The sequence below is a fragment of the Mixophyes fleayi genome, chromosome 4, assembly GCF_038048845.1.
Source record: "Mixophyes fleayi isolate aMixFle1 chromosome 4, aMixFle1.hap1, whole genome shotgun sequence".
Classification (NCBI taxonomy): domain Eukaryota; kingdom Metazoa; phylum Chordata; class Amphibia; order Anura; family Limnodynastidae; genus Mixophyes; species Mixophyes fleayi.
Genome location: NC_134405.1, coordinates 104775058 through 104886178, shown reverse-complemented (window position 1 = coordinate 104886178; position 111121 = coordinate 104775058). Strand labels below are relative to the sequence as shown.

Here is a 111121-nt window from a genome sequence, read left to right as displayed (position 1 = left end):
TCCACAAGATTGTGAGAAATGCCAATGAATAGTCAGGTAAAATGAAGGTGACCACAAATGGCTCCTACCAGTCCATATATGTAGTCATCTTCCAACAGCATTTGTGAGCAAGCCTGACATTGAAGTTATTGATTTTACTAGGATCAGTATCTGACGTTGTGGTTGTTTTCAGGCCATATAATCTGTAATATTGGGCCAATTGTCTAAATTGGCTGTGATTTCGCAATGTGTATGGCCAGCTTTGTTTTTGCATTTTAAATAGCTCAGATTACAACAAAAACTGTCAGATTGCCAGGTCACCACCATTTAGGGTGTAAAGCATACCTCTCAACTGTATCGATTTGTGCGAGACTTCCTGATTCTCAGGCCGCAAAAGAGAGCAGGGGCTTAACCAAATGTGGGTGGAGTTGTACCGAAATTTGCTCATTTGGGGGCAGAGTTTGTGGGCAGGGCTTACTTTGTCTGGATTTCATGATTCTAAATGTTGGGAGGTATGGTAATGGGTCCCAGAACTTCCTCATGTACATTTAGAACAAAAATTATGACCTTGACAAGAGGTAAAATGGAAGATAAGGGGATTATTTTGCTTTGTATTGCAGTGACCTTTCGGAGATGTTCTTGCTACTTATTACACTATCCTTAGAGTATGACACTTTATGCAAAAAGTATTACAGTTAGAGTGATGGATTGCTGCTTCTTCTAATTAAAATGTAATCTCAAACAACAGTCTGGAATGTGTATTGTAGAACTGTAAGTGTTACAGCAAGTAATCAGGCAGGAAAATAGTATGCAGAGTGGGAGGCCCATGACCAATAGTTGTCTTACTGTGCCACTGGTGTTGGCAGTTCCTAAGGTTAGCTGCCTGTTATTGCCAAAGGAAATAATGTTTTCAATAATTTTGGTTACAGTTATGTAATGCCAGTAGATAGCATTTTGCACACTAACTTTCCCTAGTTCTCAGTGAAATAGAGAATCATTTAGAAGTTGGATATCCACCTGTGTCTCACATGAAAAGGAACAAAACAAATGGATCATCTGTAAGAAACTATATGAATCCAGTGAAAGTAGTAGTAAACTTAAAATACAAGTTGGTTTATATAAAATTTCTATTTAGAACACTTGCATATACTTTATAGAAGTATAAATGAGCATATCAGAGCATCATGGCACATTTCCTGTCAGTAATCCCATTCATGTAGAAAATGTCTGACAACAGAGAACATTAGCTTGCACTCTGTTGCACAGCAAATGCAAAGTTTTGTATGTGTAACTTTCTCTTTAACTGTCTCCCCATGTGTACCTCTGCCCCCCCCCCCCCCCCATTGTGTGTGTGCCTCTGCACCCCCCTCCCCCTTTGGTGGTCTGTAAGTCTCTCTGTCTCCAGTTTTGTATGTATAACAATTTCTCCACTGCATCTGACTATGACATGTTTGTCGCACCCTCCAATTCTTTGTGCGTTTCTGTCTCCACTGGATTTATTTATTCAATTATTACATAAAGTTAGAGACCTCTAGCATGGCCATTTCCCTTTCTTCCTAAACAATATTGGTGGCTGTTCCTCACTTTCTTCCACTTTATGTGTATGCCTCCTTTTGTTCCCCCATCTCATCTGTTTCCCCTCCTTATACTCCAAGCTGCCCCAAAAACAGGTAGTTAAGCACAATTTTCAGATTTTAATAATTTTTGCGTGTCTCAATACTAAACTTTTGTTACATTATGGGTCTTTTCATCATGCTCAAAACCCCATTAGTGCACACGCTACTGGATTTTTAAGACAATGTTGGTCAGGGATTCCCAATTGCAGATTTTACATGCACCAAGGGGCCAATTTATTTAAGGTCAAAACCAGTTGTTTAAGTTCCCAATCCGCCTCTGGCTTCACCCCTTTAATCACTTCTTGAAGTCAGCATCCGTGAGCTGCTGGAGGGGCATGTAGGGGCGGGGCTCAGCAAATCGTGTCATTTTGGCCCCTACACTGCAATGTACTGACACAAAAGCGTAATTTTACAGCGGGTGAGGGGCATGGTCAAATGTGCAGCATTTTGGATCTAATTCTGACTGATTTTCTGACCAAAACAGATCTGTTTTGATAGTCAAGTAGAGTGAAACATTTAAATTTTAACTTGTAATAAAATGCTATTTTGCTGTTGTACTTTTACTTTAAAAACATGATCAAAGGTCGGTTGCTGTCATCTTCTATCAAAGCAAAAAAAGTGTTCAGTGTCAGCTGACTGGTCTCTGCTAGGTGGGAATGGAAAAAAGAATTGGGTTGATTTAGTAGTGGACACATTTGCCTCACAACAGTGTAGAGATGTAGCTTCACAGCGTCAGTAGAAAATGCAGTAAGTCGCATTACCCTATTTATACAAACTATAATCATGTAACCAGAGAGGTTGTCTGGACAGTTATTAATAAACTTCTTTCCTGCAGAAGTACAAATGGAAATATCAATTAAGTAATGCAAATTCAACTTCATATGATAATTCGACTTCATATTATATAGTTGCGATGCAAAGGATATAGGTATTATTACAGTGGCGGATCCAGGGGGGGGCGATCGCCCCCCCTAGCAGGGGCTTGCTGCCGGCGGCTGCACACTATGCGCAGGTCCGTTCGGCAGAGAGTTAGGGAGAGAGTCCTGCCCGGCTGCTCTGATTGACACAATCAGAGCAGCCGGGCAGGACTCTCTCCCTAACTCTCTGCCGAACGGACCTGCGCATAGTGTGCAGCCTTAGGTGTCAAAAAGGGGGCGGGGCTAAATCGCCCCCCCCTAAATCGCCCCTGGTACAATTAAGTTCTGGATCCGCCCCTGTATTATTAGCTAGAGGAGTTAATACGCAAGTAGCCTGATAGTCATCTTTATCATTGCATATCCTTGCACCTTCCCCCCCAGCGCCTGTAAAAGATACGCCTCCTAAACTCATATCAGCTCATGCGTCCATGTCTACTTGGATCTGTGTTCCAGATCAGTCCCTGTGATCTCCTGATGTTCCAGCATACCTTAGCTCCACCCCCCGACTTCCTATAAAAGCCTAGCCAGTTCCTGTCTCCAGTGCCTGATTATTGTGCTTCTTGCCTGTGATCTAGCTCTTTTTCTACCTGCCATCATCTACTTCTCGTGTACCGAACTTGGCTTGCCCTCGACATCGCTTCTTCCCTAACCATTGGACCTCATTTGCCTCCCTGTGTACCGTATCCGGCTATATTTGACCATTCTTATAATCTCCTGTTGGCCAGCCTTTCTCCCTGCCACTGGGCACCTATCCAGTCTCCACGTTTGTGACAGAATAATCAGCCCCAAAATGGATCCCGCGGGAGTGGCTGCGCTAAATACTCTGAAGAAGTAAATAAAGGAGTTGTGAGAGTTTGCCTGCGTTTCTCAGAACAAGATCAGAGAACTAGAAACCCTTGTTAAAGTTTAGCAGGAACAAATGGCTAAATTGCAGAAAAAATTAAAAGATCACGACGTCACTGCTTCACAAGTTTCGCTTCCACCATTGCCTACAAAATTCAGTAGCGACCGTCGCTTATACAGAGGTTTCTTAAACCAGTGCAACATTTATTTTCAGATGCAACCTACACAGTTCAATAATGATAAGATGAAAATCTTCTTCATATTTAATCTCCTGATAGGGGAAGCCCTAGCCTCGGTCTCTCCTTATATTGAGCAAGACATTGCTATTCTGAAAGATCTGGAATCTTTTACGTCTGCTATGGGGCAAGTCTTTGATGATCCTAATCGATCTGCCACCGCTGAAGCTAAACTCCATAGACTGCAACAAGGAATACGCTCTGTGGCTGAATATACCGCTATATTTCAATGCTTGGTTGCAAACACCACATGGAATGATCCTGCAAAAAAAAAACAGTTCCATTGCGGCCTTTCTGAGCAAGTAAAGGATGAACTGGCTAGAGTAGACACCATTGATGATCTGGACGATTTTATCCAACTGTGCATTCGGGTTGCTCAAAGACTAAGTGAGAGCAAAGATGAAAGATTAAGAGTGTTTGGTATGGGCAATAATTTGCATCAGTTTAATACACCTACAGTGTTCAAAGCCCCACCATCAGACAATCCTAACGTCTCACCCGAACCAATGCAAATTGATGTAATTAAGAAACCACTCAGTTTTAATGAGAAAAGAGAAGTCGGTATGAAAATCTTTATACTCTGGTGATCAAGGACATTATGAGTTTGTTTGCCTAAATAAGATTCGCCAGACCTTCGCTAAGACTGATTTTAAGCAAATGGACTCCAAGGAGTCTAGTCAATCCATTTCCATCTCGCAATCACTAAATCCCTTGGCTCATGAAAAAGAAGATCCTCTGCTGCAACAATCCCATCTTGTTCTCCCAATAACCCTTTATTCTGGGTCTCTTCTAATTGGCAGTCTGGCTAAGCTTGACTCGGGTGCTGGTGGTAATTTCATGGATATCGCCTTTGCACAGGAAAACTGTATTGCATCAAATAGTAAACAAGCTCCTGTAAACTTGGAAACTATAGATGGATCCCCTATGTCTTCTGGGCCAGTAACTCACGAAACCACCCAGCTACAAATGACTTTCGAACCAGGGCATCAGGAGGCTATAAGCTTTCATTTGGTAGTTTCACCTAAATAATAATGGGAATCCCTTGGGTCTCTACCCATTATCCTTCTGTCAACTGGGATACTCGCACTTTATCCTTCCCTTTTGAGCATTGCAAACAAAACTGCCTATCTTGAACTCTGGTATCTGTAGACCAGCAGGTCATCGAACTTTCTTCTAAAGATTTGAAATTGCCTCCGCAATACAGTGAATTTTTCAGATGTCTGTGATAAAAAGAATGCAGATATATTACCTTCCCATCGCCCTTATGACTGCCCCACAGAGCTGTTGACAGGATCATCAATACCTTTTGGGTGACTTTATTCTCTATCTGAACCAGAGTTAAAATTCCTTCGGGAATTTCTGGATGAAAACTTAAACAAAGGCTTCATTCGCAATTGTACTTCTCCTGCTGGTGCCGCCTTATTCTTTGTCGAAAAGAAAGATTCTACCTTACACCCCTATATTGACTATAGGGAACTCCAATAAGATTACAATCAAGAATCGTTAGCCACTCCCCTTAATTCCTTAATTGTTTGAGCGGCTATAGAAGGCAAAGATCTTTAAGAAGCTTGATTGGCACGGGGCATACAATCTTGTTCGTATTTGACCCGGGGATGAGGGGAAAACCGTCTGCAGGAAAAGATATGGACATTTTGAGTCGTTGGTCATGCCTTTTGACCTATGTAATGCCCCTGCAACTTTTCATCATTTCATCAATGATGTTTTAAGAGGCTTATTAGATCAATTTGTTGTCTATCTGTCACGCGCCGTCCCTGTGTCGCGTCCTCCGCACAGGGACGGACGCTTGTCTTTTCCCATAGACGGACGGTTGGTAGGCAACCGGTCGTCACTTCCGGATCCCGGCAGCCGCGCGTTCCGTTTCTTAGCAACGGAACGTGATCCACAGTATCCGGCGGTGGTGTTCAGCGTCATCACCGCCATAGGTAGTCCTGCCCCCTTTCCCTCCTATAAAGCTCAGACTCTGGCACCCAATGAGTGCCAGAGTATTAGGTCTCCAGCTCCAGCATTCTTGTGTATTTCCTCCAGTGACTCCTGTGTATTACCCGGATTGTTTCTGACTACCCCTATTCTGTGCTCCCTGTGAATCGACCTCGGCTTTGATTGACCTTTCTCTCCGGCGCTCCTGATACCTGACCCGGCTAGCCCCTGACTACGGAATTGGATTCTCCCTGTGGCATCTCCTGATTTCTCGGTTCTGACCCGGCCTGCCTGACACCGCTTCCATCTATCACTTCACTGGTTGCTCCCTCTGAGGACCGCGACCTGCGTGTCTCCCGCAGCTAAGACCATACTTCCTTGCGGGGGTTCCTGGTGAAGACCTGGGACACGTTAGACTCCGCGCCTCTTTGGTGAGTAGTGCCAAAACCAGTAAGCAAATGCTCTGAGTTTGTGACAGTATACTCTGGCCATGACGTCAGATGGAACAGGTGAGCCCTCAGCTCGGGATCCTCTTATCTACCTGGGCCGCCGAGTGGAACAGAAGGAGGCGGACCAGGCTCGTTTACTCCAGTGTGTCCAAGGAATTATGTCTCGGCTAGACTCCCTACAGGCGGTCCAACCTCCCACGACAGAACCTTCCATTGCTCCTTCTTGCTCCGCTGTGGCCTCAGTGGCTCCATCGCCTTCCCTGACTCCTTCTACCGGGCTTAGAATTCCTTCTCCAGATAAGTATGACGGAGATCCAAAAAGATGCAGAGGGTTCCTCAATCAGTGCGCCATTCACTTCGAGTGCAACTATTCAGCCTTCTCCTCTGAACGTACCAAGGTAGCCTTCATAATATCTCTACTCAGCGGGCAAGCCTTGGCCTGGGCTTCACCGTTTTGGGAGCACAATGATCCTTTGCTGGAGAATTCTGCTGCTTTTATTTACATGTTCCGGAAGGTTTACGAAGAACCGGGTCGGGTCTCCACTGCCACTTCTAGCCTCCTAAATCTTCAACAAGGTTCCATGTCTGTCGGCCGGTATGCGGTACAATTCCGCACTCTTTCTTCTGAGCTTCGATGGAATAATGAGGCCCTTATTGCTACCTTCTGGCAGGGTCTTACTGATCGAATCAAGGACGAACTTGTCATCAGAGAACTCCCCTCGGAACTGGACTCCCTTATTTCTCTGTGTATCAGGATCGTTTTCCGCTTCAGGGAGAGAACTTCAGAAAGATCCTCTACAAGATGTACCCCTCGACTGCCTCCCCAATTTCAAAATCCCATATCTTCCACGGAAGAGCCTATGCAGCTTGGCCGTTCAAGATTGACGCCATAAGAACATGAGACTGTTCAAGCAGAAATTATGTTTATATTGCGGGGAGGCTGGTCATGTATTAAGTCTCTGTCCTAAGAGACCGGGAAACGCCTCCTCCTAGACCAAGGGCGGACCCAGACATTTGCCCTACCCGGGGCGATTTTAGGGGGGGGCAATTTAGGCCCCGCCCCTTTCTGTGTTCTAAGGCTGCCGGCGGCTGCACAGTGTGTAAAACACAATCAGAGCAGCCGGGCAGCATACTGTCACTGCTGAACGGACCTGCACAGTGTGCAGCTGTCGGCAGCAAGCCCCTGGATCCGCCACTGTCCTAGACGGTAAGAGGGAGGCCGCCTTAGGAGTCGCCGTTTCCACTCCCTATTCCACCTCCAATCCTGAGTTCCTAATGCCTGTGACCACCAAAGGACCCCAGCGAACCTTTGCCTTTGTGGATTCCGGTGCAGCAGGAAATTTTATCTCGGCCTCTCTTGCCTCACAACTCCAAGTATCCATCAAAGATCTTCCTCAACCGCTTACACTCACAGCCATGGGTGGTAACCGCGTCAGCAACGGTGTCATCTCCAGCATCACGAGTGCGGTTCAACTATTGGTAGGAGCCTTACATCAAGAGTGGATCCATTTCCTTGTGCTATCACAATCTGTGAATCCTCTTATTCTGGGCCTTCCTTGGCTTCGAGCCCATTCTCCAGAATTCAACTGGTCCCGAGCCGAAGTTATCTCCTGGGGTCCGCATTGTCATAGCCAGTGCATCTCCTCATCTCGCCCACGAGTCTGTATTACTCGCACGTTTCCTGACGAGACTACTCTTCCGTCGGCCTATCAGGCCTTTAAAGATGTCTTTTCAAATAAGAGATCTGAGGTCCTGCCGCCTCATTGCCCTTGGGATTGCCCGATCGAATTAATTCCGGGTAAGCAGATTCCCCGTGGCAGGACTTATCTCTTATTTTTGCCTGAAAGTCAAGCCATGTCACAATACATTTCCGAGAATTTATCCCGGGGATTCATCAGAAAGTCCTCGTCTCCAGCTGGCGCAGGATTCTTCTTCGTTAAAAAGAAGGATGGGGGCCTTCGCCCCTGTATCGACTACCGACAACTGAACAAAATCACCATCAAGAATCGCTATCCATTGCCCCCTCATCACTGATCTTTTTGATGAGATCAGCGGAGCACAAGTCTTTTCCAAACTGGACTTACGAGGGGCCTATAATCTTGTGCGTATTCGTCAAGGAGACGAATGGAAGACTGCGTTCAATACGCGGGACGGACACTTCAAATACCTTGTGATGCCCTTTGGGCTCTGTAACGCCCCTGCAGTCTTCCAGTCCTTTGTCAATGAAGTCTTCCAAGATATCTTATATCATTTTGTCGTTGTCTATTTGGACGATATCCTGATATTCTCACAGGATATTATTTCCCATCGGTATCATGTGAAGGAGGTCTTATCACGTTTATGTACTCACCAACTGTACTGTAAACTAGAAAAATGTATCTTCGAGGTCAAACAGATTCCTTTTCTTGGATATATCGTCTCAGGCTCTGGATTGCGTATGGATCCGCAGAAGGTATCAGCCATTACTAGTTGGCCCTGTCCCCAGGGTACCAAAGCCATCCAAAGATTTATTGGGTTCGCCAACTACTACAGGCAGTTCATCAAGAACTTTTCCTCTGTAATCGCTCCAATAACTGCCTTGACTCGAAAATCAGTCAATCCTAAGAGTTGGCCTCCTGACGCCCTAGAGGCTTTCGACCGCCTGAAACAGGCCTTTTCGTCTGCCCCCGTTCTCTCCCAGCTGGACCAACTAAAACCCTTTTTTCTAGAAGTTGATGCTTCCGCTGTTGGTATTGGGGCAGTCCTGTTCCAGAAATCCGGACTTAGCCCACATCTCCCCTGTTAGCTCGTTGCGATCAAATCTGCCCTGGAGGAGTGGCGCCATCTCCTGGAAGGCTCCCGTCATCCTGTGACGGTCTTAACGGACCCTAAAAATCTGCTCTACATTAGTGAAGCACTGTGTCTCAACCCACGTCAGGCACGATGGGCATCTTTCTTTTCTAGTTTCAACCTAATCTTGACCTACCATCCTGATTCCAAAAATGTGCGGGCAGATGCTCTTTCCCGCTCATTCGACAATTCTGACCTATGTTCTCCCTCGGAGCCGCTACCCATCATCACCCCCACCAGTATTATTGCCCTTACCGGAACTTCTGCTAAAACACCCCCCAGAGGTTGCTCCTACTTGGAACTGAATTTGCGACCCAAAGCCCTACGGTGGGCACACTCCTCCAAACTATCTGGACATGCTGGAGTCAATAAAACTTATGAGTTCCTACGTCAACGATTTTGGTGACCAACCTTACATTCCGATGTTCGAGGATTCGTGGCTTCCTGTACAACTTGTGCCCGTTGTAAAAATCCTAGGTCCGCACCTTCTGGTCTTCTGCAACCGCTTCCTATTCCTGATCTTCCATGGCAAAGCATATCTATGGATTTCATCACCGATCTTCCTGTTATCAACGGGTTTACTACTATTTGGGTTGTGGTTGACAGATTCTCTAAGATGGCTCACTTCGTACCCTTGGTTGCTCTTCCATCTGCATCTCAACTGGCTACTATCTTCATCAAAGAAATCTTTAGGCTTCATGGCTGTCCTCGTGAAATCCTCTCGGATCGTGGAGTCCAATTTGTGTCACAGTTCTGGAAGGCCTTTGATTAAGACACTCGGTTCCGATCTCAAATATTCTTCTGGCTATCATCCTCAAACCAATGGCCAGACAGAGAACATCAACCAGGACCTGGAGGTCTTCCTACGATGTTTATCATCAGAGAACCAATCCAAATGGTCTAGTCTCCTACCCTGGGCAGAATTCGCGCCTAATTTTCACCATCACGAATCCTCAGGTTCCTCTCGTTTCTCTGTTGTTTATGGAACCCAACCCACCCTCCCTAACTTCTCCAGCCATATTCCATCTTCGGTTCCCGTTGCTGATACCCTGACTCGGGACTTCTCTCGCATCTGGTTAATGACCAAAATCAAACTCCAGGAGACTTCCCAATGTTACAAGCAAGCTGCTGATCGTCATAGAAGATATATTCCCTTGCTTCAGGTCCATGACAAAGTCTGGTTGTCTACCCGCAACCTCAAACTTCAAGTACCCTCTCAGAAATTGGCTCCACGTTATATTGGCCCTTTCCCTATTACTCATGTTATCAACCCGGTAACCTATAGACTCCGGCTGCCTTCCTCTCTAAGGATCCACAATGTCTTTCATGTTTCCCTCCTCAAACCACTAATCCTTAATAAATTTCATAGCTTGCCCCGTCACCCTGCTCCTATTCGGACTGCTGTGGGCGAAGAATTTGAAGTCAGCCGCATCGTAGATTTCCGTATCCTTCACGGACGGCATCAATTCTTGGTTCACTGGAAAGGCTTCGGGCCAGAAGAGAGATCCTGGGTGAATAAAGAATATCTCCAAAGGGAGATCTATCCGACAAATAGAGAGAGGAGGTACTGTCATGCACCGTCCCTGTGTCGCGTCCTCTGCACAGGGACAGACGCTTGTCTTTTCCCATAGACGGCCAGTTGCTAGGCAACCGGTCGTCACTTCCGGATCCCACCAGCCGCGCGTCCCGTTGCTTAGCAACGGAACGCGATCCACAGTATCCGGCGGTGGTGTTCAGCGTTGCCCCCTTTACCTCCTATAAAGCTCAGACTCTGGCACCTAATGAGGGCCAGAGTATTAGGTCTCACCCTAGCTCCAGCATTCTTGTGTATTTCTTCCAGGAACTCTTGTGTATTACCCGGTTTGTTTCTGACTACCCCTATTCTGTGCTCCCTGTGAATTAACCTCGGCTTTGATTGACCATTCTCTCCGGCGCTCCTGATACCTGACCCGGCTAGCCCCTGACTACGGATTTGGATTCTCCCTGTGGCATCTCCTGATTTCTCGGTTCTGACCCGGCCTGCCTGACACCGCTTCCATCTATCGCTTCACTGGTTGCTCCCTCTGAGGACCGCGACCTGCGTGTCTCCTGCAGCTAAGACCATACTTCCTTGCGGGGGTTCCTGGTGAAGACCTGGGACACGTTAGACTCCGCGCCTCTTTGGTGAGTAGTGCCAAAACCAGTAAGCAAATGCTCTGAGTTTGTGACACTATCTGGATGATATTCTCTGATAATCTGGAGGAACATCGTAAACATGTCTATACTGTACTCGAAAGACTTCATGGAACCAATTGTATATGAAATTGGAAAAGTGTGAATTTGAACAAGCCAAAATTCAATTCTTAGGATACATAATTTCCCCTGATGGTCTGAGCATGGATCACAGTAAGATTGATGCAGTCATTAACTGGCCTGTACCTAAGAACGAAAAAAAAAACCAACGGCTTATTGCTTTTGCCAATTTCTAACGGAAATTCATAAGGAACTTTTATGGAACAGTTTCTCGTATTACGCAATTTACCAAGAAGAGTGTTCTGTCACTCACCGGACTGTGAGTGCCATTTCCCGTGTTCAGGAACCGTGGCCGTCCGCCATCCTAAAGGGTCTGCGCATGTGCAGCCCTTATGAAACCTTCAGTACCTGTTGCTTTTAATTAATTGGATGATCAGGCAACCCTCCCTATTTAAACCACCTGTGATCATTACCTAGTTGCCTGATCTTGGAGTCTCATTCCCCATGAGCCTCTGAAGGTGTTCCTGTGTTTCCTCGTGTATTCAGCTCCAGCTGATTCCTGTCTACTACGATTGTGGTTTCCAGACCACTTCAACTCTCCTGTGTTCATCGTGTCTGCACTCAGCTGATTCCTATCTGCTGATTCTACTCATATGCTCAATTCATGCCCTAAAAAAATTGGGAAATGCCAGGCCCTAACCAGTTCTGGAGAGGTGAAGTTAGGGTCCCTGGAGTCCTCTCCATACGAAATTAAAAGTTTGTGCTTTCGATGTTACTGTTTCCTTTGCTACCAAATCTTTCATGTCCCAAGCACTTATTGACTCTGGAGCTGCAGGAAATTTTATTTCTAAACCTCGTGATTCAATGGTCCCTACCAGTGATTACTTTGAAAATACCAATTACTGTGACTGCTATCGATGGATCACGCATTATTAATGGTCTCATCACCCAGAGTACGTCTCCAGTAACCCTTCAAATTGGTGTATTACACCAGGAGGAAATTTCATTTTTAATTCTTCCTGTTACTACCAGTCCGATTGTATTAGGCCTTCCATGACTTCAACGTCATTCTCCCCAGATTGACTGGCACACTCCTTTACGTCTTGGGGGTCTGAGTGTCATCATCGTTGCCTCTCTCAAGTCGTTCCTCTCAAGATACAGCAATCCTCCATTTCACCTTGTTCACCGGGACTTCATCCTCAGTATGCTTCTTTTGCCGATGTATTTGATAAACTTCAGTCTGAACGTCTTTCTCCTCATCGTTCGTGGGACTGTCCGATTGATCTTCAACCTGGCAAGACTCCTCCCAGGGGTCGTGTGTATCCACTTTAGTTACCTGAAACTCAAGCTACATCTGAATACATCCAAGAGAATCTCCAGCGAGGATTTATTCGACCTTCTACCTCTCCCGCTGGAGCAGGGTTTTTCTTCGTAAAAAAGAAGGATGGGTCATTACGCCCCTGCATAGATTTCCGTGGACTTAACGCCATAACTATCAAAAATCGGTATCCCATTCCACTAATTACTGAGTTATTTGATCGTATCAAGGGAGCCCGGATCTTTACCAAGTTGGATCTTCGTGGTGCCTATAATTTAATTCGAATCATCAGGTCCGGTGACGAATGGAAGACAGCTTTCAACACCAGAGACGGGCATTATGAATATTTAGTAATGCCCTTCGGGTTATGTAATGCCCCCGCTGTTTTCCAGGGTTTCATTAATGAGATCTTCCAGGACTTGTTATATGTTTGTGTCGTCGTCTATCTGGACGACATATTAATCTTTTCTCAGGACCTGCCTTCTCATCATCAACATGTGGCAGAGGTCCTTTCCAGACTCCGAAAAAATTAATTATTCTTCAAGTTAGAAAAATGTTCATTCGAGTTGCCCCAGATTCCATTTCTGGGATATATTGTCTCCGGAGTTGGTCTTCAGATGGATCCAGAAAAGGTGAATGCTGTATTACATTGGCCTCAGCCAACTGCTCTTCGTGCAATTCAGCGTTTTTTAGGTTTTGCCAATTACTATAGATGCTTCATTCAAGATTTTTCCTCGATTGCATCTCCTATTGTGGCCCTAACTCGTAAAGGGGCCAATACTAAACAATGGTCCTCTGAGGCCCTTCAAGCTTTCCAGTTTCCAGTTTCAAAGAGTCCTTCTCCTCCGCTCCTGTTCTTCGACAGCCTGATGTGACGCTTCCCTTCTTCCTAGATGTAGATGCCTCTAATGTTGGCTTAGGAGCCATTCTCTCCCAAAGATCAGAGCAACAAAAATTCCATCCTTGTGCCTTTTACTCTCGGGGTCTTCTGCCTGCAGAGAAGAATTATACCATCGGGGACAAGAAGTTGCTGGCTATAAAAGTAGCATTAGAGGAATGGAGATATTTGTTGGAAGGAGCTCGTCATCCTGTGACAATTTTTACTGATCATAAAAATTTGTCATATTTACAGTCTGCTCAATGTTTGAATCCTCGTCAAGCAAGATGGTCTCTTTTTTCTTTTCTCGTTTTGAATTAATCATAACCTTCAAACCAGCTGCAAAAAATAAAAAAGCAGACTCCCTATCTCAAGCTTTTGTGACGTCCTCAGACGTTGAAGATGGTCCTAACCACTCTATATTAGACCCCAAATGTGTTTCTCTGGCTGCTTCTTCCACTAAGGTGCTACCATTTGGGAGAACCCTCGTGCCTCCTGCTCTTAGGAAGAAAATCCTTTTGTGGTTTCACTCTTCTCGTTTTTCTGGACATTCTGGTGAACGCAAGACTTTTGAAATTCTTTCTCGAAGTTACTGGTGGCCTTCTATGAGGAGAGATGTCAAAGATTTTGTGGCTGCATGTGAATTGTGTTCCCAGTTCAAGACTCCCCGCAGAACTCCAGCGGGTTTGCTTCAACCACTACCCATTCCTTCCAAGCCGTGGACCCATATTAGTATGGACTTTGTTACTGATCTTCCTCCTAGTAAAAAGTGCAATACTATTTGGGTAGTGGTGGATAGATTTTCGAAGATGGCACATTTCGTTCCTTTGATCGGTTTACCTTCTTCATCTACTCTGGCTGATTATTTCATCAAAGAAATCTTCCGTATTCATGGATGTCCTTCCGAGATTGTTTCAGATAGAGGAGTGCAATTCGTTTCCAGATTCTGGCGGGCCCTTTGTAAGACCTTGGGTATCCGATTATCACCCTCATCCTCCTACCATCCTCAATCAAACGGACAAACCGAAAGGGTCAATCAAGATCTTGAGACTTTTATAAGGATGTTCGCTTCAGCCAACCAAGACAACTGGGTAGATTTGCTTCCATGGGCTGAATTCGCTCATAACAACATGCATCATGAATCATCTTCTAAAACTCCATTCTTTGTGGTTTACGGTCACCATCCGTCTTTTCCGGAATTTCCTGCCCTCCCTCCCACCCAAGTTCCTGCTGTAGAGACTGTTTGTCAGACCTTCAAAAATATTTGTTCTCAGGTCAAAACCTGTTTAAAGAAGACATCTGCCAGATATAAGTCTTTTGCAGATAAAAAGAGACGGGCTATTCCACCACTTAAAATCGGAGATCGTGTATGGTTATCAACCAAAAATATTCGTTTGAAGGTCCCATCTATGAAGTTCGCTCCTCGTTTTATTGGTCCATATAGGATCATTCAAGTGATAAATCCAGTTTGTTTCAAACTTCTACTACCTAAGAACCTTCGTATTTCCAATGCCTTCCATGTGTCTTTGCTCAAACCTCTTATCATCAACCGTTTCTCAGTCCCTCCTTCAGCACCTCGTCCAGTTCAAGCTCATCAAGAGGAGGACTTTGAGATTACTCACATATTAGATGCAAAAATTTCGCGAGGAGTTCTTCGTTTCCTCGTTCATTGGAAGGGCTTTGGTCCTGAAGAGCGTTCATGGATTAAAGCAGAAGATCTCAACGCTCCAGCTCTTCTTAAGAAGTTTTATTCCAAGTTTCCGGACAAACCCGGTTCCATGTGTTCTGTGCCCACCTTTAAAAGGGGGGGTACTGTCACTCACCGGACTGTGAGTGCCATTTCCCGTGTGTTCAGGAACCGTGGCCGTCCGCCATCCTGAGGGTCTGCGCATGTGCAGCCCTTATAAAACCTTTAGTACCTGTTGCTTTTAATTTGGATGATCAGGCAACCCTCCCTATTTAAACCACCTGTGATCATTACCTAGTTGCCTGATCTTGGAGTCTCATTCCCCATGAGCCTCTGAAGGTGTTCCTGTGTTTCCTCGTGTATTCAGCTCCAGCTGATTCCTGTCTACTACGATTGTGGTTTCCAGACCACTTCAACTCTCCTGTGTTCATCGTGTCAGCTCTCCACTGATTCCTATCTGCTACTGCTGCCGGATTCCAGACCGTCTCTACTCTCCTGTGTTCAGCGTGTCTCCCCTCCGCTGCCTTCGCTACTACTGCCGGATTCCAGACCGCCTCTACTCTCCTGTGTTCAGCGTGTCTCCCCTCCGCTGCCTCTGCTACTACTGCCGGATACCAGACAGCCTCAACTCTCCCGTGTTCATCATGTTTCCAGTGTTACTTACTACTGCTTCCTGAGTATTGCTCCTTTGATTACCGGTTACCTTTCGTGCGCTGCACCAACCTGATTACCGCTTCCATCCTCCAGTGGTCTCTCCTCCTGCCGGCGTTCAATCGTTCAGGTATCCCTGCACTTCTCCTTGACAGCCTGCTCTCCTGAACCGCGGTATGCATACTTTCCATTGACTTTGCTATTGTGTTGCATATCCGTCTGGATGGTGTTGTGTTTATCTCTGGAGTCTTCCATCTACTGAAGCTATTGTTACTATTGACTTTGTTTCCTATTACCTGGATCTCTATAGTGACTTTGTATACTTCAAGCAGCGCTTGTCAGTTATTATTGTATTGTGGTTATCATCGTGGGATCAAGTTCCGTGTGCCGCCCGTGTATCCTCTGTATTCCATTCATCTCCTCGTGCCCCTCCTTATATATATATATATATATAGCTAGCAGTGGTACAACTTGCTGAACGCAGACCACTGACTTCCCCGTTACTGTCACTCACCGGACTGTGAGTGCTTCTTCCCGGACTATTAGGAACCGTGGACGTCCTCTATCCTGAGGGACTGCGCATGCGCAGCCCTTTCCAAACCTTCAGTGTATGTTCCTTTAACTTAATTGGCAGATCAGGCAACCTCCCTATATTAAGCACCTGTGGTCATCACCACATTGCCTGATCTTGGAGTCTCATTCCCCATGAGTCTCTGAAGGTGTTCCTGTGTTTCCTCGTTTATTCAGCCCAGCTGATTCCTGTGGTTTCCAAACCACTTCTACCTCTGTGGTTTCCAAACCACTTCTACTACTGTGGTTCCCATACCACTTCTACCATCTACTGTATCATCGTGACTGTGAGCTGATTCCTATCCGCTGCCTCCGTGCACTACAGTCTTCAAACCACTTCTCCTACTGTGGTTCCCATACCACTTCTACCATCTACTGTATCATCGTGACTGTGAGCTGATTCCTATCCGCTGCCTCCGTGCACTACAGTCTTCTAACCACTTCTACTCTACCATTTATTATTGGGACTGTTAGCTGATGCCTATCCGCTGCCTCCGTGCACTACAGTCTTCAACCTGCAACTCGTCTGTGTTTGATCATCGTGACTGCTAGCTGATTCCTATCCGCTGCCTCCGTGCACTACAGTCTTCAACCTGCAACTCGTCTGTGTTTCATCATCGTGACTGCTAGCTGATTCCTATCCGCTGCCTCCGTGCACTACAGTCTTCAACCTGCAACCCGTCTGTGTTTCATCGTGACTGTTTGGCTGATTCCTATCCGCTGCCTCTGTGCGCTTCAGTCTTCAGTCCTTGTCAACGCTCCCGTGTTTCCTTGAGTCTGCCTCCACTATTGCTACCCGCTATTCTCCGTGATCAACAGTGCCTGTTCAACTCTGCTCTCCCGTGTCCCATCGTTACTGCACCTGCTGGTTGCTATTGGTTACCTCCGTGTTCCCGCAGAGACCCGCTGCTGTTACTTCTCAGCGCTACTCATCCATCTACTGCTGATCCGCTCTCCACGCCTTCCTGTGTTCCCTGCTGGTCTACCTACCTGTGCGCTGCACCTGCTAGACCCCTGCTTCACCCATCAAGGGACTTGTATCCTGCTGGCCTCCTGCCCTTCAGGTATCTCTGCACTCCTGTCTGACTGCCTTCTCCTGAACCACGGTATGCATACTTCCCATTGACTGTGCTGTGTATTGCATACCTTGCTGGACTGTGTTGGTTCTCCTCTGGAGTGTACTATCCGCTGAGTCTATTGCCATCATTGACTGTGTTGGTTCTCCTCTGGAGTGTACTATCTGCTGACTCTACTGCCATCATTGACTGTGTTATCTCATGCCGGATTACTTCAAGAGACTTTCTATATTGGCAGTATTGTTCAGTCATTTATACATTTATATTGTGCATATTACTGTGGATCAAAGTCAAGGTGCCCGTGTATATATTGTGTTGCAGTCTCTCCCCGTGCACCTCCTCACATATATATTCAGTAGTACAACTTGCTAGTGGCAGACCACTGACTCCTGTTTACAGTTTCACCTGTTCCAGTATCCTCTCACATAGCAGTGGTACAACTTGCTAACGCAGACCACTGACTCCCCGGATACCTCCACTTGGATTCCATTCCTTCACTCAGACAGCGGTACAACTTGCTATCCGCAGTCCGCTGACTCTCATCACCTCCTCGTTTCTGTTGGACATTCCTCCTCACTATAGCAGTGGTACAACTTGCTATCGCAGACCACTGACTACCTTCACGTGTCCTTGTCCATACAGTTCCTCGTGTATTATTACCTCCATATTACCAGTGCTGCTAGTCATAGACTTTTCTGTGCATCTCATCATCTGCTATTTCCTGTTCCGTGATCACCCTGCTACCAGAGTACCATATTACCACCTATACTGCTCTGGTAAGCCTATCACCTGGTGATCCCTGGGTAAAGACTCCTAGTGCCCGTGACAGTAAGATCAGGCCATGACAGACCCAGATACGGAACCTACCGCTAAGGAGATGCTGCGGCATCTGGTCAGCCGTGTGGAGCAACAGGATGCTCGCCAACAGCTGTTACTTCAATGTTACCAATCGTTAACCTCCCAAGGAACATCTGGACAGACTGTTACAGCTAGTATTGAAGCTCCTGTGCTTTCCTCCGTTTCCCCAGTGCCATCCCAGGTGTCTACAGCTCCTACGCTTCACCTGCCTACTCCGTCAAAATATGACGGGGACCCCAAAACTTGTAGAGGTTTCCTTAACCAATGTTCAGTCCATTTTGAACTCCAACCTCAAAATTTTTCTACCCATCGTTCCAGAGTGGCCTATCTTATCTCATTGTTTTCTGGACAAGCCCTGGCTTGGGCCTCCCCTCTGTGGGAAAGAAACGATCCAATTCTACAAGATAGTGCCAAATTCATTTCCACGTTCCGAAGTGTGTTCGATGAACCAGGTCGTGTGACCTCCGCTGCTTCCAGCATTCTTCGTTTGCGACAAGGCTCCCATACAGTAGGACAGTATGTCATTCAATTTAGGATCTTAGCCTCTGAACTTCAGTGGAATACTGAAGCATTAGTTGCCGCCTTCTGGCAGGGGCTCTCCGATAAAATTAAAGATGCACTGACTACCCAAGAGCTTCCTTCGTCACTAGAAGATTTGATCTCTCTTTGCCATCGTGTAGACATGAGATTTCGTGAAAGAGAATCTGAGAAAACAACTTCTGCTAAAGCACCTCTTCGTTTAAACCCTCAATTTCGTCCAGTTTCACCTTCTGTGATTCCCATGGAGATAGGACGTTCCAAATTATCTTTAGAAGAGAGGAAACGAAGAGTAAAGAATAGACTCTGTATCTATTGTGCTGATTCCACACATATGCTCAGTTCTTGCCCTAAGAAATCGGGAAATGCCAGGCCCTAACTAGTTCTGGAGAGGTGAAGTTAGGGTCCCTGGAGTCCTCTCCATTGTCTATGAAATCTAAAGTCTGCGCTTTCGATGTTACGATTTCCTTTGCTACCAAATCCTTTGGGTCACAGGCATTGATTGATTCCGGAGCAGCAGGAAATTTCATTTCTAAATCACTAGTGAATCAATGGTCCCTACCAGTGATCACTTTAAAAACACCCATTACTGTGACGGCTATAGATGGATCACGTCTCATCAATGGTCTCATCACCCAGAGTACGTCTCCAGTAACCCTTCAGATTGGTGTACTACACCATGAAGAAATTTCGTTTTTAATTCTTCCAGTTACGACAAGTCCGATTGTCTTAGGCCTTCCATGGCTTCAATGTCACTCTCCCCAGATTGACTGGCGCACCCCTCAAGTTACGTCTTGGGGGTCTGAATGTCACCATCGTTGTCTCTCTCAAGTTATTCCTCTTAAAGTACAGCAATCTTCCATCTCATCTTCCTCCCCGGGACTCCCTCCTCAGTATGCTTCATTTGCCGATGTGTTTGATAAAGCTCAGTCTGAACGTCTTCCTCCTCATCGTTCTTGGGATTGTCCGATCGACCTTCTACCTGGCAAGACTCCTCCCAGGGGTCGGGTCTATCCTCTCTCGTTACCTGAAACTCAAGCCACATCTGAGTACATACAGGAGAATCTCCAGCGTGGGTTCATTCGACCTTCCACCTCTCCCGCTGGAGCTGGGTTCTTCTTCGTCAAAAAGAAGGATGGATCATTACGCCCTTGTATAGATTTTCGTGGACTCAACGCCATTACTATCAAGAATCGGTATCCCATTCCGCTGATCACTGAGTTATTTGATCGCATCAAGGGAGCTCGGATATTTACTAAGTTGGATCTTCGTGGTGCCTACAATTTAATTAGAATCCGTTCCGGTGACGAATGGAAGACCGCGTTTAACACCAGAGATGGGCATTACGAATATTTAGTAATGCCCTTCGGGCTGTGTAATGCCCCCGCGGTTTTCCAGGGTTTCATCAATGAGATCTTTCGGGACTTATTATATGTATGTGTCGTTGTCTACCTAGACGACATATTGATCTTCTCACAGGACCTGCCTTCTCATCACCAACATGTGGCAGAGGTCCTCTCCAGACTACGGAAAAACTCGTTGTTCTGTAAATTGGAAAAATGTTCATTCGAGTTACCCCAGATTCCATTCTTGGGGTATATAGTTTCCGGAGTTGGCCTGAAGATGGATCCAGACAAAGTAAATGCTGTACTACATTGGCCTCAGCCAACTACTCTTCGTGCCATCCAGCGTTTCTTAGGTTTTGCCAATTACTATAGACGCTTCATTCAAGACTTTTCATCCATTGCATCTCCCATTGTGGCCCTAACTCGGAAAGGGGCTAATACTAAGCAATGGTCATCTGAGGCTCTCCAAGCCTTTCAAATCCTCAAAGAGGCCTTCTCGTCTGCTCCCATTCTGCGACAGCCTGATGTGACACTCCCCTTCTTCCTAGAAGTAGATGCCTCTAATGTGGGCTTAGGAGCTATTCTCTCCCAACGCTCGGAGCAACAAAAATTACATCCTTGTGCCTTCTACTCTCGGGGTCTTCTGCCCGCAGAGAAAAATTATACTATCGGGGACAAGGAGTTGCTGGCCATCAAAGCTGCATTAGAGGAATGGAGATACTTGTTGGAAGGAGCTCGCCATCCGGTGACGATCTTCACGGATCATAAGAACTTGTCATATTTGCAATCTGCTCAATGCTTGAACCCTCGTCAAGCAAGATGGTCTCTTTTCTTTTCCCGTTTTGAATTAATTATAACCTTCAAACCAGCCGCTAAGAACAAGAAAGCTGACGCTCTATCTCGAGCTTTTGTGACGTCCTCTGATGTAGAAGAGGTTCCCAACCATGCTATTCTAGACCCCAAATGTATTTCTCTGGCTGCTTCATCCACCAAAATGCTACCATTTGGGAAGACCCTTGTGCCTCCTACTCTGAGGAGGAAAATCCTTTCGTGGTTCCATGCCTCTCGTTTTTCTGGACACGCCGGTGAACACAAGACCTTTGAGATTCTCTCTCGTAGTTACTGGTGGCCTTCAATGAGGAGAGACGTCAAAGAATTTATTGCTTCCTGTGATTTATGTTCTCAGTTCAAATCCTCCCGCAGAACTCCAGCAGGGTTGCTGCGACCACTACCCATTCCGTCCAAGCCTTGGACCCATATTAGTATGGATTTCGTTACTGATTTGCCACCAAGTAAGAATCACAATACTATTTGGGTAGTGGTAGACAGATTTTCGAAGATGGCCCATTTCGTCCCTCTGTCCGGTTTACCTTCCTCGTCTACTCTGGCTGAACATTTCATTAAAGAAATCTTCCGCATCCATGGATGTCCGTCTGAGATTGTGTCGGATAGAGGAGTACAATTCGTTTCCAGATTCTGGCGGGCCCTTTGTAAAACCTTGGGCATACGATTAGCACTCTCATCGTCTTACCATCCGCAATCTAACGGACAAACGGAACGAGTCAATCAAGATCTTGAGACTTTTATAAGGATGTTCTCTTCAGCCAACCAAGACAACTGGGTAGAATTGCTCCCTTGGGCTGAATTCGCCCATAACAACATGTACCATGAGTCATCATCCAAAACTCCATTCTTTGTGGTCTACGGTCACCATCCGTCTTTTCCGGAATTTCCTGCCCTCCCGCCCACCCAAGTTCCTGCTGTGGAGACTGCTTGTCAAACCTTCAAAAATATCTGGTCTCAGGTCAAAACCTGTTTAAAGAAGACATCTAATAAATATAAGTCTTTCGCAGATAAGAAGAGGCGGGCTATTCCACCACTAAAAATTGGAGATCGTGTCTGGTTATCTACCAAAAATATTCGTTTGAAGGTTCCATCTATGAAATTCGCCCCTCGTTTTATTGGTCCATATAGGATCATTCAAGTTATCAATCCAGTATGTGTTAAACTTCTTCTTCCTAAGAATCTTCGGATTTCCAATGCCTTCCATGTGTCCTTGCTCAAACCTCTCATCATCAACCGTTTCTCGACTCCTCCCTCAGCACCGCAGCCAGTTCAAGTTCATCAGGAGGAGGATTTCGAGATTACTGAGGTATTGGATGCAAAAATTTCGCGAGGAGTCCTCCGTTTCCTCGTTCATTGGAAGGGCTTTGGTCCTGAAGAGCGTTCATGGATCAAAGCTGAAGATCTTAATGCTCCTGCCCTTCTGAAGAAGTTTTATTCCAAAAATCCGGACAAACCCGGTTCCAGGCGTTCTGTGCCCACCTTTAAAAGGGGGGGTACTGTCACTCACCGGACTGTGAGTGCTTCTTCCCGGACTATTAGGAACCGTGGACGTCCTCTATCCTGAGGGACTGCGCATGCGCAGCCCTTTCCAAACCTTCAGTGTATGTTCCTTTAACTTAATTGGCAGATCAGGCAACCTCCCTATATTAAGCACCTGTGGTCATCACCACATTGCCTGATCTTGGAGTCTCATTCCCCATGAGTCTCTGAAGGTGTTCCTGTGTTTCCTCGTTTATTCAGCCCAGCTGATTCCTGTGGTTTCCAAACCACTTCTACCTCTGTGGTTTCCAAACCACTTCTACTACTGTGGTTCCCATACCACTTCTACCATCTACTGTATCATCGTGACTGTGAGCTGATTCCTATCCGCTGCCTCCGTGCACTACAGTCTTCAAACCACTTCTCCTACTGTGGTTCCCATACCACTTCTACCATCTACTGTATCATCGTGACTGTGAGCTGATTCCTATCCGCTGCCTCCGTGCACTACAGTCTTCTAACCACTTCTACTCTACCATTTATTATTGGGACTGTTAGCTGATGCCTATCCGCTGCCTCCGTGCACTACAGTCTTCAACCTGCAACTCGTCTGTGTTTGATCATCGTGACTGCTAGCTGATTCCTATCCGCTGCCTCCGTGCACTACAGTCTTCAACCTGCAACTCGTCTGTGTTTCATCATCGTGACTGCTAGCTGATTCCTATCCGCTGCCTCCGTGCACTACAGTCTTCAACCTGCAACCCGTCTGTGTTTCATCGTGACTGTTTGGCTGATTCCTATCCGCTGCCTCTGTGCGCTTCAGTCTTCAGTCCTTGTCAACGCTCCCGTGTTTCCTTGAGTCTGCCTCCACTATTGCTACCCGCTATTCTCCGTGATCAACAGTGCCTGTTCAACTCTGCTCTCCCGTGTCCCATCGTTACTGCACCTGCTGGTTGCTATTGGTTACCTCCGTGTTCCCGCAGAGACCCGCTGCTGTTACTTCTCAGCGCTACTCATCCATCTACTGCTGATCCGCTCTCCACGCCTTCCTGTGTTCCCTGCTGGTCTACCTACCTGTGCGCTGCACCTGCTAGACCCCTGCTTCACCCATCAAGGGACTTGTATCCTGCTGGCCTCCTGCCCTTCAGGTATCTCTGCACTCCTGTCTGACTGCCTTCTCCTGAACCACGGTATGCATACTTCCCATTGACTGTGCTGTGTATTGCATACCTTGCTGGACTGTGTTGGTTCTCCTCTGGAGTGTACTATCCGCTGAGTCTATTGCCATCATTGACTGTGTTGGTTCTCCTCTGGAGTGTACTATCTGCTGACTCTACTGCCATCATTGACTGTGTTATCTCATGCCGGATTACTTCAAGAGACTTTCTATATTGGCAGTATTGTTCAGTCATTTATACATTTATATTGTGCATATTACTGTGGATCAAAGTCAAGGTGCCCGTGTATATATTGTGTTGCAGTCTCTCCCCGTGCACCTCCTCACATATATATTCAGTAGTACAACTTGCTAGTGGCAGACCACTGACTCCTGTTTACAGTTTCACCTGTTCCAGTATCCTCTCACATAGCAGTGGTACAACTTGCTAACGCAGACCACTGACTCCCCGGATACCTCCACTTGGATTCCATTCCTTCACTCAGACAGCGGTACAACTTGCTATCCGCAGTCCGCTGACTCTCATCACCTCCTCGTTTCTGTTGGACATTCCTCCTCACTATAGCAGTGGTACAACTTGCTATCGCAGACCACTGACTACCTTCACGTGTCCTTGTCCATACAGTTCCTCGTGTATTATTACCTCCATATTACCAGTGCTGCTAGTCATAGACTTTTCTGTGCATCTCATCATCTGCTATTTCCTGTTCCGTGATCACCCTGCTACCAGAGTACCATATTACCACCTATACTGCTCTGGTAAGCCTATCACCTGGTGATCCCTGGGTAAAGACTCCTAGTGCCCGTGACAGTTACCTACTTGCACCTGGAACCCATTCCTTCACTATAGACAGTGGTACAACTTGCTATACGCAGACCACTGACTTTCACTACCTCCTCTCTACTCCTGGACATTCCTCCTCACTATAGCAGTGGTACAACTTGCTGTACGCAGACCACTGACTCTCCTCACGTTTACTTGTCCATCTGGTTCCTCGTGTTCATACATCTAAGTCATTACCAGTTGCTGCTAGTCATAGACTTTCCTTGAGCATTCTCTCACTATCTGCTGATTCTCCTGTTCCGTTGTCACCCTGCTACCAGAGGACCATAGTACCAGCTATATTACTCTGGTAAGAACATCATCTGGTGATATCCTGGGCAAAGACTCCTAGTGCCCGTGACATGTTCCTTTTGAATAGTCAACTGAAACTCAAGCACTAATCCTGATACATCCAAATCCTGAATTACCCTTTATTGTCGAAGTTGATGCCTCTGATTCCGCAGTGGGAGCAATTCTTTCTCAACGTATCGGCGAGAAGATGTTGTTGCATACTTGTTATTTTTCTCGCTAGATGAAAAACTATGATATTGGAAACAAGGAACTATTGGCCATCAAGTGTGCTTTTTCCGAATGGAGACACCTTCTTGAGGGTTCTATCCTCCCAGTGACGGTTCTTACAGATCACAGAAATCTTGAATTTTTACACACTGATAAACAATTGTCCCCTAGACAGGCCAGATAGACTCTATTCTTCTCACGCTTTAACTTCATAATTTCTTACCGACCAGGATCCAGAAATGGCAAAGCAGATGCACTCTCGAGAATGTTTTCCGAGCCTCAACTATAAGAAAACTCTGGACAGACTATTCTACCTGAGCACAACTTTCTAGGGGCAACTTTCTACGGCTTTACTCTCTCTTTTGAAGAATGGTTATGTCGCTGATCCTTTCCTCAGAAATCCTTCTTCAAATGTTAATTTAACTTTTCACAATGGCTACTGGACTCAGCTTCATCACCTTTATGTACCCGAGTCAGTATGAGTTGAAATATTGAAATTAGTCCATGATTCCAAACCTGCTGGACATTTTGAAGCATACAAGACTCAAGAATTGTTGGTACGTTCCTTTTGGTGGCCAAATTTTAAAAAAGATGTTAAAAGATATGTTTCATCATGTCTGATATGTGCCCGATACAAGACTCCTCGCACCTCACCACTAGGTTTGCTACCTCTTCCCATTCCATCTCGTCCCTTGAGTTCTTTCTCTATGGATTTCATAGTTGATCTACCTTCTTTGAAAGGGATGATGACAATTCTTGTGGTAGTGAGTTTTTTGCACTGCCATGGGAATAAAAATTAATCTGTACTCTGATTTCCACCCACAGTCTAATGGACAAACTGAAAGGAATAATCAGACACTTGAACAATATTTAAGATGTTTTATTAGTTACCTTCAAGATGATTGGATGGATTTTCTATCCACTGCTGAATTTTCTTACAATAACTCTGAACACAGTTCAATTTCTCAAATGCCAACTTTGAACTCCATCCAACGTTTATTCCGAATCTCCCGGTTTCCACATCAATTCCAACGGTGACTGATAGAATCACAACTTTACAAGAAGTTCAAAAGAGGCTTACTGAGACACCTTGTTGGGCTTACAGTTATCGGATTTATAGGTCGCTCTAACCAATGTTGGCTTTATTGCCGACGGAGAAATGACTACCACCAGGGGGAAGGGAGGGCTTTATTTTTAAAAAAATAGAAACCCTGGAACAGAGCTACCTTGTCTGAAGGTTTCCGTTTTCCAACAAACATCTTTTTATGCACATCGCTTAGTTTCCCAGATTTCAGATTGGGGGAACTAATAGGATAAATGTGAATAGGTTATTTATATTATTACTAATCTATTGTGATAGCACCAGCATACCAATTAGGAACAAACACATTAATAAAACAGGTGTAGACAGTGTCGGACTGGGACATAAAGGGCCCACCGGGGGAATGCGATGATAGGGGCCCACTACATTGGGGTGTGGCCAACTGCAAGAGGGGGTGTGGCCAGTCATTAAGGGGGTGTGGTCTGCCCACGGAGGACAGTGTATAGCACCAAGTGTAGTCTATAAAGAAAAAGTGGACCTTGCAAATAAGGTCAATTTCACATGTATCATGTAAAGAAAATAGAGATGAAATGTGTATCAATCAATAAATAACCTTTATTTGTACCGATAAACACATGTATGGTTAAATACAAAAATATACATTAGAAATAGAAAATTAAACAGCAGCTTTTAAATGAAAGCATATAAATTAACCATCATAATGGTTGCAACATACAGTTATGGACATTTTTTTTATTTAGTTTACCAGCCTCCCCATTAACAGTATAATTTTATGTTTACAAGTAGTGCTTTTTTATTGTCAGAAACTAACCCTCCTACCCTCTTCTCTCCCTGTTACAATGAGAGGCTGAGCGCTGCTGCCGAACGAGTTCTGTTTAGTTAAAAACAAGTCTACCAAAGCACCGATAACATCAAGTAAAGGAGTTTAAGCTGCATCAGAACAAAGGACAAAATGAGTAGTTGCTCACACATACCTGAAAGCATTTGCTATATTATTTTATCTGTTCTTTCTTGCAAAACTATCTTCTTGCTGACAATCAAGTAAAATCTTCAAATGCAAACATAAATGGGGGCACAACTATGAGGCATAACATGAACTGAGTTCACAACTAAGAGATGTAACATGAACTGGGGCTACAACTATGAGGTCTAATATGAAATGGGGACACAGCTATGAGGGTTAATGCGAGTTGGGGGCACAACTATGATGGATAAAACTGGGGGGCACAGTTTTGAGATATAATATGATCTGGGACACAACTGTGTGGCATAATATGAACTAGGGGCACTATTGTGTGAAATAACATGAACGTTTATTTGTTGGTCCCATTATTTTTAATATTAACATGATATTGGCATTATAAAATAAGAAAAAATTCAATATAAATTATATATAATTTAAGTGTTCTGCTATACAGTGGTATATAGATAGCTAGCTATATCAGTGGATTCCAAACTTTTTCAGTTCAAGGCACCCTTAGGGCCTCCATAATTTTTTCAAGGCACCCCTAAGCCAAAATAATTACCAAGTAGTCCCCCGCCTTGCTTACCACTAGCCCTGGTCGAGGCACCCCTGTGAGATTGCCGAGGCACCCCAGGGAGCCACGGCACACGGTTTGGGAAGCACTGAGCTATACACTGAATAATATTCAGGTGCCAGTATTTTCATAAGATACCCTCTACTTCCACTTCCATAAAGTAGGACAAATAATTGGAAGATGAGAGAAATAGAAATACTTACACATCATCTCTTAATAGTAGAGCCTCCTTCTTTTTACAACAGCAGTAGGATGTTGATGAACTAGGAAGCAGAGTCACGATCACATGATCACGAGTCATTCCCTGCAGTTCACCTCTGATCTCATTTTGATAGCTGCTGCCTGTCACTGAGAGGCTCACAGTAGCAGCTGGGAGGCTGGGGAGCAGACAGCAGCGGTGGACAGCTATCATAGTAGTCAGTCTGAGCTCTCTGTTTTAATGAAAATTGATTAGGACCATCTTTACTTTGCTCTGCCCCACCAAGGAAGTGGGTGGGGCTATCAGGTGTCGGGGCCTACCAGTGGATAGTCCAGGCCCCCTGGCAGGCCAGTCCGAAGCTGGGTGTAGATACTAACCAACAGACAAGAAGAGGGCCCTGCTTGCAAACTTACAGTTTATAGGAAAATAGGAGTTTGATTCATGAAGTTTAACAACATATATTCGATAATAGTCCAGGAAAATAGCAATGAGAAAAAGTGCTCAATGGGCTATAAAATCCAGTCATACAGTACACATTGGCAGGGGCGCCGAGAGGGGAGTACAAATTACCCGGGCCCGGACCTTCCTGAGTGGCCTGGGGCCCCACTGAAGAGCTATAGTTGAAAAAACATTTTTTTAAAACTACTTTTTTTTTTTTTGCTTGCTGGTGTCGGAACGAGCGCACCTGCGAGTGCAGGGGGGATCGATAAGGTAGCGGCTAAATCCCCTTCATCTTAGGTACCTTCACACGTCACTATGACATCACAGGGTCATGTGACTGTGGGATCCGGGGCCAGCGTTGCTAGGCTGCATCCCTGGCTGGTGGGAGGTGCCTTGGTGACATCATCAAGCAACCCACTAATCACGTGCCACCCAGCAAAAGCTCAGGCCCTGTATCTGGGCAGGTTTTTCAAAGAGGAAATGAAGTGAGAACAAAGTAGCAGTCTTTTGTGAGACCCAGGGAGAGACACAGAGGCAGCTCTGAAGCAACAGCAGCAAGAGAAGCAGCCCACAGAGGAGACTCCAGAATGGAAGTGTTTTCCTGCAGAGTAAGGGAAAAACAGCAGCGAAGGAGTGCCACACTAGCATCAGCCACAAGGGAAGGAAGAAGGCTGTACAGCCGGTCCACATAAGAGAGCATCTGTGGAAGGACTCTCAGTGATCTTGAAGAAACAGGTAAATGCTCTTTGTCTGTGTGTGTGCCCCAGAGTAGTTTCAGGCCTCCCCCAGCCTTCCATCTTAACCCTTAGACCGGCCATCCCTAGTCTCCTCTCCCTTAAGCTTAGTCCTAGGCCACAGCCACTGCCCACAGGCCTGATTTATAGCCACTGCCCACAGGCCTGATTCACAGCCCCAGGCCACAGCCACTGCCCACATGTCTGATTCACAGTCACAGGCCTGATTCACAGCCACTGCCCACAGGCCTGATTCACAGCCACAGGCCACAGCCACTGCCCACGGGCCGGACTCACAGTAAAAGACCTGATTCACAGCCATTGCCCACAGGCCTGATTCACTGACCCTACCCCTAGGCCTGATTCACAGCTACTGCCCAAAGGTCTGATTCACAGCCACAGGCCTGAACCACAGTCACAGGCCTGATTAATAGTCACAGGCCTGATTCCCAGCCACTGTCCCTAGGCTACAGCCACTACCCCTAGGCCTCAACCTCACCCCCTAGGCCTCCCTAGGTCCCCCAAGCCTGTACCCCTACACCAGGAACGCCTTAGTAGGCCACCCCTAGCCTAACGCCCGTACTAAGTGTTTTATTGTATCGCCTAGTGTTTATACGCTGTATTGTAATTGCATACTGTTCCCTGTCCCTCTATCTCTGATTGTCCTCTTGGCTGTATAATTGCTGTGTTGTGTATCTCTTGTTGCGGATTGTGTATGCCAGATAGTTGTCAGGATTTGGTGCACAAGCGAGTTTAGAAATGAAGAAACAGTTAGGATTGGGACAGCCTAGGTAGGGAGTCTGCAGGCCCGGCGCTCCCATTAGGCAACCTTAGGCAGTTGCCTAGGGCGCCGGGACCTGCAGGGCACCACTGACTACATTTTATAATCTAGTCTCCCACATTATCACTGACGTCAGTACTAATTACAAACCATACTCACGTGATCGCGGCACCGGAGTCCCTCCTCTCTGCTGCTCTGTGCTCCATTGCTCCAGGCTGACTGAATGCCGGGTGTGACATCATCAAGTTATGCCCAGCATTCAGTCAGTCTGGAGCAATGGAGCACAGAGGAGAAGAGAGAAGAAAAGGTAAGTGATGGGAGGAAAACGGGGAGGGGGGGCAGCATTACACAGAGGGGTTAAAAAACGAGGGACAAGCAGCATGGTACAGAGGGGTTAAAGAAAAGAGGGACAAGACAAGCAGCATGGCACAGGGGGTTAAAGAAAGGAAGGAGAAATGCAGAGAGGCACAGGGGGTTAAAGAAAAGAGGGACAAGCAGCATGGCACAGGGGGTTAAAGAAAGGAAGGAAAAATGCAGAGAGGCACAGGGGGTTAAAGAAAGGAGGGACAATAGCAGCATGGCACAGGGGGTTAAAGAAAAGAGGGACAGGCAGCATGGCACAGAGGGGTTAAAAAACGAGGGACAAGCAGCATGGCACGGGGTTGGGGCTGTTGGGGCTGGAAGAAGGCCTAATTATTAATCATGGATGTTATTGCTTTAACGGTGGGGCTGGCTGTAATTTTCTAAATGTAGCCATTTTTTTTCCAAATAGGTCCTCCAACATTCCAGGATCCAGACAAGCCGCAACTAAAAAAACCAGCAGCCACATGTGGTAAAAGTGAGAAGAACAGGTAGGACAGAGCAGCATAGTGTGTGAAATGTTGTGATTCTAGTAGGGACAATGCCAATGTTTGGTGAGCCCAGTGGGCGCAGGCCAAGACTGAACTCTCTGTACACACTGCATTCTTCCTATATTACACAAGGGTGCTAGATGTCCTGAAATTCAGGAGTGCTTGGACAAATGTCACGCTCCGGGGAATTCAGGACCTAGTGATTTTATTGTGCTAGCCACGCCCCAATGGCACATTGTCACGCCCCCAAATGTGTGACCATACGCATGATTTTTTTTTTTGTTTACTCAACTATAAGGGGGGGCCCCATGAATTTGTTGTACCGGTGCCCTGAATTCTTCTTGGCAGCCCTGGATGCAGAGGGGGGTGCAGTGGTGTGATGCAGAGGGGGGTGCAGTGGTGTGATGCAGAGAAGGTGCAGTGGTGTGATGCAGGAACATGTGTGATGAAGAGACATGTTAGGGCCGTCCATTGCCTTTAACAAGTGCATAATTCATAGGTTTATTGTGTCAAGTTTTTTGTTCCGAAATCTAACACCTGGATACCTCCCCGCTAGAAAACCTGTGTCTGCAGTGGAGTCTGGACAGCGTTCTACATCAAACATCATTGCATCTGGACTGCTGGAGGTAAGGCTTATATATTTTTTCTTTTTTTTAAAACACGAAAGCACAAAGTTTAGTATGTAAGGGCCTGTGAGGTGGGTATTTGGTGTGTATTTTGCCTAGGGCGCCGAGAACCCTACCACTGGCCCTGAGAGTCTGTGATCTGTTTACAGGCATCGGTCAGCAGACAAGTACACTGTAAGACCCCAGCCAGTGAGAACCACCTGGAGTAGCAGGGACAGAGAGAGTCGACGTAGTGGACCAGCCTCCATGAGTATAGTCTGGCAAGGGCTGATCCCCGTGGTGCACTCACCTTCCCAAACTGTCCTCCCCGACTTTCACCCCACCCCATTACAGCAAAACGAGTGCCCGGCATATGAGACAAGCCACTCTCACCCCTGTTGCGTTCGGGTACTCGGGCATCACCGCCCCCCTCTTCCTTACAGACGCCGTCGAGGGGATGGGAAACTCTCCCGAGGACAACCAGAGACCGGCGCGTTGTGTAGGGTAAGTGTGAGTTCTTTTCCCGTCCCAGGCCCCCATCCATAACCCCACCTTACAGGACCGCAGCGGTCACATGTTATACAGTGTAGGCGGGCTGCTGGAATTCTATGGTAGTTAGTCACAGAGCTGCAGCATTTCTTTCTGTTCCTAGAGTCACTCGTATAGAAAAAGGTAGGAGGAAGTGGTAATGTGACGGGGAGCTAGCGAGTGAGTCAAACATGTGTGATTGAAGCTGCAGTGTATAGGGGGGTATGTATGATTGAAGCTGCAATTCATAGGGGGGCATGTGTGATTGAAGTTACAGGGCATAGGGAGCCATGTGTGATTGAAGCTGCAGGACGTAGGGGGGGCATGTGTAATTGAAGCTGTAGGGCATAGGGGGGCATGAATGATTGAAGCCGCAGGGAATAGGGGGGCATGTGTGAAGATGCTGGGCAGTGAGGGGGCATGTGTGACTATAGCTGCTGGGCAGAGAGGGGGCATGTGTGACTAGAGCATGTGGGCAGAGAGGTACATGTGTGATTAAAGCAAGTGGGCAGAGGGAGGCACGTGTGATTAAAGCAAGTGGTAATTGGGTAGCCTAGAAAGGTTATATATGTAGTTTGGTAATTTGATAATCTTTTCTGGAGAGGTAAGTTTTCAGGGAACACTTCTAGGTTTGGGGCTAAAGAAAAGTCTTGTACAAGGTAGGCAATTCCACAGTGTGTATGCAGCTGGAACAAAGTTTGGCAATCGGCAATGGAAGCAAGTATTCAGCGAGTATAAGCAATGCAGATCTTGGGCAGAGTTGAGAGGTCGAGTTCAGAGACATTTTGAGACAAGTGAAGGGGTAAGCTAGCCTCAAGAGAGAAGTCATCCGAAGATGAAATGGCAGAAAAACATTCAGTAACAGGACCCAAGCAGTTGGTAAATGGTCTTGGGATAATAATGATGATAATGATGATCATTTGTATAGTGCCAGCAACTTCTGTAGCGCGTTATAATTGGGATCAAACTGTAATAGCACAATACTGGGTAATACAAACAGACAGAGAGGTAAAAGGGCCCTGCTCGCAAACTTACAGATAATTGATTACTATGGGTATTATCAACATAAAAGTGATGTTAAAACTTAAAGGAGCCTATTCATTTTCCATGAGAAATGGTCTAAATGGGGAAAAGCAGAGCGCATATGACTGAACACTTTCTCTCTCATTCCAACTGGTAGATGAAGTTAAGGGGAGGTGGATCTAGAGAAGGAGCAGTTGGTAAAAAACCAGGATAGTGTTCTGAAGACCCAGCATTTGTATGAAAAGTGAGTGGTCCACAGTGTCATATGTAGCAGAGAGGCACTGGCAGATCCAGAGAGGTGCAATCATTCCCCCTAGCAGCAATCTTCCTACCTTTGAATTGTGGCGAGAGGTCTGATGAAAGGGACCCCCCCTAAAGAGAAGTCTAGGTCCACCCCTGCAGAGAGGTCCAGGAGATTTATATATTGCAATGATGAAATCACTGTTTCCTTTAGTCAGTGCAATATCTGTGGAGTATGGAGTATTGGGAATAAAAGCCTGACAAAAGAGCATCCAATAGGTTGTATGGGGAAAGGTAGTGTGCTGTAGACAAGCCTCTTCAGAAGCCTGGAAAGGCATGGGAGTTGGGTGATTAGGACTTAAAAGGTTCAAGAAGGTAACTTCAGGTGTGCTGTTTATTAATTTTCAAAATGATGGGCTCATTTACCTGTGATCTTTTTGTCTGAAGGGAGAAACCATCCTTTATCAGTGGCGGAACTAACCTGGGGAGTGTTGCTGCTATGAGACCCATAGGTTTGATGCCCAGCAATTCCGGCCCATCCTCTCTGAGACCACCACACCGCCCCCAGGCACCCACAGCACTCCTTGATGCACTGATAATAGCAGAGTTGGCTCTGAGCAGCACATGTGCTAGACCGCTCATATTCTTTGTTATTTTCAGAGCACAACGAGTAGTCTGGGAGGTTGCCGTGGCCGAGACCCTAACTGTGTTTTGCTATGCAGCGCAGCAATGTACTTTTCAGCCCGTTTTTCATAACAGTCGTGAAAGCACATTGTTGCCAAATTTCTAGTTTATGATTGGATTTGAGAACTAAGGCAGGAATTCAATTGACAGCGTTAGTCATGAGAATAACGCAGCCTGCACATTATTACCATTAGTACAGTAATTTTAATGTGGATTTCTGCTCGCGACTCTTAGAGCTGAGAGCAAAAATCAGCGTTGATAATACCATACTAAGGGCGAATTCAATTCCCCCCGAATTAGCCTGGCGTTAAATGTATTACCGTTATTACGGTAATTTTAACCCGGCTTGAAAGCCGGCATTGAAGCTATCGTAATAATGGTAATTAAGTGCATTATTACGGTAATAACTGTAATAATGTGCAGGCCGTGTTACTTTTACCAGTAACGCGGACAATTGAATTCCCCCGTTACTGTAATAGTGCACGGGGCTGCGTTATTTTCACAACTAACGCTGTCAATTAAATTACCCCCTAAAAATATGGGTATTTGCAGTAAAAGACAGACAAGAGTAAGGAAATAAAAAAACAATGCATTTAAAGTCCTGTGAAATGTATTTACTCAGTAGTAGTCTGTGGCTAACAGGATATGTTGAAATAAAACGTTCCAAAAAATTAACCAATTCATGTTTAGAACAAAATGTAGCACATGAATAAAATGTACACATTGACTTAGGACTACACATATAGCACAGTATAGTACCGGTTGTGGAGCTCAGAGACACTGATCTGCGGAGAAATCAGCCCACTCCACGTCCACACCCCCCCCCCCCCGCATGGCCCCGCCCTCAGCCGGGAGACCTCCAACATTCCAGAGCGCTCGTGCCCCCCCTGTCTTCTGAGCATCTCGCGCTTCTCAGACGTCTGACGTCACGCAGACACGTGACTGACAGCCGAGCGCTCGCAGTCCTCCTCCTCCGTCAGTCCGGAGTGGTGGCTCCATTATGAAAGACTCATCCTCCGCTGGGTCCGGAGCAGAGACGGCTGCTGGGCGCATTCCTCAATCGGCCAAGGGATCCTTCCCCACACAAGACATCACCAATAGATGGCTGAAAGCCCCGGAGGAGACCTGCCTGAGTCTGCACGGTGAAGAGAATGGTAAGGGACGGCGCAGAGGCCGCTGGCACCGGCCGGCGTGACACCGGTTTTACCCCCTCCTCACAGTGCAGGGCAGAGGCTGGTAATAGGTGTGACATCCCCATAGTCTGGGTACTCCGTGCTGACACGTGTTTTATCCATAGATCCCTGGGACTGCGTGGTGCACATCGCATGCTTGTGCTGCTACATATAGGACTGTGCAGACTTCATGTTGGCATGGTCGGGTAATGCACCAGTCATGTGCAGATGATAGCAGGAAGTTATCACTGTGTGGCACATCACTACTGCACCGGAGTGGCAGAGCAAATCTTTTACACACCTTTGTGGGTGATTGCGCTAAAATAATAATCTGTGCTTTATAATCCAGGCTTTGTATCTTTCTTCATTATGTTTAATTGGCGTTGAGGTCATTGGTATTGGACTTGCTTTGGTGAACTAAAGAAGTATATTTTCTGTATATAAAGTGATATTTCACATCTATATATGGGTATAGGACTCCTATGTGCCCACTAACTAACTTTGTAACGTTTTGTTTGCTTCATGTATGTTGTTTGCCAAGACCATTTGCAGTTGATGTGAATGTCCTTTATCAAATAGACCAGTGAGTCACTGCAATTGACAGGATGAACAAAGATCAGTTACAGAAGTTTATGTAAATGTTATGAAAGGGTGTGTAGAAAACATGGGCATTCTTTGCAATTTTTCTATGCAATTGATACATTTTAGGTAACATTGTATGAGTGTTGTAATATGACTTGTATATAAAATAAAGGTGTTATAGTATATTGTGACTTATCCCATAGCTGCATACATTGCCTGAGATGTTTAGAATTTGTGAATCATGCCTCAGCTTGTCAGATGTACAGAGGCCTAGTTATTTGAAAGCAGCGGTTATATATAGAAGGTATGTTGGTCCATACTGAAACGGGGATTAGTGCTCTGCAGACTATCCTGTACATGAAGAAGCATATCTTAATATAATAGGTCATTTCTGAGATACCCTCCTGAAGGTGGTGACTCACTAGGATGTAGTAACATTGGATTGCTAATACAGTATTCCAAATGCAAGTTAAACATTTTATTTGTAATGAATCTTTACACGTGTGTGCTAGTTGTACTCTAGCACTCTTGCTTCTAAAATGGTTAATGTTGGCATACATAGAATCCAAAGTATGATGGAACCTAATGTCCTCAGGTTTATAGCACATCTTTTCAAAAGTTATTGCTTCCTGTAAGTGATGTTGCAACATTTACTTGGGCATAAAGTCTTACTCTCTTTTAAATCTACTCTCATGTGACTTCATCGGAGTTTCCGACAAGTGTCTGTGACTGCAGAAATAAGTGCTCAATGTTCCAGAGAGCTATTATCACTGTCAGAACGGTGTCTGTAAAAGCTAAATACCAGAATTTTTTTTTTTTTAATAGTTCCTGGTGGGTACAGTGGAGGTTGGGGATACTATTAGAAGATTAAATAATGTTTATTAAGGATTCCCTGCTGCATAGTGTTCTATATACCTATTGAGCATTTCCCTAGAACTCCATTGTATGTTACCTAGCATTGACATTTCTGAATGTTGCAATATTGAAATTGCCTAAGTAAGTGCTTGTCAGAAAGTGTGTATATGGTCCATTTATTCTTTTTGGACTGTTGACACCAAATTGCTGGTCATTAGGCTTTAGAAACATGCAGCAAAGACCCAGCTTTAAAATAATGCCTTCCTGTTTGAGGCCTAAAAGGGGCTGGATTTACAGACAGGAAGTTTACTGTAAATAGGAAAATGGCTCCCTCCACAACTTGGTCAAATATCTTCAGTTCTGACAAGCTCCTAGATCTGTCATGTGTGTGAATATATAATGTATATATTTATTATTGGTATTTCAATGTTATTAGGTCTCTAACATACACCGATTTTATATTTTAGTTTTCTTTGTTTTTAACCTACATCTTAAGAAAAGGGAAAAAAGTGGGGAGAATGCAAATCAGAGGCAAAATATTGCCAAGGCCTTAGAAATGTAAAACTTGTAGTGAACAGTGGTTTTAATTTCTGAATAAAAATTGTTTTTCCCGACTTTAGTGAAATTACTGGGATCTCTTATCTGAACACCTATTATCCAATTTCACACATCAGAAAGAAGAACCCATAAACCATTACTATTGGTTGACAATTTTAGTTGTAAGGCTAAGTACACACTATAGTGTTTTCAGCAAAGTATTGGGTCAATCAATTGATAAACGACATTGCATTGGTGTGTACACGCCAATGAGGATCATTCCAAAGCACCGACCATTTTGTTTTGATTGTTCAGCAAAACTATAAAGCTTGTTTAACCATTGGACGATGTGCTTCCAGTCCTGCGGAGTGTAGTCCCACGATCAGGATCTCTGTAGAGTTTACTGAGTCATAATCTTTTCAGACAGCGGTTATGACAGTTGACAGATCTGAGGGTAAATCTTTTAAAACATGTATAGTGTGTACACGTGAATTGGCATGCTGATCGGGACTTTATTTTTTTTTCTTTGGTTGTTTCAGTTGCTAGAATTGGTGTAAATGGCACATTGGTCAGAAAATTCTGTAGTGTGTACCCAGCCTAAGTATAAAATATACCGTAAAAGTACAGTATATTGTGCCAATATAACCCATGTTTTATCTTTAACAATATTTTGTATACACATTAGAGTAGAGTTTATACCGATCTCTTCTGAAGCCTTTGCCATTTTAAGAAGGTGGGGACTTTGTGTGAGTCCTCTGTCAGTCCCCTCTACTGTGTCATCTTATTGACATAATTACATTTGAACAAAGTAACAAAAATATACACGATACTTGGTAGCAAAGCAATAACATGAGGTTTGTTATGCCATGAAGGCTCGTAGTGTGTATGTATATATTATATTTTGATGTGCACAACATTCCCCCCCCCCCCCCAAAAAAAAAGTGTGTAGAAATTGGAACAAATTCAACAGTTACATTTGTCTCTATACTTAATATCCTGACCAAAGTTTATGTACAAACTGCATTTTCTATAGTTCAGACATAATCTCATTTGACATGTGGGGCTAGATTTACTAAGCTGCGGGTTTGAAAAAGTGGGGATGTTGCCTATAGCAACCAATCAGATTCTAGCTGTCATTTTGTAAAACGTACTAAATAAATGAAAGCTAGAATCTGATTGGTTGCTATAGGCAACATCCCCACTTTTTCAAACCTGCAGCTTAGTAAATCTAGCCCGTGGTGTTTAATGCAACACCAGTGGCTAGCCAGCCTAAATCTAAATGTCTATGGTCCTTTTTAGTCTGTTTGGAACATGGTACATAATATACAGAATGCAAAGTTTCTATATTAACATCAGTTTTAAATATGGTGGTCATTCACTTCAGTGTATGGATATTGTCATAAATGTCAAAATCGTGTTATATACTAAAGCTGATGTCCGCTATTATTCAATAGCATGACATACCCTGACTTACCTTGGCTGATTAAGTTTACAATCTTTCCATTTCTGTTAGACCTACGTTAATAATGTGACACACTGCACTGAAGATTTCAGAATGTGATGATGAGCTACATGATTGAATGCAGAGTGCTCTTGACGTCACAATTATTGGCATACAAAGGGACATTTTCTTACTTTTCCTGTGTTTTACATTTGATTCAGTGACGTCTATTGCGTGTCTCATGAGTTAATCATGGAAGTTAAAAATGTTGAACTAAAGTGCTTCTGAATGTGATATTTGTCAGGGCTGGCTGATATACAATTGATTTATTTCAATCCTTTTGAATAAAATTGGTCAGTTACCCATATTTCAACTTCTGTTAAAACTGCACATGAAAAATGTTCATATTTTTTGTTTCTACTACATTAGATGGAACAAGGGCATGCATTTGACACATACTTTTGAGGAATGCACTGAAAGTGGCTTTCTAGCAAAAATATATTATCTTTCTAGAGCACAATGCTTTTCTGTGGTATCTCATTCACACTGTTCTGTGTTGATTAGAGATTATAGCTGTACTTGGCAGAGCCTTATATATGCAGTGTTGACATTTGTACAGTATGGTGGTTGAAGCGTTCTGTGCTCTTATTTTGCTACATTTAGCTTTAATTTCTTATGGCTAACAACATATTCTGTTAGGTTAGCCAGTTCAGAAAAGCAGTTTATACAGTTACTTTAGGTAAGGCAGTATCAGATCGATATGCTGAGTCTTGCCTGTATCTTGAGGGCATGGATAGTGAAGCCAAGGTGACTTGTTAGCAACATTAAAGTAGATCAGGATGTCAATCTGAAAAAATTGGTAGTTTCAAAACTGAATCTACCCAAGTATGCATATCTAACAAATTGATTGTTTAAAATGAATATTTGTATGCTTGTTTTGTTGTTGTTGAGTCTGGGCCAAAATAACAGAACCAAATCCATCTGGGGATCTGAACTGGTCTGTCTGTCAGTGCTGAAAAAGCTGTGTGGTCACCGCATCATCTGTGTATTTGCTCATCAACCGGTGGGTAACTGTGGTCTCCTAAATCTCTTCTGTTCACCAGATGACTGCATTGGTCCTATTTGTATCATTAATTAGGTAGTGCCCCAATTGAGCCTGGACCTCTCATTTTTGTTGAAGCACATATATACAGTGTGTGTATTGAGAATGAGATCTGAAGGAGCCTAAGTACCTTGTGATATGTACGAGGGGGTAGAAAGTTTGCTGCTGCAGATGGGGCAGATTTTTCATCCTGCTCATTGTTTAGTGATGTTGAATTTAATTTTAGTATCTGATATTCAATGTTAGAGGATACCCTACAGTTTAGACAAAGGTACAGCATATCTGACTTTCTTTTATTTTTAACAACTTGATCTCTTTCACTCAGTTGTAGTTTGCTGGTTTACATTTGTCAGCAATTCTTTCCGATCAGGGTGGCCTGTTGGCCTTTTATTTCTCAATAACTTAACCAATTTTTACACATGATGTCTTGATTTAACTAGCAGTTGCGGCCTCTTGGTTGGAGACCATGGTTGACCAAGGTGTTTCTAATGCATCCACTTTAGTGTAGGCACATCTAGTTCTACTGTAATGTTTGCATACCCAGATTAAACTAGATCATAGAGGGCAAGTGAAGTAGTAATCAACTAAATCCATACAGTTCGGCACTATAAGTTCTTTACCCATGGTATTTTCAGACAGGTCAAATTTACCTATGACATATACTAACTGGAAGTGTGAGATACCTTCAGGCATATCTAGTATCTGCAAAATGTCTCAATTCTGAGTTGATAGTTGCATATATTTGCATCTGCCCCTTTGTCAGAATAAAATTCTTCAAAGAACTCAGTTGCTGAATGTATCAGAGCAGGATGAGCAAAACTATAGAAGCTAGCCAAAATATTATTTGTTAAAATATTACCTTAACATTTCTTTTCTGCTTTCACTTGTCAATGTGTATATTGGCTTTCATACTATATCAGTGTGTGCAGCCAATAAGGATTTCCCCGATGGAGAGACTGGTTAACTTGAAAAACATTGCTTTGCATGCTGATATTGTTCGTGATGGCCTTGAGGGAATAACTAGTCGATAGAGAGAGTTCCTAGCAAAGTCCAACAGCACTGTTACATTTTATAGTATGTGGGTAGTAGTATTACACTGTTATATGCATGTCTCCTAGTGCTATGACTCACTATGATTGGTTATAAAAAACAAACAAACTTCTTGTTTGAGTACAAACATGCCAAAAAGGTAGTGTCATAGCAGAAGTTGTATATGCCTAAAGCCTTACAGAAATCTAATCTCTGTCTAAAATTAATTGACCATTTATTTTCTGGCTTTTACTATTTGCATTTCACTGTGAGGAGCACTGCTAAACAAACAAGTAAGGAGGATAATACTGGGGGCAGAAAGGGGGAAGACTGGGATAAGTTTTGAAAGTAATTTAGTATATATTGGGCATTGTGCTCTGAATTGCAGAGCAAACCTGGCTATGTAAATCCTTAAAGCTGGATACATGCTGCAGTATGACAGCTGATACTGGGCAGTTGGATATTGCAACTTGTGGCCCCACACTGACCACTATACCAGATAATAATCTTATTGAAATCAAAAGGTTTGCACACGATCATCTTCTGATCACACTAATAAGTAGCAGTAAAGCCATAAGGCGTCTGGTTGTTCTAACAAAGAGATTGGTTGGATTTTGTCTAATTGGGCTACACACACGTATATACTGACTGAAAGATAAACCTGTTGTTGAAATCTCTGATCAAGCTGCATTATTTGCCTGTGTATTAAATTGTCTGCATTGTAGATAATAGATCTTATAACATTTAAATATTCCTCTCTGCAAAGTGTTGAAACCTCCGCTGCCCCCAGCGCCCCGCCCCCCCCCCCCCCCCCCCCTTTTACCCTGCTAGACAGAAAGGGTTGCCAGATTTTGGGGGGAGAAAAAACATCACCAATTTATTATTTGACTTCCACCGGTCCTAAGAAAACACCAGTGTCATTGCACGTCAAATGCAACAGTGTTTTGACATGTAGTATGAAGCCAGTGATTACATTTGTGGCCAGCCGCTTACTAATAGGTAACCAACCTTAGTGGCGGGTTTGTTTGTTTTTTGGGCCTTGCTACATTTATTGTACAAGCATTTTGGCACTGATAATCTTATATATGTTAACATAAGTGGGAACACTTATGGGTTTCTCATCTGAGGCATTGCCATACTTTACATTGACAGTGCACAGGTTTCACAAGAAAACAAATACTTTTGTCTTTTACATAAAATAAGTTAAGAATGTTCTTCCAGATACATTAGTTCCACATGAAGAGCTCTGTAAGCTTTTTTTTTTGTTGCTCCCCATATGCTATATTTTCTTCCTGGGTTGGCAGTTTCAGGGTTTTTTTTTCTCTTCTCTGAATAGAAGATTAAATATTGCTACTCTGAAATGTCACTCCTCTGGCCCACTGTGTTATGTAACTTCTAACTCTGACATTTAACACACATTACATGCATGCAGTTGCCTGGTAGAATTTTACATTATTATACTGTATATAACAACCCTGGCTACTTGCATACAAATGATTTAATGCATTAAAGATCACAAATGATCCAATTTCCCCTGATCTCCACGCTCCTGTTGCTCCCAGCTTGCAGGACCAAGTGGGGGTAGGTATGTGGTGTTTGGAACCAATTGGTTCCATCCAGATACCAGTGTATTATGCTTTTTTAGGATTAAACAGTACATTACATTATTCGTAATAAAGAACGATTTATTTTTAAATCAAACTGCCCTGCTCACCCAGAAGAATGGTCACTGCCTTTTTCAGAGTTCAGTTTCCCATCTTGCTTCTGCTGGGGCATCCTATAGCTTTAAAAAGGGAGGGAGGTTTTTCTTTTTGTTCAGTTGTACTTTTCCATCCATTTCTGTGCTACTCTTGGAATAACTGCCTCTTTCTGGTAGAGCTGCAATTCTCTCTTCCCTTTCTCTCACCTGCTAGCTTTCTGTCTAGTGCAAAATAGTAGAGCCTTGCTGAGTGGAAATATCTCCAAGTGTGACATAGAATCACTGTGTGCGCACACAACAGCTGAGATTTACATTCCCTTAATGTTTTATTTTTGTACATCACATTTCTGTAAACTAGTGAGTTACATGCTGAATAGTGGACCTTTCCAGATGATTTTTAGGAAGTCTGACTTTTATTATTTTAGGCTGCACATGAACAAACCTTATGCTCTGGCAAAGTCCCCACTGTATCTAGAATGCAGAATTCAGAATGTTAAGTCTGTAAATTCCTGAGGATAAAGATTATCTGCACATTGTTTTACTCCAGCTCTCTTGAAATCTTGTTTCTTTTGATAACTGCACTGAAAATGGCAATTCTATTTTACTAGTCAGACAAATCCAGCTGCATTGCTGCTATACAGCCTATAGTGCTGATGTTTATGCCGAATCTAATTTAACGTAGAATAATAGATCTGTCGGATCTCCCTTGGGCGGTTTGTTCTAATTATCAGTGTATGTACCCCAATTTATGCATCCTCAACAAACATGTTCCTTGAGTTATTCAACAGTTTTATTGCTGAAAATAAGGGTTATAGTTGGATATTCTGTTGTATTTAGGAGTTGGTGAAAATAAGGTTTAATTTCTATATTTTATTACAAATGGGGGGCAGGGAGGTTGCTTCGGGTATAAGATTAGAGTAGGGGTGAGGTGGGTTTAAGTTTCCTGAACTGCTAAATGGAACCCAACTCTAATACTAGTGACTTTACTAAAGATAATACAAATGTGTGTGTGCTTCCTTTCTTCTGTGTATGCCAGGGAGTGAGATAAAGTAATAGGAAATACATTTGCATGTTTGGGTATTGCAGAAACATAAGGAAGAGTTCCTTGCTCCACAAAGCTTGCAGTCTAAGTAGGTTTATGAATAGAAGTATTTTAAATTTGAGAAACCAGCTGAGTTTTTGGAAGTGGGATATTGTAATGGGCTGGATTTGTGATAGTTGGGTGCTCGGGCCCCAGTAATGAGGCAACTGAGCTAGTATGCACTTGGGCTTTTTGGACTAGCAGCAAGCAGTCTGTTAACTTTTAAGTGATATACATCACCTGAGTTGAAGCCTGTGTATGTCTTGTTTGCAAGGAGGAGGAAAAAGCAATGTAGCTATTTTTGTGTGTTGTGAAAATGAAAGGCTGGATCTTGTTACAGCTGCTGGACACTGTCCTTCCGACTGTAACAGGGAAGTCTATTGATGGAGGTTGCTGGTATGATGAGGAATGCAGTTTCGGGCATGTTTATTTTAAGACCTCTCTGCTACGCACAGAAATCGATTAGGCAAAAAAGTGTCTCCTATTTAACTTATGGTGAGAGCCCACGTTTTGGCAGAGTTGGGAGTCATCTGTGTAAATGTAATATTTAAAGCCAATATAATAAATACAGGTAGAAATATATTTATCTTTATAGGGCGCAACAAGGTATCCGCAGAGCAGTACAGACAGTGGATCATACAGGGTAGAACCATACCGAACAATAAACAAAAATACCAGGACTTCAAAGCTCCCGACATATCTTGGTAGAATAGGTAGAGACAGGAGGTAAGAGGGCCCTGCTAGTGGGAGCTTACATCCTAAAGGGAGGGGAAACAGACAGAAGGCACAATGGGGGGATAGAGGGGATCAATTGCAAGAGAAGATAGGGAATATATTTTAAGATGTATCTATCTGTCTATCCAGCAGCACCATTAGCATGGTTGCAAAACAGAGTGTAGAGACAAGTCACTGCTCAGTCAATTGTAACTAAACTGGCTTAATTGGACATCAAAATTACAATGCGCATGGGCACTTAATATGTAGGACAATGCTATTGGTCACTTTTACGAAGAGTGATTTCTAAATATAATGTGCAGTTGTGAAAGTTGCATTGGAAAGGGTTAAAGAGGTTATTATAATTAGACATGCAATGACTTATGAGGAAATTGATTTATCCCTGATACAGTAGGATTTTTTTTCTAAACTTCCTCCACCTGGGAATTTCGTAAACCTCCATCTCCACTCGCATAAAGAAAGCTTCATGCAAAGTATTCTATAGGTAGTAGCTTGTACCTACTAAACTAAGATGTCTGGCTCTCGCTCCCACTTATGTTGGCAAGGTTGTGGTGAAATGGGTTCATACCTCTGTATATGGTGGGCTTGCCCTAGTCTCTCCACATCTCGGGATAATGTGAACTACTTTCTTTGTAATGTGTCAAAGCTTCAATTCACTGACAACTATGTTTACCAATTGTGGGGCTAGATAAACACACAGATAAATGAGCCACTTACATACATGATACAGCTTAATGCCAAATTGCTAGACATTGGCAGCACCCTGAGGCCCCTTCATTACATCAACTGCTCGGTAATATCTGGCATATCATGGCCATGGAGAAGATCACAACTTATTTAATTAAATAAGTTTCACAAACTCCCTGGAACCTGGCACACAATGTTTACTTACCAGTTAATAACAGTCATGTTTTTATCTCTCTGTATGTCAGCGGTTTATAAACTGGCTTGATCTGTGTTATTGTTCCTTAGGTATTATGTACTACGGTCTGCTGCTGTCCTGGTACTTGGGTTGTTTCTATTTGTAAAATGATAATTAAATGATTTATGGAAAAACACAACTATATGTAAGAAGAGTCCCACTGAGCTTAAACATAATTCAGCATATTGCTCCTGTGTAGGCTACCTTTATTCAGACTCCCGGTGCTCACAAACCAGGGGATTTCTGATATAACAAGGCAGCTGCTTATATTTTACTGAAGTATAGAGCAATAAGTTAAATTTCCCATGTTTGCACATAGCAAGCACTATTTTTACACTTGCATAGGTGTTCTTGGTGCTGTTTTTAAAAAAAATAAAATAAAAAAAAATGAAGAAACAACATTTTTTTCTTTATTTTTTTTTTTTAAGTGACCAATTCTGTTTAAAGAAGAGGTCAAACGAGTGCACGCACCTTGTCAAGCAGTCAGAAGGTAAGAGACAGTGATTGTGTAATCACAAATAAAGTGTGTTTAGAAGGTGGGAGAGAGGTTAGTGGTTAAGTTGGTTTATTTTAAGACAATGTGTCCTGTCATAAGACTTGAAATCCACTTTGAGCCTTTTGTGAAATCGATAAGCCAAACACATTTCAGACATTAGCTGCCTGAATGCTGCATGATGAGCTTGGAAAGTTTGTCAAACATCAGTAAAAGGTTTAAAGTCTGTTCAGCAAATGTTTCTGTGTACAGTATTGACATAACAGATCAATTCATGTCTCCAGATCTTTATATTGGCATGTTCTCCTTGGCATCAGTCATCTTGCAATATGGATCTCTGCCAGCTAAATAGTTTTTATTTGAACTGCTTGTGAATGCCACTGACAACCATTCTTTATTACTACTCTTTATTAACTGAACATATATGTACATATGTTTATCCTCTTATTTATTCAGTGCAGGAAGCAGTACTTGGCAGGAATCGTTTCCCCCCTTTATATGCTGATTGCAATTTTCTTCCACCTGTGAGCATCACTGTAAAAAAATGCATACGAAGTTGGAGATGACTTATCTGTCAGTTTCTGCTATAAACCAGTGCATAATTGACCCAGAACAGTGGTGGGCAACCCAGTGTACACTATATGAACAAAACTATTTGGCCACACCTTTTAATTATTGAATTGAGGTGTTTCAATCAGACCTGTTGCCAGAGCTGTATAAAATCAAGCCCCTAGCCATGCAGTCTCCATTTGGAAACATCTGATACAAAATGGGTCATTCTGAAGAGCTCAGTGACTTTAAGCATGGTACTGTGATATGATTCCACCTTTACAATAAAACTGTTCGTGAAATTTCATTCCTGCTGGATATTCCACAGTCAGCTGTAAGTGATATTATTAGAAAGTGGAACCGTTTAGGAACAACAGCAACTCAGCCACGCAGTGTGTGCCTACGTAAAATCAGAGTGGAGTCAATGACTGCGAAGGCGCATGACGTGTAAAAGTCGCCAACGCTCTGTTGAGTCCATAGCCGAAGAGTTCCGAACTTCCAGTGGAATTAATGTAAGCACAAAAACTGTGCGAGCAGCTGCATGCAAACCTCACAGCGCCAAGAAAAATGACAAACGTTGGATGAAGTGGGGTAGAGCTCACAGACACTGGACTGTGGAGCAGTGGAAATGTGTTCTGTGGATTGACAAATCACGCTTCATTGTTTGGCCATCAGATGGGCGAATCTGGGTTTGTCTGATGCCAGGAGAGCATTGCCTGCCTGACTGCATTATGTCAACTGTGAAGTTTGATGGAGAATTTTTAATGGTATGGGGCTGTTTTTTCAGGGTTTGGGCTAAACCCCTTCTCTCCAGTGAAGGGCAATCTTAGTTCTTCAGCATACCAAGTCATTGTGGACAATGCTATGCTTCCAACTTTGTGGCAACAGTTTGGGGAAGGCACTTTTCTATTCCAACATGACTGTTCCCCAGAGCACAAAGCAAGGACTACAAAGACATGGTTTGAGTTCGATGTGGAAGAACTTGCCTGGCCTGCACAGAGCCCTGACCTCAGCCCCATTGAACACTTTTGGCAAGAACTGGAACGGAGATTGTGAGCCAGGCCTTATCGTCCAACATCAGTGTCTGACCTCATAAATGCTCTACAGAATGAATGGGCACAAATTTCTACAGAAACACTTCAACATCTTGTGGGAAGTCTTCCAAGAAGAGTGGAAGCTGTTGTTGCTGCAAAAAGGGGGACCAACTCCATATTAAAGTATATGTATTTGAATACAATGTCATTACAGTTCCTGTTGGTGTAATGGACAAGCGTCAGAATACTTTTGTCCATTTAGTGTATGTAATTTGGTTATTCTTCACAGAATCTTTTTGAGACATTTACATGTAGTCGTTTTAAATGCAACTAAAATACACCGGATACTGTTGAGATTTCCATCTTCCATGTATTCTGCTTGGTTACTTTGCCTTTGCTTGCTCATAACATAATTTTTTTTTTTTTTTTAATTGCTCAGTGTATTGGTTATAAAGCTATTTAAATTTGTAATTGATAATGTACCTAACTGGCTGTACATATCCCCCAAGTGTATAACTAAATTTAAAGTATTAACATTTATGGACTTATGTTTCAGATTTTTGTGTCACATGTGTTTTTTGTTTTTCAGTTTTTATCATAAAAGTTTCTGTGTTACCGTATTTGAAAATCTTAACTGTAGCTGAAGTACATTGGCACATAATCGGATCAGCCACAACATTAAAACCACTGACAAGTGAAGAAACTATCATTGATGATCTAGTTATAATGGCACTTGTCAAGTGGTGGGATATATTAGACAGCAAGTGAACAGTCAGTTCTTGAAATGGAAGTTTTGGAAGCAGGAAAAATGAGCGAGAGAATCTAAGCGACTTTGACAAGGGCTAAATTGTGATGGCTACGTGACTGGGTCAGAGGATCTCCAAAATGACATGTCTTGTGGAGTGTTACTGGTATGCAGTGGTTAGTACCTACCAAAAGTAGTCTAAGGAAGGACAACTGGTGAACCGGCAACAGGGTCATGGGCGCACAAGGCTCAATGATGCGCGTGTGGAGCAAATGCTAGCCCATCTGGTGCAATCCCACAGAGGAGCTACTGTAGCACAAATTGCTGTAAAAGTTAATACTGGCTATTATAGAAAGGTGTCAACACATTGCATCGCAGCTTGCTGCAGACCTGCCACAGTGCCCATACTGATCCCTGTCCACCGTCAAAAGCACCTATAATGGGGACGTGAGCTCCAGAACTGCACTATGGAACACTGGAAGAAGGTGGCCTGGTCTGATAAATCAATTTTTCTTTTACATCTGGTTGGCTGGATGCCTGTGCATCATTTACTTGGGGAAGGGGGGTGGAGGAGATAGCATCAAGATGCACTATGAGGGAAAAAGTCAAGCTGGCAGAGGCAGTGTAATGCTCTGGGAAATGTTCTGCTAGGAAACCTTGGGTCCTGGCATTCATGTTGATGTTACTTTGATATGTACCACCTACCTAAACACTGTTGCATACCAAGTACACCCCTTCATGTCAACGGTATTCCCTGATGACAGTGGCCTGTTTCAACAAGATAATGCAGCCTGCCACACTGCAAAAATTGTTCAGGAATGGTTTGAGGAACATGACAGTTCAAGGTGTTGACCTGACCTCCAAATTCCCCCAGATCTCAATCTGGTTGAGTATCTGTGGAATGTGCTGGAAAATAAGGGTGTCCTACACAATATTAGGTGGTTTTAATGTTGTTGCTGATCGGTGTATGTCTGAACACACAGCTTCAGTTGAACTTGATGTAGAACTGAAGTCTTTTGGCCCAGCCACTATTAAATACATGACTTTGCAATCTGGCAAGACTAATATGCAATATATCATACTCAACCTCATGTATCAAACACTCATTATCCCATAGATTGTAAATTTCTGAGCAGGGCCCTCTTACCCCTCTGTCTGTATTACACACACTTGCCCACTCTCCTGGAATTTCCGGGAGGCTCCCGAATTTCGGGGAGTCCTCCCGGAAGAGTAGACAAACCTCCCGGACCCTGTAAAATGCCGATATTCATGGCATTGAATGGCTAGGCTTAATCGCGTCATTAAGCCTCACCACCACTATTCAATACCTTGAATCTCTGCATTTTATGGTAGGGACGGGGCTATAGTGACGTAATGACGTCATCACGCACCCTCCTACCCTCTGTCACATGATATGTACTCCAATCTCCCGGAGTACAGATTTAAAAAAGTAGGCAAGTATGGTATTACCCAGTATGGTTTTATTACTGTTTATTCCCAATTGTAAAGCGCTACAGAATTTGCTGGTGCTATATAAATTATGATGACTTGTCCAGTCTAACAGTTTTTCTTGGTCACATCTCTCATGGAGGCTAATGATCTTTAATTTTTACTAGTCTGGGTAATATCTACAATAGTCTACAGGCATGTGAACTAATTGGTATTATCTGTTAAAAAAAAAAAAATATATATATATATATATATATATATAATTTCTACCCTTCATAAGATTTTCTTCACCAATTTAGCAGATGCAAACATTTTTAACCTGCCTGGAACACATGGAAGTTGCTATGCAGGAGGATGCACAGAGAAACCAAACTGTAATTAGAGCACCTATGGGACTCACACTCTAGGGTTCTCTTTCCTGAGGTTTGTCTGCTACTGTTCTTCTTTCTGACCAAAGCTTACATCTACTTAAGATGGTCCGAAGGAAAATCTTTTTGAGAACGTTTGACTGGAAGCCCTTGAATACCATTTGGCAGACTAAGTAATGGAGCTACCAAAAGTTTGTGTTGGTGGCTATTTTTCTCAATCTTATATTTTATTCTAACTAACCAGCATAACAAAGCACACATAATAAGAGGACTTTGTAGTAGTAAATGTACGAGGCTGGAATGTACACTTCTTCCTGTTTGGTTGTTGATTGATAAACTGTTTTTCTTTCCGCAGTGAAGATTTTGAGATAAAGACACTTAGGTGGTTTGGAATGTCTGCCTTTGAGCTATGGGCAGCACAGTGTTGGATACAGAGCACAGGCAGACCTGTGACTTGTCACGTGTACTCTAGAGTTTCAAGTGGAAAAAATACAGGAACGGACTGGGAGGGACACTCTCACAGCAGGTGGAATTAGCCTTGCAGTTTTTTTTAATTTTCACATAGCTATAAACTGCATGGAGAATATGTACATAGGACATAAGTATACTTGTCACACGGGTTGAATATTTGCACAGGAAGAATATATATATATATATTATTTTTTTTTATATACTGCTATCTAGCCATATTGGGGCAGAATGACTATATCTGTAACATTTTCAAGTTTATTGCATCCTTAATAAAACCTGTCTGCTGAGTCCTTGTTTTCATTTGTAAGTTGGAGTTTACATATCAATGACGCACCCCTGACATTTCTTCCCACTGGTGGTGTTTATGGATTCGCACTTTATCTGACTTGTCCTCCCACATGACATTATGGTATTTTACAGATGTCAAGTAAAGTCACCTTTATGTTCTCTAGGAAAAATTTAGCTTCACTAAAGTTAATAACCATAACTTCAAAAAAATGTTTCAACAAACTGGGTGCTTTCACATCCTGTCAGTGGTGCATTGTTCTACACTGCATTCACCAGAAGGTGGAAAAATATGTGGTCAGTTGATTACTGACAAGTACATGTGTAGTATTCACATTCATATTAACTTGATAGACATGAATGTAACAAGCTGTTCATTGCATGATCTGTTCATTCGCTGATCACTATTTTGAAGAGCTCTCTTGCTGAGGTTGCTTCCCCGTGAATGAGGATTGTGACAACTCACAATAGGAACCACTTATTAGTAGACACCCTTAAGTTTCTATATAATATGTAAGTAAGCTCCTTAATTTATTCCCCCCCCCCCCCCCCACCCTGCATATGTGACTTAACGCTTTATTCACTGGGTATGCACAGCATGACGCTCCTGTCCTGTACGTACAGGCTCTCTCTAGTGTAAGGCTGATTCTGTACTGGCACTTATTATCCTCTGAGTAAAGGATTAACTCCATTTACATGGTTTGCCAAGTAAATGGCGTTTCCCAGAGATCTTGTCTCAAGTTGGGGAAACATTAACAAACCTAGATCTTTAAAACACCGAACCTAAACTAATTAATAATTAAGAGCTGTGAAGAACTTGTTTTTATTGACATTCTTGGTACTCCTCATATGCTCTTAATGCCACATTTGTAACAACACATTGATTTTTTTTTTTTGTATTGAGACGTGGTGTATAAATATTACGTTGATTTATAGTTTTCTACATTTACAGAAAAACATTAGCGATGTGTTTTATATCATGAATACACAATCATCATTTATTTATATAGCGCCACTAATTCCGCAGCGCTGTACGGAGAACTCACTCACATCAGTCCCTGCCCCATTGGAGCTTACAGTCTAAATTCCCTAACATACAGACACAGACCAAGAGAGGCTAAGGTCAGCCAATTAACCTACTAGTATATTTTTGGAGTGTGGGAGGAAACCAGAGCACCTGAAGGAAACCCACACAAACACAGGGAGAAAATACAAACTCCTCACAGATAACTTAGCTAACCACTAAGCCAGCATGCTGCCTATTAAAACCGTTGTTGTGAACGTTATGTAGTTTTGCAGCTTTGCTGTTGCTCATAACCACTTTTTTCATAAAGCCTCTAGATCTACCAAATGAGTGTGTGTCTTTTTTTTTCTGGCAGTTTGGTATTCTACATAACCTGATCAAGCTGTATGACACTAAAATTCCAGCCTTTGTGCAGAATTTCTTATGGACATGCTGGGTGTACATGTATGAAGAATATTGTGTAAAACGTTCTGTTTATCTTCAGGTTATATTTTGTCAGTAAATCTTTTCCACGCTGGCAATACATTCATCTACTCATCCACCCACTCTTCCATTTCCATCTCTTATTACTGAATTTCTATCCATTATTGCTGGATGGTTGTCCATCTTAAGTTTTACTTTGTTAATGGCTCACACATCACACTCAGCGGGTTTGTCGGGAAAATTTGAATGCAAACATGGCATAATAAAAACCACTCCAGCTCAGTGGTTTAACTACAATCGTGAAAATCTTTCTTTATTGGAATATATATTTTTACAGCAAGGCAGACCTGCTAGGTGGATGGATGTCATGCTATTTTTGCCACCACCGTCTTGAACTAAATTTTCCAAAACGGGACTGGTTCCATTTATGCAGAATCTTTAAAAATACTCTTTTGAGACATGCCACCAAGGTCTTAGTTCTAACACTTCTTCTCAGTGCTCTCCCAAAAGACTGTCCTTGTTGCTGGCCGTTATGAATGCTGCCGCGCTGTTACTCTTCTGCTAGCCATGTCACTTTTACCAGTTTTTGAACTTACGCCTTCCTCTTATGTGATTTCCTTAAACTATAAAGTAAAGCCTAATGAAAAATAGAAGACAGGGGGTGCCACACATAGTGCAATTATAAGTGATACACAGTGGTATTCATCCAGAGATATACAATTCCCATACCAGATATTCAGAGTAATCAAGCCAGTAGTTTATATGATTAAATCCTTCTGATGGCACCACGATTAAACCTGGTAATCAAGATAATCCTGGATAGCAGATATCGCCTCCTGACATAGGGCAAGATGAACAGCTGCAAACTCAAATACAAGCCACAATAGTGTGACACTGTAAATGAACCAGACCTAAATGCTTAAAAAGCCATGAAGTTTAATAGCACAATATTTCACACTGCAGGCTCTATAAAATAAATGCCCGTACATGAAACCTAAATTAAAACAGCTTATCTGGTCCTATGGGCACTCGCAGATGAGGAAGGTACCAGCCGGCGACAATCCAGACATCCAAAAGATGATCACAGGACTCTGATATCAACACCTCCGACGCGTTTCGTCTTCAAGAAGACTTTTTCAAGGAGTCATAGTGAAACAGATAACAGCCCGCTCTTAAATACTTGAAACATCTTAGTATGGAGCCAATACGATCGTGATTTCCGGAGTGGGCGGGATTATCGCTATCCCGATACGTCACTTCCGGTTGGGCACATCCGGTAAAGTGATCGTGAACAAATGACTTAATCTATTACAGCGGTAATCAGGATAAATACTATACTGCATAAATCAATGTGCATAGAAGGAACACATAATCCCAGGCTGAATGAGATGAATGGCATAAGCCCATCAATATACAATACATATATCAAATACAATACATATAAATATACATAAATACAGAAAAATACAGGTGGGTCCTAATTACTGGGGTCCCCACTACATCAAATACATAAAATTCTTAGAAATGGCTATCTAGTACATCAAGTGTCTGACTACTAGATAAATACAGTAATATATAATACCCTGATTAGATATAACATGAGGCAGCACCTACGAAGAGAAAGAAAAATGTAAATTCATATGCATAAGACATATCAAGAAAGAGGTCATGTCAAAGGATTCATTAAGACCTTTGGGTGCCAAAGTATCCAATCTATACACCCAATACATCTCTCTGCAGGTAAGTTTTTTTCGCCAAATCACCACCTCGTGCACCCAACACCACATGCTCAATCCCTTTAAACTTAAGACCACTAGGGTCCGAATGTTGACATACCATAAAATGTCTAGAGACAATGCAGGTCTGACTTGCTTTTAATAGCCCTCACATGCTCCTGAATACGTAGCTTTAAAGCTCTCTTCGTCTTACCTATATAAAACTTTCCACAAGGGCATTCTAATAAGTAAATGACTGACGTCGTAAGGCAGTCAATACGATCACGAATCTTATATGCCCTCAAATGTGATGAATCATAGAATACATGGTTTAAAGGGGAAATAAATTTACATACATTGCAGGTATTGCATTTAAAAAGAACCTTTGCCTAATTGATCCAAGAATGTCATCTTATTATCCGTCACACCCTTCAGTAAGCTAGGTGCTAACAGAGATTTTAGATTTTTAGTTTTCTTAAAAAAAGATATCTGGTTTGGGCGGGACCACAGGGCCCAAAACTGGGTCCATACGGATTAATTTCCAATGTTTATTAAGGATAGATTTTATTTTCCTATCATCTTTACTAAATTCAGTAATAAATGGAACTACCTCTTTCCGCTCCTCCTAATTTTTATTCTTATACACCAGCATATCTTTTCTATCCACATTATTTGTTTTCAACAATGCGTCTGAAATGATTGAATCCGGATAGCCTCTTTCCTTAAATCTTTCTGCAAAGATACGAGATTGTTCCCTGTATGTATTTTCATCTGAACAGTTTCGTTTTAAACGATTAAATTGTGACCTAGGGATATTATCTTTCCACTTCATAAGGTGACAGCTATCATAATACAAATAGCTGTTTATATCTACTTCTTTAATAAACGTTTTGGTTTGTATCTGAGTGTCTTTAGTTTCAAGGACCAGATCTAGATATTCTATAGTGGTGTCATTAATCTTATAGGTACTCCTTTTGTTTCGGAAGTTTCCAACCTTCACGGGGACTGTTAATTATATCCTGATATCATACAAGGTTTTATCTCCAGCAACATGTGTCATTAACCAAGAAATTAGGACTGTGTTTTATGGACGGTTTTGAAAGAGAATATCACTGTCATTTATTGTCATCGACTGTTTTATTATATAAAGTTATACCTGCTAATATACAGTAGGTTGTTAACCTATATGTATACTAATGTGTAGACCGCATCAATATTGTCATTAATCAAATTGTTAGTATTGGTAATACTCATATCGTTATTTTATCCAATTATGTATGGCAACACATGATCATACTTCTATTGTAATTTTATTGTATTTTAATAAATGTTAGCAATTAATCATTGGCTTTACGACATCAATAGAATATTAGATCTGCACTTCTTGATAATCAATTGATGAGCGCCCAGCATTATAAAATTTTGGATTTAACCTAAAGGGAGGGATACCCTTAGCAGGTGCAGCTCTCACAGACCTTGGTAGGAGAGCGCGGTTCCACATTATAATATTAATCTTATAGGTGAATTTTCAGATTAAAATCATGTTGTATTCAGATAGCATAAAAACTCTTCCAAAGGTTGAAGGGGACCATCCCAAATCAGAATAATGTCATCTATATATCGACTATAAAAGACAGTATGCGTTGAAAAATAATTATTTTCCCCATAGATGAACTCAGATTCCCATCTTCCCATAAGGAGATTAGCAAAGCTGGGGGCAAAAATATTCCCCATCGCCGTCCCGCATATTTGCAAGTAGAAACGCTCCATAAATTTAAAATAATTCCGAGACCATATGAATCGAATCAATTTACAAATAAACATTTTGAGCCCATTGTCTAAATTCTTATCTAATTGGAGATAGTAATTAACCGCTTCTATTCCCTTGTCATGACAAATAGATGTATACAACGCCTGTATTTATTGTGACCCATTTAAAAGTGGGTTTCCATTGTATATCACCCAAAAGTTGTAGTAGAGAAGTAGAATCCTTCAAAAAGGCCGGTAAGCTAATAACATACTACTTAATAAAGGAATCAACATATTGAGACGCATGTGACGTAAGGGAGCAGATCCCTGCAACAAAGGGTCTCCCAGGTGGCCTTTCTAGCGATTTATGCACTTTTGGCAGATAGTAAAAAATCGGAAAATAACCGGTGAATCCTGGAGGAGAAATAGATACTCATCACGAGTTAAAATATTCTCTCTCAAAGCCTCATACAGGATAATCTTTAACTCCTCTACAAACTCAGTAGTGGGATCTTGCTCTAATTTTCTATAGGATAATTCATCATCCAGTAGTCTCGTAGCCTCTAAGATGTAATCCGTCCTATTTAGGACAACAATCCCCCCCCCTTTATCAGGTTGTTTGATAATAATCCTCTCATTATTCATTAGATTATCTAGCGCTTTTTTTTCAGAGGGTGAGATGTTTCTTTTATATCTTTTTGTAACATTAGCTTGGCAAAGATCATTTTTAACTAACTGGTGAAACATCTCTAGATTACTACCCCTAGATTCAAGGGAATAAAAATTTGATGGTCATTTTAAACCTGATGCAGATTCTTTTAGAGCTGAAGATGCAATAAATTTCTCATTCCTTTTTAGAAAATGCCTTTTTAAATTGAGTCTTCTAGTGAATCTATTCAAATCCAAGAGCAGATGAAAATCATTAGATACATTAGTGGGTGCAAAGGATAACCCCTTACTAAGTAATTGAAGCTCTTCTGAAGTAAGAGTATAATCAGAAAGATTGAAGATACCCAAAGATTTGGGATCAAGGGGTTTAGGATCAGGAGATTTTTTTAATAGTGTCTTTCTTCTCTTTCTGTCCCTTGAATCCCCCTCGTTTGCCTCTTCTTCTATATGTCTCCTTTTCATAGGAGATGCTAGTTTTATATTCTCTCTTAGAAGACATTTTTTGTAAATGGTGTCTTCTTTGGGGGTTTGGGCGGGGGATAAAAATCCTCCTCAGTGCTCCAAAACCTTTCTCTCTGTAAGGGAGAGAATCTATTTCTCAGGTTCAGATGTTGTGGTGGTCTCCTAAAAGAACCTTGACGTTTGTGAGATACATTAGTCCACTCATTTCTATCTCTAGTTCTATGGCCAAATCTATTAGCATCAATCTGTATTTTATCCAATGCTTTAGAAGATACTTCATCATTCTGCTGTCTAGACCAACGATGAACCTGATTATTCATATAATCATATAATCCCTTTTATCTCTTTGATATTTTCTCTCCTTTCTGTCCACAACCTCAGACTCAAGTCTATCTAATTTCTTATGCAACACTTTCTCATTGATCTTATAATCCTCTTTAGGTCTATAGCCTTCAGCCTTAGATTCTTTATCCTCCATTTCTAATTGGACTGATACTAGATTTTTTTGTTTCTCAATCACAATCAATCTCATTAGATTAATAGAGCACTCATCTAACGTTCTATCCCACTCCTTCATAAACAATGGATTATCTACACCAAAAGGAGTTTTTTTTTATTCTTAGACCTCTGGGGACCCTTTTAGTTTTAATGTATTCTTCTAATCCAGCTATGTCCCACCAGATTCTAATTTCCTTGGCCAATAATTTCTCTAAATTCCAGAAGAAATCATCTAGTGATTCTTTTTCATTACATAAAATATCAGTGTCATTAAAAATCTTTTGACAATATTCAAGTCTTCTACTTTCAATATTCTCAGATCTAAACATATTGAAACATAGAAGTATAGCAGCCCAGCTTAGAAGTGCAGACAAAGAGAATGTGATACCCAAAAGTTCCAAGCTATAGAGAGCTTTTAAAGTGCAGATATAGAGAGTGAGTAATTAATACTTAAGTTCAGTAGGCAGCTCCCCAGTCGTGATACACCTGTCTGCAGGTGTGAGACCTAATGAAAAAATAGAAGACAGGGGGCGCCACACATAGTGCAATTATAAGTGATACACAGTGGTATTCATCCAGAGATATACAATTCCCGTACCAGATATTCAGAGTAATCAAGCCAGTAGTTTATATGATGAAATCCTTCTGATGGCACCACGATTAAACCTGGTAATCAAGATAATCCTGGATAGCAGATATCTTGGAACTTTTGGGTATTATAAAGTAAAGCCCCCTCCCCAAATCGCTCACTTTAACTTACCCAAGATCTATTGCTCATCTCATTACCTCCTCACATGCACATCTACAGGACTTAACTAGAGTAAATCCTCTCCTCTGGAATGTGTTCTCGTGTTTAGACCAGAGCTATTCATCTGAACACAGAAAGTGGAGATGTTATCCAGTTCTCTATCCACATAGCCCAAAAGTGTCGCACTCGCACCATCCTGCTCACTTCACTACCACCCCACCTGGGTTGTAATACCTCCAGGACACCAAAGCCAGTGTTGGTTTGGGGCATGAAATGGGGCATGAGGCCCCTCCGCCTTTAAACATGCTCTCGTATCACCCATTCTCAAGAAACCCAACCTTGACCCCACCTCACTCTCTAATTACCGCCCCATTTCCCTTTTCCCATTTGCCTCCAAAATACTCAAGAGACTTGTCTGCAACCGTCTCTCCACCTACCTCTCTGAACACTCCCTCCTTGACCCTCTCCAATCAGGCTTCCGCCCCCTCCATTCCACTGAAACTGCCCTGGCTCAAGTTTCGAACGATCTCCTCTCGGCTAAAGCCATGGGCCACTACTCCCTCCTGATTCTCCTCGACCTCTCAGCGGCCTTTGACACCGTTGACCACCCCCTCCTGCTTCACACCCTTCAGTCCATTGGCCTCTCCGGTACCGTCCTCTCCTGGTTCACCTCTTACCTTGCCGACCGTTCCTTCTCTGTTTCCACCTCTGATTCTCTCTCCCCCTCTTCCTCCCTTCCAGTCAGGGTCCCTCAGGGCTCTGTCCTTGGACCCTTACTATTCTCACTATACACCTCTTCTCTGGGTGCACTCATCAGCTCCTTTGGCCTCAAGTACCACCTTTATGCTGATGACACTCAACTCTACCTTTCCTCTCCTGATCTCTCTCCCTCCCTTCTCTCCAGGGTATCCGCATGTCTCTCTGCCATCTCCTCCTGGATGTCCTCTAGATTTCTTAAACTCAATCTTGCTAAAACTGAACTCATTGTCTTTCCTCCCTCTCGTACCTCCTTCCCCTCTGACCTCTCCATCACTGTTGACAACTCATCTATCTCCCCTGTTCCCCAACTCTGCTGCCTAGGTGTCATCCTCGACTCCTCTCTCTCCTTTGCCCCTCACATTCACTCTCTCGCCAAATCCTGCCGTTTCCAGCTTCGCAACATTACCCGCATTCGGCCCTTCCTCTCCCAGGATGCCACCAAATCTCTGGTCCACTCTCTGATTATCTCCCGCTTGGACTACTGCAACCTTCTCCTTATCGGCCTCCCCCTCTCTCATCTCGCTCCCCTTAGATCTGTACTTAACGCCGCTGCTAGGCTTATTTTCCTCTCTCGCCGTTCCACCTCTGTATCCCCACTCTACCAAGCCCTTCACTGGCTACCCTTCCCCTACAGAATCCTTTTCAAGCTCCTCACTCTGACTTACAAGGCCCTCGCCAACTCCACTGCTCCCTACATCTCTAACCTTATCTCTATTCACACTCCCTCCCGCTCACTGCGATCGTCCAATGATCGTCGCCTCTCTTCCCCTCTGATTACCTCCTCTCACGCACGTATCAAAGACTTCTCCCGCGCCGCTCCCCTCCATTGGAACAAGCTCCCCCGCTCCATCAGAACTTCCCCTAATCTGTCCTCTTTCAAACGAACATTAAAAACCCACCTTTTCCTTAAAGCCTTCCAGTCTCATGCCTAAACTCCCACCGGTCGGCTACCTCTCTTTCTCATCCCTTCTTCCCTTCTCCTCCTTCCTCGACTCCGTCTCCGTTTCTCCCGTCTCTCCGTCTCATCCATGTGTCTGTCTGTCTTCCCCTCCCTTTAGATTGTTCGCTCCTTTGAGCAGGGCTCTCCTACCTTCTGTTTCCATCACTTTTAACTGCGCTCTCCAGCTACTCAGCTCACCTCCTCTCAGTCCCTCTGCCCTCTGTCTCCTCTCGCTTCTCTCCGCTCCCCTCAGTGACTCTCAACCTGTCATCCGTGCCCACCCTCTTGGGCCATAGTTACCTGCCTATACTCACTTTTCCCCTCCCTCCCTCTCTTTCATGCTGTGCCTGAGCCCCCAGAGCTATAGTGCTTACTGTTACTTGTACTGTGCTGTTTCACCTTGTACTGTGCCATTGTTTGTCCTTGCACGGCGCTACGGATACTTTGTGGCGCCCTATAAATAAAAATTAATAATAATAATAATAATGAAAGTCCTATCACAGATAGGGGCCCATCCAATAGTATGTGCTGACACGGGTGTCAGAGGTTATGTATACTCTGACCCAGACTAGTGGCAGGTTTTCGTTTTCAGTAGGATGGCACAATAATATTAGGTTTTAGTGTTTTGTTTTACTGACAGCGACTCACTAACATCTGGCCATAGCATTCTCAATAGTAGCCAGGAGGCTTCCTACACAGCAAGCAGGACTAGTTTTGATGCAAAGCTGCAATGAGAAGTAGTGATTGGGCTGAGTGGTTTTCCTGTGCTTCAGCCAATCGCATGCAAGCTGCTCTGCTTTGCTTCTCGCGCATTGATCCCTTTTAGCGATTTGTGTAGTGGCTCTGCTAGGTGCAAGTCTTTGTTATTCTCTCAGGGATTTTATTCAGAGTGCACTGCTTCAGGGAAGCTTCCATGTGGATTTAGGTGACTAATAGAGGTACATGCCTCAGTACTTATTTAGGGAGTATTTATTTTAAAGAAAATAAGCAGTAATAAAACATTTGGTAAGTGTGGGGTGTTTTCTTTAATTTTTTTTGTGTATAAACCATTAGGTACTTTTGTTAAACTACATGTCTCAACAGGCCCTGGTGACATGTAGTTTCACAAGCTTGGTTATGCTCTGGCAGCCCTGGGCATGCTGGTGTTTGTAGTTCAATCACTCATTACTTGAGGGCCTTCTGGGATTTGTAGTTTCACAAAATGCACAATGATTTTCTGGCTTTCAACTATTACCTTGGGGGACACTAGGATGACACTGAATGTGCCCCAGTGCTATTCTGAACAGTACTAGTTTGTCCTTGGGCCAGGGGGTGCATGGTTTTGTGGTCGTTTTTTTTTTTTTTTTTTAAATACAGGTGCCCATTTTCTCTAGGGAATTTCACCCATTGCTGACCAAGCCAATGCTGGTTTTTACATTGACAGGGGATGGCCCACTCTGCGGGTCTGCCTGTAATGGTGCGTCCAGCCTGGCATAGGCTGGTGCAGTTTGCAAAGTTTGAAGGGGAATCCTACCCTAATCACCCTGCTTTAGTGGTCTCCAGACCAGGCCTAATAGCACAGATGGCGGATAAGTGTATAAAAACCGTGAAGGGTGCATTTTAGTCTAACATTTTTAATTGTTACATTTTTAATATGGTAGTTGATACCATCTACTTAATTATGACTGACTCGTCTTTGTTCCGGCCACATCAAGATAAGTTCAGTCTGTATTAATGTGGCCTCTATTTACAGTGTGTTTTGAGTTGTGTGTCTTAAGATATGTGCAACTTGAAATATCCACGCAAGGCTGCAGTTTCGCACCAGACACAAGAGACCTACTGTAATTTAGACCAATTTTGTTTAACTTGTGCACCATTTGAGATGACACAGCTGTACGAGCAGGACCCTCTTCACTCTTTTTGTATTAGTGTTTCTAGTTTGTATAAGCTTGTTTGTACCTCTAACAAACTGTGCAGTGTTGTGAAACTGTCAGTGTTTTATAAATAGCAGTTCCAGTCTAAAAGTTCCCACAAACCGTGGCCGCCTGCTGTCTGAATGAGCCAATTACATGATTTAGTTACTGATATGTGTATCTCTTTAATTTTAGTCAAATTGCTTAGTAGGTGATTGTGTTACATGACTCCACCATAGCAAATTTTTGCACCTTAATTAGTTGATGTGTGATAATTGTATAACTGGACGGTGCATTCAACATATCCTTTAATACTACTTGTCTGTTTTTGCTGTCGTTTTGTATGGTGCACTGTAAAACATAATGGGTACATTGGCTAGTTGGACATACTATCCATTGCAAGTTAGTGTCATATTCCTGTAAATTTTATTGCAAGCAGGTCCAGCTCAGGGTATCGTTAGCAAGGAAGTGTCTTATGTGGTCCACAAACATTTGTGTTCTTGTTTCAACCTGCACCACTGAAAACCCCAAATTAAAATTATTACATGTGAAATATTTAGTTCTGGTTATAAACGTCAGTAGTAATTTTCACTCATGGACATAAGACAGACTAAATTCAGAGCTACACTATACGCTGAACAGGTATGATTTTCATGTTGTTGTTGTTCTATTATGTTCTAAACACTTTTGTTAGATAGTGGCTTATATTTTAAGAATTCATATTACTTTTAAGGCAAATTGGGTATAGAAAAGGGAGATTTGGCAACATACAAATATATTGTTGATGACTGACTGGTTTTGGAGCCTATACTCTACAAATGTAATCCATTGATTGTTTGCAGTAAATCACTGACTTGAAGTTTAGCTATACACTTATTGATCAGGTCAGCTGTAAGGGCAGACTTTATACAGCACTTGCCTGTGATTATGGACTATATTGGAGTGGAGACTTGTCTGATGATTTTAAGCACTCCAGAGTTTGTTTTATCCTATCCTAATCAATATGAATGAGAAGAAATACTTGACTTTTGCCTTTTTCTTGAGTGTCAGAACAGTTAATTTTACCAAGAACTATACAGTTTGCTTACTCCACACCCCTAGATTCTGAATTGGATGAATACATTAACTTTTGTGTTGGCTGTTTATGTGAAATCAGGCATCTTACTTGCTGTATTTAGACCTCACACATGTTTCTTGTGTTTGCAGCAAAGTACAGAATTCTACAAATGCTGGGATTGTAGAATTGATAGATTTAAAAGGTATAGCTAGAGGTTTTTTAAAGTTGTCTGAAATGAAATCCCAACTGAAATGTGTCTTCAGAACCAGCATAGTACTTATCATTGTGATCCCTATGTCTTATGGTCCAAGCGGCAAACAGGTGGATCTAACTGTCCTTTGCACTGTAATCACGTTTGAAGTTATGTAACTTTAAAGAATATACATTATGCACTTTTATGCTCATTAAACATTTTGGTCCTGTATAATTTATCATCTGCATTTCATTCTGGACAACCTCAGGGAAGATAAATTGGATGTTTTTGGTATTGACTATTTGAGGGTGTAATGTGTGGGTGTTATGGCTGATCTTTATTATCTGGCTTACAGCTTTTCAGCTAAAACGGAGAATGCTATAGAATATAATTTTCATATTTCTCTATTCAGCACTTTTTATGTGTGCTTTGCGTTTTTTGTTAATCACTCACGGCTCTTGGTAACATTTAATTTTTCTTTCAACAACTTTAAGTATAGCCCCATGGTGTCAAATTAGGACGTCTACGTGGTTCTGAACTCCTTTAAAATGTTTGAATGACATCAATTTTATAATGATATAGATGTACTAAAATAACACCTCATCACTCATAGGTGCTTATTAGCCGTTTAAATAACATACCTCTGTTTAGCACTCCATGTTTATGGCGTGCGTTTTACATGTTCATCTTTACATGTTTTTACAGTATTACATGACATATATTTTATTTAATGAAAATGTTATGGTATAAATCGAATAGGTTGGTTCACTCAGCCATATTTTAATAGCCTAAATCATATTGAGAGATCTGTATTTGTTTCTAGTGTGATTATGTATCATTGTAGGTGTTCATATTAAAATATATTATTGAAAACAGAGTGGTTATTGCTGAAGTTGTTTAAATGCTGCTTAATTAGGAATTTTCAGATAATTGTAGGCCTAGTAATTCTTCCAGTGTATGTATGTGAACAAGCACATAGTCTTTAGTAGATTTTAATTTAATTGTTTTCCCCTACTTTCTTTTAGTCCCAGAAATCTTGGATCGAAAATACTTTCACCAAGAGGGAATGCATCTATATAATTCCAAGTTCAAAGGACCCACACAGGTAAAATTACACTTTTTTTTTTTTTTTTTTGTGTACATTTTATTTTTATTTCAAGTTTTGGTATTGCTTTCAGTACAGTTACAGGCAGTGGCGGATCGCCCCCCCCTAGCAGGGATCTTGCTGCCGGCAGCTGCACAGTATGTGCAGGTCCGCTCAGCAGTGACAGTGTGCTGCCCGGCTGCTCTGATTGTGTTTTAAACACAATCAGAGCAGCGGGGCAGCACACTGTCACTGCCGAGCGGACCTGCACATACTGTGCAGCCGCCGGCAGCATTAGACATCAGAAAGGGGGTGGGGCCTAAATCCCCTCCCCCCCCCCCCCCCCCCCCCCTAAAATCGCCCCGGGTAAAGTTATTGTCTAGATCCGCCCCTGGTTACAGGCATTATAAACAAGGTTCACTTCTTCTAAAATATCACTACCCATGCTATAAAGCTTTGCACACTGCAGTGCATGTCAGACAATGCACATTAGTTTTCAATATATTATGTGTCCATTAACACTGCCATTCTTCTTTCTTTGCAAGAAAATCCACACCCCCCCTCATTGGGTCCATTTAGTGCTATGCTATGCCTTTTCTCTATTCCAAATGTTGGGTCCTTTATATTGTTTTTGGATTCTAAACATATTCATAAATGCTTAAAAAGTGTATCTTGTTCAACTGGGTAAAGTGTTTCTAATCCTTTTTAAATGGTTTCTGAAATGTTTTGGTGCTAATTCCTTCCTAAATGAGCCCCCCTCATGGGGAGTCCCGAGGGGTCCCTTGACTTACAAATGCTCTTGAACAGAAGCAGAGACCACTACCTTCTGTGCAAAGGACATTGAAACATTTGTCAATTGCAAGGTTGCACTGAAAGTGGTGCCAGATTGGACAGGTGCCACATGGGACCTGCTTAGAAAAAAATAAATGAAAAGACAAAAAGAGAAAATGTTTTTGTTAGAGTTTAGACATATTGTATAAGCATCTATAATCCTTTTGTTGCTGGACAGAGGATGTTATTCAGTCATACTTTTTTTTTTGCAATTACTTTATGCTTATCTTGTATAGTTCATCTTGGTGGCATAATTGCAGACATGGTGGAAAACTTGCAAATGAGTAATTGTGAAAGGTGTTAAACTTTCCATAGCACTTAACGCATAATCCCGATTTATTTTTAAACCTAGTTTTACAGGTTTATTTATTGTACTGTTGTCTTCTGGGTGCAAATGTAAAAATACCCTAACCAGTTAAATCTGTGGAGTTGGTTTATAATGAGTAAGGTTGCTTTATCTTTCAGGAATTTGGTGACATGCTAGAGCTATGAATTCAGATGCTGCGTAACCATGAAACATGAGTTTATATCATTTGTTACATAAATGCAGTGTATTGATGGATAATATGAACATGTAACGCTACAGAAAAGGTGTACACCTAATACATAGTGTATAATTAAATCTGAGTCTTGTTCTTCCACAGATGCCTTCCAGGATGCCAGATTTGCCAGCAGCTTGTGAGGTTTGTACAGGTCTCTAAAAGAAAGAAACCGAGATGTGACTTCTGTAAAATTGTGATTAATCTTGCACAACTTTTAATCCATATTGACAAGGAATCTCCCTCTTTCCATCTATATTAGGATTGTGTAGCTGTCACTCACACTGTTGCTTTGTGCTGCTCACTCCAAGTAATCATATTCATTTTGTACTTTAAAGTGGTAACTCCAAGGCATCTACTGACTTGTACACCTTCAGCACCACGTAATGGGCTCATATATGAAGCATCTTGCTCATTTGTTTTCATTATAAATTGGTAACAATGCTACTTAGGTGTTATAAGTATCACCATGCGCCTTTTGTATCTTCTCCCCCCTATAGATGCTGCTGTGGCCGTCTTGTCAGACAGCATGCCTGCTTCACTGCCAGTCTCGCTATGAAGTACTCCGATGTGAAACTAGGTGAAAATTTCACAGACGAGCTAGAACAATGGTCCGTGGAAAAACATACAGAAGAGAGTCCGACAGACGCATATGGGGTTATAAATTTTCAAGGTGGATCACATTCCTACAGAGCAAAGGTACGATGTAGTAGAAGCTTCTCTATGTGTGTGCATTATCTCTATCTACATGCATTTTATGCTACTGAAATTATGACATATTCTCTAATGTTTCAGTATGTCCGGTTGTCCTACGACACCAGGCCGGAAACCATTTTGCAGCTTATGCTAAAAGAATGGCAAATGGAATTGCCCAAACTTGTTATTTCTGTCCATGGAGGAATGCAGAAATTTGAGCTTCATCCTCGCATCAAACAATTAATTGGTAAAGGCCTCATCAAAGCCGCTGTAACAACAGGAGCTTGGATTGTCACCGGGGGAGTAAATGCTGGTAAAGACAATTTATGGATAGAGCAACCATTTAACTGCTTGTATGGAATATAGTTGTGTTTTGCTGTAACCGCTTGTCTCGTGTGTGTGTGTGTGTGTGTGTGTGTGTGTGTGTGTGTGTGTGTGTGTGTGTGTGTGTGTGTGCGCGCGCGCGATATGTGGAGCAAAATAGCAAATTCCAATTTTTGTGTTGTCAAGATGGTACATTGTCACCACATTCACTAGAGGACCGTGTTCTATAGGGCACATAAGCAATTAAAAATAAATAATTCCGCTTTCTTTTTATTAGACTCCTAGAAAGCATTAAAAATGGATTGAATACAAGATCTGTCATAAAGACAGGTATATATTAACCTTTGTGGCTGCAGGAATGTATCTTACTGAATAGAGCCATTTCCATGCTGCATCTGTTTTTCTAGGGATAACTTTTTATTGGAGTGCTTTGATATTCTTCATTGTCTTGGTTGCTTGTTACCTAAGTTTGTCTAGGCAGGTTTTATATATTCAGAAAGTAAAGGGCTTTCGGGGGTTGTGTGTGGGTTTTTTATTTTTTTTTTATTTCTTGTTACATTTTGAAATTATCTTTGGAATGAAGCATCTGATGGTGTCCCGAGGTTATGTAACTATTGATGGACAGTTCCATTCACACCAGAAGTAAATACCAGTGTAATTATCAGGTTCTCAGACTGTGATTAGCGGAATAGTGTGGGCTTTCATAAGTGTGCTTTCTTTGTTGCTGCACAATAATATGCTGGCAGTAGCTCTCCATAAAGCATAGGCATATTCATGTCTCCCCTATTTTTCATTTTTGGAAACAGGTGTTGCCAAACATGTTGGAGATGCCCTCAAAGAGCATGCTTCCAGATCATCGCGAAAGATTTGCACCATTGGCATAGCACCTTGGGGAGTCATTGAAAATCGGAATGACCTGGTTGGAAGAGATGTAAGTATAGTCGGATTCATTGATGGACATGGGATCATTTCAACAGTTAAAGTATGAGATTTTCTTTTGTTCCTGTTAGGTTATTGCTCCATATCAAACCTTGCTGAACCCACTGAGTAAACTCAATGTCCTCAATAATCTGCATTCCCATTTCATCTTGGTGGATGATGGTACTGTTGGAAAGTACGGAGCCGAAGTGAGTTTAAGGAGGGAGCTAGAGAAAACTATCAATTTACAACGCATTCATGCACGTACGTTTTCCTTTTTACCATTTTATTGCTGTCTTTTTCTCTGCAATGGACAGTTTTAGGCTTTTTTTTTTTTTTTTTTAATGTGGATTGCAAAATTTAAGTTTACCTCTTTATGCATGAAACCTTTTTGTGTAGACTATAAATATCAATATGGTTTCCTTTCCCATTTGTTCAGGCATTGGCCAGGGAGTTCCGGTAGTTGCTCTGATATTTGAAGGCGGTCCAAATATCATCCTTACTGTGCTGGATTATCTGCAGGAAAGTCCTCCTGTCCCAGTTGTTGTGTGCGAGGGAACTGGCAGAGCTGCTGACATACTGGCTTATGTGCACAAACAAACAGAAGAAGGAGGGTATGTGTGATCTGAATTTCTTAGAAGGCTGTTATACTCATATTATTCCCATTTTATGATGTAACCTTGCTCTTTGCTCTTAGAAATCTACCGGAAGGTGCAGAGAACGAAATAATTTCAACTATAAAAAAGACTTTCAACTTCAGCCAGCTTGAGGCCGTCCATCTCTTCCAGACTGTGATGGAGTGCATGAAAAGCAAGGAACTGGTAAGTGGGAGTTGGAGCAAAATCCCAATGTTCACTTTGACCATCCTTATTCTAGGGACATGTAAATGCTGATATGTGCAGAACATGTATGTGTGCACAATCTTGTACCTCAGTGTATACATACCTTCTAATTATAATATACTATGGTATAATACCCTTTTGGTTCATTGTGATGTGTCTCTGGAACAGTCCACTGAGACACATTGTGCCCGTATTGAGGATGGAATCTCTGCTAACATTTCCTCATACTCTGAAACCTTTGCATAAATTCCTTACCATAGTGAACATCAACATGCACAGCCGGACAACTCTGTGATGTCTGACGACACAGCATGGCCAATTCAATCTCCCCTTCTGTGTTGGGGGTTGTTTTTTTGCTTTAAATACTTATTAAAAGTTGGCCATTTATTTCTGTACAAATGTTTTTATCCACATATTTGAATTTAATAAAAACTAATTAAACTTCAAATTATGAATAAGTTATGTTTAGATAACTCCAGCAACTGTTATTTCATATGATATTGTACCTGGTCTGATATCACAGTGAAATGCACACTATTAAAATGGAAATTCATCTTGTTTTAAACAGATTACAGTTTTTCACATTGGCTCAGATGAGCATCAGGACATTGATGTTGCAATTCTAACTGCTCTGTTAAAAGGTAAGGTCACCATCTTTGCTTTTGGTGTTAGGGAAAGTGTCATGGAAAATGTTCACAGCTCACTGTTCTATATAGATGTGACAGATTGGGGTTTTGCTTACCATCAGTAACCTGTCTTTATAGACCACACCTATTGGTGCTGCTTGGCTAAACTAGTGTGGTACCCTCTGTTGTAGAATAGTTAGTGCCCTCCCCCGCCAACCGCAGTCTAAATCAGTCAACTTGAGCCGCTTGCATCTGGTTGATGTATGTAGCTGTTGCAGCACCATTTTGCTGGTTCCTGTGGCTAAATCCTCCTGACCACGTTATATAGGATCAGGACTGCTGGTAGCAGGCGGATTGTTGATTTGGGATGCGGGGCTCATAGCGGGATCCTTAATAGTAGCAATGTTTACTTGCTCTTGTAAGGGCTATTTCTGAGCTGTTACACACAACAGCTTCTTGAAAGTAGTAGATGTTAACACACTTCGTAAACATGTTTACACACACATGCTGACTGGGTAATCCAGCCCCCTGCCCCCTTTCTTTTTACCAATCCAAGTCAACTCCTTTTAGTTTATCACAAGGAATTGGCTGGAACACAAACTTAATTTAGCATTGCACCTATCCTAGCGAGGTTAGGATCAGCTCCAGTCTCTGTGCTTCCCTTAGGGCTCCAGTGTGGCACTTTGCATTCTGGGACTACATGCTGTATGTACCGTATATTAACAACCAAGATTATTATATGCAGATGATAAAATATATTGAGTATCCATTTTACAGTGCCTTTTTTTCCCCCCATACATAGGAACAAATGCGTCTGCTTTAGACCAACTGGTTTTAACTCTGGCATGGGACAGAGTGGATATTGCCAAGAACCATGTATTTGTCTATGGACAGCAGTGGCTGGTAAGCATGTATTAGTACAGATTTCTGGTATTGTATGTTTTCAGTGTATCCCATTGAAAACAATGCAGATACAAAGGGCTTGAGTTATTGAAATTCTACACTCTTTTTCTGCCAGAAATGGCTAGATGTGCAGGAGAAAAGACTGTCTCCCCAAATTATGCAGTTTAATGTCTTTTATGTAAAACCCCTTTTGGTTATGACTGTTCATAACTATTATCAGCATTTCTTCTATTTATTTTATGGGTTGGTCATGTGAATTTTCTGAAGGCCTTATTACTGATTATTTTTTTCTGGTACTAGCATTCCTAACACTAGTGCAATGCATACAGCTGGGTCTGAAAATGGAAGCCATTGTTTCCAGTGACACCATAATGGGTTTGTGTTACATTTGAGAACATTGCATTTTTCTCAAATACCTGTGAACGAAGTGGGGTAACCTAGGTGACCTCCAATAATCTTCTGTAACACTAGCAAAAATGCTGTTAGTAGCCATATGTCAAACATGGGTTTTACCTGTGTCTGTACTTGTGTTCTCAAATGTAAAACAAACACCAGTGGGTATGAGGCCTTAATGATTATTTATTTTCTTGGCTACCTTATACATTTTTATTTTTTTTGTGTCCATTTAGAAATTTACTCTGTAATGACAACATTTACATATGGGTCACCTGCAGATAAATCTGTTTCCTTAGGTTGGTTCCTTGGAACAAGCCATGTTGGATGCACTTGTTATGGACAGAGTTGCGTTTGTCAAACTTCTCATAGAAAATGGAGTCAGTATGCACAAATTTTTAACAATCCCCAGGCTGGAAGAACTATATAACACCGTAAGTGACTTTGGAACACTCGATCTGTTTTACTATGCATCAATAAATCATCTTGCTGAGTAAGTCGTGTTTCTCATAGCCTATGTTTGTGCTGAACCATGTGATCCATACATTTAAAGGGAAGTGATCATACACATATGTCTATCTGTGTCATGTAGCCAGCTGCTAATTTACATGTACTCTGTGCATTATTTCCTGCTCAGCTTGTGCATTTGTCATTTAATAATGAGAACAAACTGCATTAGCAACACTGTACCCTGATTTATTCCTATTGCAATAAAGCTGTTCTATGGAAAATATAAAACAGATATAACATTTTACCTATAAGTGTTCTGTCTCAACGTAGACTTCTTTACTTCATTTCTCTTTCATCCAGTCTGGGGGACACTGCTTACCATGGGTGTGAAGGGGAGCATGGAAGTTGGCACCTAGCTAGTTAAATTCTAGCATTGCTGACAGACCCCTCCCCTCCCCTCTACATAACCCCGCCTCTTCATCTTCCTCCTCAGTTTTTTTTAGGTGCCCAAAGGAGTTGGGCTTACTATGGCTGCTCTGCAGCTACACCTTGCTGATTTTACTTTATTTTCATTTTATTTTCTTTTGCTAAATAAACGTGCAAGAACTGAAGGGGACTCCTATGCTGTAAATAGCTGCAGCCGACAGAATTCAGTGTGAGCAGGACGGCTCTCACTGCCAGTGCTTCAGGACAGGTGCTGCCAGTGATCTCAGGGACTGCTGTCACACCGGAGCCCCTTCCTTGCAACAGAGACCATCAGGTCTTTACAGTTAAGGGTACCGGCGCTGCCACTGTGGGCATAGAGCGCCGCTACTCGGTAAATGGCGCCCGCCATTTGGATGGATTGTACCAAGTCACCCGCTCTCAGAGCATAGGGGGGACTTAGGTACACACTCTTGGTACCATTCGCAAAAAGATGGAGTGAGGCACTGTTTTAGTTGCTGCTAGATAGAGAGCACACTCACAGAACAGCAGCGCAGGCACTGCTCTGTCAGCTGAGAGCCAGAGACTCTCACTGGCAGAGCAAATTAGGGTGCATAAATACAGAGTGACTAGCGGTCTCTCCGGACCGCTGTCACTCTTGGGGCCTCACCGATAACCGGCGCTGCCTTTAGGCATGGAGGGCCGGTTATCGTAATGAAAAGAATGCCAGCGGCCATTTTAAAAAAATATAGCCGCGGTGGAGGAGGGGGTCTCCACTACTCTGCCATATACTATTTGTTTTCTTCTCCTCCCCACTAATGGGGCAGGAAAAGCACTTCAGAGAGACAGCATTATCAGGGGGGGGGGAGCTATAATATAGAGCTCCCCTGCTCTCCATGGAAAGTTGGATTAGCCCAGCCTTTTTGGCGCCAAATGTAAGTCCGGGAAAGGACACACATCAGAGGGAGCAGGCACCAGGCACTGCTGTTGGACTTCTTCCTGTTTGGCTAAGTATCTGATTTATTTAAACATATATTATTGTATTGCTGACTGCAAGGTGGGCTAGTGGAAATTATATTATAGTTCTCCCACTTGCCAAGTTATTTTATTTTTGGTTTAATAATTTATAAGTATAACTTTTATGTCTGTTCTATGCTGTCTCTCGCTCTCTAACAGCTAAATTTAAGTCTGTATGTTTGGTGTGCCTTCCTTTGTAAAATGACAGATAAAGGAAAGGGCCCTAAAGTAAAGTGTTTCACTTGCTCCAAATGCAATACTAAATTAGCTAGTGAGCATTGAGACTAAGGTGCTCTGGGCTGATTGCAGCCATTCTGAAAAATTTGCTGCAGCTGACAGCCTTTCCTTGCTAAGTATATTTTATACTCTCTATAAGTAGATAGGGAAGTATAAGATTCTGAACACATTTTTGGGGGATGAGCATAATGTTTATAAGAAATTATTGCTCTCATGAACAGAAATACTATCTTTTGACTGGTTCATACATTAATTACTGTTTTCTGTGCAAATATCTGGTGTATGTGCTTGTGTTTTGCAGTGTGGTAGCTTTATTTTCTATTTAAAATGAGAAAACTAGAGCAACATATGCCAAGTGTTTTTCCCTGTTCCAAATGTAATGCTAAATTGGCTGGTGAGCATTGGGACCCAGGGATGCTCTATACTGATTGCAGCCATTCTGGAATGTCTGAGGCTGCTTACAGCCTATCCTTGGCTAAGTATATTTTATACTCTCTATAAGTAGATAGGGAAGTATAAGATTCTGAGCACATTTTGGGGGTATGAGCATAATGTTTATAAGAAATTATTGCTCTCTCATTGTATATGTACCTGTATTTTACTCTCTGGTAGTGGTTTTTTTTTCTACTAAAAATGTGAGAAAATTAAAGCAAAATGTGCCACGTATTTTCCCTGTTCCAAATGTAATGCTAAATAGCGGGTGAACATTAGGATCCAGGGGCGCTCTGTACTGATTGCGCTGCGGCGTCAGCTGGGGCGCAATGTAAAAACGGCTCCATTCAGGTTTCAATCCTCCTGAGTGGGTACTGTCTTTGACACAGTGGGTTGGTACCCCGGTCAAACTATGATCTAACCCATCGGAGGTTCCAGTGGTAGTTGAGGTGTTACCTTCTGCCTCTGAAAGCGGTAGCCTTTATTAATTCAGACATGTCTATAAAAAGAACAAGTCCTTTACCCTCGGTAGTAGGACAATCTTCTCTGGCGTATCAGGTATTTCCCCCTGCGGGAAGCCTGGATGGTCTGCAGTGATAGAAGGCCAGGAATTCAGAATGGCAGGTTATATCGGTTAAACCGGTGACTGAAGAGCCCGAGACATTTACCTAAAAAAAAGAGACATAGATCAGCAAATTCGCTGTTTCTATTGTATGACTCAGAGGGATCCTCTGAGGGAGAAGGTGAATGGTTAGAGGACTGTGTCTCCTTATTAGTAGGATCATAGGAGAGTTCATATTCCCTCACGCTGCAGAGTTGAGAGAGTAAGCGGTTTTTCTTGGCCTGATATGCCTGAAGGAAGACGCGAGTTAAGTGTATGAGGCAGACCAGAATTCAGCATCCAGTCTTCCTCTAATTTTGGCTACAACTGTAGCGACCAGAAGAACATTATGGTTAAAATATGGAATGCGGATGTGGAATCTGAGAGATTGTAGTATCCCTTCCTTACGCTAGTGGAGTTAATACTCCAAGATCTAGGATTCCGAGGTTGTTTTTTTTTCAGACAGCCCTTTGAGGGGAGGCATGTCTGGCAGAGGTCATCCGGTTAGATTTAGATTTTCTGGAGGAGGAGACAATCTCTTCGGGGAAGATCAGCCTCATCCTCCTCTTCTGGGCGAATTTTGCACATGGTGTGTCAGAAGATTTTTCTTCCAGAGGACAAGATAGGGTCTTTGCAAGAGGGGATGAACAGGATTCTGTCCTGTAAGAAGCCGTTGGTCCTTCTGTGTATGAGGAAACATGGTAGCATCTTTTGAGACTCTCCCTTATGACAGGATCCACTCTCTGCGTTTTCAAGGGAACATGTTGAAGAAGTGGACGGGGTCCCATCTGAAGTTAGATCGTCAGATGGTTTCTCTGGAGACGACAGTCTCTCGGATGATGTTGAGTCACAACAGGAAGTTACAAAATTTAGTGCAAGACCAAAAGAGATCTGATAATGGCAGTGTATGTGTTCACAATGCCAGGGGACTTCAGGAGAGGTTACCTGGTTCCTCTTATATCAATGATTCCCAGAGTCCTTGGAGACTCAAGAGGGAGATCGGCCAGTCATTCTTGTGGTGCCAGCTTGGACATGAAGTCTGGTGTCCAAAGGTTCTTCTTTGACATTGGACCTGGGTATTCAGTACCCCTTTGGAAACTTCTGGTTCAGGGACCATTCTTGCATCAGAATCTAGCCCAATTTAATTTAAAGGCATGGCTTTTGAAGCCATTTTGTGGAAATCCAGAGGGTTTTCTTCCAGGGTAATTGATACCCTTATCTAGGCTAGAAAGCCAGTTCGGCCTAATTTTGTCGCCGCATTGGCGTTCATACGTGCATGGTGTAGGAAGAAAGCCTGCAGTTCAGAGTCTTTATCTTGGTTTTATACAAGATGGTTTGGATGTTAGGGCTTTCTTACTGGGAGTGCTTCATATAAAACCTCCCTATGTTCCACCAACGAATCTTGGGATCTTGTTTAGTCCTTTATACGCTGCAGGAGCTTCAGTACATACCGTTAGTCAGAAGAGTTACAGTTTTTAACTTGGAAGGTGGTTTTCCTTCTGACTATTGCCTCAGCTCGAGGGGTATCTGAGCTGGGGGGCTTTGTGGTGAACCTTATCTGGGCTTTGTGGTGAACCTTATCTGGTTTTCGGGGTGATAGAGCAGTCCTAGGGACAATGCATCATTCTTCCTAGGGTGGTGTCTGGTTTTAATGTAAACCAGGGAATGGTGGTTCCTGTGTTCACAGAGGATCCTCAGCGATCTGGAACAGGGAACATGAAATTTTGGATGTGGCCAGGGCTCTACGAAATTATGTCAAAAGGACTGCAATAATTCATAGGACAGTTTCTTATTATCTTGTTTGATTGTTTTGGACGTGGATGATCAGCGTCTAAACAATTTATTGCTAGGTTACTCTGACTATAAGGCAAGCTTATGTCGATACTAACCGTCCGGTACCAGAGTGTATTGTTGCCCATTCTCCCCGTTCTGTGGGGACGCCCTGGGCTTCACTGAATGGGACCTCAGCGGACTAGTTATGCAGAGCAGTTACCGGGTCCTTGGTCCATACTTTCACAAGATTGTACCAATTCAATGCCTTGCGACTTTGGACGCCTCAAATTGGCCGTAGTGCTCTACGGTCTGGGTTATCAGAGCGGTCCCACCCTTGAGGGCTGCTTTAGAACGTCCCCATAGTAAGCAGTGTCCCCCAGACTGGATGAAAGAGAAAAGAGGATTTATGTACTTAGGTTAAATCTGTTTCTCTGATTCCGTCTGGGGGACACTGCGATCCCTCCCTTCTGCCTTTCTTCTGTATGCTCTTGTTTGATTGACCTTTCTCCTTGGGGCTTTTTGAATTAACTGAAGAGGAAGAGGCGGGGGTATGTAGAGGGGAGGGGAGGGGTCTGTCAGCAATGCTAGACATTAACTAGCTAGGTGCCAACTCCCATGCACCCATTGTAAGCAGTGTCCCCCAGACGGAATCAGAGAAACGAATTTAACGTAAGTACATAAATCCTCTCCATTATATAAATGATCAATTCCCTTTTAACATACTTACGGACATAATTAGCAAGTAAATAACATTCTGATAGACTTTTAATCTTATTTTGAGCTTCTTTATGATGTCAGTAAATATATGAATTCTTGGCATATATTGACTGAAGTCATATTACTCACCTGTATTTCTTTCTTCCATTAAAGAAACAAGGTCCTACTAACCCAACTTTGTTTCATCTTGTCCGAGATGTAAAGCAGGTAAATCCAAACATTGTTTCCTATTTTGTACAGTTAATTCAGTTTTGTTCTTTGTGTTACTCATTGTGTAATGCATGTCATCTTTACATTTGTCTACTAAACTGCAGCAATAAGGTTTTATATATTCTGGCATAGATATTTTACTGTTTACGTTTATTTACAGATGTATATCTAATGCTTAAAGATCTGTGATCTGGAAATATAAGTGCTTATACCAAATGATATAAATGTGTTTTTGTTTTTTTTGTTTTTTTTAATGTTACTGGACTGTAATGTAAAAATGTGACCGTGAGCGCATCAGGGTGGTTGCTGTGTAATATGTGACTCAATACCACTGCTTATTGAGTATAGTTTTTCCCTGTAGACCATTCCAGGTTTCCTCAGTAGCCCAGCTAGGTGTAGTGCCACTTACATGGCATTTTGAGTATTTGAAGTATATTGGTGTTTGTTCATTTTAACTTGTTCATTTGGTCTTGTGATATTTATTTTAATGCTGTGTTTTGAATTTTAGGGTAATCTCCCACCAGGGTATAAACTTACATTGATTGATGTGGGTCTTGTCATAGAGTACCTGATGGGTGGAACCTTTAGATGCACCTATACAAAAAAGCGTTTTCGAATCATTTACAACAATCTTCATGCTGGAAACCGGGTATGTGCAAACAAACCTCACCGGTTACAGAGCATTTAGGATTCTAAAACCCAAACCTGTTCTCCATGTAAACTGAATGTAATAGCTGTCCTAGCATTATATATTTACATTCCACTTTACTGATTCTTAGAGCTAGCAATAGGAGGAGACCGACTGGATTAGAACCCTCCTTAAAATATATTTTATAAAGAAATCTATCATCCCTAGCCCTATTACTGTCAAAACTTCCAATATCTGTATTTTATTTCCATATGCAAGGCAGAACAGCTGATTAAACGTTAGTTTAGAGTAAAAAAGTGTTGTGATAAGTCCCACCCCCCCTTTCCATAAAAGAAAAAAAAAAAAAAAAGCTGTATTTAAGTTAAGTGACTATAGTGCCTTGTGGAGGCAATGCATTACTTTTGATGGACCCTGCAAACAATTAAAGTTATTTAAACTCTAAAATTGTGTTTACCAACTACCAACTCCCTTCCCTATTGGGGGGGGGGGGGTGTCCCATGTAGTATATGGATGGGAACAGTCTATAGAGGATAATGTGTAGTGATCAGTCTTTGAAAAATACTTGTTTACTTTTGTTCATTTAATACTTATATCTATCTGTATCTATATCTAGCATTTGTCATATTATAGCATTAAAATAAATTTTTCACACTTTTCAGCGCTCTGGGAGAAATACATCAAACAATACACCTCAAATGCATAAATCTCATGAATCCTTTGGAAGCAGGACTGACAAGAAGGAGAAGATGAGGCACAATCACTTCATCAAAACTGCCCAGCCTTATAAACTTAAGGTAATGTTACATAGAGGGATCAGTACATGACATACATACATACATACATACATACATACATACATACATACATACATACATACATACATACATACATAGTCTAATTATGTTGATCAGGTTCTACTCTTTTTGGTTCATTCATGATACAATTTGCACATCCTGTATGGACTCCTTAAGAACCACTGTTTACAGATAGGGGTCTTTTGTATGTTTTCACAACCACCTCACATCCTCCCAACCCTGAAAGGCCTGCTATTAGCCAGATTAAGCTCCCCTTGATGGCTGTGATTGATCATTGTTTTCAATGAATGGTTCCTTAGCATTTTGTAGTTGTAGAGTCTTTCACTGAATTTATTTGTTCAGGTTAATCTCTGTTCATGTCTGTTTACTTGTGATTGGTTCTCATGGGGCTATTGCTACTTTTATTTAAATGCTTTGTCGTTTCTGATAAGGGCACTTGTCATGTACTTAGCGTTAGAGGTGACATAATATGGATGCACCTGCTCACTTATGTAGAGTCACAAAAACTCTGGCACCAACAGCAAATATTTCATTGATTTGTCCACGTGACTAATATTTGTGGCCTCTGCAATTACTTTACACGACCATCTTGAGATTGTGTTTTTTACTGTTTTTTATTTCATAAATTTTTACTTTGCAAATCACATCCCGATTCACCTAACTTTTCCTATTGATACCTACAAACTCTGTCCTCCTATAAGCACTGTGTAATTTTGGACCATATATGAAGCGAATGTATGTAAAATTGGTCGCACTTGTGCAATGTAGGCACATTACATAACAAGAGGGTCATTAAAAAAAATTTGGTAGTAGTAAATGGACCTCCTGTTTTGTTTTGCTTTTTACGAATGCCCTATTAAAATTTACCCTATGCCAAACTTATATTTACTTTAATAGCAAGATGCCTCCACCAACGAAGGGAAAAAAAAAGGGGCCAAAGACGAAATTGTAGACATTGATGATCCCGAAATGAAGCGTTTTCCATACCCATTTAATGAGCTGTTGGTTTGGGCTGTGCTAATGAAGAGGCAGAAAATGTCCCTTTTCTTCTGGCAACACGGGGAGGAGTCTATGGCAAAAGCTCTCGTTGCCTGCAAACTGTGTCGCTCCATGGCTTATGAAGCAAAGCAAAGCGATGTTGTGGATGACGCTTCAGAAGAATTTAAGGAACATTCAAGGTATTGCTTAGTGTTTACTTATCACTGTGTATTTAACAGTCATTCTAATGATTTTCATGTAATAGCATGGAGATCATTTCAATTTTAACTGCATTACTGTGTTTATGCTTTTAATTACAAATGCAAACCTACAGCAAATATAGAAGATGTCTTTGTAAGAAGTAGTATGTGGAAGTATACCTGACAGAATGCTCGTTAACATTTGTATAATGATTTTTCTAGCTGTGAATATACAATTTCCTAGCACTTTGGTATGGATCTTTTGTCGGTATTTATTACAATTGGTGCTCTTGTTTGTTGCTCTAGTGAATTTGGTCGACTGGCAGTAGATTTGCTTGATCAGTCATTCAAACAAGATGAAACCATGGCAATGAAGCTTCTGACATATGAGCTGAAAAACTGGAGCAATTCTACCTGCCTAAAGCTTGCTGTATCTTCACGGCTTCGCAATTTTGTGGCTCACACTTGTACCCAAATGCTGCTTTCTGATATGTGGATGGGAACACTAAACATGAGGAAGAATTCCTGGTACAAGGTACAGAGTAGAATATTTCTGCCATCTCTCAAACCAATTGATCTATTGTTAAAGTATTGTTCTTATGTTATTTCCACATTAGTAGAAAAATCTGATCTTTTGATGCCCCAAGATATGTATCTCATCCTAACTGTCAGGCCATATGCCCCCTGCTTACCTTTGATTGTCCTAGATATTCTCATGTCAGAGTTGAGTGCATTAACAGTCTGTTAAAGTTTACTCCATTTATGGAATCTTCTATCTAGCTATAGATTAACTACTTATCTGTCTGAGTGATATAGATGAACTCTGCACACAGGTAAAAATGCAGAACAGATTTTTTTATTTTTTTTTAAGTCCATGATCTTTTATAGTCACGGTAGCATGATGGTCAGCATTGCTTTTTCCCAGAAATGGGGCCAAGCACTAACTGTGTGGAGTTTGTATATTTGCCCTGTGCGTTTTCCTCACACACTCCAGACATACAGGGAGGTTAATTGGGTTCTGCGTAATTAACTTTAGTGTGTGTGTGTTCGCTCATGTTATAGGAAATAAAGGTTGTAAGCTTCACTGGGGCAGGGACTGATAATTGATGAAATGCTCACCCTAAAGCGCTGCGTTTCTCAAACGTGGCTGCGGTTTGTTTGTGTGCGGTGATGCTCCGTGGTCATGCCTGTGCGGGAACATCACAGATCAGACAGTCCACGTGCATCATGAATAATATGAACTGCAGATTCTGGTGCTAAATATAATGTCGCATGAAGCCTCCCAATTTATGTAACTTTATATAAAATGTTATGCTGGTAGTATATATTTTAGATCTCCCATTATCACACAATTTCATTAGTCTCACTGGTTTAACAAATATTGATTTGTCATTTTACAGCATTCTTCTGTACTTTGCAGCCATTTGTTTTTATATAAATAGGAAGAATTTTTTTTATTTTAGTTGCCATGGGATAAACCTGCATTCTGCGTACAGTTGTTTCCAGTGTAGATAGACAATAGAGCAGTGTTATTTCCCAGAAAGCAAAAATGAAGTGTCGGATATAAATATGGCTGACATAGCACAGAAGTATTGTACAAGCCGATACATTCTTCTAATGGGGACAACCTCTTTACTGATGCGGAGAAGCATCTGATAAATACCGTACAGCTGCTTGTTTCAACCAGTGGCCACTTGTGAGACTTGTGAAAATATGCCGCAAACAACTGCTTTAGCGTTCACGCATTATATAGTAGCGTCGGCGCATTCACAAAGTAATTTAATCACCCATAACAGGAACATTTGGATACTAATCTACATGTCAATTATTTTTTTTTATTTTTTTTTCAGGTGATTCTAAGCATTTTGATTCCTCCTGCGATACTCATGCTTGAATATAAAACGAAGGCAGAAATGTCTCACATACCCCAGTCTCAGGATGCCCATCAAATGACAATGGATGACAGTGAAACCAACTTTCAGAATCTACCAGAAAATATTGCCATGGTATGTTGGCAAACAAAGCTTTTTTGGCATTGAAGAAGTAATAAAATAGAGGCCCACATGTGGTGATCAAATCTGTGCAATAAAAATAAAAAGTAGTTTTGGAGACCCATACTTGAAATGTGAGTGCATCTTGCTATATAGGAGTTTGCCAGTGTCTTAACAGAAGGTGCATATTTAGCATCACAGAAGAGGGCAAGTTGGGTTATGTCTTTCTGATGGTGATATGATGGTGAAGCGTTTTAATTTCGTTTATTATTTTTTAATCTTCAGAATGTATTTAAAGAAGTGCAGGTATTTGACAGTACAGAAGTGAAGGATGAAATTGAGACTCAGACAAGAACTCGAAGGCTTCCAATTACTCAGAAGTTCTATGCATTCTACCATACCCCAATTGTGAAATTTTGGTTTAACACGGTGAGTATTGGTAAGCAAATACAGTTTTGTGAGCACCTCCGTTTGTTTTGTCCAGCTGACTCATGTCCTTGTTCAGGAATACATCTACTTCTATTTAGTTTTATTTTGTTATTTTAAGAATGTATTCTGCTATACTGACTATAATATAACTGTTTGTTTATTTCAGTTGTTCTATTTGGCATTTCTCATGCTTTTCACCTTTGTGGTTCTTGTGAAGATGGAGCCATTGCCTTCTGTTCAAGAATGGATTGTAATTGCGTACATTTTTACCTCTGCAATTGAAAAAATCAGAGAGGTTTGTGTGCCGTTTTATTTTTAATTGTTTTGTATTTTGCTGTGAATTCTCTGCGTATGGCTGGAAAGCAATATATGGTATACAGGTAAGATAGTCTAGTGTATGCATGATTTAAGTAAGGTGTGATTTGAATATTTTCTTGGTTAAAGTCTATAGAATGGCATAATTATAATGTCCAATAAAATAAAAAAACCTTACCTACAACTTTCTAAACGAAAGGGAAATTATTACATTCAAGTCGCACCATTTGTCAGTTGGGTGGTTAGCACCTCTGCCTCACAGCGCTTGGGCCTTGTGTGTAGTTTGTATGTTTTCCCTGTGTGTGGGTTTCCTCGGGGTGATCCTGTTTCCTCTCAATTTCCAAAAACATACTGGCAGGTTAATTGACTGACACAATTAACCATGGTCTCTGTGTGTGTGTGTGTGTGTGTGTGTGTGTGTGTGTGTGTGTGTATGTTACGTAATTTAGAATGCAAGCTCCAATGGGGCAGGGGCTGATGCGAGTGACAAATATTCTCTATACAATGATGCAGAATTTGTTGTACTATATAAACTGATGATTTGACGCCAATAAGTAAAGTCTGTGAATCGCATGTACTCCGCTAGTTTGTAAATATGAATGGCGTTCTTTGTTGAATCCTTCAGAAATATTTGATGCAATTACTGATGCGTGGGTCTTGTCATTTTTATTGTACGACCCCCTTATTTTCAGTTTTTGCTGACTTGAATACATTGAATGTGCATTTGGTTTTTGGCACACAGTTAAATATTATTTGAATACAGTGACTGTTAGCCACTTATCATTCATAAAATAATTGTGCAAATAATTTCAAATATTATGCCTGTCATGTGACTGTGATGGTAGTCTGATAATACCGTTGAATGTATGAATTTTATGCTGCATGAGACCATGTATGTCTGGAAATAATCATGTTCCTGACAATCACAGCAAGCGCAAGCATATGTTTAAAGCTCTACCAGGGTTTATGAAACCCAGTCCTCAGGATCCCTAAAGGTGCAGGTTTTCAGGGTCACAAAGGAAATAATTATACCACCTGTGGATCTTTAAGTGTCTGTCTGTAATGAATACACCTGTACTTCTTCAAGGAGATATGGAAAACATGCACTTCTGGGGCTTTCTTAGAGCTGGATTTGGGAAACTCTGCCCAAGCACTTCCATAAACTGTAAGGGGGGAATTCAATTGGCCGCGTTACTGTAAAGCAGGCCTGTCCAACCTGCGGCCCTCCAAGTGTTGTGAAACTACAGGCCTCAGCATGCTTTGCCAATAGACAATCTGTTGATAGCTGGAAGGGCATGCTGGGACTTGTAGTTTCCCAACATCTGGAGGGCCGCAGGTTGGACAGGCCTGCTGTAAAGAGTAACGTGGCCTGCGCACTATTACTGTTATTATGTTAATGGTGCTCTTAAATACCGTTATTACGGTAGTTTCAACGCTGGCTTTTTTGCTTGCAGCTCCCTGAGCTGCGAGCAGAAAGCCGAGGTTAGTTTTACCATAATACCAGTAGTACAATTTTCACGGCGCTACTTCAGGGGGGAATTGAATTCCTGCCCTTAAATATTAGGATTTTTTTGGTATTAATTGATACATTACCAGGTATAATACCTGCATTTTATATGGAGTTAATGGACATTTAGCATGATATCCAGTCTCTCCTATATTTATTGACTCTTTATTTTGGTATTGTTAAAAGCAAAATTAAAAAAGGCATCGTCTAGTAATATTGGGTAAATTGTCAAATGAGCAGTTTTTGTTTTATTGCAGATCTTCATGTCAGAAGCTGGGAAAATTAATCAAAAAGTAAAGGTCTGGTTTGGAGACTATTTTAATATCACAGATACAATCGCCATCATGACTTTCTTCATTGGATGTGGTCTAAGACTTGGAGCATATAAGTACACCTTACAAGATCTTGATGACTCTGATAGCGATCCTGACTATGGGAATTATGTGTTAGTTGCTGGAAGATTAACATACTGTCTCAATATCATTTTTTGGTATGTCAGATTATTGGATTTTTTGGCTGTCAATCAACAGGCAGGACCTTATGTAATGATGATTGGCAAAATGGTAAGTTGTTACAGCATTGGTTAGATTTAATTTTTGTTCCATGTAAAAGCATGTTATAGTAACATTGTGTACCTATTTATATTTTTATCTTAAGGTGGCAAATATGTTTTACATAGTTGTGATTATGGCTGTTGTACTTCTGAGTTTTGGTGTTCCCAGACAAGCCATTCTCTATCCATATGAAGCACCAAGCTGGACGCTTGCTAGGAATATTGTTTTCCAGCCTTACTGGATGATATTTGGTGAAGTGTATGCATATGAAATAGATGGTAAGAGACACTCAGACATTTTTCAAACAGTAACTATTAATGTTGATTACTGGATTGATTACACACATAGTACCATGTAAGGCTTCTAATTGCAAGTTATCCATCTCATTATTGGCATGTTGTGCTTCCTTCATATATCATTTTGTAAAAAAAATTTAATCACAGTTTAACCCATTGATAGTAGGATTTGTTTTGTATATTGTTTAACAGGGAATACCGCTATAGATATATTCAGAGTAACCTTGATCTAATATTGGCTGACGTGCTGCCTGCTGTGTGTTCCTTTAGTTACACAGGGGTATTTAGTATTTAACTGCAAAGGAGCATCTTACTGGTTAAATGCACTACCTGTGCAATAAAGACTTTTGGGCCCGATTTAGAGTCAGACACCAGTCATTCTTCTGTTCAGCGTAAAAAAAACTTTTGTTCAAACATCCGTTTCAGTTTGCCCTCTGACTGAGACAGATCTCCCCGTGGCTCCTCTCTGCGCTTAGAGGTGGAAGGGGGCAGGTAGAGGGCGAGCCTAGCAAGGTAAAGGAAGGTTCACGCTCTTTACATGCTATTTTGAGTTGAAAGCAACCACAGATAGGTCTCTAGGAGATGTATCTATGTTTTAGAAAATATGAAATAGAATTGAAAAATCTCTCTCGCTATTTTGTTCAAGAGTAGATTTTAACATAAATGCCCCAAAGATTGGCTTTATGCAGTCCCAACCACAGGGTCTTCATCCATATTTTTTTTTTTATTATTTTTTTTTAAGATGTATGTTCAGTGTTCTTCACAAATACTCAGTCATGGTGTGTCAGAATATCAGTATATAAAAAGTACAAAATGCGAGTGTCATTGGCAGATTCTAGCTACCAGCCACTTACATTGAGGTTAATGACGTGGTGCTCCCGATCACTCCAATCCCTCAAATTGTTGTGGTAACTGTTGATGTTGATCTGTAATGCTTTCCTTATCCGAATTGTGGTAGTTCCTCCAGCACAATCCGATCCAAACAGTCAATCACCCAGCTATCCCGGATCCTGTATGGATGCGGCTCCACTGTTGGTTGGGAAGCACCAATTAAACAAATACACAATGTGGATTGATAACAATAAAATCAAATTGCATTAGTTCGTCAAACTTCACATAGGGCACAGTGTAGCATGCGGTCACGGGATACAACTCTCCCAACAATAAACATGAAATATTGTCACTGGCTCAGTGTGTTTCTGACAAAAGAACTTTCTCGAGCGGTGCAGTCGTACTAAGGGAAGTTGCTAAAATAGGTTCCTTTCCCTCAAGTCTGTGTATTAATTACAAATTGATTCCTTTCCTAATGTATTCCGTTGGCTTAGTGTTCCGAGGGAATATACACTCATTATACCTGGTCTTATATATTTTCTATCTAATCCCAATTTAATTCAAATTTATATTTATTTCTATCCTATGATTAGATATCATTTCCTTAGCAAATATTGCGCTATAGATGTTTTAAAACAAATCAAACCTTTTTCCTATTTTACTGAATGTTAAGGGAGATCAATATCTATAAACTTTCCCCATCTAACCGCTACATTCATCATTTTTACTGTTCACATGGCATCTCTCGCTTTTGAATCATGTACTCCTTTATCCATCTGAAATTCAATCCCCTAGAAATATCTTCTTGGTATTTCTGTTCTTTAACTTAAATTCTGTAGTGATGTTACTTTCTAAGATCATCATTATTTCTACAGAGATTTCTTTATTCTTTGCCCTCTAATGTTATATACTCAAAACAAAATTTTAAATCATGTTAACCGTTGTTATTAAAACCCTAATAGAATGTTTTAGAGGGAAATCTAAATATTAGAAGATATTGGATTTTTACATATAATACTCCCCTCGGGCTTTAATGTCCCCTCTAAACATTAAAACCACAAATTTCTATATAGCCTACTTTCATCACACCTGCTTTATGGCTTAATGCACCCTTTGTCCCATTATTTGATACCTTTATTCTCCAGATGTATTCAGGTAGTATTTTATCCTAAACCCATACTAATTAAAGTACAGATTTCATCTCTGGGTCTATACTCATGTCTTTTGGTACCAGTGTTTGTAACTTGTATATCCACATGATCTCCTGTTTTGTTAATTCTCCTAATAAAATCTCCCCCTCTCCAGTTTTTATTGACCACTGTTATGGCCATAAAATTCAGGCGCACGATTACCGTTATTCCGGTAATCGTGCGCGGAAAAACAGTTAATACGGTAATTTACTCTCTGGATTTCAGCTCGCAGCTACCTGAGCCGCAAGCTGAAATCCCACTAACTAACGGTAATAGTTTTTCCGCGGCGTGGAAAAAAAAGAATTGAATATGCCCCTTAGTGTTTCACTAATACGCAACTTTAGTTTGCAGATTATGTGCGCTACATATTGTGTACAACATGGACACTAATACGTTCTCTAATGGTGAATGTTTGACATCCGAATTGACGTAAAAGTGTAAATAATGACAGCTAATGGTACAATAGCCTAATGATTTACAATACATGTGCCACAGTAATAAAACCCTGGTTTGGGGGTTATACTAGACATGTATCTGACTCCTGTCTCACTGGTAAATGATTGAGTGATTTTGGACTTGAGATTGGGTGCTTTCCGAAACACTAGCTTGGGTTTGGGAGGTAAGATACTTTGTAGAGTGTCATCCTTCTGTAATATATAGCAATGGGGTCTTAGGATCTTGTTTAATTGTTGGGCCAATCGGAATGCCCTGTGATAATCTCTTGTTCTATAATGTAGTTCCTCCCTATTAAAATCATTCACCCCTTCATATGCCCTATTTACAATTTGTTGGTTGTACCTTTTTCTCTTTGAAGTGCAGTGTGTAGACGCAAAACTGGTCCCATTAAACTTGATCTCCGTCTGCTCTGAGCTGGTGTAAGATTCAAGTCTTTCTGCTAAGTGTAAATGGCTATGCAACCCTCTGCACAGCAAGGAAAGCCCATTTAAACACACGCCACCTTTCCACAGTCTGTTTAACTTATTTCCGTAACCTTGTTTCGGAAACTGAAACCTCGTTTCGGAAACTGAAACCTCGTTTGCGCACTGTTCCGCACATCGAGATGATAGTGTGCTTGCGTTATACAGTATATAACTGTAAGCTCACTCCTTAGGATGTAAGCTCACTTGAGCAGGGCCCTCTTTCCTCCTGTCTCCTCACCTGTTCTTCTGCTCCGTTTTTATTGCTTTAACCTGCCTGGAGCTCCTGAAGTACTGGTATCTCTGTTTATTGTTTTGTACTGTTTCACCCTGTATAGTGTACTGTTTGTATGGTGTACGGCGCTGCGGAAATCTTGTGGCGTCTAACAAATAAAGGATAATAATAATATATTTAACCTGTATACTACCCTTTCGCCACCCAACTCCTTATCTGCCTGTGCAAACTTCTGATCCCTCTGCATACGCACCTATATTACTTGCCCCAGCAAAAATGTAGGTTCACTAGGTCCATAACGGCTTTTGTGCAATGGTGCTACAGTTCTGTGCCTTGTAACTGACCTCTAGTGCAACTAAACAATTGTTTACAATGCTACATAAAACTATTTAGCAACAAATCGCTTCAAAGAAGAATGAGATTATGTCAAAGTGCTTTTTAGTGCTGACAAAGATGCATCAAAATATGAAAAGCAAAGGCCAGTATTTGGTACAAAAGTCTCAAATCTATCCCCCCCGCTTCTGATTCATTTATGTCCAGGTTGTTTATGTAAATGTCTAGTGATTTAATGTCATATTTGTGCCTTTTCAATTACACTATTTAATTTGTGTCTTAAAGTTTGTGCCAATAACTCTGAAGATGCAGCGAAAGAACTCTGTGGCATCGGCACATGGCTGACACCATTTCTTCAAGCTGTCTACCTCTTTGTGCAATACATCATTATGGTGAATCTTCTCATTGCATTCTTTAAGTAAGTCAAACATGGAAATGTATACTATCAATATATTAAGACTGAGAAATGAGCACAACCATGTCACAGGGCCACAGCCTACTACGATCTTTATAGTTACTACCATAAGCCTTCTACACACTAATCTCCATGCTGCCCTTATTCTTCCTCTGGCATCTCACTGTTCCTTCTCCTGCTTTCCACACCTTCAAGCTCCCATGATGCACCATACCTATACCCCTGCTCCCCACACAGTGCAATCTACCCTAGGAGCCCAATACAAACAATTGCAGTTGGTTCTTGGCTAATGGGATCTATGCTTTTCTGTATCTGGGAATGACATCCGTCAACAGCCGGTCAGTCACTTGTTTGTTAGTATTACTATGTTTTGCATTATTTACATGTTTGTTTTTGTCGTCCCCTCCCCTCCTTTTTACCTTAGCAACGTGTATTTCCAAGTAAAGGACATTTCAAACATTGTGTGGAAATACCAACGCTATCACTTTATTATGGCTTATCACGAGAAGCCTTTTTTGCCACCACCTCTGATCATTTTCAGCCACTTTTCATCCCTGTTTTGCTTTGTATGCAAACAAAGAAAGAAAGACAAATCTTCATATGGACCAAGTAAGTATTGGTTTCTTAGATTATTAAACCTGTCCTTTTGATATCCCCAAATGGTTCTGTTTTGAGATAAAACTGGACAAGTTGACTAAACCATCAAACAATACATAAATGAAAGGCAGGCAAAATGCATTCTAGTCTGATTTATTACTTTTTTTTTTTGTTTAAGAATTGATCTTTTTGATTGGCCTGTATGTGTACATGTCTATATATGTATAGTGTGTGTGCTGTGATCTAACTACAAATGTTCCTTATGAACAGTGCTCATACTTGTGTGTGACATCCTGCCAGGGCACAGAAAATATTATATATCCCCAGAATATGGACATAGGACATGAAGAGCTCTTTGCTAAATGAAAATTAAATGACACTATGCGGCATTCACGAGAGCTTTTGCTTTCTTTAGAATTATTCCTAACGGAGGAAGACCAAAAGAAGCTACATGATTTTGAGGAACAGTGTGTTGAGATCTATTTCAATGAAAAGGATGATAAGTTTCATTTGGGAAGTGAAGAGCGAATACGTGTTACGTCAGAGAGGTAACGGATAATACATGTGTAAATAAAAGTGGGCATATTTTAGAATGTTTACACTATTAAACTGGTCTTATGTAGCTGGTGGATTTTTTCAGGGTGAGAAGTAAACCCTTAAGATGGCCACACACACAATGGTTTTGTTGGTCATTTTCACTGACCAACCTTTCAGCCAGTCCAGTTTTATTCCATTATATTAAACTAAAACCAGCCTGGACAATAAAATGGTAAACTACCACGCTGAAGTAACTTTCCTTTCAATTCCACTAATCATAAGTGCAAATTTGAATCCATGTTATATAAAATATAGCGCTATTTACATAAAATCAACCTACATAGGTATTGTATATCGAAACAGCCTAGACCTGGATCATAATTTTAACATTATACTCAGTGGCAGGAAACTGTATTTGCCCTCTGTCCACTCTCCTCCTCCTCCTCTTCCTCCAATCCAAAATCTGTTTGAGGGTTGGTAGCCTAACCCCTGGGCAGTAGTCTTCCTTGCTGCTGCTGCTGCTACTACTGAAGCTACCCAGGCTCCAATGTGGTGGAAGAAGTGTACCTCTGAGTCTCATAAAACCCCAGAATTCCAAAGAATCATCTTAAACTTTGCACTTGTCTGGCTCACATACCTACATGAGGTTAGGATCTGTAATACAGATAGCGGTGTGTTTACATAGACCTTGCTACTTATCTTTTTATGTTTATTTTGTAGTATTCACTTAGTTTAAAATTGTTTTTTCTTGTGATGCACAAAGTTTTACATCTTAACTGTAATTAAGCCTCGTGAGAATTAAGTATTGCAATCCTATTTTCAACATTTTCACCTGTTATCTTGAATTTATAGGGTGGAGCACATGTGTATACAAATTAAAGAGGTTGGAGATCGTGTTAACTACATAAAGCGTTCGTTACACTCTTTGGATTCGCAGATTGGTCACCTGCAAGACCTGTCTGCCCTTACTGTGGACACCTTGAAAACCCTGACTGCACAAAAAGCATCTGAGGCTAGCAAGGTTCACAATGAAATCACCCGTGAACTGAGCATTTCAAAGCATTTGGGGCAAAACCTGGTTGATGATGGCCCCCTCCGCACCTCCATGAGGAAAAAGCAGAGTGTTAGTAATTTCTTTGGCTCTTCATTTCCACAAGGTAGTCCCGAGGCCAACAGTAACTTTCTATTCAACATTTCTCTGAGGGATGAAAGAAATGCCATAGGCAAAAAGGTGGGTGAAGACTTACTTTTTCCACCTCTGAGAGAAAATCTAAATATTCCAGGGGCTGGTCCATCTGGAAGTGCCTTAGTTTCTACTGCTGACTGTCCTACAGCCCTGCCAAACTTTGCAGAGGGAACACAATCTGTCATCGATAATCCTGATACCACCAGTGGCACGCCAGGCCGCTCATCGCCTACAGCTACGTTTTTTGTAAGCACTCCAAACCAGCCAAGCTCAAAACATCAAATGGAAGTGACCTCTAAGCTGGAAATGTCTCGCCACCAAAGGTCCTCAAAAGATCCAGAAATTTCTGTAGAATTTGGAGCGTTTGTTGGTATGTCCGATTTACATTTTCATATGGGGGTGGAGTGGGTTTGTTTGTGGTTTTTTGTTTTTTGTTTTAAATTTTGTTGGAGTTGTCAAGTGGGATTACAGCTAGCCATAATTGCCTACACTAAGAATTTTAAAAAGCAGGTACTTGGCCAGTGACGAAGTTAAAATGTCACTATATTTAAGGTATTTCCTGAAGTGAAGATAAGTATAAGTAGAGACTACATATTTATGAACCTGTAAGAACCTCCCACTACATTTTATATGGAGAATGCCATATCCTTTTCACTTCACTGTATAGTAGGTGGTTTTTTTTGTTTTTTTGTTTTTCCCCCCTTTTTGATCAATTTTGTATTTTAACTTGCATGTTTTACATTAATCGAATTGCTGCTGTTAATGAACTGGAAACTACATTGCTACTTTCTGTAGCATTGACTGCAACAGCTAAAACTATGATGGCATGAAAATGGCTTTGTGGTATCACTATACAGTGCTGACTGCGATTGTTTCTATCAACAGTCATGTTATAACAATATAATGCCACATGGAAACACTTGCTGTTGATGCTGGCCGAAGATGCTTATGGGCTAATCCAGCGTTTTAGAAATAATTTAGAATCTAGGAGCCAACCTAAAAATTAAGGAGCCAGACAAATTTTTAAAACCTTTTCTCTTTCATCCAGTCTGGGGGACACTGCTTACCATGGGTTGTGGAGGGAGCTTGGGGAGTTACTAAAAGTTAACTAGTTAGGTGCCGACAGACCCCTCCCCTCTACAATCCCCCTGCCCCCTCTTGCTCAGTTTTTTTTAGGTGCCAAGGGAGTTGGGCAGTGTTTTTTAGTGCTTAATGTAATTTTTTTTCATTTTTATTTCATTTGATTTTATTCTTGTATTTTTTTACAGGTGGCAGAGCTGGAGTGTGTTCTACTATAGAGAACACACTCACAGCTAGACAGCGCAGGCACTCCCCTGTCAGATGAGAGCCAGCGGCTCACTGGCAGGGACAGGAAAAATAGGTGCCTGATTTAGGAGTGACAAGCGGTCTCACGGACCGCTGTCACTCCTGGAGCCCCCCCCCGATAACCGGCGCTGCCACTGCAGGCATAGAGCGCCGGTTATTGGATAGTTAATATGCCGGCGGCCATCTTGGATCGAGTCAGAGCGGCGCTACGGAGGAGAGGAGAAGGGGGCTATACCAGGATCCCCCCTCGTAAATAGGAGGGGGCATCGGGTGTCATCCGCTGCAGAGACCTCCGCTCTGTAGGTCTCCACTACTCTGCCACATAACCAGTTTATATTTTTGATACGGACCACAGAAACAGCCTTACTGAAGGGGGGGAGCGAAGACATATAGCTCCCCCCTCCTTCCAGAGAGAGAGATGGTTTGTCCCAGTCTTCTGGCGCCATGGAGAAGCCCGGGAAGAGAGAACAGATCTGAGGGAGCAGGCACCAGGATACTGCTGTTGGACTTCTCCCCTGTTTGGCCCATGGGCTGAGTATCTGATTTACTTAAACACATACTTTGTATTGCTGTGTACAATTGGGGCTAGTAGGGGTTATATCATAGTTCTCCTACTTGCTTAACTATTATTTGTGTTTAAGATAATTTCAAGTACAACTTTTATATCTACATTAGTTGATTACTTGTTGTTACACTATTCTCTCCACACATTTATACCTCTCTACTCAACTAAATTTAACAATTTAAGTCTGTGTGTTTGGTGTTCCTTCCTTTATTAAGAAATGACAGATAAGGAAAGGGCCCTATTGCAAAATATTTTACATGTTCTAAATGTAGTGTAAAATTACCTTGTGGGCAGAAGGACCCGTTGGCGCTCTGCTTTGTCTGCGAAGCAGGGGTCGCCCCTGTGCAAACCCAGCATATTTCAGCCCCACTGACGGAGGAACCGGCCTGGGTCACCTCACTGACAGTCGGTTTCCTCTTTAGCACAGATGGTTTTTCAATCCAATCAATTGCTATCTACTGTGGCAACTTCGGTGGCTAATAATACTAGTACGCAGTTGGGCCTCCCTGTTACCACAGGTTATATTGGAACGTCTATACCAGGACCTTCCTCTCTACATACCAACCATGCCCCTGTTCCCACAGAACCAGCATGGTCTGCAGCATTTATAAAGGGTTTGGATAAACTAAACCAGTTACTTGAATCCCCAAATATTCCGCCTGCTAAAAGGAGGCCTAGATCTGATAATCCCCTTATGGTCCTTTCAGATTCTGAAGAGTTTTCAGAGGAAGAGGGGGAAATTAATTCTGATCCTGACCAGGTTCAAACTTTGGGACAGGAAGAAAGCTCTAATAGCCAATTTATTAACGATTTGATTTTAGCAGTAAGACAGGCGTTGGACCTCCCAGAACCGGAGGATCCTATTCCTAGAGACAGAAGTCTCTTTAAGAAGGCCAAAAGAAAGTCTATTCGTTTTCCCCTTTCAGTAGAGCTTAAGGATATTGCAGAAGGAGCCTGGAAACAGCCTGATAAAAGGTTCTCTGTTCCCAAAAGGTTCTCTTCCTTGTATCCATTGCAGGAGGAAGATGTGGTTCACAGGGAGAGTATTCCAAAAGTGGATATTCCAATAGCCCGATTGGCCAAACACACTTTACTCCCAGCTCCTGGTTCTGCATCTCTGCAGGACGACAGTGACCGCAGAGTGGAATCCCAGCTGAAATCTATATTTGCGGCTGCGGGTTCTTACTTTAGGCCCACATTTGCTTTAGCTTGGGTTGCTAGAGCTATGGAAGCATGGGCAGACCAGCTGGCAGAGGCCTTACAGGACTCTGATTACTTCCCCTGGCTTTGCATTTGAAGGAGGCATCGGGGTACCTTTTATGAGGCGGCCCAGAACACAGCGGCTGTATCCTCTTCTATTCAGGCTGCATCTATCTCAGCCAGAAGAACATTATGGCTGAAATACTGGGAAGGAGATGCGGAATCAAAAAAGTCAGTGGAAACCATTCCTTTTTCTGCAGCAGGTTTGTTCGGCCCGGAATTGGATACCCTGATCTCACAGGCAACGGGGGGCAAAAGCACTTCCTTGCCAGTATTCCCTAGCAGGAGCCGAAATCCTCCTTTCGTCAGCCCTTTCGGGGGACCTCCTTGCCTAGAGGACAGTCCTTTAGAGGCAGACAGCCCAATTCTCGAGGCTCCTCTGCCAGGAGGAGATCCTCGTTTGCAGCTAGGCGCCAGGCCTCCAAGACTCAGGAGAAGCCTGCGTCCTGACGACCACTCTGTTCTCCTGGAAGGGGCGCCAGTGGGGGAACGTCTGTCTTTGTTTCTAGAACAATGGGCAGCGTCCTCCCAAGATCCTTGGATTCGGGGCATTATATCAGAGGGTTACAGGATAGACCTGCTGGGCCCGGTTCCACATCGCTTCTTCATGACTCCGCTCAACCCGAGATCCATCAAGAAGGCAGGCGATACAGGTTTGTGTCGCCTCTTCTTTCTCAGAGTTATCTGCAGGGTCCCAGATTTCCAGAAGGGACAGGGGTTTTATTCAAACCTGTTTCTGGTCAAGAAGCCGGACGGACGGCTCCTTTCGTCCCATCCTAAACCTAAAGGGCCTCAATGTGCACTTACGGGTGGACAAATTTCGGATGGAATCCCTAAGGTCGGTGATAAACGGCTTAGAGAAGGATCAGTTTATGGCGTCCATAGACATAAAAGACGCATACCTTCACATTCCCATTTGGATCCACCATCAGTCCCTCCTAAGATTCTCGGTGGGATCCTTCCACTATCAGTTTCGGGCCCTCCCCTTCGGCCTCTCAACAGCGCCGAGGGTTTTCACGAAGATCATGTCAGTAATGGCAGCATGTCTTCACCTTCAGGTAGTTCAGGTCGTGCCTTATTTGGACGACCTGCTTATCAAATCCTTCACGGAGAATTGCTTACGTCATCACTTATCCTTCACCTTGGCGGTTCTCGAGGGCCATGGATGGCTATTAAATTTAAAGAAATCCCAGTTGGTTCCGTGTCAACGCATGGTTTTCCTAGGGCTCATTATGGACACCAGCCAGCAGAGGGTATTCCTTCCTGTCGAGAAGGTCAGTTCTATTCAGAGCATAACAACTCAGGTCTTGTCTTCTCCCAGCCCCTCAATGCACTTGTGCATGCGGCTGCTGGGAAAGATGGTGGCCTCCTTCGAGACTATCCCCTTTGGTCGAGCCCATTCTCGATGTTTTCAGTGGGATCTGTGGACGAAATGGTCAGGATCCCACCTACGCTTGGACCTTCAGAGGATCTCTCCATCTCAGAGGGCGCGAGAATCGCTTCAGTGGTGGCTGATTCAGGATCACATGACAGTGGGCAGGTCCTTCGCTCCATGGTCATGGATCATAGCCACGACAGACGCCAGCCTGAAAGGTTGGGGGGCGGTAATCCTGCACCTCCAGCTCCAGGGGCTTTGGTCGGTTCAGGAATCAGCCCTGTCAATAAACGTGCTAGAGTTGAAGGCTATTCTTTTGGGCTTCCGGGGGGCCCAGTCTCTCCTCCAGGGCCACCCTGTCAGAGTTCAGTCCGACAATGCCACGGCCGTGGCATATGTCAACAGACAGGGAGGAACCAGGAGTGCAGCTGCAATGAATATTGCAGCTCAAATTCTGGTTTGGGCAGAACAGCATGTTCCAGCAATATCGGCAGTATACATTTCAGTAATAAGAAATTGGGAGGCCGACTACCTAAGTCGAAACCAGATGATGCCGGGGGAGTGGTCACTCCATCCGGAAGTTTTCCAGTCTCTGGTTCAGAGGTGAGGTCTTCCGGACATAGATCTCATGGTCTCCAGACACACAACAGAAAGGTTCAGAGGTTTTGCACAAGGGCAAGAGACCCCTTAGCGGTGGCAGTGGATGTTAGGACAATGTCATGGGAGTTCAGGTTGGGATACCCGTTTCCTCCGATCCCCATGCTTCCTCGCGTACTCAGACGAGTAAGGCAGGGCGGTCTGCCAGTAATTCTAATAGCTCCCTCATGGCCGCGCTGAGTCTGGTACACGGACATAATCTCTATGGCGGAAGAACAGGGTTTCCGTCTTCCGTCTCGAGACGACCTTGTTCTGCAGGGTCCCTTCCGTCACCAGAATTTACCTCAGCTCACTTTAACGGCATGGCTGTTGAAGCCAGCCTCTGGAGGGCTAGAGGTTTTTCCTCCAGCGTAGTGAACACTATGATGCGAGCCAGAAAGCCAGTTTCAGCTCGCATCTATCACCGGATTTGGAGAGCCTACATCAGATGGTGTGAAAATAGGACATGTCACTCGTCCTCCTTTCGTCTCCCTCCCTTGTTGGCTTTCCTTCAGGATGGACTGGAAGCAGGGCTTCGGTTAGGTTCTCTAAAGGTCCAGGTATCGGCTCTTTCAATATTTTTTCACCTGAAATTAGCGGATTTACCAGATGTTAGGACTTTCCTCCAGGGAGTCTTGCATATTCAGCCTCCCTATGTTCCGCCTACAGCACCATGGGATCTCACCCTGGTACTGGATATGCTTAAAGGGCCTCCTTTTGAGCCATTGCTTCTGGCAGATTTGAATTGGTTGACCTGGAGGGTCCTCTTTCTTTTGGCTATTGCATCTGCACATAGAGTTTAGGAGCTCTGTCTTGTCGGGAACCATATCTGGTTTTCCACGAGGACAGAGCGGTGTTAAGAACCCTCCCTCCCTTTGTTCCAAAGGTAGTTTCGGCCTTTCATCTGAACCAGGAAATCGTAGTTCCGGTCTTCTCATCTACCTCTAATTCGGATCGACAGTCTATGGAAAAGTTAGATGGGGTTAGGGCTCTCCGCATTTATGTCAAAAGAACTTCTCAGATTAGACGTACTGATTCCCTGTTTGTTCTTTATGATGCTAATAAGAGAGGCTGGCCAGCCTCAAAACAGTCCATTGCAAGATGGATTACGGCAACCATCAAGCAAGCTTACATAAAGGCTAACCGTCCTGTGCCGGAGAGACTTACGGCCCATTCCACCAGATCGGTAGGGGCGTCGTGGGCAGAGAGAAATGGGGCTTCTGCAGACCAGCTTTGTAGGGCAGCCACCTGGTCCTCTGTCCACACCTTTACAAAATTTTACCAGTTTAATGTTTTTGCATCCGCAGATGCAAATTTCGCTCGTAGTGCTTTACGAGCGGTGCTTTCGGAGTAGTCCCACCTTTAGGGAGCTGCTTTAGAACGTCCCCATGGTAAGCAGTGTCCCCCAGACTGAATGAAAGAGAAAAGAGGATTTATGTACTTACGTTAAATCCGTTTCTCTGATTCCGTCTGGGGGACACTGCGATCCTTCCCTTCTGCTTTTCTTCTGTGTGCTCTTGTTTGACTGGCCTTTTCTCCTTGGACTTTTTAATTAACTGAGCAAGAGGGGGCAGGGGGATTGTAGAGGGGAGGGGTCTGTCGGCAGTACTAAAAGTTAACTAGTTAGGTGCCAACTCCCCAAGCTCCCTCCACAACCCATGGTAAGCAGTGTCCCCCAGACGGAATCAGAGAAACGGATTTAACGTAAGTACATAAATCCTCTTTTTTTAATATGGTATCTGTTAATAGCTAGCTGAACCATGTTACAGACTTTACACCCTTTAATCCAAATCAAATGCTTTCTCTATTTTCGTCTGAATCATCTTGTTCATCTCGCTCCTCCATCCCCACCTCAAGTTCATTCTCTATGTTCCCACTCTCTCCTCAGCATTGTCCACTCAATCTTCTTAGCTCTTTACAGCGCTTTCTGCTGCTGTGTACACCAAGCCTTCCTTGTGGCAGTGTTTACATAGCAGTGCTCATGATAAATTATATTATCTGACATAATATGCAGCACAGTACATTTTCGTGATTTACGCTGGGCATGACTCCCCAGGAGTTAGGCGCCATGGCCACCTCCCGCCTTGGGTTTTTGAGCCTGGCGCTAACCTAATTGTAGAATATTTATAAATGTTTCCAAAACATTTTGCATACTTGCTGCATTATTTATATTTTAATTTTAATGAGCCTGCCTTTGTTACAGTACAGAAAAGCACAAATGAGACTGTGATGGGTAGAAGAGATTTAGTGACAAGCTTGTCACTTTTATAAAAGTGTCATTACATTTTTAGAATGATTGTCAGTATATTTGTTAAAGTGCTGCTTTTTATAAATATGTTGCTGGTAACTGGTTTGGGTGCATACCTCCCCTGTCTCCTAGGTTTGTTTGACTAATTCCGAAGTAACATTTTTGTCCACACCTTCAAGCTCTCACTTTCTCCATGTATCATTTTATAAGCACTTGACTGAATAGTCAGGCTGTAGTGGTTTGAGTTAAATTTGTAATCCTTTAATGTAAAGGGAGGGTAATAAATATGGGTATTATGACAGTGTGCTTGGGGGTTTACCCACATTCTTGTGTTTCTCTTTTGGATACAAATCAACCAGAAATTGAGGATGAACTAAAAGGTTCGTACATGACGAACCGAACGGAGATTACTTTTTAAAGGGCACCAGACACCTGCACAGATTTAAGGTCTGAGCCTATACTCAACAGGAACCAGTGTCACTGAGGCCCCGCTGCTTTCTAGTGTAAAGGCTGCATTTTTAGGAATAGTAGTTGAACCCACAAAATGACTCCACTGACTGAAGGTGACATTTGCACTTTTTCCTTAATCATTTTTAATCTGTGAAAGTTACTGAACCTGTTGCCTTCCTGGATAATGCACACAACGTAGAGGTGGTTCTCGAGAAGATTTGAAGCAGGATATAGTTTGCTAATCTTTTATTCCAGTGTTTCAGTTCCTGCAAACATCCATTTTGGATATATATTCAAAATAACAGGAGACACTCAGGGTCTTAAAGTGAATACTATATTGTACCCAAAGAGGAAATCCAACTTTTCATAATGTTTTGTAAACTCATCAGGGATATGAAGAGAAAAGTTGTTTTTACCTGGTCTTGTATCAGGAGCACTAGACCACCACAAGTTAGAGGAACTAGGCAGGGGGCGTGGATTAAGCTTCACTTCCTGCATAGGTAACCCAGACGCGTTCTATGCAACCTGCTGGCGTCCTCCGGTATGGGAGTGGTATGTGTATACAGAAGAACAAACATTACGTTCGACTAAGCACGCCAAGCTATATAAACAGTGATACTGTAATGGAAAACAGACCAAGCTGGGGTAACTTACACATCTGGTCTAGCTTGAAAATACAAATGCTGGAGCTGATGGATACCCCAGACTGCTTTTTTGAATGACTATCTTTCTCCCTCTTCTGAAACCTACCATAAGGGTCTTATGTTAAAACCATGGAAGATCTTTATTTGTGCTAGCTAAAGGCCACAGGGCTCTAGTTACTTTCTGTATAACTGGACTTTCTGTAGTATAGTTACTGGTTCAGGATATTCTGTTTCGCTCTTTATCTTGTTTCTTTCCAAACAATAACCTATTTCCTGGAATGTTCATAACCCTGGACTATTGTTCCTGGAGTTGTTTCATAGGGTACCCCATAGAAAGTTATTTTATAACTATGATGTCCAGCTGTTCAATTTTTATCACTGTGATGTGTGCCACCCTAAGCATCTGGCAATATGGGAGGCCTCCTTTGAGGGCTGCTGGATCTTAAAGGCGTGTTTCTGTTCATGGGTGTCCAGAACACCAAAATGCTGATGAAATTCCTTTGTTTAATAGTCAATTTCCAGAAAGCTATATTTATATAAAATTGAATGCAGTAATGGACTGGTTAATGTCTTCCACAAGTTTGACAAGTATCCTTGTTGCTCGTCCAAAGAATGACTATGTCGTCTATGTATCTGATACATAAAAGTATTCATAAGTTTTGGGTTTATTGGAAAAAAAAACTTTCTTTTTTTTGCTTGCTTGTTGAACACTTAACACACTCATATATGAAGGGGCCACATTGGGAATCATCATCAACATTTATATAGCGCCAGCAAATTCAGTAGCGCTTTTACAATTGGGAGCAAACATTAATAAGACATTACTGGGTAATACATACATACAGAGATCTAAGAGAACCCTGCTCGCAAGCTTACAATCTATAGGATGGAAACATATGTGGAAAGTTTCAATATCATTTGAGTTTCTGGTGGGTCAGTGTAGGTTCTCATTTATCTATTTATTGCAGCAGTTTCATTGTTAGATACTCTGAATTGAAGTCTTTAAGTGTTGATAAATGTCTCTTTAAGGTCACCGAGACAGTATTATGCTACAGAAACAAATTCAGAAACCTGAAAACCAAAGTAAGGCGGAAATAAATCCAGCTAACGTGGTAAGCCATTAACATTGTAATGTGATCCATGTAAGTCTTTATAGTTAAAGTAAACCTATGCTTGATGGAATTGTGCAAAATTTTCCGTAGGTTGACACCTGCCTTCCTACCAGCATGAAACAAGTGAGGTCCTGTGCTGGATTTATGGAGCTGACTAAACTCTCCCAGTCCTTGCGCTTAGATCAGTGTAAGTCATACGCAGTGTGTTGTAGCCATAATATTACATAGTCCCATCCAATCGCATGTATGGTGGTCTTTTGATTATTGAATATACACAACTGGCTTCATAGGCAACATGTTGACAATACTAAGGTGTCGGGCAAGTGAGATTTTGCTAGAGACAAATAGGCAAACACAGATTTCTAGCGAGGGAGAGGAAGAGAACATGACAGGTTTTAGCTTTGCTGTTTGGCAGATTGTTTACCTCCTTCCCACTGATTTTTCCGTCATCCACCCTCCTCATCCTTAATTGTAATTTGGATATGACATTAACTCTTAAAATCGTGTTCCTTGTATTCAAACTTTATTGGGTAAAGTGCCTCTACATGGCGGCTGTCTGTTGGTGAGGTCAGTTACGTGCTTTCTACTATCATTAAGGTGCATGGCCAGGGCGCGGTGACGCAGGATTTGGTATTGCTACCTCACAGCGCTTGGTCATAGCTTTGATTTTGTGCAGGGGAGTGCATACAAACGCCATACACATGTTTACATTGGTTTCCTCCAGGTTTTTCCCAAAGTCAAAACGTATAATTGTAAAGTCTACCTTTAGCTTGTGACAACAATTTAGACTGTAAGCACCAATGGTGCAAGGATTGATGTGAATGATTTAATCTTTGAAAATACCTGCGTAGTAATGTGGCACTATACAAATGATAAATAAGCACAATGTTTGTTTTATATAGACAATTTAGTTAGTGTATATAGGAAAAGGTTGTTACCTAGAAGAACACAGGCAGACATTGCATATGTGCTTTCTATTGTGTCTGGGAATCCTTGCTGTGTGGGAAACATACGTTTACTTAGGAATCTTTTGGAACAATTAAATGGGCAGATCTAGTACAAATCCTGTCCTGTCTATACCTCTGTATATACAGTGGGTTAACACAAGTTTTTTTTGTTTTCCTTTTAGTGCATAGCAGCAGCCGGAGGGCCTCTCTGACTGAGGAGACTAATGTAGATGACTCCAAAGAAGCTTTTCTAGCGGTTTGTACTTTTTTTTTTACTTTTGCTGCAATATTGAAATATACAGAAATATGTTCATATGTACTCCCAATATCCTTGGTGTGTTTTATACTATTAAAGGAATATCATTGAAAGTAAATCTAAACGGTGTCTAGAAAATGTCCCAGTTTTGCTAAACATGTGATTGCCTTAGTCCCTGCAACATCTTGCTGTGTAATCATGATATGCTGCCTCTTTTGTACATACGAGTGCCGTTTTGCAGAAAAGTACTGAATCTAAAGACTGGTAGCCCATGGCCATAAACTTGCAATATTACAGTAACTACATAGTCTTTGAATCTGCTATAAATTGAGATCTCTGCACAGTGTAATCTGCATATATTTTTCCACAGGATTGGTTACAGGCTCATTCCTCTTCTGGCAAACCAAAGTAAGGCTTGTACCCAAACTTACTGAAATCCTACCTATTGTGATCAGGCATTGCATCATCTAGTTGATCATTTACCTTGTCACAGTTGTTGAAACTTAGCCAAGGATCCTGTGCTTTCTATTTTCATTTATTTGTTTTTCACCAGTAAGAACTTGTATAATGTCCAATTCCTATACCTTTTTTATTTAATTCAGTTCAGTTGTGTTGCCTAACTGAAATATGGTGCATTTTTCTATGAACTGTGGCTATCTTTGTCATATTGATGTCCTTCATTACTAATGGAGCCCCAGACATAACGAATGCCATGAAGGAAAAGATGCCTTTTTTTAATTTTTTTATTTTGTTGCTCACAGTATAGATGAGAGCAATGCGTTTTAGGAACTTCAGCCTTTAACTGTCCTACACTGGGGAGTGAAGGTGGACCAGAACTTTATTTTTAGGATTGTTCACTGAACTGTGTGAAACACTTCCTGTTAAGAAGAACAGTAATGGCGGTGTTTATAAAGCATGTACATGGTGGTCAGCACGCTTTCCATCTGGAAACAGCATATGTATTTGCCTATATAAAGCAGGGGCGGATCCAGAAGTTAATTTTAGGGGGGGCGATTTAGCCCCGCCCCCTTTTTGACACCTAAGGCTGCTGACTGCTGCACACTGTGCAGATCCGTTCAGCAGAGAGAGTTAGGGAGAGAGTCCTGCCCGGCTGCTCTGATTGTGTCAATCAGAGCAGTTGGGCATGACTCTCTCCCTAACTCTCTCTGCTGAACGGATCTGCACATAGCGTGCAGCCGCCGGCAGCAAGCCCCTGCTAGGGGGATCCGCCACTGATATAAAGAGCCCAATGTATTGTACTTTAGCCAGGCTTTTTGAGACTTTGTTTTTGCAGAAATACAAATCCACCTTAATTGCTCAGATTTAATTTGACAGTTTTGCCACATTTAAAAAGAATCTGTGTCACTATTGAACACCTTTTCTTGCTTAGTCAAGGTTTTGTTACCCTTTGCTTTACATGGGAACTGAAATAGTTGAATGGAAATAAGAAATAATTGAAGTCAATGGAGAAACTATCAGATGTTTGTTTTCATTTATTTTATTTGTTTACATTCATTCTTAACTGTTTTTTTAAATAGTTCCTTCTTTTGGCCACTCTTTAACTTTTTCAATTTGAAAGGTGCACTAAATCCCTCAGTGCAATAAATAAAACTGTACAGTGTGACCCACCCTGCCACTTCTGGGGGTACAGGCTCTAATTGGGTCACAACTAGGGGGGTTGGGAAGAAAAGGATGGGACTGGGTAGCCTTTAGTAGGAGATAGGGTGCCATTTGTGCCCTGCACTAATAGAGGTTTGCAGTCCTGTGCTCACCTAGCATCTAACAGGAAGAGCACATGCTGCTGGTTTCAACCTTTTAGTCATAATCCTCACTGGTATTGTTTATAGAAGTAGCGGGAAGGGTCTTAAGCAGTTTTTAATGATGACCCTATGTTTTTACACCCCCACCCCTCCCCAACCCAAACTGCCCATTCCCTGGCAAAAAATTCAGGTTGTTTGCATCTGGCTGGTGTTCTGCATAATATTTGCTGAATTATTTTAGCCCTGGCCAGGTTTAATCATTCCACACCATTTTCTATTTTGCAAGGATTTTCCCGTGGTTTATCTACTTATCTTATACAGCAATATGATTTTAACAATTTCAGAGTTTTTTTTGTCTTTTTAATAGGTAGGAAGTTTTTACCATGGTAAGAACTATATTGGATTAGAGAATGCAAATACCACTTTATCATTTTTATTTTTTTTTAAATGCCCTTCGTTTGAGTTTTGAGTCCTTCCTCTGAGGTTATATCCTCTGCAACACACTAGAGAGCTTTAGTTTCTTAGCTTGTAAATGAATGTGCTTATAAGAAAATGTAAAGTATGAGATACATAATTGTAAAAGTCTCTGAAAACCATTTTAATTTTGAAGCAACTTAATTTTTTAATGGTGCCTTTCTCTTTATAGGTCTACAGCAGAGGAGGATGCTTTGAATGGTAAGTGTTGCTCTAGGAAAGTTAAATGAATCTTAACCATTTTAATTCCAAATGACAGAATTGTATTGGCTTGTTTCATGATTTATTTATTTTTTTGCATATAGGTATTGGCTCACCTTTCAAGCCAATAGTGGACATCAATTATTGCTATTCAGGTTCGTTCTTAGATGGTGTATAATTGCATTATTCTGATTGTTTTCGGGTTTAACTGTTAACAATTCTTTCTTTTTAGCTGTTGAAAGAAACAATCTGATGCGATTGTCCCAGAGTATTCCTTTCACACCCGTGCCTCCGAAAGGTGAGATGTCCTCATGTCTTTGTCACTGTTAAACACATTATGGTACATATCTTTTAAAAACTTACTCTTAAAGGAATGAAAAGTAGTTTTTCCACTGCTTTCCATGCTGGAGATGTGTGGTGTTTGGTGCAGTTTGTACTGCTACATAGCCACCTTGTAGAACAATGCTATTACTGTACCATATAGCAGGGGCAAAAGTCCTGACCCCCCCCCCCCCCCCCACTTTAAAGAAAAAAAGAGAGAGAGGGCCGCATGCGCAGCAGCTCCATTTCGGTGATTCTGAATTGTACAGCAGCCGCGGCACTGTCAATGAAGCGGCAGTGCTGTATTGTAGTACAATAGAGCATCGCCGCGGACGCTTCTTTGACAGCGCCACGGCTGCTGTACAGTACCGTTCGTTCGAGGAGGGGAGAACCAGAAATCCCCCTGCGTGCGCCCCTGTATAGAAAGGGAAACGCATTTAATTGCCTTAATGTGCTGACCAAACAATTATCTTTTATCCTTTTAGAAAGCAAATACAATTGTTGACATTGCACAGAGCTGGACCTTGTACACCATGCTTTATAGTTTTCTCTTCGCTTTGCAAGTAGATATAAAACCCAGATTAGTGCTTTATTGCTGTTTTCCTGATATGTGCCTTGTACGGTTACTGGACATCAGTCCCAGGTTTGTGGAAAGGCAAAAGGCCCGGAGGTGGCCACTCCAAACTTTATTTTGTATAATATCCTACATATTGTATGGACTACATATGGTGTTTCAGCTAATCTATTTCATTTTATATCCGTCAAATAGTATGTTCTGTGATTTGGGACCAGGGAGGATTTATGATGTTTGGCGGGAGAAAATGTAACTCTAACCATCCAATCAGGGGTCGGCTATCATTTGCTGTGTATTGTCTTCATTGAGGGCACATTTACATGTATTACATTCGAACATGAGCTGCCTCAGGATATTTATCGGTCTTTATTTATATATGTTCAAGGAGAGCTGGTCACTGTGTATCGCCTGGACGAGAGTTCCCCCCACATCCTAAATAACAGCATGTCCTCCTGGTCACAGAGGGGGCTTAGTGCCAAGATTGAATTTCTGAGTAAGGAAGAGATGGGAGGTGGATTGAGACGTGCTGTGAAAGTGGCATGTACCTGGTCTGAAAATGACATCCTCAAGGCTGGGCACCTCTATATCATCAAGTCCTTCCTTCCAGAGGTGGTGAACACCTGGTCAGGGGTATACAAGGAAGACACGGTTCTCCATCTCTGCCTCAAAGTAAGGGTTTTATGTGTCTGCGTGTCGCACATGGTGAAAATGAGAATTGCCTTAATAAAAAACCTACATTTTAAAACATTTTAGACCCATTTTTCATGATTTAAGTAGCCAGGAAAACAATTTGACGCTGTATTGCTGAGTTATTATTTTAATATATAATTTGTCTTCTGTGAACCAGTAATAGCTGAAGGTTCTAATCTTTATATGGTTTATATACCCCCTGTTTGTTTTTGTTTTTATCCAGATTGCCCCACCCCTTTTTGGTTCAGCAATGATAGTGACTTGGCTCCTAGCTTTTGGAGTTGGCTCACATTTTAAGGCCTGAGCAAAGACGGTGACTGTTTCACACCTCTTGTTTTCTTATATAGAAGCACAGCCCTGCTACAGTGCTCCTTGCCTCCTTTATGTGCACAACCCACCCAAAGATGGCATTTGGGAGGAATGTGTAACACCATACATGCAGCAGCTGCAATAGGGGGGCATATGGAGAAGTTCTGAGTGAGTTGGTGATAATGGTCTGGCTAGGCTCGTGGTGTTGCTCTGTATCAGTAAACATGTAGAGCTGTACCGCCTGGACAGTGGAGAGGTGGTCAGTATTGTATGGGGCCCTAACTAAGATACGACTTGTGCAGTGCTGATATAGAAGGTAATGGGGAGAGGTGCAAGACAAAGCTGACCGTTGGTGATCTGTCATTATTTGGTTAGGAAATTATGTTTGGATCCGGACATAGCTACACACACATGTATATATGTATGTGGTGTATATTTCATTGCTAGTGTTCTGACTTTAGACTTGTAGTTTGAAACTATATCTAGTAAGAGTTTATATAAGCAACAATATACAGATTATCCATAGAACCAAGGAAGGAATAAATATACCTCATTAACAGGTGATGTTTATAAAGGGGAAACAGATGGGGGGGGAGCTTGTATTTCTGTGGTTAATGCACTAGCTGTGCCTGGTGTAGGACATTGCTGATTCATTGTCTTTGATTTTAGGAAATACAACAGCAGAGGGCAGCACAGAAAATGACATTTGCTTTTAATGCAATGAAGCCAAAATCCATCCCATACTCTCCAAGGTAAAAAAAAATTATGGTTTAATGTATTGCTATTCATGTTTTTGGAAAACTAAGTTTTTTTTTTTTTTCTGAAGTGTACATAAGAGTGGGCATGTTGTGTTTAGAGTAACTGTCCAGCAGGTATAGGCCTCCAGATGATTGGACACACTTCCTTCAGGCATGATACAAAGAAGTACACTTTCCTTAAAACTGTGATTGTATGACAGAAGATGTAAAGTACTGCAGAGGAAGTGTGCGCCAAATAATTACATACCAGTGAGATAGGAATTGTTGCAGGAAACTGTGCACGCAGCTGTGGAGGTTATTTCATTTATTTTATAATCCTATGTTTTGTTTTTTGGAATTTCTTTGTTTTTTGTTTTTTCTTTGCAATTAGGGTTAATGACAAAGTATATTTCACTTTTATCCTTGAAGAGGTTTTCCTTTTTAGATCAACCGCCACCCCCTCATCCTTATTTAGCAAATGTAGCCTTAACCTGGGGGTTCCCCCCTTTCAATTCCTATTGAGAGCCACTGGACTTTGCGGTCTCTTACAGTGAAGACTTCTGCAGTGGAAGTCCCAGCACACAATTCCAAGGGTGGTCATGTGACTTGTCTTCTGTCCTATCGCCTTCTGCCCTCCCCCAGTATTTATTGGACCACCACAATTGTAGCACACGTGCGGATGCTAAAGGGGGGGTGCCCCTGGATGTGTATGCCCCTTGGTTTACCTGATCACTTCACATACAGCTACACTGGTACCTATGACTTGTGGTAAAAATGTGTATTAGTGAGTTAATTTTACATGACTAGAACCTCTGAATTTGTCACATCTGTCATTTCACTGCCTGATGTCAGTCTATACTGTGCAGAGGATACATACCAGAAAACTGAAAATACGTTTTTCTGAAACAAATGGTAAGCAATTATATAGGGCTGTTATGTCTTATCGAATCAAATTGTAAATATGGGGCAACATGTGAGTCTTTTAGTCCTTTGGAAATCTGTGTGTCATTTATGGTTCCTTTCTATAATTGAATTAGGCAGCAGTTATAATGATCTGCTCCTTATTAGTTATATATACATGTGGATTTTGTGTTGCAGGTTCTTGGAAGTGTTCCTTTTATATTGTCATTCGGCAGGCCAATGGTTTGCTATTGAAGAATGTATGAATGGAGAGTTTCGTAAATACAACAACAACAATGGAGATGAGAGCATCGCAACCAATATGTTGGAAGAAACCATGTTGGCTTTTAGTCACTGGACCTTCGAATATACAAGAGGGGAACTTCTAGTTTTGGATTTACAAGGTGAGACCCCTTTACTGCATATCCGTAATCGCATGTTGTAAACTTAGAAAAACACTGTTGCTGCCATCTGACAAAACTGTGAATTACTGTCTTTTCATGGAACATCTGTACCATTGAACTAAGCCATGCAGTCCATAAGGGAAAGTCAGTTACACTCTTTCAGTCAAACAGCAGCAAAATTATTTCTAAGTGTTCAAGTTGTTTCATGATGAAATTCTGTAATGAATATCAGGAGCTGTTACCTATTAAGATGCAGTATGCAGCAACATTTGTGAAGTTGCCCTTTAAATATACAGAGTGTTTGCATGTATCTTTCTTTTGGTATGCAGGATTGAGAATATCTGTTTTACAAGCAGCTTCATTTCTAATTTTATGTTTTAGCAATTTTATATTTTGGAACAAATATTTGTTTCCTTGTGTGTGTTTTCCCCCAATTTTAACTTTTTTTATGATGAAGTTTAGGTGTCTAAAATATATATGTTCTATTTAAAGGTGTTGGAGAAAATCTAACTGATCCCTCAGTTATCAAGTCTGGACAAAAAAGGCAAGTTACATTGATTTTAGCAATATATTGAAACAATTCTCAAATGTAATGTTGCTGCTAAATTACATAATCTATAATATAATTGTCTAGTGGCGTGTGTTAGTCTGTCTGTGTGTGTGTGGAAAAAATAAAACCAAGCTGCAGCACCACCTGCTGGGCGGAGTTATACACTGACCTACTAAATTCTTAGTGTGTGTGGGGGAAAAAATTCAGAAAGGGCTGAAATTTGGTATACTAAGATGTTTTTAATTTGTTAATTTAATTTGTTAATAAAGATTTAAAAAATATATATATATTTCTTGAAGGAGAAGTGACAGTTGGGAGTGGTTGGTGGTTGCCGGGGGTGACAGTGGGGAGTGGTTGCCGGGGGTGACAGTGGGGAGTGGTTGCCGGGGGTGACAGAGTGAGAGGAGTGTGATACTCAGGACCGCTGAGAGAGATCCCTGTGTCTGGATAGACATCTGGATAGATGTGGCGATGAAAATGAAGGATGAGGTGATGGAGAAGAATGATGAGGTGGTGACATGTGGACAAAACCACGTTAAAAAAGGGCGCTTACGTCCCCCTGAGGAGGCCTGGTCTATGGCCCAAATGCATGACAAGAACCTTTTTAACACCTTAAGTAGCTTGATTTGACTAGAATGCATGAGTATCATGCATGGGTTAACTTGTTAGAAATATATTTTAAATGAGTATTTACAATACAGGTTGTGGCATATACCAGTCCGTGTTACAAGCATTCAGTACTAATTTTAGTCTTTTGTATGTCTTTTTGTAGATCGTCTGATATGGTATTCGGACCAGCGAACCTGGGAGATGATGCTATTAAAAATTTTCGTGCTAAGCACCATTGTAATTCATGCTGTAGAAAGCTTAAGCTCCCAGGTAAAATACATATATTAATTATTACTATTTCTCTTGCCTCTTTTAATTGTACCTTGTAAACAGCCAGTGTTGTATCTATGTGTGTGTGTATGTGTATGTAGACTGCTCTGTTTTGCCTAAACGTCAGTGACCAAGACAGAGAATTTTCCATAAGCAGCCGTGTCTAAGGTAATGTCCGTATTGAACGCGAAAGTAAAAACATGCACAAAAGGCAACAGTGTGAATGTGCTTTTCAAGGGTTGGCAGACTACTCTTATTTCCACCTTATTGTGTACATACCAGTATCTATGCTGATAATTTGATTACAATGAAAATGCAATTTATCAGTCTATAAACACTTAAATTATAAACCACTATCAAAATGCTGGCTGAATAGAGAACTTAAGCGCTCTGTGCTATTTCACAATGCAATAGTGGCTCAAAGTTTTCTGTGCAAAAATAATGCAGCATTAATAAGCTCAGTATCACTCCCATAGGGACCCAAGGCAGTAATTATTTCCCCCCTCATATGTCCCATGAGTGTTTTAGCTCTTACGACTACTGCATTTTTAGCTGGCAAGTTGCAGCGTTCAGTCAATGCCATGTGACACTTCTCCTATTGATCATAAAATTGTATGGAAATATGTATAGATAAGACAGTGTTTTGTAACCACAAATGTTCACTTTATTCTCCCTCCCCCTTTTTATTCTTGAAAGACTTGAAGAGGAACGATTACACGCCTGACAAAGTGATATTTCCTCAGGATGAAAATACAGAAACATCAACAGATCCTGATGATTCCACCAAAGAGTCAAATTCTATTCGCGTGATGCTGTAACTTGGAAGCCAGAGGTTGTTGACAATTCTCAAACCCAGACTCTAGAAAAAAAACGAGTTGGGTATTGCACATTTGTGCGTGCTGCTAGAAGTCATGACTATCTTTTTTTTTTTTTTTTTTTTTTTTTTTTTTTTTTAATATATATATTTAGTAAAGTAAATACCTTGCCTGAAAGGTCCCACCCTTTGGCATTAGCCTGAGTGTTTGCAGCCTCTCTCTCCAGCCTTTGGTATACTACAGTTCAGGAATACCTTGATCGTCAACAACTGGAGAGATGCTGGATGCCTTCCTCCTGGCTGGCCACCCATAGGGAAATATGTCTGTGGTTACGTCACCGTACAATGTGTTCAAAGAATCTCTTGTCAACTGTATGGAACATAATGAAACAACTTGAGTTTTAATTGTGTATAGTGGCTATCTTTTTATACATTTCGATTTTATCACTTGTTTAGTAAAATCATGATCAGCAGATCATTGTAATATTGAGGAAAGGAGGAAGACTCTCCCTTCAGGTTGCCTTGTAAAGATAAGTGCTTTTTTCTTGTATATTATGTCTGCTTCTGAAGTTACATCTTCCAAAGACCTCAAACTGTACAACCTGTATATCAAATGAGAATGTACAAAATCTTATTAATTTTTAAATGTATTTAAACTTCTGTACAAAGATCTTTTATTATTATGTGGTACCTATTTTAATGAATTACTAAGTGGTTGTAAATTATGAGACATTGCAATGCAACTTGGCCAATGAATTGTAATCTAATTATTTCCAATGTTGGAGAGTTTGTCTTGAAACTCTTTATTAGAGGTACTAAATGCAGGTTTTAACGACAGAACAAATCTAAAGTTCTATACATTTTTACTCTGTAGTGTATCTTATAGATACAATACTTATCAAGGCATGAATAAATTAGCTGTTAAAATTGTTTTATGTTGCTGGGGGAAAAAAAATGAAATATACTGTATACATTTTATATATCATTTAAATCTTAATCTAAATAAATTTATTCTTCAAATATATGTGCAGGTTTTCTTGCTGTATTACTGTAACCAATCAGGGTCAACTTTTCCATTCTTTTCACTAAGCAAATATTATGGAAGTCCTTTCCTCTGAACCCTCAGAATTTATTGTGCTAAGGTGGGTCCCAGTACTTTTGTATAGCCGAAACCTTTTCAGCTTACATTTTATAATTCCTCTGGACTTGCAGGAGAGATCTAATGCAGTACTATTGTTTTTATTTCTCTTTCATCCAGTCTGGGGGACACTGCTTACCATGGGTTGTGGAGGGGAGCTTGGGGAGTTGGCACCTAACTAGTTAACTTTAGTTCTGCCTACAGACCCCTCCCCTCTACAATCCCCCCGCCTCTTCCTCCTCAGTTTTTTTTAGGTGCCCGCGGAGTTGGGCAGTGTTTTTTAGTGCTTACTGTAAATTTACAATTTTATTTTATTATTTTGAATTTTTATTCACAGATGGCAGCGCTGGAGTGTGTTCTACTATAGAGAACACACTCACAGCAGAGCAGCGCAGGCATTCCTCTGTCAGATGAGCCAGCGGCTCTCATTGACAGGGACAGAAGAAACGAGTGCCTGAATTGGGAGTGACAAGCGGTCTCACGGACCGCTGTCACTCCTGGAGCCTCCTCGATAACCGGCGCTGCCACTGCAGGCATAGAGCGCCGGTTATCGGACATTTCACATAACGGCGGCCATCTTAGATTTCGGCACAGGAGTGCTGCGGTGGCTGAAAAAGAAGGGGGCTATACCTGGATCCCCCCTCATGCATAGGAGGGGGCATCAGGTATTATCTGCTGCGGAGACCTCCCCTGGAGGTCTCCACTACTCTGCCTTTAAATGCCTCTTACTTTTTATATGGAAGAATCGCTAACAGAGGCAGCATTACTGAAGGGGGGGAGCTAAGAAATAGTTCCCCCTCCTTCCAGAGAGAGAGAGATGGTCTAACCCGGTCTTCTGGCGCCGAGGAGAAGCCCGGGAAGATAGAACTGATCTGAGGGAGCAGGCACCAGGACACTGCTGTTGGACTTCTCCCCTGTTTGGCCTATGGGCTAAGTATCAGATTTATTTAAACATATTCTGTATTGCTGTATACAAGTGAGCTAGTAGGGGTTATGCTATATTTCTCCTACTTGCTTAGGTATTATTTTGTGTTTAAAATATTACAAGTACAACTTTTATATGTAGATTAGTTGATTTACTTGTTACACTTTTCTCTCCACACATCTCTCGAGTTCTCTCGCTCTCGCTCTCTCGCTCTCGCTCTCTCGCTCTCTCGCTCTCGCTCTCTCGCTCTCTCTCTCTCTAAATTTATCAATTTAAGTCTGTGTGTTTGGTGTGCCTTCCTTTATTAAAAATGTCAGATAAGGGAAAGGGCCCTATTGCAAAATATTTTACATGTTCTAAATGTAATGTAAAATTACCTTGTGGGCAGAAGGACCCGTTGGCGCTCTGCTCTGTCTGCGAGGCAGGGGTCCCCCCTGCGCAAACCCAGCATGTTTCAGCCCCACTGA

General features: G+C 42.0%; 1 protein-coding gene across 2 annotated transcripts; it reads left to right on the top strand.

Annotated features, from left to right (window-relative positions):
* The first annotated feature begins 34443 nt into the window (after positions 1–34443).
* Positions 34444–109615, top strand: TRPM7 (transient receptor potential cation channel subfamily M member 7). 2 transcript variants are annotated; one of them, XM_075207938.1, is made up of 40 exons: positions 34445–34644; positions 45074–45135; positions 63194–63273; positions 64728–64766; positions 65123–65321; positions 65418–65631; positions 66449–66573; positions 66653–66824; positions 67000–67174; positions 67258–67381; positions 67971–68043; positions 68831–68931; positions 69624–69758; positions 75128–75181; positions 75693–75833; positions 76493–76627; positions 77546–77826; positions 78133–78361; positions 79677–79832; positions 80103–80246; positions 80413–80541; positions 82326–82631; positions 82726–82900; positions 86710–86842; positions 87264–87448; positions 87852–87984; positions 88826–89529; positions 98693–98775; positions 98866–98962; positions 99905–99978; positions 100349–100386; positions 102385–102413; positions 102518–102568; positions 102646–102711; positions 103694–103977; positions 104977–105059; positions 106143–106348; positions 106841–106892; positions 107671–107777; positions 108474–109615. In XM_075207938.1, the coding sequence occupies exons 5-40, from the start codon at positions 65178–65180 to the stop codon at positions 108593–108595; spliced, it is 5460 nt and encodes a 1819-aa protein (XP_075064039.1). In that variant the 5' UTR covers positions 34445–34644; positions 45074–45135; positions 63194–63273; positions 64728–64766; positions 65123–65177; the 3' UTR covers positions 108596–109615. The 2 variants fall into 2 exon arrangements, with proteins under 2 accessions (XP_075064038.1, XP_075064039.1); XM_075207937.1 differs by lacking the exon at positions 45074–45135 and having other exon boundaries at positions 34444–34644.
* Positions 109616–111121: the final 1506 nt, after the last annotated feature.

Excerpts from the sequence above, each read along its gene's own strand:
- TRPM7 (XM_075207937.1), top strand. Across the intron at positions 67,382-67,970 it reads GCATGAAAAGCAAGGAACTG|ATTACAGTTTTTCACATTGG; the intron begins GTAAGTGGGAGT and ends TGTTTTAAACAG. Across the intron at positions 100,387-102,384 it reads TCCTCTTCTGGCAAACCAAA|GTCTACAGCAGAGGAGGATG; the intron begins GTAAGGCTTGTA and ends TTCTCTTTATAG.